This window comes from Myripristis murdjan, chromosome 10, assembly GCF_902150065.1.
Source record: "Myripristis murdjan chromosome 10, fMyrMur1.1, whole genome shotgun sequence".
Classification (NCBI taxonomy): Eukaryota; Metazoa; Chordata; class Actinopteri; order Holocentriformes; family Holocentridae; genus Myripristis; species Myripristis murdjan.
Genome location: NC_043989.1, coordinates 10,607,560 through 10,715,212, shown reverse-complemented (window position 1 = coordinate 10,715,212; position 107,653 = coordinate 10,607,560). Strand labels below are relative to the sequence as shown.

At 39.7% G+C, this 107,653-nt stretch overlaps 6 protein-coding genes and 1 gene segment (V, D, J or C); 3 read left to right on the top strand and 4 right to left on the bottom strand.

Annotated features, from left to right (window-relative positions):
- Positions 1 to 1,032: 1,032 nt before the first annotated feature.
- Positions 1,033 to 36,315, bottom strand: stag3 (STAG3 cohesin complex component). 3 transcript variants are annotated; one of them, XM_030062482.1, is made up of 32 exons: positions 36,223 to 36,315; positions 35,710 to 35,937; positions 32,759 to 32,861; positions 31,548 to 31,784; positions 30,530 to 30,626; positions 29,553 to 29,629; positions 28,634 to 28,838; positions 25,322 to 25,473; positions 23,787 to 23,984; positions 22,210 to 22,308; positions 21,550 to 21,629; positions 20,552 to 20,659; positions 19,813 to 19,912; positions 18,640 to 18,754; positions 17,885 to 17,988; positions 16,819 to 16,911; positions 16,079 to 16,171; positions 15,202 to 15,402; positions 14,194 to 14,261; positions 14,023 to 14,110; positions 12,174 to 12,254; positions 9,419 to 9,511; positions 8,586 to 8,754; positions 7,604 to 7,737; positions 6,899 to 7,000; positions 6,119 to 6,252; positions 5,567 to 5,689; positions 4,679 to 4,869; positions 3,853 to 4,048; positions 2,350 to 2,436; positions 1,801 to 1,891; positions 1,033 to 1,453 (listed from the first exon to the last, which is right to left on the bottom strand). In XM_030062482.1, exons 3-32 carry the CDS (start codon positions 32,849 to 32,851, stop codon positions 1,406 to 1,408), a joined length of 3,657 nt encoding a protein of 1,218 aa, XP_029918342.1. In that variant the 5' UTR covers positions 32,852 to 32,861; positions 35,710 to 35,937; positions 36,223 to 36,315; the 3' UTR covers positions 1,033 to 1,405. The 3 variants fall into 3 exon arrangements, with proteins under 3 accessions (XP_029918342.1, XP_029918343.1, XP_029918341.1); XM_030062483.1 differs by lacking the exons at positions 35,710 to 35,937; positions 36,223 to 36,315 and adding an exon at positions 33,509 to 33,555; XM_030062481.1 differs by lacking the exons at positions 35,710 to 35,937; positions 36,223 to 36,315 and adding an exon at positions 33,114 to 33,502.
- gpc2 (glypican 2) lies at positions 35,299 to 49,929 on the top strand. 2 transcript variants are annotated; one of them, XM_030062484.1, is made up of 12 exons: positions 35,299 to 35,499; positions 35,766 to 35,911; positions 37,812 to 37,970; positions 38,811 to 38,945; positions 40,229 to 40,404; positions 40,581 to 40,661; positions 41,604 to 41,769; positions 43,094 to 43,224; positions 44,631 to 44,777; positions 45,485 to 45,621; positions 46,683 to 46,855; positions 47,420 to 49,929. In XM_030062484.1, the coding sequence occupies exons 1-12, from the start codon at positions 35,399 to 35,401 to the stop codon at positions 47,695 to 47,697; spliced, it is 1,830 nt and encodes a 609-aa protein (XP_029918344.1). In that variant the 5' UTR covers positions 35,299 to 35,398; the 3' UTR covers positions 47,698 to 49,929. The 2 variants fall into 2 exon arrangements, with proteins under 2 accessions (XP_029918344.1, XP_029918345.1); XM_030062485.1 differs by lacking the exons at positions 35,299 to 35,499; positions 35,766 to 35,911 and adding an exon at positions 36,500 to 37,306.
- A 505-nt stretch (positions 49,930 to 50,434) lies between these two features.
- Positions 50,435 to 65,388, bottom strand: LOC115367012 (integrin alpha-6-like). The gene is made up of 25 exons (XM_030062703.1): positions 65,207 to 65,388; positions 64,899 to 65,020; positions 64,701 to 64,780; positions 64,332 to 64,620; positions 63,785 to 63,904; positions 63,333 to 63,546; positions 62,807 to 63,003; positions 61,853 to 61,941; positions 61,597 to 61,724; positions 60,870 to 60,956; positions 60,723 to 60,787; positions 60,374 to 60,519; positions 59,619 to 59,765; positions 59,283 to 59,404; positions 58,035 to 58,191; positions 57,510 to 57,593; positions 57,328 to 57,407; positions 57,123 to 57,197; positions 56,672 to 56,774; positions 56,375 to 56,551; positions 56,185 to 56,286; positions 52,032 to 52,142; positions 51,661 to 51,765; positions 51,201 to 51,326; positions 50,435 to 50,515 (listed from the first exon to the last, which is right to left on the bottom strand). The coding sequence occupies exons 1-25, from the start codon at positions 65,386 to 65,388 to the stop codon at positions 50,435 to 50,437; spliced, it is 3,189 nt and encodes a 1,062-aa protein (XP_029918563.1).
- Positions 65,389 to 73,409: 8,021 nt separating this feature from the next.
- On the top strand, positions 73,410 to 75,088 carry LOC115367011 (Ig kappa chain V region K29-213-like). The segment is given in 4 exon segments: positions 73,410 to 73,455; positions 73,779 to 74,138; positions 74,582 to 74,692; positions 75,084 to 75,088. Coding segments are annotated over 4 exon segments (522 nt in total).
- Positions 75,089 to 81,465: 6,377 nt separating this feature from the next.
- LOC115367010 (uncharacterized) lies at positions 81,466 to 89,819 on the bottom strand. Its single transcript, XM_030062701.1, has 7 exons — positions 89,814 to 89,819; positions 89,571 to 89,739; positions 84,930 to 85,040; positions 82,331 to 82,693; positions 82,010 to 82,156; positions 81,779 to 81,837; positions 81,466 to 81,699 (listed from the first exon to the last, which is right to left on the bottom strand). The coding sequence occupies exons 1-7, from the start codon at positions 89,817 to 89,819 to the stop codon at positions 81,565 to 81,567; spliced, it is 990 nt and encodes a 329-aa protein (XP_029918561.1). The 3' UTR covers positions 81,466 to 81,564.
- Positions 89,820 to 90,931: 1,112 nt separating this feature from the next.
- Positions 90,932 to 93,145, top strand: LOC115367009 (uncharacterized). The gene is made up of 3 exons (XM_030062700.1): positions 90,932 to 91,223; positions 91,345 to 91,704; positions 93,024 to 93,145. The coding sequence occupies exons 1-3, from the start codon at positions 90,992 to 90,994 to the stop codon at positions 93,143 to 93,145; spliced, it is 714 nt and encodes a 237-aa protein (XP_029918560.1). The 5' UTR covers positions 90,932 to 90,991.
- A 7,579-nt stretch (positions 93,146 to 100,724) lies between these two features.
- LOC115366656 (uncharacterized) lies at positions 100,725 to 102,895 on the bottom strand. Of its 2 annotated transcripts, none has more exons than XM_030062212.1 (6): positions 102,846 to 102,895; positions 102,373 to 102,702; positions 101,866 to 102,228; positions 101,536 to 101,682; positions 101,291 to 101,349; positions 100,725 to 101,210 (listed from the first exon to the last, which is right to left on the bottom strand). In XM_030062212.1, exons 1-6 carry the CDS (start codon positions 102,886 to 102,888, stop codon positions 101,076 to 101,078), a joined length of 1,077 nt encoding a protein of 358 aa, XP_029918072.1. In that variant the 5' UTR covers positions 102,889 to 102,895; the 3' UTR covers positions 100,725 to 101,075. The 2 variants fall into 2 exon arrangements, with proteins under 2 accessions (XP_029918072.1, XP_029918073.1); XM_030062213.1 differs by having other exon boundaries at positions 100,725 to 101,165.
- Between the last annotated feature and the right edge of the window lie 4,758 nt (positions 102,896 to 107,653).

Below are 107,653 nucleotides of genomic sequence, written 5' to 3'. Positions count from 1 at the left end.
GCACAGAAAGGGACATTAAGCTCATCTGAGTTAAAAGAAAAGAAAAGAAAAAAAAATCCCTAAAAATAATGCTTTCTGGAAATATGTATATTTATCTGGCTTGGTGAAAATGAGTGACACATTTCTGGATAGATATGCATGGACTCCATTCATTATTAAATAAGAATCACTACCCACTGCTGTGTATATTCAGAATATGTTGGTAACTGGCTCTACCCATCCAATCAGCATATTCTGTTGTGTACTGAAGTCATTATAGTTTTGTATTTTTCATTAGTTTTTATTTCATTTTTAATTTTTGTTTCCAGTTTAGTTTCCAGTGAGTTTGCTTGTTTCAGTTTGGTTTTTGTTTTGTTTTTCATATTACTCAGTATTAGCTTTACTTTTTTTATTATTGTAATATGGAGGTTATTTTTTGTCAGAGACAAGATTTAATATGCTCAGAATAGGTATTACAATACACTTTGTAAAGACAGCTGGCTCAGTCATGTTGATCGCCCAGTCTTCAACATCACCAGACATCTCCTCATGCTTATTTCACCAAATTGACAGACAAAAACTAAAGACATTTTCTGTATATTTTATGTTAGTTTTGTAAGAACACAATATTGTCAGTTTTTTTGTCTAGGTTTTTTTTTTTTTTTTTTTTTTTTTTTTCCAGTTAGCTAAAATGTTTTTTCACACCTAGTTTTAGTTTTAAGTTTAGTTTTAGTTAACTAAAATAACCTTGGTACTGAGCGTCTGTCACATTTGTGAATTAATGCCCCTTCGGCATATCTGGATGCACCTGGTATTATCAGACCTCCATGTTTTCTACATTATTACACTGTGGATTTATTTCCTCACCTTCTGACCACATTAATGACACAGTTGCTATGCTCAAAAGGTCTGTTTTATTACACTTGAAATTATTAATAAGTGTTTGTCAAAAAACAAAAGCCAGCAGTAAACAACAATGCAGGATATTATGAAACACAATGCCATCTGTACCATCAGAGGAACATTATCATGACATAGAAAAAAGGCAGAAGATAAGTCATGTCCAAAACAAAGACACATTATGTGAACACATAAACCTGGCCAGCATTGTTTCCTTTTTTTTTTTTTTTTTTTTTTTAACATTAATAGCCAGCCACATTTCTGGAGGTTATGATGAAAACTGCCATAACAGAATTGCTACAATGAGTGACAAAAAAGTAATAAATTATTGAGATTGAACTGCATCCATTTTATTTCAGGACGGGTTTCCTTGTCGGCATATTTTATGCAAAGAGTAGATCACCCTAATATTTTGTACACTCAAATGTATTTAAACCATTGAAATCCAGTAGAACTACAAAATGTGGTAACCTAAATACTTCAGAGGAGATATTGTCCTGACGTGCTGCTGGCCTCTGAGCTCCAACTAGAAAAGGTCCTCCAGTAAACTGTTTGAGGTGTAATGGGTCGAAGGCTGCAGGGCAAAACAGAGAGGAACAAAGCATGACCAGAGATACACTCCTTAATATTTTTATCACAACATTTTACGTGTTACTATTTATATATTGAAGGCCCATATCAGCTTGAATCAGTAGTAACATGTATACAATATGTGATATTAGGATCTTTTCAATAAATTAGAAAAATAACTAATATTCTGAAAATGAGTTTTTGTTTGTATTTGTGGTTATTGGTCTTATGGTGATTACTGACTGGGGATGACAGTTTGAAAAGAATCATAGGAACAAACATGGGTAGACTGAAACACAACACTGTCCACGCTTTACTGAGATTTACTTCTTGACATTTATATTTTATTACCATTGAGAAGTGAGTATCATGGTCAGAGTCGCTTTCAAAGTCCTCGATCTCAGGCTCTTCTTCCATATTATCCTCCTCAATCAAAGACAGCCTGTGGAGCACAGACAAATCTCACATCAATTTCAGCTGACAGTTCTTTGCAAATAGGTATCACTTAATGACCCCAACGCTCCCGAAATGATTTATCCAACATTGGGAAAGCGAAAGGATAAACAATTCACTGTACATTTTGTTTGATGTAAACATGATTAAATAGCCTAACCTTCTGGAAACAAAAAGATGAATACAAACCTGGTCATAAATAAATAAAATAAAATAAGATAAAGTACTCTGGAAAAGACAACTCACATTCACAGTTTTTGGCTGACATCATCATCTCACTTTTTGAGACCAGATCCTTCAGCGCATATTTCAGCGTTATTGAACAGTGAATCACAAAAAAATAACATGATAAGTAAAATAAATAAAATCAAAGTTTTTCTATTGCTATATTGTGTTTTCAAATTCTTAGCAGAACATGGAGCTGCAGTTGCAGGTCTGAGGTCTTACAGAGTCAGGTGAGAGTCCAGGTCATTCCGAGTGGAGGAGAGGACAGGCTGGCGCCGTTTACTGGGCTTCACCTTACGCATCTGGGGCCTGGAGAGCAGGATATACGTAAAGCTTCCTCTGTCATATTTAGCCAAGGAGGGAGATTAACTGCAGAAAATATCTATAATATAGCTCTGTATTGTCCCTATCTACACTCTGTACATCTACCTTTATGAGAGAAGAGAGAGAGGCTGACTCTCTGGTGTTGCTTACAGTTTTTTTCAATTGCTTACACACATTTTCAAAGCTCTGTGTCTTTTTCTCAAAACTTTACACACAAATCCAACTACTGCTAACACAAAATGCAAAATGCGCCCTATCTACTGCAAACTGAAACACAGTATTCAAAATATTGTAAACACATCTCAAAAGCAAGCATTTGTCTCACATCACAAACACATCTCCCATTGTATCACATACTTGTGTATATCATTTACACACTGTTGCTCTAAATCTAAAGCTCTTTTGTTTCTATGGATTTTCTTGATATATTGCCATATAAGAGTGAAAATATAGTAGCATGCAAAAAGAAATCAACACAAGCAATAATGGAACCAAAAATATTTAATTTTCTGAATAAATCAGTTGCTGCATTGTGCAGCATCAAAGTACACCAACCATCACATATGGAGGAGAGTGTGAGTGCGTGCGTGTGTGTGTGTGTGTGTGTGTGTGTGTGTGTGTGTGTGTATGTGTGTGTGTGTGTGTGTGCGTGTATGTATGTGTGTGTGTGTGTGTGTGTAATGCCGGTTCGGGGTGAAGCGCTCAGCAGAGACAGACGGTACCCCACATCTTGACCAATCACGTGCGGTTTTCGCAGAAAAAAAAAAAAATTCGGCTCCTGGAAAAAAAAAAAACACAGCTCCCAATCAGGAGCCGGTCCGTTCGCAAACGACCCATCACTATTCCAAAGCGTCCTCCACGAACCTGGACTCGTCATCCTCTGCGTCTTCCTCTGACTCCCCTGGCTCTCTGCATCGTTATCCATTGTTCAAGACAGATAGTTTTATAGGCCTATGTCAAGAGTGATTGGTTGGTGTTCAGTAAAGCAATTATTGTTTACACATGTGAGGACAGAGTTTGAGGCGCTGATGAATAAGTGTGGCATTTTGATTGGTTGTGTTTGAAATGGGAAATCAAGTTACTTTCTGATAGATTTTTATGTGTTAGCTAGAGAATTGTGTGTATTGATTTGCAAAAAGTGAATAGCTAAATTGAAAACTGTGTCAAGGCTGGGAATTAGTTTATGGTTTTGCTGATTTGAGGTGAAGTTGTGAGGTTTGAGTGAAAGAGTTTAGAAATAGTGTGATATATAAAGGTTTTGTGTGTAAGCAATTGAAAAAACTGTAATACAGTGACAGACATTTACCAGCATTGGCATGTGGCTGGTGTTAATTCTTAAACCCTGATATGGAGCTGGTAGATATTTTTTTCAGATGTGTCACTGCACAAAACTCAACATACGCTTGTGAGAACTCATCCTCAGACACTGGCTCAGTAAGGTCGCTGCCTTTATCAGGGTCTTTGGCTCTGGTATGCACGGCGGCCACCTGCTTGGCCTGCTGTCGCTGGGCGGTGGAGGTGAGGGCTGGGGTGGGCAGGTTGCTATGGATACTGCTGCTGTCCAACCAGGATCCTCTGCTGACACTGGACGCCAAACCTGGAGGAGGTAGAGGTTTAATTCAGTACATCAGCGTTCCCAATGAATATCAATTGAAAAATTCCTAAATTGTTGAATTTCCATGACCTAAAAGACATGACATGCTTTTTTTTTTTTTTTACACTATGCAAACATTTTTTAACACACTTCAGATTCAGAGGTGTTATTAAAGTTTACTATTCTGCTTTATTCTACAGGGGAAATTAAGATATTTCTTTGACTTCATTGTTGGGAACAAACTTCTGAAAATTATAGGACTTCAAAAAATTCTATGACCCATGGGATCCTTGGACCATCTATGACTCTAGATGAAGGGTCACAAAACACTGAGGAGTTCAATTCCCACTGGGACCCTCTGGGAAAATATATGAACTAGTGGAAGCAAAACAAAGAATTCAACTTGAAGTACCATGCAAGAAAGCATCTACTCTGCTGAAGTGTCCTTGAGCAAGACACTGAATCCCCACCAGCTCCAGTCTCATAGCTGACCCTGGCCTCTGACCTCAAGTCAGAGGAGAATTTCCCTACATGTATCAATGAAGTATCACATTATTATTCCCATTTATCTATATTGTTAATGGGTTTTTTGTACCCTTGAACAATGTGTATGTGTTTGAGTGTGCATCTCACCCTTGGCGGTGGGCCTCCTGCGTTTAGCTACAGGGGTGTCGTGTGAGGACGGGGTGCTGCTCCTCTCGCTTCCTCCTCCTCCCTCTTCAGTGGGTCTGGATGAGGAGCGGCTCTCTAAGGAGCGCCGGTACATTCTGACTGATGGCCAGGAGAGGGCAGCCCTGGGACACTCTGCTTTCAGGAATTCAGACCTGGGAGGGGATGACAGAGAAACAGAGGCATGAGGACAAAGACCAAGGAAAACCTTTGTGTGGCTGCTAAATTTTATTGGGTTTCAATAGGTTTTTACCATATCAAATATTATATATTTTACCATGACTAATATATGAAGAAAATAAATGTATTAAGGACTAGCACATGACCTGAAAATTCTGTTTGAGTCATTTCTTCCTCTGAGAAGCTTATTTTAATGTCCAAAACCTAGATTTTAAGAGTACCAATTCCAAATTTGAGTTGTTAATTGAATATTATGGGTCAAATCCATTGCTTTACTGAATATGTAAATATTTATACAATTAGTTTTGGATAAATTTGCAAAAAAACAAACAAAAAAAAAAAAAACAACTAAACAAAAAACACCAATAGAATGAGTTTTCTCCATCTGGAAATCTAATCTACATGTGAAAAAGACAGAAAATGAAGTATTTTGTAATTAATTCTCTAATGCTACTTGTCGCTCTATTGGATTTCAGTAGCAGGGACACTCTCTTAATAAAATGCATTATACAGATAACAGCTGTTGGCAGTGGGCCTGCTTTCATGTTGTTCCTCAGTGAGGTAAATAGAGGGCAGTAAACAGTGTGTACGAACATGTGAAACAAACTTTCCCGTGTATGAGTAAATGTTTGTGTGGATATAGTTGAGTTTGTGTGTGTCATTGTTCCTCACAGCAGGGTGCGATCCTGATGAATCAGCTTGAAACTGAACTCGCTAAGGATCTCCAAGAAGGCCAGGTTGGGTTGCTGCGGCCCTTCCTCCTTTGGGTCTCGGAAAGCAAAACGTATACCATCCCTACGAGCACAAACACAATAGCACACACACACACACACAATGAATACGACAGAATAATTTAGTTTAGAAAGCTACTTTTAAAACACTGAGCTACAGTACAGTTGTAGTTACAGCTGTCATTAAGTCAGTTTCAGCTTTACAAACAGATGCTTAAACTGTTAACTGGACAGCGTTATTGAATTACTTTTCCTTGAAGTGTGGCATTTCACCATTAGCTCTGTGTTGATAATCATTATCATACAAGAGGAAATGCAGTGTTTTGCAGGATCAATATATGAGACTGTTTCTTTTCAGTCATTTTGCTGCAGTAACCCTCCACCCACCTGGACAGGGCCTAAGAATGAACAATGCCTACCCTCAGCTTACTGAAAATTCACCCAGAAACACTGGTCTGTGTGTGTGTTTGTCAGAGGAAAGTGTGTTACTGACGTGTGTAGGGCCACAAGTGGCTTGCGGACACGATGCAGATCAATGCCAAAGCTCATGGCAAGCTTCTTGGCCAAATCTTTAATCTCTCCAAGTTCTTCCCTGCTTTGGTCTTCTGAAATCATCTCTGAGAACAGCTGAACAAACACACACACACACACACACACACACACACACACACACACACACAACTGCCTGCCTTATTCAGAACACAAGATATTCAAATAGCTCCTGAGAAAAGGACAGACTATTTCACTTATTTGCTGGCAACTCAAGGTAGAAACAATTACAGCAAAGTACTGAAAGGTGATTTGAATATGCTCTTCTGTAATTGCCAATCTTTGACACCGTCAAAACTAATCTGTTAAGCTTCATTCATCAGGTACAAATAGGTAACCATGTAGGTTACATCAAACATTATCTGAGCCAGCTCTGTTCTTTGGTGAATTATTTTGTGCCATCTGAGTACTGCACAGTCTTTGATACTAAGATATTCATGAGAGTTCAAGTAACAGATGAAGTGATAAAAACTGATGTGACACATTGCTTGTGAAAGAATAAATAAAAAATAGTGAAATCTGTGAAAGTGGCTTGATAGCGTAAGATGATACGATTAACAGTTAAACATTTAGACCATTAACATTTAGACTTACAACACAAACTGCAAAATTCTTACTTGATGTTTAAGGTATGCCACTAATTATTTAATATTTTGTTTTGAGAGCACCCTACATTCATTGTGGCTATAGGTTCATTATCAATATATCAGATATCAGTGCACACCTGCTGCAGACACAGACAGACAGTCTTGGCACTCTGCACCGGATTGATGAGCTTGCTCTTGCTTATTGTCTCTTTGATGATGTCCCCAAAGTCTCTGTAGTACTACAGAAAACCAAGAAACAAAGTTATTCAAGTGATTCGTCACTGGTCTCTCTGGATAAGAGCAGTGGCTAAAATGTTTAACCTGTTAAAGTAATATTACATTCTTGTTATTTCTGTGCCTTTCAACCACTGTTCCCTGTGACTCATTCTGTAGCACCCTCACTGGTCCTAAAAAAGATCTTCTCACCATCCTCCATACACTTACACATTCCCTCTTTTATTTGCATTTTCCCTTTGACTAACTTGTTCTCTGTAACCCTGTTTTTTGTTTTTACCTGAGTCTATCTATTTATCTTTTCTCTCATAACAATCTTCTCTTCCTACTTTGCCTTTTTATTACTTGTTCCACTACCACTACCCGGTTTGTCCTCTTCATTTCCATTATTTTGTCAGGCAGCCATTTCATATCATGAGGCTTTAGAATGAAGCCTATGGATTATGCTGTGCACAATGCATATAAAAATACAAAAAATATCCTTTTTTTATTCTCTACATAATATTTCCCATCTTGTCTTCTTTGCCTCCAGTTCCTCCTTCCCTCCCAGTCTAAGATTTGATCTCTATCCTCCTCCTCCAGGTCTGCCTCCACCCCCCTCCCCCCACCTTGCTGTAGTGCTTGAAGACATCTGTGGCGGCGCTGAGGTCTAGCACTCCGTAGATGACGAGCTTACAGTAGCCAGCCAGCTGATTGCGCTTTCGCTGTAGGATGGATATCTTCACCTCCTCCTCATTCTCACCTGGAAGAGACAGAGCGCGAAGAAGGGGTGAACAGAAGCGGAAGATGGGGGAGTAACAGAATAATAGTTGAAGTGGGAAATGTAGACGGGGAGGCAGCAAGAAAGCTTTGAGGTGTTGATAAGGCACAAGCAGAAAACATGCGAGAGACATACAATGTCTCAGTTAACTGATGTTCGGCTTGGGAATTGGCAGTTCTTGGTGAAATACAAAAAAAGAACTGTTATAAAAACACATCTAAACAAGAGGTCAAAAACTGCTGTTCTAAGGCACAAATGGAAGTAGGCGCTCTTTGAGAGAGCTCTGGTGGTTAAACTTAAAATTTTGTTTCTAAAAGACTACATATCCATGGTAAAAAAAAAAATAAATAAATAAAAATAAACCCTTTCCTTCATATCATTCAGTATTTCCAAAATACACAGTATTCAATATTTAGAATTCTATTTTGACAAAGAAATGTGTAGCTGGTACACAAAATGCATATAGTTTGGTATGTGTTACCACTTTGTCAACAAAGGACTTTTGAGGCTTCTGGAAAGTACCATAATTTATCTGAATTGTGCACTCCTTCAGTAATGCTGTTTCTTCCATATACATGTGCTGGCCTAGCTCTATTCAGTTTGACTCAGCACATGGTTCAGTTTCTCTCTGCTGATGATGAAGCCCTCTGACGTCGCTGGAGCCCACGTGAGGGCAGGTGCGGCGCATTTCGGCCCTACTCTGGAGGGGTGGCTCAGCACAACTCAGTGTGCTTAAACTGTTAATGGAAATGCAGATCAGTGTGGCACAATGCCAGCACAGAAGTAGCTGTCACTATCACTTTTCAACAGCCATTTGAAAAAGGGATTACCAGCAAGCTCGTCGTCTTCGGGGCCAGTGAAGATGTAGTCGAGGAGAAAAGCAGCCATCTCAGAGCGAAGGGGGTCAGAAGGCAAGTAAGCAAGAGTTTGGAGGGCAGGCTCGGAGCGAAATGAACCCACACTGTACAACAGCAGCAAGTCACACAACAGCTCAAATGCCTGTGGACAAAAGAACAAACAAGCTTTTTTCTTATTCTTTTTAAATTCACTACTCATTAAATTTTATTTCAAATAAAATTTAGACATGGTTCAACATTGATTATATACATAACATGGATTGAACAATGCATTCTTCTGTTACTCTGCCTAATTACCAGTTTTGGCGTGACTACTGATGTTTCTATGTTGCTTGGCTCTTTTTTTGGATGGGTCTCCAGTCTGTGACTATGTGACAATCCAATTTCCAAACAAATTCACAGCCCTGCAGCTAGGAGCTGGTATTTGGTAAATTTGTCTGAGATGGCTTATTTTATATACCTGTCAAAATGGCAACCTATCTCAAGCTTAAGAGGTTCTCCTTGATCTTCACTGACAAAACTTCCAAGTTTTCTTTATCATACGTGAAGGCTACCCATAGTACAGACAATGAGACCCTCTTGACAATGGAGTTAAACAAGAAAAAGTAGATGGTGAACATAGAGACACTGAAATAAAGTTAAAAAAAAAAAAATACTCAAGCAAAATTATTTTGAAAAAAGTGAAAACAATGAACAAAGAATTTTAATATCTTTAAATAATTAAGATACAGCCTCAGTTATCACAATGATATGGCTGCACTGTTACCTTATTTGGAGGATGCTGCTCATGAAAACAAAGCTGTTACCTGGTCTCTGATCACAGCCTGGCCCAGAGACAGACACGTCCGACACACACTGCAGAACGAACGCACCTCCTTCTTCAGACGCCTTAACTCCACCTGGTGGAAACGACGATGCAGGGAGGAAGAGCAGAGGGGGAAACATACACACCAATATGTGCATTTGTGGCCATTTAAGAAAGAAATGTAAGGATAGTTTTGATCCACCAGACACTAAATCCATCTCCCATTTTCACTGATTTACTAGCCAACTGGGATTTAAGACTAGGTATTAACAGCAAACAATGGTGGTCCCTGTCAAGTATTATTATTACGATGTAATAAAAGCAAAATATACTGTCTCTCCTTTCAAATGAAGGTCAAAACACAGGAGTATAGAACTTGAGTTTCTAAGAATTAGTGTCTTCATCAAAGAGTCTGTGTCCTCCAGTTGAGGGCCCAACTCTTAATTTACCAACATTTGTTTGATTTTAATATCCCACCCTGCATAACTGTTTATGTGCAGTATGTGTGTGTAAATATTTGCTTGTACAGAAGGTATGTGGCATCAGTTTGAGTGCTCTTAGAAAGTATGAGAATGGACAAGTAATCAATATAGTCATGCATCAGGGTGGGATTTGTTTGTTTTTCGCTTTGGAACTGGTTTAGTTAAACACACAAGTGGTTGCTTGAGTAATCATGATGCCCTGGGGTGGGGTGGGGTGGGGGGGGGGGGGGGGGGGGGGGGGGTGCTGCGTATTTGTGTGTGTGTGTGTGATTATGTGAGTCAGAGAGATGCAGGAGGAGTGAGAAAGGGTATGAGAGAAAGAATGAGTGGAAGATTGAAGTTATATAGAGCAAGACACACTGAAGACATAGAATGAGAGAGACAGAGCAAGCACACAGAGAGAAACTCAGTGTGTGTGAACCAGTGAGAGAGAGCATCTTTCAACAGTCGACGTGGGGTTGGATGCTCTCAAACAGATTGCTGTGTTAATTGCCTGCTGTCTGCACAGCTGGTGAGTTGGTAAACAAGATGGGCGTGTGGAGCTCCATAAAAATGCAGGATGGCCACCAACATGATTACCATTAGTTGGCTGCGGTGGGAATGGCTTTTATAAAACTATCATGCAGACCAGGTAGGCTGGCATTCTCCAACAGTAAGTGAATGTTTTACATTCTCAGTGTGTGAATAATGCGGGGCAGCAGTGACATGCTGCAGCAATAAACCAGGAGAAACACAACCAGTACATCCAATTTACAACAGATAAGAGACATTTGGCACAACACAGAACCTCTTAGCTGCTTATTCCTTGTACTAAACAGTAGAAACACATACAATACTGCAGTCTGGAACACAACACTGTTTAGCTGTATCAATGTAAATTGTGGCCTTGAGGAGCTTTTTGCCTTTGTAAAATACTGGCATATCACTTTTTATATCATTTTAATATGAGAGAATACAAATAAACATTTCATTTTAGCTCAATAATCACTACATACTAAGTAAATGTTAATCCTAATTTGTTAGTGGACTAGTTATAAAGTAGCACACAATTTATAATCACTATTGACCATTATTCTTTATTTGTCTGCCCAAACATTTGACTGCCAATCTAGTATTTATTTTGAATTACTGACTAAAACTTAAAATTGTTCAGCTTCTTTCAGAATTACATCTGTGTCTTGGTGTTCTAATTGGTTACTTCAACAACTTCAGTGTGCAAAGTCATTATACATCACTGTATTATAGACTTGTACCGGCTTTCACTCCGTTTCATCGTTTCGCTCTCTCAGTCGATCTAGCAACCATCCATTAACATCCCAATAACCACCTACTGCACCCTAGCCACCTGCTGATGCAGCCTAGCAACCACCTAGAAACAACCTAACAACCATCTTGAAATCCCTAGCAATCACCTTGTATCACAGTAAGTGTATTTTCCAAATGTTATCTTTCTGCTAAACAGTTCTTAAGCAGAAAATATAAAAAGTAATTGCCGAAATACATGCTGGAAATGCTAAAAACTAAACAGCAATCAGTGATAATTAAGATTCCACAGTCAACCTCACCCCCCTAAGCATTTTACAACTGCTTTACCTGTGACTCAGGCAGGTCTGAGGATCAGAGTAACTGATGCTATAGATGCTATAGAATGAATTTAATCCTCTGATTAGCGGGTCAGCTGACGTTATGAGTTACAACTCAGTTACAGCCCTTTTTTCTGATGGAGCTACTGGAAGGCTGAGAACAAGGTCACAGTAGCTGCTTTTCCATCCACATATTCTTCTGCGAATTATGATCTGTATGGTTGTATTATTAAAGAAGAAAGACTGAAATGGAAAAAAGAAAATGTTGATCAAATTTGTAGATAAGAGGTTATGTGACAGTAATGGAAACACATTTACCAAATGCATACTAAAACAGCCAAACAACTTACTTTGTGCTAATGAATCTTTTTTCTTGTGGTACATGTTCTCTGATGGAGCTACTCTCATAAATCCTATTTATTTGCTTCAACCCAACACATGTAAATGCAACAAAATTTGCATTTTATTTTCCACAACAGATTAAAAGTTTACTTAAAAGTAACTTGAAAGGTGGATGGAAAAATAACTACTGAGATGAATCACTGCTACATCATTTTGACTTAAAACAGCTTTACCACCAGCACAGCTGACATACTGCAGCTCCTGATTCCTTAAGAAATACATTAAGAGAGCAGCATTTAGGATTAGAGAAAGAAAAAAACATAGCTTTTTTATAATGTAAGACGAGCACCTCGGTTGGCTTGGAGCTGACCGCATTCACTTTGGCCCAGAGCAGGTGGAAGGCAGCACACTTCAGAGCTGACACCATGAGCTGAAATTACACAAAGGGAAGTTAGTCAGCTTCTGTGTCAGCTATCACAAGGACATAAAGGTTTTGTGTCTATGTAAATACTAAATCTTCCACCAGTATCTGTTTTTTAAGATAAATTCGGACACATACACACCATGGAGCAAAATTTATTTACCTTTGATTGGTGGATTATCTTAACATATGATAAAGTACTGTGACACTTGATTTATCCCTATTGGGAAATTCACTTGCCCCTCTCAAAAGCGAACAAAGGTTGGGAACTGAAAAGATTTAATCCGTGCAGATTGCTTAATAACTACTTCTTACCAAGCTGATTCCTTGACGATTCCCTTCTGATATTCAGTATATTATCTAAGTCCAAAATACTGCTAAATAAAACAAATCTCCTCATATCACATTTTTGATATTGTGTTACTCATGACATCTCTAAATGACTTCAGCATCCGAAACTACACACACATCACATACTGTACACTATGTGAGTGACTGGAACATTTGATGGGAGGCAGTGGGACTTAAGGTCGCAGAGTGTGGATTCAGTTCAGTTCTCAGCAGTACAGGAGCAATTTCCTTGTGGCTTAACTGCAATAGACTAGTTTGCCCTTTTCTAAAACTGAACATGCTCACTCTGCTGCTGCACACTTTGATACATTACAGTCTTGCAATCTCTCACCTACAAAAAACAAGGAAGCTAAAAACTGCACCTTTTTTCCCAATAAAATAAAAAGGGAAGGGTATAACACTGGGAATCAATTAATTAATGGAATCAGATGTTCCCAACACAAGGATTTCTGTGTTATGCTTAAAGGACACTTAACCAAAGAAAATGTTTATGGTCAGGGTGGTTTGAACCACCTTAAATTGTCATCTCCATAAGCACTCCCAGGGTCCAAAATAAACACCATTTACCTGCTACATGGAGGTAATTTTTTGGTTTGGCTGGTAAATTGTGTTCACCAGTCAGGTCGCAAGTAAATTAGGGGTGGGTGATATAGACTTAAAATAATATCACAATATTTCATGTTAATTTGCTGTAACAATATTCAGGATAATATGAAAAAAAGACAACAACTACAATGTTTTCCACAGAATGACACTGTACAGTAGGGAGGAGATAATAGTTGAAAAAATACATTAGCCTAATTTCTTAACATTTCTTATTTCACAATCTTAATTCTAGTTAATCCTCCATCTTTAGTGTTTTACTCTATTTGACCCTGCTCAACTTGCCCCCCAGTCAACGATATGATATGGCACAACTCTACAGTAGTTAAGTTGGACTTTCAGCATAAAGCCAGGTTTACATCACTGTTTTTTGCATGCACTGACTGAGACTAATGTCATCCTCACTGTCCACCATATCTATTGTAACGCCAGGCAATCAAATCAAAGCTGCTTCCTGTTTGTCCATGTCTGTCCATGTTTTTGCTATTAGAAACATCTGTGTTATATGTTGTTAGAGATGTGGTAACATATTTCCAGTGTTAAGCCACCAAGAAGAAAACATGAAGATGAAGAAAAAAGTCATGGAGCTCGTCGTCCTTGCGAGAAGTGTCGTCGGAACAACGCAGGGACTGCTGGCTAAAATATGAAGCTCAAATGCACAGTATGTAAATAATGCATGATGCAGTTTTATGGCTTGTGACAAATATCTTGGGTAAATTTGCTTAGTTTACTTGCCACTGGCAGATGAGCCAAAAAGTTAATTTTGGATCCTGATCACACCACCACCCTGTCACCCTGAGATGAAATTATATTTATCTCAAACCTCCTTGTCAAGGTCTTTGCTCTCCACTCTGCTCTTTAGAAGCTGAAAACAGGGATCAAACAGCTTCCAGCCTGTCAGGTCCATGGCACTGTAAACACACACACACACACACACACTTGTAATCAGTATCGTCTGGGCTATGTGCATGTATAAGCACTCATACACACTTGCCTGCTGAATGCTGCAATTCTCTTCAAAGCAGTGGCTGCACTGTACATGTCATCTTCATCTGCAGTACCCTTATACATAAATGTACACACACAAACACACACACACACACACTCACACACACACACACACACACACACACACACACACACACATATTTTATTTAATGCACTTGTAAACTCGACGGCATTGAAAATGAGGGTAACCTCAATGTCCATTCGAGAATAAATAAAGGTTGAATGAATTTTAAGGGAATAGTTGCAATGGATCCAATCTGAGTTTTTTTTGATATTACAGGGAAACCATTTATTAAACATTAATTAAAAACATCCCATATTAACTAGACATGTCTGCATGTAGATTGATTGTAGATTGTAGATGTAGATCTGCATTGTGATTTGTCTGGATTACTGCTGTACTTTGTTTTTCCCTCAAGCATCACTGGACAGCACCACAGTTTTACTCTTTTTATCTGCTGTAACATTACAATGAATAGTCAATAAAATAGTTGATTTAGAGACACTGCTTTTGAGCTGTAAATTTTTTTTTTTTTTCTGAGTAATGGAGCTCAAGTGAAATTGGAGTTTTGAGGATGATACCAATATCAATACACAAGAATAAAAAACATCTGATAATGATATATTGGCCTAATATTTTTACAAACAGAAATGAATATTTGAAAAAAAAAATCCTCAAATTTGGTAATCAGGTAATTGCAAAAAAGATGTATACTGGAATCCTGATATTATTTGAATAATACATTTATGAAGGTGTCTGCTAACTCATTGATCAAGACAATATTGCAAATGATAGGGTCCACTAGACAAACTATAAAATGATAACATTGTTTTTAAATTATCACAAGTACTTTTGACTCCAGTGTTTTTTTTTTCTAACCATATCATAATCCGATATAAATATATCTGGTACATCTGTGAGGAGCTAATGTCAGCTTCCACTGTATATATGAGCATGTGTGCTAAATTTTGCATTACCAATGCACTCGCCTACCTGCAGCAGATCATTAACAAAGGTGTTGAAGCACTCAGTGAGGCGGTCCAGCAGCTGGCTGAACATCAGGCGTGCACGAGAGGAGAAGGTGTAGCAGTCCGAGCAAAGGGCACTGGCCAGGCGGGCACAAGCCTCCAGAACGCCAGTAACCGTGTGCTTCTGCACGATGCCACATACCTGCGACAGCAGCAGGTCCAGACACTGACAGAGAGAAGGGACAGGTGGGGGAAAGGAAGGAGCACAGGCAATGTCAAAGAGAGGGAAATCACCGACTTGTTGTCGTATATGTGGGAATATGATACAGGTTATCAGATTTGTCTGCATCATTTGGTTAACTTTTATCCAGGGCTGTCAAAATGAACATGTTAATGCATGTGATTAATTTGAGGACCATAACGTGTTATTTAAAAATTAATGCAATGTTGAACTTTTTTTCCCCTTTTGACCTTGTGTGTGACGTTACATGATGCAGAACATGCTTCTACTACACAGCATCATGTTTTGATTGATATTATCTATCCAAACCTAACCACGGTCATTTTAAGTTTGTTTTTTTTCAAAGTGAAAATCACAATTATGATACAAAAATGACCATTCCACTAAAATCCTTAAGTATAACGCAATCACAACATTTAACAATATAGTGAAAAAATAAAAACATGTCTAGCATACCCCCAGTATTGACTCAAATGAGTAGTGCAATGTAATTATTATTAAATTGTTAAATATATAACTTTAGGTCTTTCAATTATGGCAAATATAACTTTTCAGATTTCAATCTTCATGATTTACTAAGAGGGAAAGAACTGCACGATAGAAAAGGAGACTATCACTTCAGGGAAGTTCTTTCAGTCCTCCAGGTGCCCCGCCCTCCTACCTTTTCGAGTCGTCCAGCGCTGCTGTATGCCTCCAGGTCGAAGTAGAGGGGAGCCTTCAGGAGGAGGCTCACCTTCTCTTCATCTGCTGAGTACTGGTTGTCAGTGAGCAGACGATTAGAAAAACAACACATTTGTGTCACTTATGTCATGGTCACTGAAATACAGCACTATGAGTCTACTCAAAACAGACCAGTGGTTAATTTTGTTTCTTGGCCAACAGTTTGAGAAATTAGTAATTAAAGCTCAATTAAATAAAATGACAATTGACACATTCTTCTATTTAGAGTGTTGCTGGCATGATAGTGACTAAAACATGGGAAGAAAAGGCAGAGAAAAATGAATAGAATCCAAAAATGGTCTGCAAAATGGGACTGCAAACAATGCAGGCTACAAGCATTGTGATTGTTCAATTGTATGGTCAATATCTGAAATTTGTATGATGTGGTTAGTCACAACATATATCAAGCAGACCAAAGGAGGAAAAAAAAGATAATGGAGGAGAAAGTTTGACATTGTAACATTACTTTCTGGTGCAGAAATTAAGGTGCAAGTGCAGAAATTTCCAAGAATGCGTCAGTCATTGCATTTTATACATTTGGATGTTTAGCAATAACGGGTCTTAGCAGGTAGACAGTTTAGTAGCTGGAGCCATTTATGTGCAATAATTTTAACTTAGTAAGATGAGGTATCAGATAAGACAATAAAATAAATTATTAAGGGTCATTTTGTGGCTTTGTACCTTGGCCAGTAGCTGCGGCAGTAAGGGGATGAAGTGTGCTGTGAGGCGTCTCTTGTCTTGAGCCTGGCTCTTCTTATCCTTCATGCTGAGGATCTGCTCCCACATGTGTGTTCAATAGTGTAGTTGCATGCCATGCCAGCAGTCCAGCCATGCATATACAAGTATAAAGACAAAAAGCATTCAGGTATGATGTCTGAGTGTGTGTATCCTCTGAGTCCATTCAAAGTCACGAGACCACAGCCAAGTAAATCAATTAAATTTTAAAAATTGGAAGGCAACGAGCCCGGGGCATTCTGGTTGTTGTACAATTTCTACCTTTTGAGCAAAAGGGAAGACCACAGCCCCTTTTCTCTGGTCATGTAGCACCAATTTCAAAAATATTTGAGCCTTTCTACTAGACAGGCCAGTCTGATGAGCCTTGATGTTAAAAGCTACAATATGCAAATGACATGTAGCCTGAGGCTGAGGAAACTGATTCATAAAGCCACCACAGCTGTTGGAGACAACAAATCATTAAAATGACTGCAATGAAAAGAAAAAAAAAAAAACCCACCTTGATCTACTATGTTTCTTCACTGGTTTTGTAAGGTGTACATTAAGCTGTGCTGTTCTTTTAGTGTTCTTGCTGTGGCTGCTGAGTTTTGTCACAATCCTACTCACCACTGGTTGCACCTCAGCAAATGTTACATGCCCAAAAACAACAATGAACATCACTGAAAAGCCAAATTCGGACAAACGTGAACTGTATGCACATACCCACAAAATCAACACCCAGACCCATATCATGTTTGATACATCCCCACCATTTCTTTATATTATTTACTGTTAGAAGGTTGCATATTGTAATTTCAAAGCTTTTGTTTTTAGTAAGTATGTAAAGTAAATATTTTTAGCCCTGTAGGCACCATAACTTGGACCAAAACAGGAATGAATGTGGGTCAAAAACAAAAATTTACATTTCCCCCTAGGCAACACTGCTGCATAAAATTACAGAGGAAATACAAGCATGTATTTGTGTGTGTGTGTGTGTGTGTGTGTGTGTGTGCGCATGTGTGTCTGTCCTCACCTTCTTGCCCTGAGCCCTTCCAACAGGAGGGTTTGCCTCTGCTGCCTGTCTCATGGCACACACCATCAACTCTATGAGAGCACCCTCCTCCTCATACATCAGATCTAGCAACACAGAGAGAGTTTAAAAAAAATCATTCACTGGTGATGTACCTATTATTCCTGTGAATTTCCCAGTCTGGGATCAATAAAGTATACCTATCTATCTATCTATCTATCCTGGGTCCATTTTGTTGTTTGGTGGTGTATTTTCGTGTGCTTGTGTTTACCTGGCCGAACATGCACCACAAAGATTTTTAATAGTGTTTTTTTTTTTTTTTTTTGGAATTATGTCAACCCAGCAAATTTTTTTTTTTTTTTTTTTTTAAATCAAGCTTTTTTTTTTTTAATTTGCTTTTTCCTAGACTCAATATTTTGCATAGACATTTTATCATCATACAGGAAGAAATTTATCATGGAAGAGGCAGGGATTTCACTATCGACAGTAGCATTAATGGTACAGAATCCTGAATCCTGAACTTGGACATAAAAAGTAAGAACTAAGGAAGGCTAAAGTAAGGCTTTGAAGGATCTTACCCGAGTATGGGAAATTAGACCAACAATTTGTTAAATGCTAATAAAATTATGGTTGTGCCTGCTGAAGTTTGTAAACTTAACTGGCCATGTTTGCAGGTAATCAACCATTGTTTAGAGGGGTGCTTTTTATTATAAAAACACCTTTTGAACAATCAAAGTGGTTCCGTGCCCTGGTCTTACCTTGTCGATCACCTTCCTTCTGTAGCAGGAGTGCCGTCATGGTCTCCCAGTCCCTCAGCTCCGAAACTGCCACACCCCACAGACTGTCCACCAGGTACGCTCCATGTTCGTGGAACTGGAAAACAAGCAGGGGGAGCGAATGAGAGGGAAGGAGTCTGCTTCTCATAAGATGTTGATATTTAGTCAGCCAGCCCAGGTGTATAAAGCCACCTAAGATATTTTTTGTTTTAGATTAATTTCAGCTACTGAGATACTGAAAGTTGATGCAACAGCCCATAGTTAAAAATAAAACAACAAGAATAATAATAAAAATATTATTAATAATTATAATAAATTAGCCCTATGACTCAATGTACTGTGTAGTACACAGCTGAAATTGCAAATTTTATCCAGACATTTCACACAATCCTGTGACTTTTGGACTGAAGCAAATGGCTACCAGACTAACCAGTTTATCTGTGAGCTTATTACACATTCAGAAACACTACTCATTCCACACAGCACTGACATCATGGACTTTTCCTTCATTTTCAGCAGAGACACTGAATAGGATAATGATTACTGATTGTGTGCACTCTCTTCCCCTCACAACTAAAAGATAAAAAGCTATGCCAAAACCATGGTGAGGGGATTCAAGAATAAAACATAATTTCTTAACAACGAAGTGGAAAGCACATTAAGTGACAACCTCTACAATAAACACATAATTACCGTAAGTCTACCTTACACAGATTATGGCTAATTATTTAATACCCATGTGAAACGTGAATAGAAAATTTTACTGGCTGTATCATAAATTTCAGCCCTTTTGGTCAAACAGTTGGTGTTTCCTTCAAGTTGCACTGGCAGTTCTGACACAAACTGAATAAAGTGGCAAAGCTGGAAATGTTGCCCACACACTATGTTCAGGATATAACCCATTTGTAATGAGTGGTATGATGTACTTGATGGTGATAATCAGATGGAAACATAATAGTCAGCTAATGTTCCAGTTAGATAATGATTGCCTCATCAGTTTGTCCACAATTAGAAGGGTAAAGAGTTGCAGGTTGAAAGAAAGAATCTAAATTCTTGAAATATTCTCATATTATTCCAATTTAAATTCAAGAGAGAAAAGAAAGAAAGAAACACAGTGACAGAGTGTTAAGGGACAGGAGGAGACAGAGAGACTACCTCACTCTGCATGTAGAATGAGACCAGGAGTTGCAAGAAGTCTGCACTCCCACCACCTGTATCCTTCTTCTGACTGTCACTGTCAATCAGAGTTTTCAGCCTGACACACACAAGCAGTCCAGCATTATTTACTGTCACAGCATACTACTCCTTCTACTTTTACTTCTACTACTATTACTACTACTACTACTAATAATAATAATAATGAAAAACACTGGTAACTAGTTCTATTAATGCACAGCAGAATGAGTCCTACAGTATATCATTACATCTCTCGATTCACTGTCCTAATAAAAGTTACCATAGAAACGTACAAAATACTAGAGGAAGAATTCTCACTTTTCACCAGTAAAAGAAAACAAAAAATAATACTAAAATTATCCTTGATTTATATAGCACTGAAATGAAAATGAAAAAAATACAAGTAGCTGGCTTTCCATTCACTTTTTCTTCACTGAATTATAGTGCATAAAGGCTGAAATGAAAGATAAAATTGTGGCAAAATTGCCTTAATATCACAGAAACATTTTAACACTTTCTTTGAGGAAAAGTGCTTGTTTCTAATAAAATGTGCAAATATGCAATAAGTAGTGGAAATGCATTTTCCAAATAAATAACAAAGCACATGTAAGGAATTGTCTGCTGTCAGAAAAAAAGGTACAGCCTCTGTGACCAAAGATATATATCTTAGCACTATTCAGTCCAACAGGGTATAGAATGAGGGGGGGTGACAACCTACTTGTGGTAGAGAAAAAGGCCAGAGGCAGAAGCCACACCTCGGTGTGAAGCAAACACCAGGGGATAGATGTGACCACATTCATCTTCTCTCAGGCCATCCTCAGTCCTCCTAATAGACACATGGGCACACACAAATGTTACATACTCAATTCTACATTGAGAACATGATACCGTAACCATCAAGGGTCCTAGACTTTCTAAGCTGACCTTTCCTCAGTGCTTTGATTTGATTCATGATACATGGTTCTCAATTCAATGATCTCATCATTTTTTAATATCTGAATTAGTAAAAAAACGCCTGAAGAAAGGTATTACCTTTCTTATTATACAGTGAAATGGAGCTTGAAACTTCAGTAACAAGTGTTGGATCTTGTAATCAAATCACTCTCTCTTCAGTCATGAAGTCCCGACAAACTTAAATTATCTCTGACTTGACTCACTGGTGTTAGGTGTTCAGCATCCTAGGAGATCATGACTCATGCAGTGAGTCATCTGCACTCTGAGCGAGGTGTGCATCACACAGGAGTGAGTAACCAATATAATTTTCATTGTTGAAAAGTTGGACTTACTATCACCAGTAGAAACCATGATATGTTTGGCATTTAGTTACTTTAAGCAAGCTAACTGAGCAAGTGTGCTCTATTTTTCAGCAACAGCCTGCCATTTTGTGGTATGTGTTGACGGAGGGTCAAGTTTCTCACTCACTGCCCCTATTCAGCAATATTGTGTGAAAAAGGAAAGTCCAATCTTAAATTTACAAAATGGATTGAACACCAGTGCACCAAGTGCTGTCTTTTCCTGGTTTTAAGGGATGCACTACAACAAAGGGATGCAGCAATAGTCATCACCAACAGTCATCCTTGCAATATAGTCAAAATATGGAGAGAAGTACTCGCTCAAAGATATTGTGATATTTGACATTTCTGACAACAGCACCCAGCCTACTTGAAATCACTGCATGCTGCAGATAGTGACACAGAGCAACCACCACAGACTCACTGTTGGATCAGCAGCAACAGATGGACCACTTCCACGGCCACGTCTGGGTCTTTGTCCAGCACCATACTGAGCATTCTCTCCTACACACACACACACACACACACACACAGAGAGACAGAGAGGGAGAGGGAGGGAGGGAGAGAGAGAGAGAGAGAGAGAGAGAGAGAGGGAGAAAGAAGGAGCTAAGCCATACCATAAACAAACATTTTATCTGCTGCAACACATGTGGCTTAGGAGAGCTTTCTTGTATTTGAGAAGAGATTATAAATCATCAGTAATTGGCAGCAATTAACACACCCAGACAGAGGAAGAGACAGTAAGAACAAATAAAAAATGGTAAAAACCCATAAACAAATTAAGTGAAATAAAAACTGGCAGGAAAGATAATAAAGAATATAAAATAATGAGACACTGAGAATGAAAAATGACAGAGAGAAGAAAAACAGATACACAGAAAAGGGGTGAAGCATTTGGGAAGACCAAGCAAAAGAGAAACAAAGACACTCACAAGAATACGATAAGCTGAGGAAAAGCTAGAAACAATAGGGAAGAGAGAGTCTGAGGAAAGCAAGAAAGAAAGAAAGGAAAAAAGAAACGTAGGGAGGGAGATGGAGATGCATTAAAGGAGGTATAGGAGTGCAATCCAGAGGGATGCCTCACTTTAAATCTGCTTGTGAAAAGCTCCAGGCGGCCAATGAATTCCTTCTCCTGGTACAGACCCTGCAGGGCACGCACACACTGCAGACGCACTGGACTTTGCTGTAGGGAGTAAGAGAATACAGTAACACACACACACACACACACACACACACACACACACACACACACACAAAAAAAACACAATCTCTCTCTCTCTCTCTGTAACAAGCGTACAGAATAATTCCCAAGTCTGTTGTGTGGTTGTGTGAGCGTGCAAGTGTCTGTGCACACGCTCTACATTATAGAAGGTAGTGCAAGATGATGTGAGAATTTGTGAACTCCACCACTATTAAGTTTATGAAATGGTAGCTGCTTCAGTACGTTTGCATGTGTTTATGAATGTATAAGCAGGGTGGGAAATCAATACCAACCACAAGCCAAATGCTGGGAATTTTTAGGCTGGTTTTCCACCAAAAGTACTACTGAAAAGGACCAGAACTCAAAAACAGAAACATAAGTGACAGAGAAATTCTTATGTTAGGCTCAGTATGTACCTAATACCCCAATATGTTAACAATTATTTTTATTTACATTAACTCTGTAAATATTACTAACTGTAACTGTAAATATTAATAGAACAAAATAACCTTTATAAATAAATCTTTTTTGTAAACAAAATGGCATTTGCTACTGAAGGGCGAGACACAAACATCACCAGTCAAGCACTAACGTTAGCTACCATATGAATTTAAAGCCACCTCTTGCATAATTTATTGCATGACTTGATGCAAATATTTACCCACCCTGTGGCAGGTAGACCTCCAAAATTAACTCGCCAAGGGAATATTGTAGGCGCTTTTGGTGAGTGGCGACCGCTAGTTTACAGCACTGCTCAGAGCTGTGAAAACTTACATTTTCCCATTTCGGCAAGTGGCTTGCTCACACTAACGTTTTGAGACCCCGCTTGAGCGCAACATGCGGCAGGTGAACCAATCGCGTACACGCTATGGGGTGGCAAATGCAGTCAGCATCACTGATTGGCTATCAACGCCGACATAGGTCCTGGTGTCCTGCTCGCACATATTTTTCGTTTTAATATTTCTTTAATTAAATGAACTGTGAAGAAAAATACAGCATTAATGGAAAAGTCATAATATATTGAAGGGATGATGAAAAAAAAATACCACCAATTAAAATTGTGTTAGTAACCTTTTACTACCTTTTAAGGGCCTTAATTTGGGCTCCTTTTCTTTACTAGCTTTTACAAACCCGCGGATACCCTATATAAAGATACTGATTTACACATGAAGCTGTGCCAATTATTTAAGAAAAATTCTCAGACAGTAAGTGTTCTTTATTCATTTACAAACACATCCCATAAATGCACAACATTACTTTAAGCAACATGCCTTTCTCAGTGCTGGCCCTTTTCGATACCACTTTGGATCCATCTTTGGCTTTGAGAACCAAATTTGATCTTTATCTTGTCTTAGACTGAACTTCAGTTCCTCTTATCTTGTCTGTTCTTCTAGTCACTGTACTTCCTGCTGGATGAAAAAATATATCTCCTGTCTTGAGAGAGTGTGTGTGTGTCCTACCTTATCGTGCAGGGTCCACCCCAGGTACTTAAGGCATCCATCACTGAGGAAGTCCTCAGGGTCCTCTCTCAGCCACACACCAATCTCTTCAATACACATTGCTCGAATCTCAGGTAGCTGGTCCCGGTAACGGTGCACAAACACGCCACGGAAAATGCTGTTCATTAAGGAGGACAACTCCTCCCTGTTCTCCCGCAGCTAAGATGCACATTTGGATGGACACACACACACACACACACACACACACACACACACACAGACATACACACACAGACATAATCAAGTGTTAGTAAAAGGTAAGCATCGCAGGGAACTCATCAGAAGTCCAGACACCCAAGCCAGTCATATTTATTTTCAGCCATGGCAACCAAATTTCATCACATCAAAGCTTTGAGAAGTACCACTCCTGACACCAAAAAAACTCCTCATACTCCACTTTTTTTTTTTTTTTTTTTTTTTTTTTGAAAGAATTTCCAGCTGCCTTAGATCCGAGGGGTTTTGGACTTCTGACAACACCCCAATCACTGATGTCAAAGCAGGCAATTTGTCTTTGACACACCTGCTTTGACAGTGATCAGTGATGGATGTGCAGCCAGAAGGGCAACATTCTTCAAAGTTTCAACCAACAGAACAATGCAACTATTTCCTGCCCTATGTGATTTAGTGTTGTAGAATAATGAAATAAATTGGCGGTATGTTAAGCAAAGACGTACCAACTGTGTATCCTCACGACATTAGGTCTGTCCAATGTAAATCTCAAAACAAATATTAGTGATTGAACTGATTAACTGTTCATTATTTTATTCATTATTCAGTGTTTGTGTAGTGTTATGTTGAGAAATCACTGACAGGGTACACATACCTATGCTCAAGTCTGAGACTTTGCTTTTCTCAATTTAAATTAAAGGAAAGAAAGAAAGAGAAAGAAAAACAAAAACAAAGACTTGTTGACAACATGGCCCTTTTTTATCTGTTTTAGCTCTCTCTCACTTTCCACATTTACAAAAGCCTAGGCAGGAAATTCACACCAGAATTTAAATTTTTGCTACTTTCCCAGCCAATTTGGCAAGGGAACAAACATCATTTGAAAATTTTAACCTGTTTTGTATTTGAAAATCAACTTGGGTGTTGAAGAGTGACAAGGTGGATGGAATTTGGAAGCCAACAACCACAGAAGCCTGTGGAGGAAACAAGTAATTGGGATCAACTAGGTGTCTCTTTTTTTAGGTAGGAACACTAGGCAAGATGTTTGGGGAAGAGTTGTTTGTGGCTCTTACTGTTGCTAAGCGACTACTGAAAACTCACTTGAAGGGGCTTTTTTTGGGAGAGCAAAAAAGGCTGAAATATTTTAGAACTACCGATCCTAGCCCTAAAAAGATGTGAGGCATCAGCTTTGTTCATCGCCTTTTTCCCATGAATAAAATAAGCACTCATATATAAAGGTTCCTCATGAAGTGGAATAGATTTTTGGCTTTAATTTCCTAACCTGCATGTTAATCTGAAAGAAACTGTGACTGTATCCATGTTTGCATCACCTCGGTCATGGTAGTCTGTAACTCCTCCATTCTGTCATAGGCCTTGTCCTCAGCACTCTTGCTGCTCTCCATGTCGTAGCGCCGCTGGTTTGTCTTTAGCTGAACAGACACTGTCATGGCCACATCCACCAGCCCAGACATCAGCTTTATAGCTAACAGAGGAAAACACACAGGTGGACCAGTTTCCTTTAAACTGAGAACTAGACAACTATCTTCCTACCCTCATTTTAATTGAAAGACATTAGGCTAGTGCCACTGCCCAGCAGCCGTATTACAGAAACTTTCTGTCTTAAGTCATAACTTAAGATAGAAAGAATCTACAACAATATTCTTTGGTACAAATTGGTATTACACAGGCAAATCCTCACTAATTTTAGGAGTCCTGTCTTGTCTTATGTCATCCTATCTTATCTCAGGTTAGGAAATCGTAAATACTGAATCCAGCATTGGTTATCAACTTTTATGTTTGATGTCTAGCAACCAACGCTGCTTTTTTCATTTTGCCGAGCTAAATTATTTGACTTCCTCCCCTCCTGGAAACTGTATGTAATGGGCAGGCAAACTGCTAATTGCCGTTGCCACTTTGGTTAAACTGCATGACATAGCAGGCTGAGATATTTTTGGTATGCCAGCCACTTCACTTTGAAAATCTCCTCTTGCAAAAACAAAATAAAAAAAAAACCCAACACAAACAAACAAACAAACAAACAAACAAACAAACAAAAACAGGTCATTTCTCAGCAGCATCGCAACTGGAAGAGTCCTATGTAGCATGGTCAGCCTCTTGACATGAAACCACAACACATTTGTGTGGTTTGTTGGCAATGAAAGAGCAGCCATACAAACTAAACAAGTTATTCAACACCTGATGGAAAAGTGAATGGGTTAGGACAGCTTCACGCTTATCCTAAAGTCAGGGCATTTATTTAAGTTTATTTAAAAGGAAGTTAGGATGATTATGTAATACACTTTTCTTATCTTAAGTAAGGACAGGAATGTTGTACTAGGAATCGTTAATCTGTAATGACTATTTCCTAAATCACGCCCTAACCCCAATTACAGTAGCTACCAACCAGTTAAGACAGGATCTGCAAGTTAGGAGGTTTCTGTAATATTGGCACATGTCCACTGAGGGCACAATTTTGATACAAAATGAGTCCTAACAGTTCATGCAATATATTTCATGTGTTATGAAGTCAAATGGGTCAAAATATCCCAATATTTACCTCCGAGTCTGATTTTCTCCACTCACAGAGCTCCGATTCCCTGGAGCAATTAGGTGGAAGAGCGCTGCTTCCTTCATGTGCTCCTTTTAAGCTCATACGCCTAAGTTTTACAGTTAAAAATCGCAATATGGATAAGTGCAATATAAAAATAGCAGCATCTGTAATTTTTGATAAATGTTGAACGTGACAGTATACCTAAAATTATATTGTCCAGATGTTAAAAAAACAAACAAACAAAAAAAATGATGGTTTCGTGCAGATTCCAGCAAAAATAACATCATCCTCATTTTACTATTTTTTTAGCTAAAATGCAAAAATGTAATTATCGCAATATCTGTCATAATAATCACAATATTATTTTTTCAGCATCATGCGATTATTATTTTTAATTATAAGTTATCCCAGGGTGCCTTACAGAGACCCAAAAAGTGCTTCTGATGGACAACTGTTGCCCATGAACGCGGCTGTTCAGTTTTTCATTTATTTTGCCTTTTTTTTTTTTTTTTTTACTATTGCATAAATTAAAAAAAAAAAAAAAAAAAAAAAAAAGGCAATTAAAGCAAAATTGCTGAATGCGCGCAGTGCAATTACCGGCGAATGGCTGCATTGTGCAATCACTAATCAACCATGTTGTCTGTGTCGCTGTCTCTTGTGCTGCTGCAACCACATATAAACAAAAGTTGATTTATGATAAAAGGTATAATTGGCAGTCAGTCTGCACCGCACACCTGTCAAATCTGATGTAAATAAACATCCCTTAACCTGTGTCTGATTAAAGGAAACAAAACTGTATTTTAGTTAAAAGGAAGACATGATGAATATATTTAAAATATACTGATTTATAATGACGTCAGACCATGCCTGTTGTCTTATTTCAACGTGATGACGTGCATACCAGGGGCAATTGCACTTGGGCGTGTTTGGGCTTTAGGTAATGTGAGTGCAGGCCAGCCGAGGACTGGAGAGAGAGGCATTTCTGCCTTAGTACGATACACAGCAAATGGCCCCCTCTAGATACTTCAGCAGAACACGCTTCGCAAATGGCCTTTCTTCTGTCATTCTCCGACACTCTGAAATACTGCCACACCGCCGACATCTTGATTGTTGTCACTGTCACTCACTGATTGTGACATCAAAACACGCCGCTATTTTCGGCCTTGTTTTTCACCTGTTCCACCGAAAACCGAAAGTGTTTTTTTTTTTTTTTTTCTATTTTTGGCCGAAAATTTTCAGTTACCAAAATTTTGGTGCACCCCTAAATTTTATGGTAATTTTTGGGAACCAGGACCCAGCTACTCTAGCTCTCTTAGCCAATGCCAATACACAACAGCATTAACAGTCACTGTTTTATCAATATACAAATCTCACTAGTGTTTGGTCACTATCTGCTACCTACTCACTCCCGTGTCAGTCCAAATTTTCATTTGTGTGTAAAATATTGCTTTTAATGGTTCATAATATTGACAAAACACCCTACAGAAATATGTCTGATTTTTTTTTTTTAGCTCATATTGCAATAACATTACTAATAATGATAATGATAATGATTCTTTATTGATCTTCATAGGGAAGCTCTCCTTTTGCTTGCCAAGGTCAGAGCTCAGGGTCAGCTACAGGACTGCACCACTGGAGCCAGTAGAGAATCAGTGTGTTGCTTAAACAGATGGGCTCCCTGCACTGTGTGCCACCCTGCTTCTTATGAAATATGTAACAGATTTTAATGCATAATTTCTTTTCACTGTTAATTATGAGGGAGATTGAATGGCTAATGCCAGGATTTGTTCTGTTTGACTATGATGATGAATTTCTTTCTGAGGTGCAGCGTGATTTGAAATCATGCACAACAGTAGAATACCTTGGTTAAAGAGGTGGACTACAGCATCTTGTCTTCCAAGAAAATGTATCTGGAACTTTTTGCAATTTTAGAAATTTCATAGATTACTGCGTAGTCAAATGCACTCTGATGTGAAACTTTGTCCTTTCCGCACTGAGGTTATAACTTTACAATACAGATATTGTATACATCAATGTGTGTAGCTTGACATGTTGAGTATGTGTGTGCATATGTTCAAAGTGATGTGCTCACCAAGCAGGGTGCTGGTGTGTCTGAAGGCTCTGACCTGGGAGTCAGACAGGCCAGTGAGCAGGGCCAATAAGGAGGAGAAGAGGTACTCGTCATACAGCAGGCTGCTTTGACAGGAGCGCACCAGAACCCGAGCAAACTCACACAGGCTGGCCTTGAAACGCTTCCACTGGAGCCCTGGAGTGCTCAGAGGGTAGTTTATAGAGTCCTGGGTATAGAAGAAAATAAATAAATAAATATGATGATAGTGTGAGAAATCATCTTCTGCTTGGACATGGATATGCCTGTGGTTAAACCTGCCACTCAGAAGTTTTGCAAAAATAGCAACAAGACTGCAGTTAGGCCCAAGCCAAGACATGACTTCAAAGAGAAACTCCATTCCTGGCCTCGAGTGATAAGGGCAAGGATTGCTTGATCATGGCAAATATCATAATCACAATTATTTTTGTCAGTATTAAGATCAATTATTTAACACCATTACTCATAGACTTCAGAAACATCATGCAATTACTAATTTAAAAAAAAAAAAAAGTAAATTTCCTCTAACTTTAAATATAAACATGCCACAGCCTGGATAAGAATGAGTTTGAGCGTGAAAGAGAGGCCTTTAGAGAGAGGCGAAAAGCACACCACTGCAAAGGAAAGGGATGTGCTGGGTTTACATCACAAAACTGCAAAACTGAATGTAGCACAATGATTGTTTTGTCTCAATTATGCTGTTTTCATAATCGCTAGAGGGCAAAATCATAATTGAAAATAAAATTCAATTCATCACCCAGGCCTAATAAGGGGTAATCACATAATCACCAAAAATTATCCTCTAATGGGAAACATTTTTTGTTCCATTGGGGTAACTGGGATTGAAAAACAATGACATGAGAAAAGACTGTGACATTACAATTTGCTGCTTTTCCTTTCTCACCTCATTGAACTCTTTGGTTAGTGTGCCGATGATCTCAGCGTTCTGCATACTGTCAAACATTTCTCTGCTCACCACTCCTGGACAAGGGATATGTGAGATTATTAAAACAAGGACATTGACCATTAGGGGTGCAACAATTAATCAACACTCAACAAAAACCGATGACAAAATTAGAAGCCGACAAATTTAATTGTTGATAATTAGTCAACTGCATCATCGCACATATCTTTCAATGCTGTGCGCGGAGCTGACACCATTTCCAGAAGTGAGTTCCTGAGGGGTGAGCCAGCTTGCATAATATCTTTGCTGAGAGTTAGGCGTGCCAAACAGTGACTGGGAGGCAACAGGTAAACACAAAATGTAGTAAAATGGCTTCGCAGATCCAACACCGCACCCCAAAATTTCAAAAGTTTTTGAGTATTTCACCCTAAACCTTGGAAAAATAAGGACTAGCTGCAAGATTTGTGGGGTGAACCTTGCATGTCACAGGAACACATTGGTGCTCCTGTGACATGCAAGGTCAAAATTTTGACCCAATTTGACCCATTTTGATAGTCAACAAGTTGACTATTGAAATATTCGTTAGTTGCAGCCCTACTGACCATGACCCCTGATGGGTCAAATTAGTAACCAACACTTGAAACATATATATTACTACGGTTGTCAACACTTGATGGCCTATTTTTTTTTTATGGTCTCCTCTCCTATTCTAGATGCAACACTAACATGCAATACATTTCTTTGTCACAACCTTTTTATTCAACTCTCAGAATGCTGCAGTATTATTCTACAGATAGAGGATTAATAGAGGATTAAGATAGCACCTGCCTGGCACAAGGCACTACATTGTTAGCACACTGGGTGATCAATATTAAAGTGCTGATCAATGCCTCTGCTGAAATTAGAGAGGTAATCGGTTGAACTTTGACCCCTACTCCTTCCTATCCCATCTCCTGGACTCTCTCTTGATCTCTGACCTTTGCATCCGCAGCACTGAACAATGAAGTTGATGAGCACCAGCAGACCGTCCTCACGGCTTTGCTTGTAGCTGTCCAACCAGTCATCCACCACTGTCTGAGGATTGATAGAGAGACAGCAGCCAGTGAGAAAACTACCATCCATAACAGAGGGTTACAGTTTTGTCTAAGCCTGCAACCCGTTTAACCCTCGGGCTTTTATTATCTGTCTATAATATATATGGGTTGGCATGTCCCATGTTTCCCCTTTATGCTCCTAGCTCATTTTCTCTGCCCCCTCCGACATCCAGTCTCATTCACCAACTCCTTTGCATAATCATTTCAGTCAACCGTGGCACCATTACACATAAAGAAATACTCCATTTCAGAAAATCTTTGTCCCATCTGTTATGTTGATAACGACTGGGCAATCTATTTAAAGCCAAATAAATTGGGAAAAAAATTAGAAGCATAGGGTAAACAAGATCCCAGACGAGCAAAAAAAAAAGCATTGAGCGAAATTGTCTGAACTGTAGTTTACCACATTTGCTCCAACTGCTGTCTGTATGGCACTCTCAGAGCAAGTAGAGATGGCCAAAGTGGGCCTTCAAACAGAATGACCATCTGCATTGTGGTGTAACTGTACACTGTAGTGACAGATTCTTTTCTACTGCTCACCACACTTATTGTCCTCTTTTGTTCCTCCATCCCTCTCTCTAGTTTATACCCAGAAGAGGCTAGGGAAAGCAGTCCTTCAGGGCCCAACAATGGCTGGGATGGACGCGTGCTGTCAATCACTGACTCCAGGACCCAATGGATGCAGTCCTTCCTCTCCACGCATCAAAGGAAACTCCGTAGGGTCACATCAGTCAGCTACTGACAGCGCATGATAATCGCTCATTGTCGGCTCTTAGGGCCTTGTTTCTCCTCTCATTACTCATCCCTCTGTCCCTCCCTCCCTTCATGTGTTTATCTCTAAACCCCCTCCCCCTTCCCCTTCCAAAATCCCTCATTCCTCTTCCACTGATGGTTTACTCACCACCATGGCACTCTTTCCAGAGCAAACGGCATCATACATATCCCTTGCACTGATATACTGGTTCCCCTTGTTCCCTCTCCTCACAGGCCTAAGAGAGGCCTGCCTGGATGTCCCCAGGGAGGGCTGCTGCTGTTGCCGCTGCTGCTGCGGGGAGTGGCCTCGGGGAGTGTGGATGGGACTGCTGCTCGGGCTGGATGACAGCCTTGCTGCAGCTTTACGCCTTGGTCTCTTGGGTGGCTTAGGATGAAAGTGAAATAAAAGGGCAACCCAGTAGGGGATTCAGGGTGAATTGATGTAACCATCTGAGTTAGTGGTAGCAAGTGGCAGAGATAAGGTGCTGGCTTGAATCAAACATCTATCATGCTGTTGCTGTTTAGCCCTACATTTCACCACTGTTACGTGAATGCATTTAGACTCCAATTAAAAGCCTTTTTGATCTTTTACATGAACTAAAAGATGATGTGTCTCCATGAAAGCTGAAAGCAGTTCACTACCATTGGATCTCTGAAACTCCCACATAATCAGTTGTATAGATTTGAAAACATGACAATCATTCTTAAAACAAAGTTACTTTTAAAATGTTATCAATCAATCAATCAAACTTTATTTGTAGAGCACTTTTCATACATGGAATGTAGCACAAAGTGCTTTACATGTTAAAAACACCCCCCTCCCCACCCCAACCTCTAGACCCCCACCCCAAGATTCTCTCTTACATACACACACACACACACACACACACACACTCGCACGCGCACACACACACACACACACACACACACACACACACACACACACACACATAATGTTTGTTTGGCGGTAGGAGGTAATAACAGATATGAGGCATTCTTCTCATAGAAACAAAGAGGTATAATTGCAGACTGCAGTTTGTTATGCTTTAAGAGGCATACATATATACAATCTATGTCAGACTGAGCAGGCCAAAATAACTGATTTTATGGAGATTTGAGTGATCGCCATAATAGATAGATACTTTATTCATCCCAAAGGAAATAATACACTAAGGTGAGGTAGATAAACTGATTCTACACCAAAATGACTTTGATAAACCTGATATTTATGTAAAAAGCTTTTTTTAACTAAAAACATTCATGCATAATTATGGACAGGTATGTGATTTTATCTACTCCCTAGAGTAACTTTAATTTAAATGAGACTCACTTATTTTGTGGGATAATTAGATAATTTACCCGTGCTGCTGCGACAGAAACAGCTGGTTTTCTCCGCTTCATGGAGCTCATCTGGGCCTCAAAGTCACTGCCAGAATCGGAGATATCATCCATCTCCTCCAAACTAACAGATTAACAACAACAAATAACATTAGCATCATGCCAGAATATCCTTAAAGAAAAAACATCAACAACTCCTCCCCACCATGGCTAAAATATATTAAAAGATTAGGTTATCAAGTCACGTTTTAAGTTGCTTTGGGTGTGAGGTTTCACAGTTGGTCAAAACTAATTCTTCTAGGTGACATTAATATTGACCAAGTGAGTTATCCTGAATATTAAACTTGTCCAGTGTTAACCTGAAGTTTAACTTTACCTGTCAAAGTCCGTTCCCCTTTCTGATGCCATGTCAGTGAAAAGAACCACCAAGGCTGGGAGGCTAACTTTTTAATGGCCAGCTAACTTGTTTAAGTAATGCAAATATACTGACTGCCTGTTGACTAATTGACGAAACTGGTCTGTTCTTCTCCCAAGTAGGTAGCTAGATTATCACTTGTCAAAGCTTGTAATATCAGAATGGACTTAATGTCCTGAAATATGGTTAGCTAACAGTTAGCCAAATCAGTTTGCCTTATTTTACGCTTCGAGTCATGCTAGGTAAGTTAACCTTAGCTCTACAACACAGCTAACGTTACTAAACCGACTGTCAAAAGCACCAAAACAACTCATATAATTAGCAATTTAACAGTTGACATGACTATGAAATATTACCACTCTTCAATAAGAAAGATGTCGGGTTTCTCTTCACGAAGGAGATAAAAGGGCGCGAAGAAAAAAAAAATATATATTATTACTGGAAGCCTATTGGCCAACACGATGATCACACTAGATGGTGATTGGTGCTTTCTTGAACGCGAACGTTCTGTTTCTATGCTCCGAGGAAAGATAGATTTCTCCTCCAGTATTTTAAATTAGGCTTTATTATTTGATTTTTTTGTGGCGTCATAGTATTATTACACTTGGAGATAATTAAATTGGCTCATAGTTTTGCTGTAAAATTGTGTCCTAAAACTGTGGGTTTATGCCAACTGTTTTCAGAGTTATTTATTTTATGTTAGAGGTGGTGTGTTATGGGTTCTTTGGCCTGGATGTGGTTGTCTGTACCGGGCTGGGTGTTTTGTTTAGGACCCTGCGGTGGTGGGCCTGTGCAGCCCCCCTCTCCCGGCCTGCATACCCCTCCACGCCACCCCATGCTCCTCACCCTGCTCCCCGCCGGTCCTTCCTCATGCTACTCGCTCCATTGTTCTGTGGTTTATAGGCTGTGACCGGTGTTATCAAGCCAGACAAATTAAGAAAAATATAACTTCCTGTCTCAATTTCCAAAATAATTTAGCAGCCTCACAAGTGTAAATCTAAGCAACTATATACCAGCCCTGAATAGGGAATACCAGCCCTGAATGTTTTCATTTTTATTTATTTATTTATTTTTTTTTAGAAATGGATCTAAATTTTCTTGTCTCTCATTTCATCATCTGTGTTATGATATAGGAAGGGGGGAGAACATTGAAGCAGCATATTACTGTAATATTTTGTGTGACAGTATTGTTTCAATACACGGATGCCAAGTATCAATATTGTATTGCCAAGAATTGATTAGTGAACAACATCTACGACAGGTTTTTTTGACAGAGCTGGTCAGTCTGTCTGCTTGACAATCCCATTTTGCTGCAATACAAATGACTGAAGTAAGATGGACAGAATGAAAACTTTCTTATTAGATAAAACAGAAGCTGATGAAGTTTTCCCTCAGGGACATAACTTGCATAACTAACTGAAAAATGTTATAAACTGCAATATATTGCATTATTCAGTGTATTGCAAAATGTTTTAAAGCACAATACTATCATATCATGACTGGTTTATCAGATTAATATTGTATAGAGGGGCCTCTGTTGATTCCCACCCTTAAGTATTATGATACCATCTATAAAAACAGAAGAATTTGGATTAATTTAGGGTGCAGTGTTCACACTGGGCCACTTGTCACTGTGCCAATGAGCATCTTAAACCACTGTTTGTGCTGGCAGCAAAGCACATATTAGTTTCTGTAAAAAGACATCTGTGACTTTTAAAAAAACAGCAGTTTAATGTTGCCAGTAAAAAAAAAAAAAAAAAAAAAAAAAAAAAAAAAGCCTACAACACATCCAGTGTGCTCCTTGTTACTTCTTTATAATCAGAACAGCAGCTGCCAACTTTTTCCATTGTGTTTTTGTAAACCACTGAAACCCCACTTCTTGTGAATGCGATCACAGCTCTTCACATTTAATTCGTCTCAATTTTAGAAAGCACTTCACGCTGCCTATAAAGAGAGCAGCAGCTTTTCACAATGGAATCCATGAGGGAAAAGGTGAAAAGTTGTTAGTGGGTGCCACATAATGTAAGCCTACCTAGTTTACAGTCTAATGACATAAAATGAGTGTGCAATGTGGGAAACTAAAGTTTGTTGTCTCCCCCACAAATCCTCTCTGACACACTGATTAAAATCATTTTTTTCCTCATTTGACAAATTGGGGAGTTGTATTTTGAAGGCGGATTAGTCTGACTTCCGGCAGCGTTGCCGCTCGCTTCGTTCTGGTGGCTTGGCACCGTTTAGGTTGTCAGATGCTCAGAGCAGGAGGACGGGAGTGCCCCATTCATTCATACTGCCTTATATTTACGCACAGCCGCTCTGTTAAAAAGGAAAGACAGTTTAAACTGACACGGTCGGTGAAAACATGTGTTTCATTTAAAAATCCACTCTGGATGCATTTGAATTTGTCGGACCTGGCTGGGGAAAAAAACAAAAACAAAAACAGGCGCAGACTATGATTGATTTAAACGATTCATTGCCTTAGACGATTTGGGATACTGTTATTTTCCTAGTTTGGGCTTTTGCGTGCATTTGTTGGTAATTCATTCATAGCAGGCGGTACCCAGAGTGTGTTTGGAGCACTGCGGTGAAGATGGACACCCGGCTGTGTTTTCCCAGGTATGTGGCGCTGCTGCTCTGCACGGTGTCTGCCCTGTCAGGGACCTGGAGCCCGGTGGCTGCGGGGAGGAGCTGCGCCGACACCCGGCAGGTGTACGCAGAGAAAGGCTACAGCACAAGCACCGCTCCGCTGACTCAAATCTCCGGTAAGATTCTCCTCTGTAGCCTGTGGCTGGGATTGTATAAATTAAATTATCCAGCAATGTTGAGACTGCCAGAAACCGTCTTGCCGTAACGCTGAAAGAAAAAACTAACAATCTCATAAATTATAGAAATAAACTGTAGCCTGCAGATATAACACCAACTGCAGCTCCTTATTGGGATATTATTAGCAGGATATTATTTAGCAGGATAAGGGCAGTGTAAATTCACTAAAGAGTGCCGCAGACACACAAGAAGTAAGTCACTATAAGAATATTATGATTTTAAAAAATGCATAAAGTCACTGTAAACTCACTAGTGAGCACCAGAGACGCACTGTAGGAATATCAAGGTGAAAATTTCTAAAGAGAAACAATGCACAGTGGGTTTATAAAGGGAGCTGTACCCCCATCTGTGTCGGTTAAATAGGATGATAAGGGGATGAGCAAATTGCCAACACCGGTGCAACAAAGAACCTCGCCCCTAATTAGTCTTTGCCTAGTGGCCCTCTGTTGAGTCCTGCCCATAGGCTCTGGTGACTGGTGATAATCTAATCTGCTGACTAAAAAGATAACATGAGGATTAAACATAGCTGGATTTTGGATGTTAACTAATATGAAGTTTTGCTGACAGTTTTGAGAGAGATGGAAGAGAAACGGGCAAAAATAAGAGAGAAATGAGAATTAAAGAATATGAGTGAGAGAGTGCGTGTAGCAGAGAGAGAGAGACAGAGAGAGACAGAGACAGAACAGTGGCTTTTATGGTTTTAAGCAGAATTGTGAAAATATGTATATTTTGGAAACTGATGCGTAAGAACTATGCCAGTGTCTGAAGTTTTGTTTCTAGGATATTTGGCTTTATATGTACAAGTCAGTGAGAGACTGGCAATAATGTGTGTGTGTGTGTTTGTGTGTGCACATATGAGTTAGGCACAGACTTGGAGCTCTCACTGTTATAAGTAGAATTTATGAGTTATGTGTATGTTTGTGAAAGTGCAGACTGTGCAGAGTTGTGGTGTGTAAAGATTTATTTTGTGATAATTTGACTCTGTATGTGAGTCGGTGAGAGAGCTGTGGTATTGATTGATTGTATATATTTGTGTGTGTGTGTGTGTGTGTGTGTGTGTGTGTGTGTGTGTGTGCTGGGTTATCACTGCCCCTGAGTCTTGGCTCACTGTCCCGTGGGCCAGGGGAGCAGATGGCCAGGAGAGCGAGGGATGAGGAGAAGCAGTTTAGAAATGGAAATAGAGGGATGAGAGAGGGCTAATAGCGAGACACAGAGAGAACAAAAGAGGAAGGGAGAAAATCACCGAGGGTGGAGTTTGGATTTACACTTTTGTCAGTGTGCTCACAACAGCAGTATTCATGTGATATGTCAAATTACTGAAACAAAGAATTGTGGTGAGAAACCTTTCCCACATCCATTTTTTCTCCCTGTTCATCGTTTGCATATCATTACCTCTGACATATCAAAGACCCAACCTGAGTTGACAAAGAGAGATAGATTGAATCTGAATAATTCATGCAGGAAAATTAAATTTTTGTATTATTCCCTTATCTTTAATAAGATTTCTCTACAGTAATAGCACAGACTGATGAGGGAGAGGATTGATAGAGCCCACATTCTGACTGAAAATGTCTGTTTTGACCTGATAAAAGACATGACATAGCTATTAAGGATTAAGTCTTTGTTTGGCTATTGTACTGTAAAGAGTCAAGGCGCCGCCATTTGATTATGTGTTACACCAGAAGCTATTGTATTATCATGACAGTGAAGTAATCTTGTCTCCCAGTTCTCCAAAGAACACCGTCTCCTATTGTGCGATTTAAGAGTATTTAATCATAACATTCCTTTCTGGGCTCAGTAGGATGTCGCCTGACCTGCTTTGGTTTTGTGTCGGTGCAGGTGAGCACCTGCGGCTCTGTCCTCAGGACTACACCTGCTGCTCCAGTCAGATGGAGGAGACACTGGCTCTGCAGAGCGAAAGGGACTTTCTTAAGGGAATTGAAGACACCAGCCAGTTCTTGTTGACCACCTTTACCCAGAGACACCGCAAGTTTGACGGTGAGACACTGACTCAGCGGCATGTACAGTTAGGCAGCACTGTTAATGAGAATTATAAGTGGTTTAACATTGGATGTGAAATACAGTCCTCCTTAAAGCCGAGGAAAGTACTTTGAAGAAAACAGGAAGACGCTTAACCCCCTCATTCATCCCCCTCCACTATCCAATGTAAATAAGCGACAGCTGTTTGAAAACACACTCTGGAACAAACTTTGCAGCACTACAGCTTCAAAGTTTGTCTCACTTGGTCAGAGGCCCAAACCACAAAACATACTTTAAAAGCAAAAATCAAAGCAATTGTGCAGCCAGTTTTGCCGAGATTCTAACAAATTATCTTGCTCATTTATGGTCACCAAACATGGGCATTGCTTTTGCTTAATTCAAACAAAAAGACAGTTTAGAAAACCTATAGATTTGAGGGAACCTAACAGAAGTCCTCATATTGGGCTCATTAAATTCTTTGTGTGCGGTTGCAGGTTTATAATGTTGCAGCATAGGTCTGAATTTACACTTTCTCCTCCTACCTGCTGTGTACTGGTATCACCTTTTTTTCCTCCTCCTCTTTATGTAATATACATGATGAATCATTTAAAGATACTAAAGGAGTGGGAGAGTGCATATGAGTCTTAAAGACTCTGAATATCAAAATCAAATAGAGTACATTCTGTTATTCTCATTTACCAATGTGCAGGATCTGATGTAACTCTCCCTGTGAGCTGTTAATCTGGGAGGAGGGGAGGAGAACTGAGCGCCTACATGAAAACCTGGCTTGGATATTAGAAGAAGAGGAGGTGGGCGACAGATCCATATCTAATCTCTGTCCTTCCTGTGTCTCTCCAGAGTTCTTCAGGGAGCTCATCGACCTGTCAGAGAAATCTATGAACCAGATGTTTACAAAGACTTACGGCTGGCTCTTCACCCAGAACGCACACGTCTTCCAGGAACTTTTTGTGGAGCTTCGCAGATATTATTCTGGTTAGTTGAGTGAAAATATCTCTCCCAGCTACTGTTAAAGGAAAAAAAATGATTGGGAACAAGATTTCAAATTATAATGTAATATAGTGAGATAAACAGCCATAGACATAGGTCAAATCGTATGTGCAAATAGCTGACAGATTCATGGGGATTGCCCCATAGGACTATAAAATGAGTACTGACATTTTAGCAAATCACAGAATACTTAAAAGCTAATTTAGTGCATCATTTTTTCCACTTTCACCTGGCTTGTCATGATCCAGTTAACCCCATCCATCTGGCACTACATTAAAATGCAAATAACTGAAAAGAAGCATAGCAAGGTACTTCAGCTTCAGCAGATATAATTCCCATTTATTCTGGCAAACATTCTGTGTTTTGCAGCCCACCACAGGTCTCTATCATTACCATGTCAAATGAATTAATGCAAAAAAAAACCCAACAACATTTGCAATATTTGGTCATGCGTATACTTATACGTGAAGAGTTATAGTTGCAGTAGTTTAGTGTAGTTGTGTCAGTCCACATCCTTCATGTGGTCACTCTCTGGTGGCTATGCTATAACAGCAGCTAAGAGGCAGCAGTGTGTCTTTGAGGAGCACTGGAACGCCATGGAGAATCGGAGAAAGAGAGGAGGAGAATTGGAATCCCACGGATGCCAGACTGCTTCTATTTCTGTTCCGGGATGCTCTGTTTTGGCACGACAACCGCTAGCTGGCGAGCCTCGTCGCAGGCTGTTGCTGCTTAGTCAACCTGTCATTGTCTGCCAAACAGCATGTATAGCTAATTTCAGTCTGTGCAATAGACTGCAGATCGGAGTGTTGCATATTTAGAATAAGGCCATCAGTTTTGTCATGTAGAGAAACCAGCAAGCACCGAAGCAAATTTTAAAAGAAAAGAAGTGTCGGCTGAAATTCTATTGATGTTTGCCAGACCACAAAACACAACGCGAGTTAACCCTCTAGCTCTCCCTTATCCCAAATTAATGAAGTTGTAGTGGAGGCATCTTTCTACAGTCTGAGGAAAAAAGCGAATGAAATTTTGTCCAAACAGCTCGTGTAGCATCAGCCAGTCATTCTGCAGCAAGCCACTGGCGCTCTAGATGCCAGACTCTATCTTCTTTCTTCTCTGTTCATTTACAACTCACCCAGCAGACAGCAAGGTGGTAAAGTGAGTAAGAAGATCAGTTCTTTAGCCAAAAGGCCCGAGTTTAAGTCCTTGTAGTTCAAAGTATTCACCCTCCTGATGTTATCATTAGGTAACAATTTGTCTTTTGTCCACAGGGGGCAGTGTGAGTCTAACAGAGGTTCTCTCAGAGTTCTGGTCTCGACTGGTGGAGCGGGTCTTCTCTCTGGTCAACCCTCAGTACCAGTTTAGTGAAGACTACCTGGAGTGTGTGAGCAAACATGCTGAACAGCTGCAGCCGTTTGGAGATGTGCCCCGCAAACTGCGCGTACAAGTATGTCTCACAGTAAAATGATTTGATACAGAATTGAAATGGATAATAAGATCAGAAAAAAAATGTCTGTGATACTGCAAAACTGAGCCACCAGTTATGCAAATCAGTCATGCATGGTAATTTGTCAGCTGAATTCTTGAGTGAGCTGATTCTTGTTTCTTGCTTTTCCCATTCAGGTGTCCAGGGCGTTCATTGCAGCCAGAGCACTGGCTCAGGGCTTGGCCACTGGTCGGGATATTGTCAACAAAGCATCAAAGGTAAGTGGTGCCCTTTATTGTTGTCTGTATTGCTATTAAAGCTCCACTAGGCAGGAATTGTATGCAAAAGTTAGCTACCAAAATATTCCCTAGGTTGCTAGCTAATACCTAACTAACCTCACTAGTTACACAAGTTTTATGTATGCCAGACTTCTGATTAGTTTTCCACCCTGAGTTTTAAAATTGCCCTATTTGCCCAATTTAGACTCTAGAATTGAATATGTATGCCTACAATTTTCTGCTCAGATAAAGTGGTCAATTGAAGGAACAGTTCAACCAAATGACAAAAATATGTATTTTTTTGTTTAGCACCATCAAAGTATCTGTTAAAGTGTGTTTGAACTACTTTGAGGCAGATAGACACAGTTTGCCAGTGTTCTTTGGCAGGAAGTAGCTCTGTGTAAAACTCTACCCCCTCGAGGGCTGTGGATTATGGCGGTTATGTCATTGTTTTTGGAAAGAACTGTTGCTGTTGAGTTTTTCACATGGACATTTTTGACAGTTTGAGCTCTACAAACACAGTCCCATCCTCCCCCATTGTGTTGGAGTGCCAGGAGAAAGACTTGATCATGTCAGACTGGAAATGGAAATCTCACCCAATCACGTGGAATCTTTCTGGACAGATTGATTGCACTAAGAAAAAGTGGGGAAAATATCTTATTTTTTGTGTTTTGGGTGAACTGTTCCTTTTAAAAGAGCAAAAACACCAAAAATGTCTCCTAACTGTCAGTGAATGAACATACCGTCCAGATGTGATGGATTGGCAAAAACGAATAGGCAGTATCTAGTTTATAGACATCATGTTGCATGATTTCTGCGTAACAAAGTTAAAAATTTTCAAACCTTTGCCCAGTTTAACTTAAATGGTGATAATGACTGTGTTCTCTTCACTTGTTTGTCATTTTCAACACAAGTCCTTCAGTCACTCCTTCTGGTTTTCAGTTGACTCCAGGTTCAGAGTGTGTGCGAGCCCTGATGCGTCAGTGGTACTGCCCTCTGTGTCGAGGCATGCCCTCCCTGCGCCCCTGCCACTCCCTCTGCCTTAACGTGATAAAGGGCTGCCTAGCCAATCAGGCCGACCTGGACACCGAATGGAACAACTTCATCGGTGAGTGAGGAAGACGAGGCACGTTTTGGGCAAGATGAATTGTGCTTATTTTAGTTATATTTCACTGTAGCTGCTCATGTGGTGTTGGGTTAGGATCTATTAATACATATTTTAGTTTTAAGGTGAAGATTAAGGTTCTGTTCCCCTTCGGCCATCTCCTCAGGAATATTCTTTCGGTCAGAATAGCACTTACCTGTATCCTGAAGTAGTCTTTATGACGTTGACCATACCTTAAACTGGATTGCTCTGTTTCCCCCATTTCCTTTCACTTCCCTTTCCCCTAATGAATATTTCATTCATTAAACATTCATGATTCTCTCCTCTTTTACAATTGATCTGTCTTCCCATGTTTCCTTTCCCCTTTCATCAAACCCCGCACTTTACTTCCATTTTCTCTGTTCCTGTGCAACGCTTCCTCTTCTCTTTCATCACTCCCTCTGTGTCGAGTATACCCAAAACCATTGTGCAATGGTTTTGCTTTCGTAGACATTTTTTTCTTAATTTTGAAGACATATTTCTAATGTCCTCGAATCTTCCCTTACGCTCTCTCTGTCCCACCTCTCCCTGTGATGTTGGCTCACCTCCTGAACTCACAATCCCACCCCCAGTGTTTAGTAATCAACGATCTGTCAAAGCTGACTTGTTAGCCCGGCACAGGGAAGTGTAATTGAATTTAATGTTTAGCTGTGAGAGTCTGGAACAGAAAGAGTGGCTTCAATTCTTGTTATCTACAGTGAAAACATCCATTCGTCCATTCGTCTATCCATTTGTTTCTCTGTATTTCCATCGTGAATGCCTCTGATCAGATTGTGACAAAAGTCTTGAATTATTCAAATCATTGTTCTTATCTGACATTTTCAAAATTATTCTGATTGGCCTGAGGTGGGCCCTACAGCATTTGATTAATGTCTGGATGTGGCACGCAGTATCTCGGAGGCTGTTGATTTGATTTTCATGAAATGCAGTGGAATGATGCCACTTATTTCCCTGTTGTGGTATTTCAAAATAACACTGATTGCTCGAAGAGGTGCACCCCAGTGTTTCATTACCTGTACATTCTGCACAGTATGCTATCTACTTTCCTCCTCCCCTACCACTTACAATCAGAAAACATCAGGTAGCATATTTTCTACCTCTTGACCCATTACAACTTTATATCATCTGCGGAGGATGAACTGTTCACTGTTAACTTGTTCTTCTTGTGTTATTTAATATTTTTCTTGAGAAGGGAAGAACCTGGGTGAATAGTAGCACAGCTAAGTGTCCCACCCTATAAACTTTCTCTTTCTCTCTCTCTCTCTCTGTCTGCCTCTCCTTCTGTCAGATGCTTTGTACCAGGTATCAGAGAAGTTGGAGGGGCCATTCAACATGGAGCTTGCAGCTGACTCCATCTCTGTCAAAGTATCGGAGGCCATCATGCACATGCAGGAAAACAGTGTCAGCATCTCCACTAAGGCAAGGGAAACGATGGGGATAGAAGCAGATCAAGGGGCAGTAGATGATGGATTAGAGAGGGAAACGAAATATGTATGTTTTATCAATTTATTGAGGGTTGCTTGTTTGGGAGCTTGACAGGTATATTTCTTCATTCCTATATCTGTTGTATCCTGGGTGTGCTATTATTCCATGAAATGTGTAGGATCTCGTATTATTCATTTATTATGGGATTTATTATGGGATAAGCCAAGAAATCATCATATTATGGCTAATGTTTTATTTTATTTTATTTTTTTTGTTTTAATTTTAATCTGCTTAATGAGGCACTATGCAATGAAAAATGACAGGAATTCTACACCGGGAGAATGACATGTCTTACAGGCTCACAATATGATTAAAACATGGCTGGCAGCCCAGTAGCTAAGCCACCAGAGAGAGAGAGACACACACACACACACATCTCAGCGCAAGAATCAGCCCACCAGAGAGCAGAGCATGGGGTTTGTGATACCAGCGCTTTGAGAGAGAAGCAGCTCTTTCCTTTTATGGCTGTGCTTCATGAGTCCTCTGCCTTTCACTAACACAGTGTAATTATGGAAGTGATGGATGACCTTTTCAACACTATTGTCTTATGAGTTTCCAGTTCACACTCAGTGCCAAGTTCTGTGTGACGGCAACATTTTTCAGACAAATTTGTCTCTTTGCTGGGTTAAAATTTCGAGGCCCCACTGAAAGCCTCTCTCACTCAGCTTTGTCAGATTTGTCAGATTTGTGAAAGCATTTGATATTGAACAGAAGCCGAGTCGTCCTCTTAAAGGCAAAATCCGCCCACTCACGCTGTATAAAAGTCAGTGATGTACCTTGCACTTCTGGGTCAGTTTTTTAGTTAGCTGGTGTATTTTGCTTTGCCCACCAGCCAGTTGTATAGGACGTCAGTATATTTCCAGTGCAGCTTCAATGATGTTTGATAACAGAACACTTTTGAGCGATCTAAAACATCAACTGTAAACATAACATAATGGTGTCATTCCCTCAGAATCACTATTGCAGACTCACTATTTTCCATCAACATTCATAGAGGAGAAATCTATGATAGAGGACGTAATGACAGTTTTGACAGTAGCCTCAATAGACAAAAATGTTACGCAACGTATTTGTGTGAACTCCAGCCAAATGCAACAAGTTCAGGCATGTTCTGTGAGTGTCGTCAAAGGCATTCTGGGAAATTTAGGAAAGCACTAACTTAAGTCGACAAACGCAGGCTGACTGCAAAATTGGTGCAACACAGAGGTAATTGAAAACAAATTTTTCCTGTAAGCAGCCTAGATAACATGGCACTTAATAAATCCTTACCGACAGATATTACAGATACTTCTGTGACATATTTGATTACACTGATGTTGTGTTGTTGTTGTTTACCCTAGGTGTTCCAAGGCTGTGGGAGCCCCAGGCCAGTGCCGGCACGGTCTAAACGCTCACCCAAAGAACCCGGGGGCAACAGGAGGCCGTTCCGCACCTACAGCCCTGAGGAGAAACCAACCACAGCTGCAGGGACCAACCTGGATCGACTGGTGAGGGGAGCAGGGAGTGAGGAATAAAACATCTGTGTGTAGTATCTCCTCCTTTTATCAGTATTCTGAATTTAAAATTGTTCAGACAAGGCTCAATGGTGACGGTAATCAAGAAAGCACCATTTAACCCAATGAAAATTTTCATATGGCACAAGCTACAGTTAATGTTTTGGTTATTATTGTCAAAGTATTGGTGCTTACTGAATAGACTTCAGACATAGCAGCTCAGTAGAAAAGTACAAAGCGACGGAGGGAAGAAGATTGCGTTGTCGTGAATAGATAAGAAGGCAGTGTGGGTGAGAAGGTAATTCTGAACAGAGGTGAAGTACAGTAGGAAGAGGGCACAAAGGCAATGAGTGATTTTAATACTTTCATGTGTTATCCTCTGGGTGCTCACATCGAGTGCAGCAGTACAATAAGCTTCAATTCAAAGCTCAATACGAGCATCCAATAATGAAAAGTGCAACAGTCATAGCCACGGTGCCCTGTGACCATAAAGTGGCCGGGTGAGATAGGATTGCCGAGAAATACAAACGAGCAAAAGATGGAGGTAGAAGGAGATAGGAATTCATATTTATTTATAAACGAGAAAAGGCATTTTGTCCAGGTATCAGCACTGACGCATTGTCGAGTCATGTGTTTTTTTACTTTGCCTGACTTTAACCAGCCGTGTGAGTCATAACTAGTTTCCTTCCGCCTCCATTCAGGTTACTGAGCTAAAGGAACGACTGCGGCCCATGCGGGGCTTCTGGGTGTCCCTCCCACACACCATCTGCAATGATGAGAGGATGGCTGCCGACGTCACTAATGAAGACCGCTGCTGGAACGGGCAGACCCGGGGGAGGTGGGCAAGATAAGAGGGAAGAGAGGGGAGGAGGGGCAGGTGGGGGCTGTGGGGTTGCAGAGGTGGTTGGATGCAACAGATGGAAATGGGTTTATTAGATTTCCTCGCCACCAGTCATCCACATGCTGTGTACGTGGGTCTGCTTGCTTTTATGTGAACAGATACAGTGCACACAGCTGATTAGATGGCATTGTGCAGAAAATAAGTATGCATAATGTCTCATTATATGTTTGTTCTGCTTACTTACAAGATTTGTATGTCAAAAAATGTATTTGCCTTATCAACCTAAACAGCAAAATGGGGCCGAGTAGTGTTCCATCTGCACTCACTGAGACTTGTGATGTCAGGTTCCAACACCTCTCCGTTCACAGGAAATATCAAATCAAAAATTCAGTGCAAAATACAAAACTGTCTCCTTAAAGGCAGCTGGACTTGCCACACCAACAAGACCTTTTTCTTTGATATAACATCATTCCAGACTAGCCTGGTTGGTATGCACGAGCATGCTGTGTGCACTTTACTGGCATCACATCACATGATTTCTGGGTATTGAAGTTCAGATTTTTCAAACCATTATTCCCGACTGCAATTTGGGGGCCACCGGTGTGTGAAGTTGTCTAGCGTAGCTTTTGAAAGACCATGTCGGCCCTTTTTTGACCTCATGTCCAAAGTTGTTTTTGTAGCTGTCCATCACAGCTATTGCATCACAAATCACAAATATGTGTAGACAGTATGCTCTTGTAGCTTAGCAGTCAGGGCTGACTTCTCCACTTTATTCCCAGAGTACGCAGAGTAAAAGAAGACAGTAGAGTAAAACAGTAAAACAATGCAATACATTACTAGACACACACAGTAAGGAATTATTCAAGTAAATGCATCTTTAAAAAGGTGCAGTTTTTAAGAGAGATTTAAAAGAGGACAAAGATGTGGCTCGCCTGATTTCCTCATGCAGGTCATTCGACAGCTCTTTGATAGGCAGATGTGTGCAAGTGTGTGTTTGTGTATTGATGTCTGTACCTGTACATTTTTGGATATGCCTGCATCTGTGCGTCCACACCCAGGTACCTCCCGGATGTGACAGGCGATGGGCTGGTCAGCCAGATCAACAACCCTGAGGTGGAGGTGGACATTGCCAGGCCAGACGTGAGGACCAGGCAGCTGATCATGGAGCTGCGGGTGGCCACCAACAAACTGAGACACGCTCAGACCGGACAGGACCCGGACTTCATGGACAGTGAGGAACCATCCCTGTCTTTATCCCTGACAAATGCTCCTCCTTCAATTTCTTTGATTTTCTCCTTAAAGCGGTATTAAGTAATCTCTGAGCTTTATCCAAGACATGTGGGAATTGCAATAACATCGAATTTCTTCCCACTTAAGATGTAGACTGACACTTTACAAATATCCTACAGAATAGAGGCATCACTAGTATGTACACAAAACATTAGGGCCTGAACTAGAGCTTAAATTTGCCCTGATATTTTTAACACAACTGTGGCCAACCCAACTTGCCAACCACAGCAATATGTTGAACTGAAAAAACGCTGTCTAAACCCACCCTGACTGCCACCAGCCAACCATTAACTAAAATCTGAAGGCACTACATAACAGGCCAAAAGATTCCAGTGATTAAAATCTTAATTTAACAATAGGCTGTAACAGTCAAATCAATGCATAATCTCAAAACAAAACGCCATTTTAAAGTGGTAAATCACTTCAAATAGGGGTCCAGAGCCTGAAACATGTTGAAAATCCTTTCCCCAGACTGAAACCTTCCACTCTTTTCTTCTTCTTTCAGGTGAGGAGGGCAGTGGCTCAGGGGGTGGAGATCGAGGTGAGAGGTACAGTGATGACTGGCCAGGCTACGGGCCGTATTCCCCGCCTCACAACAAGCCTCCTCGTAACCCCGCCTCCAGCCCTGGGAAGCCTCCTCGCGTCCGAGAAAGAAACGGCTCCAAGTGGAACAGGAACAACGGCCATGGACGAGTAAAATCTGCCACCAGTGGGCCTGCATTCGCCTCGCCCCCCTTGTTGTCTTTGTCTGTCATGGTCACTGTCGCCACCATGTGGAGATAGCTGGTTACTGCAGCCTGGAGTTCATCCATGGTGGTGAGGTTGAAGGGAATTATTGGTAGTGGTGGAGTCCTAAGCACATTAAAAAAAAAAAAAAAATCTATTTGGTTACACCAGCATAAATGAGACAAAATAATGTTGAGTCTGAAAAGTAACTTGGGGCCAAATTTGTTGTTTTACAGGTTAGCAATAATCAAAAACCTGTTTATTGCACAAAATATTATTGGTTATACTGAATATTTTTCTGACTGTCCAAGCCGAAAGTGAGGTACTGCAAGCCATCATATTCATTTATTGAAAAAAAAAAAAAAAAAAAAGAATTCTTAATTGCTACCAGTACCACTAAGCACAATTCATGATGCTGTAAAGCACTTGAATGTACTGAGGAACTGTCTAGCAGTTAGGAAATGATGAGAAATGGGGAAACCGTGAAGCTTTTTGAGTCTTGACTGAGTCCGTTGCTGAAAGCTGCGCTGTCCCAGACCACAAGAAATATACTGTGTTGGATGTTGTATGTGTTGGAGAAAAGAGAGAGGAAAAGTCCTGCAGTGGCAAAATTAACTAGGAGCATGTCTGGTTATTGGAGTTTACATTCTCATGGCTTGGTGAGCTGTGGGTTTTCCGATTATTTGTGTGTATCATTTCAGTGAACAACTGATTTGATTTGAATGTGTTCATCCCCCTCTTTCTCATAAAATTGTTAATTAATTGAATTAAGTGATCCCATATGAGCAATAACATTGGATTTTATCAGTCTAAACCCTCATATCTTGAGATGGGAATTAAAAATCAGACTTTGGTAACGAATACAGGTCAACATTTTAACTCTTGAAACTTCACAAGGCGTTAATTTGGAAAGTTTTTAAAGCCAGACTTCAGTTTGGGTTATCTCTTACATCATGGGGTTGATCCATGTAATATATTGATGCCTTTAATTTATTTCTAATATTGTAATATGTCATTATTTTTATTGTATTATTATGATTTTTGATGCAAGATTTGGTCTAAGTGATCTTCTGAAACTTCTAAAAGAAGTGAGTGGCCCTTATTAGTTCAATCAGCATTTTATCTGTAACTTTCTCTGGAAAAAAAGAAAAAAGGTTTCACTTGATTTTTCATGTAAGCCATTATTTAAAAATGTTCTTAAGTCAGTCACATCAAAAACACTTAATTCTGGTGTGATATTGGGCTATAATATTTTATTCTCTGGTATTTTGAGTCGGTCTTAACCAGAGCAGAGGAGGCGCTGTGTGTGTGTGTGTGTGTGTGTGTGTGTGTGTGTGTGTGTGTGTGTGTGTGTGGGATGGTTTTATATTTGTTGTACATTCTGCTTTCAAGTGACAAGGTTCAAAAGTTTTGTTGAGAAGATGGCAGGACATTTTTTAATTGTGCGCTTTTGTACTTATTTTTCCTAAGAACAAGAACTGATAACGAAAACGTGTTTGAGTCCGTGATGGAAACTAAACGATGAGTATGGAAACACGAAACATTGTGAGAAATTGAGACACAATGGCTCTTTATTTCCATATGACTGATGATCATGTGTTTTGACAAAGAAAATCGAAGAATGTTGATGACAAAAAAAAGCTGAAAGTTGGTAGAGACTGGCATCGGCAAAGATGCCTGACGCAAAGACTGTACAAATGTTGTGCAAGGACACTTTCCGATGAATGAGCGATTGTGATATCCCTCGGTGGTGACAGAATTACATTTCTAGTCAATCAGGCTGTTAGCCCTGTACAGTACATAGACTAGTAAGGGTTTCATTCTAAAACAGATCCAAATTTGCAAAAATATGTTACCTATTTTCATTACTCGGTATTTAAAGAACAAAGATGATTGCACCCTCAAAAATGGCACTACTTTGTATATAATAAGTTAAATACAGGTAAAACTTAATTATTATCATTAATCCGTGATTCATGCCAGCGGTCATGTTGTCAGAGTCTGTGTGTGTCAAACTTCAAAGGGTGGATATCTCCTTTTGGAATGAAACTCTTCAAGTCAGTAGAGTCACGATGAATGTATGAGATGTCAAGTACAAAAAACAGTACTGCACACTGCACAACAACAAAAGGAAAAAAAAAAAACAACAACAGTATTTCAAAAGTGACAGTATTATAATCACATGTGCATTCAATGATCAAAATACATAAAAAAAAAAAATGTAGGTGGTGGTTGTGTTACCACAGTATTCCATCCATTGAATATCAGGTAAACTGTTCTTTAATGTGACCTCTCATTCATTCCTACTAATAGCACATTACATTATGGTGAAAATTTAATACATCTTTTTTCATCTTGTTGTAACAGAGTTTTTTTTTTATTATTATTGGTATCAAACAAGTGATCTTTTCCGCTTCATTAAAAAAAAAATAAAGAAATGTCCGTTTCAGCAGATTCTTTTCGACTCTAATCATGGAAGTTTACAAAAGTAGCACAACCAGGATGACAGCTGCATTTGCAATTGTTTCTGTATTTACATTTGAGTTACAATATGACACTGTATAAAAAGACATGAGCAGATTAGAAACCAGGACCTTTCACGGTGCACACCTTAGACCACTGAACCAACAGGATACTTTTATTGATTATTATCAACGCATCTTTGTTTTTAGTGGATAGTAGACAAAGAAATAGAGGCGAGATGGGAGTGAGACAGAGGCAGACTCACAGCCAGACTCAAACCTACAAACCCCACAGACGCACCAGGATGCCCCAGAAATCTCATTTCGGCCCTTCAGGTGAGGAGCGACTTTGTATGTTCATCAGCGTGATGCGAGGATCTCTTGTTATGCATGGGACATGTGATGCATCCACACTGAGAGGGACACAGGCAGAAAATGCAAAACAGTGAGTGTAAGTATCCAGCGGCAGCAAGTAGTTAAATCTACAGATCTGTGTAATGTAGTTGTCACATATTTGTACTTACCTGGAGCATTTTCATTTCAAGAGACAATATGTATCACCACATTTCATATCAAATGTTTTATTTCTTACATCAGTTACACCTAGTTAATTACACCTGCAGTTGCCTCTAACCTCCAAGAAACAGGTTTTGCAATTAAGTAAATTATTGAGGTAACTTTTGAAACCTTAAGGCCAATGTTACACAGTGCAATGTCCATGCAGTAAGTCCAGTGTTGTCACCAAACCCATATGAAATATTCCCAATGATGATGTGAACCCAGCTCAACATCATTATTCAGCACCTTGCAGCACTATGAGCCTATTTTGGCAAGGATGTGACTGTAGTAATCAGAATACTGCGAGTGAACCTGCAAACAGCTGAGCAAAGCCTCTAGAGGGTAATATATTATGACTAAACATACCCCAAACAAACACAGAAATAAAGCGCCTCAAACGTTTTATGGTAAAGAGGATACTTCACCTTTCACCTTTTGATGCTTTGTATGCATAATATGATCATTTCCCATTGGCAAAATTGTCTGCACAAGCGATATCACCAGTTTTCAAGCAGGATTATGTTGGATTTGACTGCTTACCTTCCATAACAAGAAGCCAAGTGCAGTCAATAACAGGAGTCCAGCCAAGACTGTCAGGAGGATTATCCACCAAGCAACTTTGGTGAAGTATTCAGCCTTTCTCTCAGGGAATACTGTCAGCTTCACCTGTGAGCGAAGCAGACACAGTCATGACCTGGAAAAGCTGCGATACATTTACAGATGAGTAAACTCCAAACTCTGCCGTCAGTGATCACAAATATGTTTTCAGATGTATAGTTTTCAATGTATTTTCCTTCAAATCACATATTTATATTATACTGAGAGGTAAGGAAAAGGCAGGTGACAAAGGCAGATGTCATTCATGATGTGACCCAGTGTGAGAGGGAGGGATAATAATATAGTGAATATTTGCCTGGGATGAGGTTGTCTTCATATCCTTTTGGCCTAATGTGTTTTTTTAAATCAAAGTTTTCACGTATATAAAAGCCATATTCTTTACCTTGGTCCCTGGGTTCTCTGGTTTAAGTCCAATATTCTCTGGAGAGTCCATTAGGCTAAGAGTGGCATCCACAACAATGTCCAGGTAGTTCAAAGAGCTGTAATCCTGGTTGTTGAGCAGCAGAAAAGATCCAAGGGTGTGAATGGGAACATTTGGCAGTTTTTGTATAATGTTGATAAGCAATGTTCGTGATAAAAGGCAGCAAAACAAACCACAGGGCTCAATGTGTTACTGTACTACTATTTTTAGCCGTACCAACTCCTTGAGCACCAACAGTTGCCGTATGCATCACTGCCTACAAATCTATAATTTACTCAATAATATGCTGCCTGAAACTCATGGGAAGAAGGCATTTTACAGGAAGTGAGCACCTCTGAGAGGGTACTGTGCCAGAGGCGTGACCGCAGAAGGACCACTGCAGTGCTGTCCAGGCCCAGGAGGGGGCAGCGTATCTCCACACACTTCACTCCATCTGAGCAGGTCTGGAGGAGGGAGTTACAACATTCATACAGGACAACAGTCACAGCCAAACTCAGACAGGTTGCACTGTTGTGTTTTGAAGCAGTCTGTACTGATGAAGTATTAGTGGATGATGTTTACCTTTAGCAAATGGCATTGCCAACCTAAATCATACTGAAATACTAATGAGCAGTTCCACCCTTCTATCATTCCCATCAAATGAACTGCCTCTCTCTTCCCAGCTGTCCCAGTGTCATTAGTTGACACTTTTGTGTGATCCCGCTCCACCCCAACATCCTTTTCCAACCGAAGATACACCAAATTAAGGAACAAAGACGCTCTCAAAATGCAGTTTCGCTGTGACTGTAGTTTCAACTTGCAATATTTCTGGGCGCTGCGCTCTGTCATCCATCAGCACTCAGCTCTCTGAAATTCCTGGATTATTGTCTTTTTTTTTTGACACATCACTAATACTCATGTGAACAGGTTGTAATAATAATAATTCTAATAATAATAATAGATAGATAGATATATTTATTGATCCCAAACTGGGAAATTCTTATATAATAATTAATAATAAGTGATGGTGCTCAAATTCTAACTGAGATTAAATTTGGTTTGACTTCCCTAGCAATAAGCAAACTACATTTAAGTCCATATGACTTTTGATATCAAGCACTGGCTCATTGGTACGTGGTCAGTGTGAACTTAAACTAGGTACAAAAAAGCCACAAAGTGAGCTTTACTGCTAAACAAACAGTGTGAATAGATCCTCAAAGTTGACTACACCTTTTTCTTCCCCACCAAAGTATTGTATTTTTATACTTCTGAATTTCATAATATATTCCAGCAGCTACGCACAATATTTTGATGGAACCGTGCACTTCACGATACAAGCATGGAATTTGGCACACTGTTAGAGCATGCCCTAAGGATCATTTTTGGCTATAGGGCCATCGCAGATTTGTCCCGTGGTAACCGTGACAACCATTTTTCAAAATGGCTGCCACCTGCTGTGATTTTACCTGGTCCAGTCTAGTCTAGTCTGGTCCAGTGAACTTCCCATCCACCTGTCAGAATCAGAATCAACTTTGTTGTCAATGACATATTTTACAGGTGTAAAAAGTGGGTTAAATTATCCATTCATTCATTCATTCATTCTGTGTCCTTCCTCTTCCACCCCCAGTCACCTGGGGAGGGGAGTTCAGGGACTGCAACCATGGCCTGTCCCCAGCAGTGACCAGCGTGGTAGGCTGCCCTCTTTGTATGTTGTGCTGCTTGTGTTGGTGGGGAGTCCACTAATCGTTCTACATTTTTGGGTGAACAGCTGCTTCCGTGATTCCTGGCTACTAGTGCGGTCATTCAGGAATACCACAAATCACTCAAGAGGCTCCATCCAGTCACGAGTCACATCACTGAAGTTCTTCCATGTATCCCATGTCGTCTTCTTACCCCTGCCTCCAAATGATGACGCAGTGTCAAAACCAGTAAAGGCAAGCAGCATGATGAGTGCTGATTACCTATTTCTCAGTGGCAAGGGATGTAACACAAGTTGCCAGGAAGGAGAACAGCTCAGCTTTGTTTTCATCAATTCGTAGATACTCCAGCCAGTTCCCAGGAATGGCACTGGATAGCTGAATGTGTCAACAAATTCCCTTCCCTCTCTTGCTGCATGTTTCAGCCTTCAGCGTTTCTAGTTAATCAGACAATACCCCACAAAATTTCCCATCAAGAGAAAAAAACCTCCCTCTAATTGGCTGGCCTCCAGTCCAAGAAAAATCCAAGTCTCAACAAGAAAATATCATTCCTGAAGAATGACTTCCTTGTTCTCGAGGCTCAACATTGTATCACAGACATGTGATGGAAATTTGGATGAATTCTTTGAGCATGAAAACCAGGCATGTCCACCAGAACTGTCACAAATGGGCAGGCTGAGAACTGGTACCAAGTCGGACTTGGTGGGCTGTTTGATGGACCTGGTTCCTTCACATGAAAATGCATCCATTCCCACTGTCCAGGTCATCATTCCTGTGGTAGCCAAGGCACAGAAGGCAAATCACTCAAGAGGCTCCATCCTGTCATTTACAGTGTCTGGTGTGGTAGCCAAGGCACAGTAGGCACGAGTCACATCACTGAAGTTTTTCCATGTATCCCATGTCATCTTCTTGCCCCTGCCTCCAAATGATGACACATTGTCAAAACCAGTAAAGGCAAGGAACACTGGCAAGGCTTCACATCGATCTGGGCCTAATGCCCTCGCCATCTCATGAGTTGCTAAATGCTAAACTCTTTCCAGCTCCAAAGGCAACCCACAGCTGAGCAATGCTGAGGCGTTGGGCTGCCATCACTGCCAGTACCAGCACATCTGTGTCAACTGTGCATATAGAGAGGTTGTCATACCCTTCCTTCACAGCATCTTCCAGGTGTAGTATGATGCATGTATCAGCATCCACATGTGTGCATGGTGATGTATCTTGGGGCTGAGTACAGACGACTTCAACATGATGAGTGCTGATTACCTGTCTCTCAGTGACAAGTTGCCAGGAAGGAGAACAGCTCAGCTTTGTTCTCATAAATAATGTTATGGATGGGCAAAGAATTCATTCATTCTTGTTGAGACTTGGATTTTTCTTGGACTGGAGGCCAGCCAATTAGAGGAAGGTTTTTTTTTTTTTCTCTTTTTGTGGGGTATTGTCTGATTAACTAGAAACGCTGAAGGCTGAAACATGCAGCAAGAGAGGGAAGGGAATTTGTTGACACATTCAGCCACCCAGTGCCATTCCTGGGAACTGGCTGGAGTATCTACGAATTGATGAAAACAAAGCTGAGCTGTTCTCCTTCCTGGCAACTTGTGTTACATCCCTTGCCACTGAGAAACAGGTAATCAGCACTCATCATGCTGCTTGCCTTTACTGGTTTTGACACTGCGTCATCATTTGGAGGCAGGGGTAAGAAGACGACATGGGATACATGGAAGAACTTCAGTGATGTGACTCGTGCCTACTGTGCCTTGGCTACCACACCAGACACTGTAAATGACAGGATGGAGCCTCTTGAGTGATTTGTGGTATTCCTGAATGACCGCACTAGCAGCCAGGAATCACAGAAGCAGCTTTTCACCCAAAAAGGTAAAACGATTGGTGGACTCCCCCCCAACACAAGCAGCACAACATACAAAGAGGGCAGCCTACCACGCTGGTCACTGCTGGGGACAGGCTGTGGTTGCAGTCCCTGAACTCCCCTCCCCAAGTGACTGGGGGTGGAAGAGGAAGGACACAGAATGAATGAATGAATGAACCTGTAAAATGTGTCATGTGACAACAAAGTTGATTCTGATTCTGACAAGTGGATGGGAAGTTCACTGGACCACACCACCAGAAGCAAGCCTGGCATGTCGCAACCTCCTCTGCTGTGGTTGCAAAAAGGGGTGTTGTGGAAGATGCAAATGTGCCGAGGCAGCACTTCAGTGCACTGCCCTTTGCTACTGTGGTGGACTGTGTCATCATATGTAACTTTGTGTTGTCACACTTTCTTTCCTCTTTGGCTTTATTAAAAATGTCTTTAGGCTAAATGGTATCCTGTCTCTGTACTGCTGTATAGTTCCACTTTGGCCATTGCCATACCACACATGCATTTCATGGCATATCTGTCAACATCTTAGAAAACATGTACAGTATACTCTACCGAAATACATATTCTGATGGTTTTTACTATTATTTAATTAACTGAATGCCGGAAATATGTAGTTAGGTAGTTTCTAGCATGTTGTAAATAGTACCACTGTATTCCTCATCCACCAGGATCAAGATCCTAGGTGGTCTAGAACCTGAGTTACAGGTAAAATCACAGCAGGTGGGAGCCATTTTGAAAAATGGTTGCCACGGTTGCCACGGTTACCACGGGACAAATCTGCGTTGGCCCTATAGCCAAAAATTATCCTTAGGGCATGCTCTAACAGTGTGCAAAATTTCATGCTTGTATCGTGAAGTGCACGATTTTTTGCATAGCCGCCGGACTAAAAAATAACTATCATTATTACAATCGTCATTGTCATTCATTTCTTACCAGGGTTTTGTATTTCCTCTTTTTTGGGAAGAAAGTGAAGCCATCGGTTGAGAAGGCTTCCAGTTCAGCTTCGCGTCTTTTCCTTGCTGTATTTTCCCAACCCTTGAGAGAAAACTTTATTAGGTTATGGCTACAGGTTATGGGTGTCGCCTGGGAGGTTGAACCAAAAAACAAAAAAAAGAGGTGTTACCTTTACATGTTTCATTGGATTAATCTCTTGCACTGGTGAGCAGGGAGCAGACTGTACGCCCTTAGTGGTGATCTGAGCCAAGTACAGCAGCCATTTCCCTGTAGACGTCTCCTTAGGCCACAAGATGTTAAGTGACGCATTGGCAAAAGAGCTCAGTGACCTGCCCAAATTAGTTATCTGTTGAAAAATGACGAAGTCAACAGGTTGACACACTTAACACAACAGCCTGTACGGTGTAAATTGGTTTAATAAAAGCAGCCAGGGGATCACAGTTAGGTACAACAGATGGCAGCTCACCCTAAATTCATGCTGAACCAGGGTTCCAATTTCATCCTGTGACTTTATGGCACTCTCACCCCTCTTATCTTCCCCAAAAGACACCTGGGAGGGCGAGGCCAGCCTGACAAATTATATATGACATTTTCAATTATCATTCCATCACATGTTATGCAATGTTCAAGTTGAAGTTTATTTGTCATGGTTATTAAAAATACAGGAGAGAAAAGTTGGTGCCCTTATAAAATAGTGCCAATGCATATTTAAAGAGTAAATTACACCATAAAACAGATTAATTGCAGAAAAGGATGTAGGCTAATTAAAAAAAAAAAAAATGAAAAGACATTCAAATCTTTTAAGACAGTACAGGACATCAGACTAAGACTGCATGACCCATGTCAGTGATTCTGTCCACCGGAAGTTAAAAGTAGGTTAGAAGTAGGTTTTGTTTATTCCATATCCATGTACCTACCCAAACACCTGCAGCTCTAGGTCAAAAACCACTTTGGCGACCGCCTCAACTGGTTGTATTGTCTGCACGCTTGTCCTGCACCACAAGAAAAAAAACCAACAAACAAACAAAAAAAAAAAAAAACAAACAAGAAATTTATTCAGTTTTATTCAGATAGAATTAACTCAGAGTCAGGTTGCATCTCTTCTCAGTCATACATACTTACGTTTCAAGTTGTAGAGTAACATTAACATCTGTTGTGCTCAGTGAGATATGAGTTGTTGATATCAGGACGTAAAAAGTGACCTGTGGGGGACCAAACAGCCATGATGCAATGCAGAAGGCGACACACATACACACACACACACACACACACACACACACAGGAATTTGAACAGTTTTACTCACTTCAGCATCCCTTTGGAACGGGTTTCCCAGTTCACAGTCTATCAGTGTTCCCTTGTCATTGGCGGTACAACTCACTTGTGTTTTCTATGGATGCAAGTGCAGATATGCATGCACGCACACACACACACACACGCACACACACACACACATGCAAACACACACACACGCCAACACAGCTTCAAACAACATAACTAATCAATGCATGTGAAACATTTTGGTAATGACAGCAAAAACTGCAGGGCAGAAGTGAAAAAGCGAAGGGACTGCAGGAGGAGCAAAGCAGTGGAAAAAATATATGCACTGTTCATAAATTACCAAAATTGTGCGGAAAAAATGTGGGAGATAATAACTATCCAAATAGATCTATATTTTTTTAAAAAACCTTGCTTCCATGGCATACATACATACATTGTATTCAGTCTGTATTTTTACTCACTACTGAGCTCTGGAAGTGCCTGTGCAGACAATATGACCCAAACTGCACCTCTGCTTTCTGGTATGTATCATGGTAAAGTTTATACTCACTGATGCTTCACTGTGGATGACAGAGGAGTAGTGCAGGGTGTCTGGCAGCGTGATGACTAAGTGACTCTGGTGTGCGTCATCCCCTCCTCTGTTATTCACACTGATCTCCAAGGCTATGTCTTCATCAGAAGGGGTGATGACTGTAACTCCGTTCTCTCTAAAGACGCGAGATAATGTCAAATGAGTAACAGTGCGATCACACCTGCAGTTGGTTTTATTTTGTCTGAGCCGCAGTGGAAAAGTTCACCTTGTGGAATTGCTAAATTAGTTTTGTTCAGGTTCACACTGCCCAGTCAGAGAGGGGCTATTTCACAAAACAGGAATAGAAAGTTAACCAGATCACTGTGTAAAAGAAAGTGCCATGTCCTTGGTGAGAGTAATTTCAATGTGTAAAATAAAACTTGAATGTTAGATTTAGGAATGCGATTCAGTCATTGATGCTTATGAATGCTAATATTAAACAAAATTCCAGAAGATATTTTCCAACACTTAAGGTTATACAGCTTGCATAGTAATCCTGTTTTGTGGTGTAACCCACAGGTGAACCAGGGCTTGTATAATGTTTTATTTAAAGGGCTATTTAGGTCGTCAACAAAGAAACATAAAGTACCTGACACATAAACTTTGGTAATTTTAATTATAATAATTTTGTGGAGGTTAAATCCCTGTGGTCAAACTGACCCCAAACATAAAAGATGTTAGTAAATTTGAACATAACAGGAGGGTTAAACTAAGCCTGATGGACTTTTCTGTGTTCTGTGCTGTAATTCACCCCTGGTGTTTATACAGGTAAGAGCACATGAAACAGCTGAATATGAGCAGTAGTCAAACTCATTTTGTTATTTCCAATAAGCCCAGGCTTATCTGGGCACTTCAACTATCTTCAGTCTTTATATCCATATTGACCACACCTCATTAGAGAACAGAGACAAGGGGCCCTTTATACACTGGAACATTTTAATGATATCTTGCAATGCACCCATTAATTTTTATCAGCTCCAAGTGACACTGTTCTGTAGCTGACCTGGCCTTTGACCTCTTACGTCACCATGCAGCAGGACAAGTACCTCTATTTTATAAAAACCTTCAGAAATCAATAAAATATCACATTCAGTGGTTAACAATAAAATGCTTTACAATAAAAGTAATACTAATAATTCTACAAATAGAAACTGTTCTACTACTTCCTTGACTATAACTGAGTGTTGAGCACTGGTTCATATTAATAAGTGACTCTTTTTGTCTTACTTGTGCAGTGAGGTGAAAACATCCCGACCATGTTGTTCTTGTCTGGAACAGAACTTATATTGTAACTGTAAGTTACTCTGGCAAATGTTGTCACTGCCACAGCCCGGGTTTATTAAGACAATCTGTGGAAAAACAATGAAGCAGAAACTTTTTTCACTTCTTCAGAATATATTTTACACTCCCAGGTTTTAGGATTTGGCCTCCCATATCCAATCTCTTGAACGTGTACACATACAAACCTATATTAAAACCTTAATTTCAACACTTAATTGAAATTAACACTTACATAGACACACACACACACACACACACACACACACACACACACATTTGTACCTGTGTGGGAGTGTTGTCCTGTTGGTAGAGGTTGAGGACAGGAGGAACGTCGGGCAGACCACTGCCCTGCTGTGTTGTTTGACTGGAGTTCAGCAGCAGCACAGAGACGGAGATGGGGATACTGTGCAGCCTGTCCTTGATATCATGCTAGAAGAGATCAAGAGCTTTGTTGTTGATGGATTGTTTAGTATGTGTGTAACAGGGATAGTGAAAAAAATGTAGTCCTGATAAACCTGCTTATGCAATTATATTTATGCAATGTCAAAATGTAATACATATACCTGTTTTGTGGGAAAAGTTTGAAAAATACTTGTGATTTTGTGTTCCAAAATGCTGTTTTGGTATTTAATTGTGCTTTTGGATCATGACAGCAATCGTGATCTTTTCTGATCCCTCCTGGATTACAGAAGTTTTGCCAAGACTGGGTAGCTGGGACCTTTTACTACTGGTTGCTTTGTGATGTTGATGATCTATAAAATGAGGTTTATTCCTCTGTGGCACTTGCTGATTTGAATTTGTGACCCTCTGGTTTTCCATAACACCATTCGGAAAGTCTTATAAATCACATAAGCATTTGGTATCGCTCAAGATCGCTTTATCACAAATGATAAACCCTTTTTTGCATTTGGTCATTGGGGGAAAATTGGTTAATAGACTTTTTTGTTGTTTTTTGTTAATAGATTATTTTATTTTTTTTTACATGCTTTCGATGATATTCTTTACACGTTAGTGGAGAAAACAAAGTGAGGCGGTACCAGAAGCCTGAGCCGGGTGTTCGTGCAGACTTCACTCCCCTGCCCTTGCAGCTCCAGCTTTCCTCGAGACGAGCCCTGGAACTCCACTCTGGGAGGAAGCTTCATTTTTCTCCTCTCAGCATCAGCTTCAAAGGTATACTTGAGTGCTGCGGGGGAGACAGTTAAAATTATATTCACCACTGCTACTAAAACAGCCACTATAACTACTATTAGTACTGCTGCTACTTTAGTAAATCTTCATTTGTTTAACACTTAAAAAGCTACCAAGTAGTGCAAAATAAAAAGAATAAAAGAAACATATAGAGGAGGTAAAGGACCTTCATCAGCCAGGGATAATGAGGGTACTTACTCAGTTTGGGGTTGAAGGATGCTGGACGTGCTGTGTATGTAAAGCATGCCCGTGCTGCAAAGGAACTAGCAAAAAGACACTGGTGTCAGTAACCAGGCTTGAACAGCTGGGTTCTGTTACAATCTGGCGTCTTCACCAACATCTTACCATGTCTGTTTATTACACTGCTGCTTTATGTTCACTGCATTTGGTGATAGTTTGAGATTTCTGCTCACACTGACCACTGGCCTTGCCCTGTGACAGAGAAAGCCAGTGTGATTTAGGACATGCCATTCACTTATTTAAGAGTTTTCATGTTAAGACATTAATAAGTGTGGGAAGAATATCAGACAGGTGTCGAGAAATGGATGACAATGTTTTTGGCTCTGATGCAACACAATCAAATTAGTAGCAAAAGCCTGCAATAGTTTCAGGAAGTTAAATTAGTAGAATAACAATTACTGTGATAATGATATGTCTACATTGTTTTACAAGAAGGTGATAATATAAAAAATTATGAAAACGAAATAATGTTTGACAGGTAAAAGAAAAAAATAAAAATAAAAACAAAAGTTAAATGGCATGCAAAACAAAATAAAATAACCCTAAGTTTATGATAGTGTTTTTATTTATTTTCTTATGTGTTTTACGAGATGGTATTGAAGTTGGTCATTTGTGCTGAACACCTTTTCTCAAAATGTCTTCAACATGACTTTAATCATGTACTCAAAAGAAGCAGAGAATTTGAGTCCTGGACATGAAGTGCCATATGTTAAGTAGCTTATGTGATGACACCTTCAGGTCTAAAGGAAGTGCTAGGCTGAGAGGAAAACTGTCTCAGCTCATCCATACCCACCAGGATAGGAAAGTACTGGTGCCATTGTTGTAAAATCACCTGTAAATGAAGACAGAATCTGAGAGCGATCCGACAGCCAGGTCGGGGTACTGATTGTCATCCACATCCAGGTTGCCAGACAGAGAGTATCCAAACAGAGTTATTTTTTGAGATCCTGGTGAGAGTACCTAAAAATGCAGCAATAAAGCACAATCAAATATCACAGAAGCTCTCTACTGTAGAAATCCAAGAAGTGCCCCGGAACACTCAGGGATTCAAACCAGCCACCCTCAGATCATAAACCTGACCAGCTCACCTGTGCTGGCTTTTTGTGGATGCCGTCTGATGAGCCGTAGTAGAGGTATACTCGACCAGAGTCATCATATGGTGCTCCCACAGCAATATCTGTCAGCAAAGTTAAACATCTGAGTTCAGAGGAGAAATAGGGCCACAGCACAAATTAGAGAGATAAATCAGTAGTTACTTATATAACCCATTCTCCCTGAAAGTGGAATTTTTTCACACAGACTATAGAGAAAAGAAACATGTAGTACTAATCAGTTATGTCCTTTCTCTTTTTCTGTGTCATTAACCTTCATGTCATGTTTCAGACACATCATGAGGCAAAGGCAAAAGCTTGAAAACACACACGTTTTCAAGTCAAGAGTGGATATCAAAATCCATCCTTGCTTCAAGTTTCACCAAACCACTAAAGTCTGCAAATTTGAAAACAAGAGGGCTCATTTTGTGCAACCGACACAAAACATTTTAAACCACAATAAAAAGACCAAAAATGTTTCCAGTGTATAGTGCTACCGGCATTCTTCAACAGACAAAACAGTTCCAGTGTGCGGTGCGGTCTGAAAGCATAGTAGAGCAACGGAAATACACAAAATATAGTTTATTATGTGGTGGATACTGAAAATAATTTTAGTGTCTTTACTGTGGTTTTAAGTATTTTTTTGGTCACTTGATCCCGTTTCCTATTGCTTTTGTTGTCTTTCCAAAGAGATCTGTAGTCTGAGGATTTGCTGCCTGGGGTTACGTCCAGGTTGCGTCTATGCAACGACAGCTCTATTGATCAATAACTCGTACAACCTTATGGCAGAAAGACTAAACTATCCCTGTAATAAGCGGACTCTGTTTGAATTCTTAGGTTTCCATTTTTCAAGATGTTTTCATGCTTTAATGCATCTGGAAAGAGCACTAACACCTTGTGGAAAATAAAAAAAAACAATCATTTGTAACTCTCAATGCTAAATCTCACAACCTCCATAACCATCTTGATTGACATCTCCGATGTTTTCCACTGCAAGGCCAAACATGGAGTCTACGTGTCCAAGAAGCTGGACAGGCACAATCTTCTCCCAGTCTTTTCCTTTGTTGTTGATATAGATATAGACCGCTCCTCCGATTGCACCTTCTTTGACAAAGAACTCAGGTGCGCCCACAGCAAGGTCCTCCCACCTGGAAATGCCAAAGGAACGCTAAACAATACAGTAACTTTGGCAACAACCTTGCAGGAAGCATTTGCAAATATTTCTTAACACTGCTTTTGATCTACATGGATATCAGCAATAGGTGTGTCTAGTAAATTTCAATAGTTGGGAATTTTTGTTCCAAAACAAAGTATAGGCCATAAAGTGAGTTTGAAAACCAGAAAGTTGCATTGTTGTTATTATTATGATAATTTTGTACTAATGGAAAAGTAAAAATACAATTTATTCCCTGCTTAAAAATAGAAGTAGGTATTGTTAATTAATTAAACTAAAGCTGCAAACATTTAGACAACCTACCCATCTCCATTGAGATCCACCACTGCTACATCATAGCCAAAGGAGGAGGCCAGACCCGGACCAGAGAGAACCAGCTCCACAGACAAACTCCTCTCTGCCAGAGGGTCTGTCTTCAGAAACGCCACCTGGCCACTGTATCCTCCTCGAGGTGCTCCTGATACAATGGTCAGCTCTCCTTTCCTGGTTAGGGCCATTCCAGAATCAGTGGAGAATCCTGAGTGATGAAAAGTAAACATCTGCTTCATACAACAGAAACACTTCTTACAGGAATATGGTTACATTTTTGGTGTACCACTGGTTGTGGCTGAAGCAGGTCTAAATACAAATATTAAATGAAAAGAACATTCTCACTACTGATTTTTTTTTTTTTTATTATTATTTTTTTTTAGATTAAATTAATTTCAAATATGCCACCTCAAACCTCACTGAGTGTAACTACATTAGGAACTGACCTAGGTAGCTGTTGCTCTGCAGAGGGATGAGTCTTGGGTCAAGTTGGTCAATATCTCCAGTCTCACGAGGCTGCGCGCTGGTCACCTCCAGGTCGTCCAACGGCTCCATTCGCACAATTCCTTTGAGAAGCAGAACAGAAGAAAAAACAAAACAGCAAGATTTGTAGTCTTACATTGAGTCTTAGTAACACCAAAACTTCCCATGGCTGGCTCCACTCAAGCGTATATTGTACAATGGGTTGTTTTAGTAGTCTATAAAACATTTCATCTTTTAGCATGCAAATGTGTGCTTTTAATGAATGCTTAGTCAAAGTATTGCTTTTATTGCAGGCTGTAAAGCAACCTGCAACCATGTTATTGTCAGCACTGTGTTGTTCTTTTTTAGGTTTTAATGATGAAAAAAGAAGAATCAAGACCTAACTTTCTCAGCGTCACTTAAACCTAAACATTTACCACTGAATTTTTTTGGTTTTGATGCTGTTAAAAATTAAGACAGTGATTACAATGAAAGCCCATCTCATTTTGGTTGATAAATCAAATATGGTACCTTTCCACCGATAAGCCCCTGGTGCCCCAAATATGAGAGATGTGTTGTCCTTGGCAAAAGATGCTCCATGACCCTGTTGGCAGTACGCAAACCACTCATGGTCTTTTTGACGTCTCGTTAGATGTTCAGCATCGCAAACTACCCTCCTCCAATTCCTTTTTTCATCTCCAACATGCAGGTCATCTCCAACATGCAGGTCATCTCCTAGGATGTAGCACTGGCCCGTCACCAAGTAAGGAATATAAAGGCTTGGACTTGGGCTCCACTGCTGGTATCGATGAGCACAGGCCTACAAAAGCAGAATGGTTGTCACAAAAAAGTGGAATTGCTCATTTTTAATGTGTTTTAATATGAGAGTGTCTTCCTTACCATAATGTTTTTACCGGGACCCTGGCTTGTCACTCTAACCCCCATCCACTGGTTGTTTATGCCTTTACTATCAAGAAACTCTGAAAGAAATCAGTTGAAAGCTCACAAAGTAGCCTCAAGTGCCAGTACAATACTGTAGCAACACATTAAACACACAGTGGTGAGTCATAAAATTTCAGATATAATACGTAAACAAACCATCATTGTCAAACTCAATAGGCTGACAGCTCTCGGATGCTGCAGTCAGTTCACACTGGTAGACAACGCCTGTTACATTTGCTTGGTTCTGATGTTTTGAACGTGGAGCTCCAACCAGTAATCTGGAGAAAAATACCTCAAGTGTCATTAAGTTAGAAAATGACATGTAAATCTACACATTTTCTATTATTTATTCTTCCCAAAGTTGATTTACTCGTAAAATTCAGCATTAATAGTATTATTTACTAAATTAACAATGACACCGCAGTTCCTTACTATTTATTTACATTTGATTTCATTTCACTCACAGTTTCTTTCTGACGGGGCTCAGCTGCTGGTGCAAGGCGATGGAAAATCCAAAGAGGCTCCCTGGATCCCCATTCCTCCTCAGTACACTCTGTGTGTCCAGGTTGAAAGCTGCAATATGAAAGATACACAAGTGCCCGATGCTCCATAAATATACAAGGACTATCTGCCAATGGTTCGTCATGATTTTGTAGGTTGAAATTTGTATTTTGCTTTGATTCAATAGTTTCTCATGCAGTGCCCTTGCTCTCTGAAAGTACAGAGGGAGAGTAAAATGTCAGTACAATGGGATTGGCCATATAGGAGGTGCTAACTGGCTCACTGTAGACAGACAAACAAGGTGTGGTGGCAGGAAAAAGCTGTGCTGTACAACTTTATGGGCAGATAACTCTAGTTAATATTAACCATTTGGGTTTTGAAGTCATGTCAAATGAGACACACCCTTTGACCATAAGTCTTTTCTCCTGGGATTATACTGACTGTGTTGACAGTTGGTTATGGCTAGTTAATGAGAAGATTAAAAAGTATAAACTACGCAAAAGCAACCAAAAAGTGGAAACAAGTATGTGGTTGAACGTCCTAAAGATTTTATTTATTTATTTATTTTTTGCCTACTCTTGTCTAGGCTACATTTACTGGGCAAATGTGTTCAACAGCACCCTGCTACTCTGTCACACCTGATATGATACATTTTTTTTTTTTTTTTTTTGACTGTTGGCCATTACGCAAGAGTGAAATGCCTTATTTGAAGAGCAGTGGGTGTGAGGGAAACTGTGGTATTGGTTAAAGGAGACTGATATTGTCACAGTCATCAAGTAAGCCAAGTTGCCATGACATTAATCAGTGTAATCTGTTATTAGTCATTGTTTCATGTTAGAAAGTACCTCTATTTTTTAAAAATTTTTCATCACTAATGAATAAAACAAACAAAAAGACAAAATTGAAAATAAGCAATAAAATCAACAGCTCATGGGTGTAATGACCATCATTCACATCAGATTTGAACAAGAAGCATTAAGGAACTGTTGGATATTTTAATTCAGGCATCCATTTCACCAAGTGGTACCAGAGTATTTATCAGAATTCACAATCCTTACTTTCACATTTGACACTGGGCCAACATTTTATGCACACACAAAGCTACTTCCAGGTGCACCCTTAGCAGAGGCCTGAATCTCATGTGCATTTTTAACATTTTGGCCTGAGGGTGGTGCTATAGGAAAAGACATGAGGTCACCAAATTTGAGCGGCTCATCCTTTGTGGCATGAATGTGCTCATCATATTTCATGGCAAAAGATGCTGAGGCCAGTGGATTCTGAGATAACAAACAAAATGAATGTATGGCCATTACATTTTGTGAGTACATTCATGCTCACCAAATGTCATGGCAATCTGCCCAACAGATTATGCCATTTGACATTTTGGCCTGAGGGTGGCACTACAGTAAAGGTGATGGTGACAGTAAAACTGATAAGATTTCTTACCCGGAAAGCATGAGTACTCTCAGCAAATTAGTTGGAAAACTGCTTGTTACATTTAGAGACAGGTTGTGTACAAATAAAGTATTTGGCCTGAGGGTAGCACCAGAGGAAGGTCACCACAATCAAGATGAATACTTTGGGGAGTATGAAGGCAACCCACTAATTTTGTGATAACTTGTGTGCAAAATTGACACTTTGGCCTGAGGGTGGCACTAGACAAAGGTCATGGGGTCACCGCAATTTTCACAGCTTGTCCTTGGAGGAGCGTGAATGTGCTCACCAAAGTTTTGAGATATGTTGCCTTGGAGTACTGAGGGAGTGCTGATATTCAGTACAACAGCACAACCTTGAGTGTAAAATTGCTTTCATACAATTTATGATTAAGATTAGGATTACTTAGGATTAAGTCTTTATCTCTCCCACCTTTATGATTATGATTTACTGAATATTTAACATCTAATATTTTCTGACCACAAGCTGGCATGCCTGAAGGTTCTATTGTAGTATCTGCACATGGTCCAGTGCTTTGTTGCCCATAAAGTTGTCTGTAAAGCAGCGCTTGCTAACCCTAAACTTAACCATAGCCCTAACCATACCCAAAGCCACAAGGTAGCGCTGTTTTACACAGTCAACACCCAGGAAGCGTCTGTATCCAGGCTTCTTTCCTACCCCTCGTCTTCTTCTGACAAGCACGTGTAATTTAACTCCAGTGGAAACGTGTTCATCTTTGTGTTGTCACGGTGCAAAGTTTGTTCCAATATAGATCACAGAACACCTGTAAAGCAGAGTAATACATAGAGTTAAATGTCAGAGTGCTGTTGTACTGAATATCAGCACTCATGGAATGTCTCTTGTCCAATCAAAACACTCAGTTGGATCTAACTGTTGTATAATATTGCACACGTTTTGGAATCAGTTTTACAAAACAGACTATAATCCCCTCAACATTTACAATTCATTTCAGTGAATGAGCATGGACTGATCTGGGCTACCCTCATAGACCAGAGTTCATAATACTCGACAGACTTTTTTTTTTTTTTTTTTTAAAAAGACATTGTCTCCGGAGTGAATTACTATCAGAAAAAATTGCAAAAAAACTGCTGATTATCTGTCGATTTATACACTAATTTACAAGGCATTTTTTGGTTGATTTTTTGGGCAACAGTTACTTTTAAATTTAAAGTTAGGATGAAAAATATTCTTGAATCCACCACGAACATATGCAAGATATACAGGATCAGCCTATGTAGTGTATTTGCGTGCATAGCGCTGTTTGCACTCACCCACACACATAACCAAACAGCCACCCACCCACCCACACACACATACACACATGCACACACACACACACACACACACACAAACACACACACACACACACATATGCAGTGACAATGACACACAGTCACATAAACAGTGATACATGGAAAACTGAGCATGATTGTGGTTAGGTTGTCAAACTAAGGTGTGAATTCACATGGGCTTCTCTTACTTGTCTTGTTCTTGTGTTATTTTCAATTTTAGCTGTTCCTTTTTTAAACTATGATCTGCCACGTTGTCCCTATTTCTTTATGGTATACCTTGTTGTAACCTACTGTTCCTATGTCTTTTATAGTATGCAGTGTTTTTATTTGCACTAGATGCTTTTATGACTGGCAGAAATCTTCCACAGAGATGAATAAATAAATAAATAAATAAATAAATAAATAAATAAATAAATAAATAAATAAACAAACACACCAATCGATCAGCAAGACAAGTGGAATAACACCCTCTACCCTTTAATCCTTTACAGTAAGTGTCTTTTTTTACTGTAAGTACAGTCAAGAGGGACAGGAAGGTTACAGATACTCACACCTGCTCAGTGGCACAAGAATCATGCCCTGTTGTTCACTGGGTGTTTCCACTGCAGTAGCTGTAGGTTTATTGCCTTTCTTTGGTGGAAGTTGTTGAGGGAGGGGAGAGAAGCTCTCGGTCACTAGTCTCACCCACATCATTTTAGTAGTTACACGAGTTTTAAGTGTGATCTCCTGCTCACGAGCCCATCTTAAACCCTCCACTGCTCCACCTCAAGGTTTTCACTCTTGTTTTTGTGTGGAGAGTCACGTTTAAGAGTTATGTACGTTATGTATGTTAACATTACTGAATGTGATGTCATTTTAAAGTTACTAAAGTCAAATTAGAAGTCTTTTTTTCCAGCTGTAATTATTATGACAGGGAAGTGAAAGGATGTTGAAAACATAATATTGAGAAAAAGTTTATGGAAAATTTTGAATGGCTCAGTTTAAGACCATAAGTTAAAGCCACTAATTTTAAGTCTTAATCACCCTTATCTTTCAGCCCAAACCCAATAATAAAAACAAAATGGCATTTAAAACTCTATGTGAATGCTAATGCCAAGATGACTTTAGTTCACTCACAATATTACACTGAATATATGTTTCTATGATAATACTGTGATAATACAATAATAAAGTATTCAAATTTAAATACTGTATAATTAGCTAAGGAGATCACAGGTTTTAAACAATGGAGTTGTTTAAAACCTGATCTCCAAAATGAACCAGAGCAGGGTCAGTGGTTACATATCAGCGGAAACAGCAGAAATTGAAATATCAAATTTTGATTTGTACTGTAAATGCATGCACATCCAGGAAGGCAAAACTAAAACTGTGCAGCCTCAGACTAGCCTGCTGAGGTGTGCTGTACCTCTACTCTTGCTGCACTTCCTGTTGATGCTCCTAGTCGGGTCTGTTGTGGGTAAACAGTCTTGGTGATCTGTCAGAGGCAGAGAGATGGCCAGCCACAGCCGCATCTCTGAGCTGAGCTGCTGTATGTGGCTTTGCTTGTCGTTTCAAAGGCGTCGGTGTTTGAATCACACTGAACGCAGTGCTGTGAAACTAGCAAGACAAAAGAACTTTGATGATTCACATAAACTATTTTTGAGCTTCACTATAGGTGCTTTCCATCCAAAACAAACACAGTCTAATGGCTACAGTCTAATGTACCAAAAAAAAACAAAACAAAACAAAACAAAACAAAACAAAACAAAACAAAACAAACAAACAAAACAAAACAAACAAACAAACAAAAAAAAAACGTTTATGCAACCCAACTTCTGAATGATGGAATGTGCCTGTCAAATAAAAAATACACTGTCTGCTCTGATTCTTGACACTTTCATCACTATTACACAGAGGAGAGAATAAGGTTTAAGACAGTTTTTAGATTTATGCAATAGCAGCAAAACAACTGTGTATTGAAAATAAAAGTTTTAGAGGTGCAATATGTTAAAAAAGACTCATAGCACACTCATCTCATCCCATACTAGAGGTACACAGACTTTAATGACAAAGATAATGTAAATGAGTTTGAAATGAGGGCAGTGTCTGCTTAATGCACTGTATTGAGAGTTTCAGTATAAAAGTGGTCGCTTATACTTTTATTGTATGCAGCATAACTGACATTTTACATTGTGATAGATCAAGATATTGTTTCAGTTACAGGATAACTTAATATATTCTAAATTCAGAGTTAAATTCTGAACAGACTCACCAAGATAGTCTAGGTGTTTTATAGAGCAATATGAATTTGAATGTAACTTTTGGAAGTTGGATCAATGTGTCTGTGTGTTGTTGTTGGTTGAAAAATAGAAGTTGCACTTCTTGTCTTGTCGTTCGTTGTTTGTTCCAACCCTCACCTATGGTCACGAGCTCTGAGAAAGAACAAGGTCACGGACACAAGCGGCAGAAATGGGTTTCTTCTGCAGGGTGGTCAGGCACACCCTTAGGGACAGGGTGAGTAGAAGCTGCTGCTCCTCTGTATTGAAAAGAGACAGCTGAGGTGGTTGGTAATCTAGTCAGGATGCCTCCTGGCCGCCTCCTGGAGAAAATGTTCCAGGCATCTCCACCTAGGAAGAGGCCCTGGGGCAGACCCAGGACATACTGGGGGAACTGTGTCTCCCAGCTGCCCTGGGAACGCCTCGGGATCCTCCAGGACGAGCTGGTCGATGAAGCCAGGAAATAGACCATCTGGGCGGACCTTCTCAGCCTGCTGCCACAGCGACCCAGTCCCAGATAAGCGGCTGAAAACGGGTGGATAGATGGACTTCTTGTCAAATTTGGCAGAACAATTTTGCATTGAATTTAAGATGTGCGGTCCATTGCTGGATTTCCACTAGATTAACTAGACTAGATTAGACCAGATAGCATTTCTAAAGCAGTGTTGGTAGTCTGTCCATGTTATTATTTAATAATTTTCCCCAATCAGAGAAATGCAAAACTGTGCAGTTCAGTGCCTCTTCACCCTGTAGATGAACCACAAACAACTTGACTCAAAACAAAACAAACTGACTCAAAATGAAAAATGAAAAATGAAAGTGGGCTTGCCACCATCACAGACCCTCAGTTGAATCAAGTGTTTGTACTCAATTTGAACTTTACTGATCTTTAATTTCACATCTCCACATAAGTGGAAAGAGTTCAGTTCTGATGTTGTCGAGCATCTATCCTGCTGAAGTCTCCATGACAATGAATCCATGTGTGGTGAGGGCTATGGGAAAAAAAAAAAAAAGACCGACAGTGCCAAAATAAAGCTTGTATTAAAATAAATTCAACAAGGCCTGGGACTGGAGCTGCTGAGGAAAAGAAAGGCAAGGATTAATAATCAAAGTAACTGCCAAAAAACAGTATAAGGGATAAAATTATTTTATTACAGTTACACTAAAAAAGGGCATTATTATTAAAACTGTGCTTGTCTAAAATGACTAAAACCAGTCCAACCCAAAACAAAAGTAAGAGCTGAGGCCACTAGTGGAGAGACAGACTACGCTGGGGAGTGCCCAGGGGTGCTACCACACACCCACCTCACATGTGTCACTGGCAATCCTCACAGTAAATTAATGATGCAAATTATTAGTGTCCTGGTGCTCTTACTGGCAAACACAAGTGCGGGGACCTCACCAAGGGTGCCTAGCCTCCCCACCTGATGGCACTCCACTCTGAAAGGAAAAAAAACGACAAATATGAAAATACACAAGATAGGCAATAATAGAATAAGTAAATAAGAAGCATAACAAAACAACAAATCAGTAACCCAAGTAATCCAAGTAATCCCAGTTGGTGTAACAGATATGTCAAATATAACCAAATTAAAAAAAAAAGGCAAAAACAAATAGAAGCAAAACAAAAACACTGTAAATACAAAACAAAGGCAAAATAGGGGCAAAACAGCTAATTCACAAACAAAACAACTAATACAAAACAGTCAAAACAGCAGCAGGTGAATCTATAAAAGAAAAACTGAAATGAGCAAGGTTCACTGTGCTATACACTCAAAAGGCTTAAAATGGTAACCTTACTCACCACCTTTGGGGTACTAGGATGTGGATACTGGAGGGAGAGCAGGACAGCTAAAATAAACAAGTTCATTCGTTAGAAAACAACAACAAACAAACAAACAAACAAACAAACAAACAACAACAACAACAACAACAAAAACTAGTGGTCGATATAACTGGCCACAAGGTTTAGCCAACATACCTTGAAGGGGTTCACATGAAACAAACTCAGCACACCAAACAGCAACCACAGGATGGTTATACTGGTCTTGATGAGGGAAATGGCTGAGGGGAGGAGTCCAGCTTGGGGCTGCATTCAACAGCACCACAGTGTTCACCTCTGTGGGCGCATTCCCCACCACACATGCACTGTGAGTCTTAGAGTAAAGCAGCTGTCTACTTGCTTCATCACATAGATAGATAGATAGATAGATAGATAGATAGATAGATAGATAGATAGATAGATAGGTATACTTTACTGATCCCAACCAGGGAAATTTTGCAGTTTGTGGTTTTTAACCTGCATTTGACCAGACAAGTTGTCTCAGAACACATTTTTGTAAGACAGCGAGGAATTTAAACTACACTAAGCATAAAATGATTTGATGGCCAAACTAACTGTGATGCTTTTGGAATGATAGCTACTCTTAAGTTAAAAAGCAATAATGAGGGCGCCCTGGTAGCTCACCTGGTCGAATGTGTACCATGTATTATGGCTATGTCCTTACTACACCTTCCCAAGTTTGAATCTGCCTTGGACTCTTTACTGTATGTCATCCCCGCTCTCTCCTGCCTTTCCTGTCTCTCTCTACTGTCACTATCAAATAAAGCAGACATAATCTTAAAAAAAAAGAAAACGAAAACAGTAACTTAATACACATCTTAAAATCCAGTGAAAAATGGGTTTGTTCAATTTGGCAGGAAGTGCATGTTCTATGTTTCAGCCAATCACACGCGACCGCTTTGCAAACCTTGATGATCGTGAGATAAAACCTTTCGTTTGAGTGGGAACCCATCAGATGTGCAAGGTAAAGAAGCTGTACCACAATGGTCGGAGCACTGGTTTCTTTGACTCTTCTTTGTACTCTGTGTAAGTGCAACTCTCATCATTTACGAGACAAGTTTTGCTATAAGCTATTATTTTCTACTGACTGAATATAGAATATGGAGAAAAACATCATGGAAGTTACAGAAATTGTTTACAATGGCAATGCTGTAACCTCTCTGGTAGCAGAAACATTTTCATTGTTCTTTTCCTGATATCTGTGTAGTAACTTATTGTTGGTCTCTCTTCTCCAGCCCTCATTGAATCCATAGATCCCCACCTGATCTCAGTGACTGTGGCTCAACCTGGTGATACTGTTACTTTCCAGTGTCCATTCTTAATGGAAAAATTTGACTTCATTTGCTGGCATAAGCAGTCTGTTGGACGTATGGTACAAACCGTCGCTTCGAAACCTTCGAACACACTGACATTTCATGAAGAGTTTAATAACCCACGTTTCTCCATTGGAAAACGTGATTCTGAGTTTAATCTGATCATCAGAAATGTAAGCAGAGAAGATGAAGCAACATACTTCTGTCAAGGAGGAACAGCATATAAAATACTCAACCTTAATGGAACATATTTGCGTGTGAATGGTACAGTATGATGCTCTAAATGTTTATGTCAGTTATGCCACAGTTAATCATCCCTTTTTCAAAAGCTGCACTAAAACTGATTGTGTGATGATTTTTTAAATGGAATTACACAGATTACAACCAGCAGAAGTCTGTCCTCCTGACACAGTGGCCAGAGACTGAGTCCGTCCAGCTGGGAGAAGCAGTGACTCTCCAGTGTTCGGTTCTCTTCGAGAACAAAGACAGCAGCAGCCGGTGTTCAGGTGAACACAGTGTGTACTGGTTCAGAGCCGGATCAGGAGAATCCCATCCAGGCGTCATTCACAGTCGTGGGAACAGAAGTCATGAATGTCAGGAGAGTCCTTCTCGTCAACGGAGCTGTGTTTACACACTCTCCAAAAGTGTAACCAACTCCTCTGATGCTGGGACTTACTACTGTGCTGTGGCCACATGTGGGGAGATCCTGTTTGGAAGTGGAACGAAAGTGGACACAAGTATGCATTTCTGTTTGTGTTTTATTCATTCATGCATTTGTTGTTTTCTGGGTGAAATTTGGCTGTCAGATTTTAATTACTGCTAATTAAAAACATGCAGTAAATAGCCAAATTTCATTTTGTAGTCATTCCACTACTTGTCATGTCCCCTGATCTTTCACACATTTATTACAGAATTACAGAGCAATATATGAATTTTATTCATACATGTTTACTTCTCTATCATACTGGAATCCTTCTAGAGATTCCACTTTGCATGTTTGTGAATTTCAAATATCATTCCTTTTGGGTATCTGCAGTATCATTACATTACACACATTACACACACACACACACACACACACACACACACACACACATATATCAATGGAATGAAAACAATTAAGTAATTTACTGACTCATTGTTTTTTTTGTTTTTTCTTTTATCTTTTTTTAAATCCCAGATGCTGAATTGCCTCCAGTTGTCATTATGCTCGGGGTCATTTTTGCTTGCTGTGTGATTGTGATCACCGTAATTATGTTCTCCACAAGTCAAGTTTGTGATCAGCCCAAAGGTATGGTAAAATAATTAACATTTTTTTACATTACAGCCAGGATCCATCCTTTAATACACTATGGTTTTGCTTTCCATTTCAATATATATATATATATATATATATATTTTGAGATCCTGTCATAGAGGTCTGAAGTCCAGTTTGAGTCTGTTATCAGCCCATTATGTAGATTCCCAGTAACAATGAAAGCGTCACCATTTGCTGAATAAATCTCATTTTGACTCAGAGAAATGTGTCAAGGTTAGAAAATGAGAGATTAAGACTAGACAGTTGGCAGTTTGAGTCCCTGATCTGCTGGATAAAGTGTGAGTGTGTGTAACTTTGACTACTGCTGACAACGAGTGTGTGATCATCCTCGTTTTGTTCATCCAGATGTGTTAATATGTGCCAGAATGAAAGAATGAAAAAAAAAAAAAACATCACACAGAAATGACAAGAGCAACTATATTCCTAGAATTATGTGCTTTTATTGCTGTGGATGTTCTTTAAAAGTGTTTGAAAATGTCTGTCAAGTTATTTGACCCCATAAATTGCTGTTTGTGTCATGGTTATGTTCTCTCCTGGCTGTATAAACCAGCCATCCATTTCAGCCGTTGTCTAAAGAGCTCAATCTATATTTTTCTCTTCCAAGTGATTCATGATGAAACTGTCTTTTTTCTCTCCAAAATTCCTTAGAAAGCTGTATACAACATCATCATATATAATATAAAATAAGTGAATGCTGTAATGAGCGAGAATGGGCTGTTCTAGAGATCTTTTAAAGCCTTCCTTTCTTTTAATTTAATCACTGATTGTTTTATTTGATGTTTAAATCTTTCATTGTAAATTGATTGTTTTGTTTTTAATCTTGTCTTCCCTTTGTTGCTGTTAAACAATTTGCAACATTAAGAAAATGTTCCTCTTCTTATTATTTACAGAAACAGTGAGTGCTTCCAGTCATCTTGGACATATCAGTTCTACTATGCAAGCTGTATGGTAAATATATTTTAAACAACATTACTTAATGTAGTGACATTTAATGAGACACTGATTGTGACACTGAGCAGCACATTCAGAGGCAGTAAACAAAGAAATGCTATGAGATGAAATCTTCTATTTGTAACTGAGAAATCCTACTTGACAGTTAAATTTAATGATTATTTCCTTGTTACTAACTCCTCGAGGCTTGTCTCTCGCAGGACTGAATCTAGGCTTCTACACTTTCAAGCCCTTTGACTCGGTTGTGTCTCAATTTCAGCCACTTTTGGATGTTTGGTGTTTTTATTTTATACAAAGTTGACAGATTTTTTTTTTTTTTTTTAAACTAGAGGAGCGGACTGTGTGCTGAGCAAAACTTGGGATAGACTCAGGTGCCATTTGTATTGCCAAACTCTTTTCAATTAAATTAAATTACTGTAAGAAATTACTGTATGATTCAGAACAGTATATATAATACAATATAATACAAACAGTATAAAAAATATACTATAAAACCACCAAAACCACCATGTTCCTTGTTCTCTCTGTATGTCTTTTACTTTATTACACACATTATACCAGTTGGGGTTAGAGTTAGGGTTAGGAACCTATGGCTCACCAGCCATTTCTGGCTCTTTGCCAGAAGTCATGTGACTTTCAACAGAAACAAAAAGAACAGGAATTAAAATAGCAAAATTAAAAATTATGACAAAAGGTCTCTCTCTCTCTCTCTCTCTCTCTCTCTCTCTCTCTCTCCCTCTCTCTCTCTCACACACACACACACAGACAGACAGCAGCAGTGGTCGAGCAAGCTAGACAGTTAATGAACAGAGAGAGCGGAAGTCCTCAAAATAAATGTTTTGCAAAGGTTTACTTACCACAACCACAAGAGATTTTTCATCATGCCGTTGTAACTGTGCACAAAAAAATGTGGTGGTGGTTTGCAAGATTAGCCACGGACCGATACACACACACACACACACACACACACACACACACACACACACACACACACACACACACACACACACACACATGATCTCGTTCATGTGTCCAAATTACTCCACTGCATGTGTAAAATGCAAACATGCCTATCCTACTGACAACCTTTCCATAATCTTGAAAAAAAGACTTGACTGGTCCTGTCTTGGGCTCAAATAGTAGAGGTAACCCATCATCTGCCATAGAAAGCAAAGTGTGTGTGTGCTGGATGGTACAAGTGGGATTGATGTTGCCACCCAATTCTCAAATATCTTTTTCATTAATAATACACAATTTTGATTTACAGGATGGTGAGGAGGAGGTGCTGAACTATGCTTCGCTGGATTTCTCCAGAGGGAAGAAAGACAGAAAGTTGCCAGAGTGTTTATTCCACTGTTTGAAGAGACTGACAGTGAAATGCTTTCACTATGTGCAGACAGTCTAACCTTATCTGAAAACCAACCATTTGATATGTTGATTGTCACATAGCTTCAGGCAGCTTTGATTTTTGCTTGGGTAAATGCAAATGTTATGTAATGGTGAAAATAGCAAGCTCAGCTCAGCTCTAGATGTAAGCATGTAATCTTTCCTTACAATGACAAACTGTCATGATGCTGTCATTAACTGTAATGGATTAGTGGACTTGGATTAGTTTATGGCTCTGTAATCAAACTGGGTTGAACAGTATTACCTTACTTTTATGTTGCGTATTTGGTCGATTGTATCTTGATTGTATCTTGAAAATGCATAGTTGCTCAAAATTATATTCATATGATATGATATTGTGCTGTTTAAAAAATATTTGAATTTAAGTGACCTGATGTGTTTTTCCTCATATGCACAACAAATGCCGGTATAGTGTTTAGATATAGTTTTAATTTTCCCATGATTTAAATTACTTTCTAGCATTAATTTGAACTTCATCAGCAGAGTTGTGGTCCAAGGTCAAGAATGGAAGTGACCACTTTGTGTCAGCAGCATTTTGATGTCACCAGGCTGACAGCAGCTCCCACAACACCAAAGAAACAAGTCCGGGTTTGTCCATTTAGACTAGAAACCACCACAAATAGCAGAATGAAGGAATTTCAGATGACTCACCATGTCAACAGAAAGGTGATAGTTTGTACACAGTAGGGATATATCACATTTCATCACCGTTGCCCCCGGTATGCACATCATCACGTTGAAATACACAGGCATGGCCCGAATCAACTTGTAATATACCCACAAATCACATCTAAAATCAAATCAATGTCTCACAAGTCTTTTCCCAACATACATTTCACCTGTGAACTGAGGTAGCTGATGACTAGAATATTCAAAGCCGTGGGCTTGCTGTAATTCAGATTTGCTGTGCAGCATTTGTCTTAAGTTAACTAAATTGCAAATTGCAGCTCACTGAAGTCACTGGCACAACACAATAATTGAGATATGAATGATGATCAATAATGTATGATAATCAGTCTGGCCCTCCATTGGATTATGTTGGGTGGTATTGTGCTTAAACTGCATTAACCCCCAGATTTTCAAAGACAGGTGCAAACAGAGGCCTGCCCACAGAAATGGCTGGGCCCCTGAAAAGGTACGGCTAGAGGCTGGAGGGTGGGTGGCTGGCTGGCTGGTGGTCAACGGGGGGGTTGGGTTCGGGGTTAGGGCTGGGTCTCTGGCCTGCAAGTCAAAGAGGGCTGGGGGTGGAAAGCTGGCTGAAAGGCAGGTGGTCAGTGGGGGCTAGGGTGTCTGTCCTGGAGGTCATGGAGAACTAGTACTATGGTCTTGGGTGTACCAGGGGCACGACACCCAGCTGAAGTACCAGTGGACCATGTTTTTTCAAGTGATTTTTAGCCAGTGCTTTTAGTGTCAAAGTGGAGAAATTCAGTGAAGCGTGGGTAAATGGTAGAAGTAACTATGATTCTCTCATGGTTTTCACCTAAGGCTGAACACTGGAGAAGGGGAGATATGCAGGCAGTGCCTCCGTATTTTCCCTTGTCCTGGTAGGTGGAAAGGGGGGCCCCCTGTGTGTACAGATGTGTGCAGTGCTTGGCCAGGTTAGGTCACTGAATGAATCATGACAAAGGCATCACAAGGAGTGCCAGTATAATGCCATCATGATGAACGAGAGTGGCACCTCAGTGGCAGGCAGGGCCCTAAAATATGACAACCATCACACAGTGGCACATTTCTGACTCAGAAGCAGATTGCAAACTGCAAGACTGCAAACTCAAGTGAGAACAGCAGACACTTTGCTTAACTTCTGTAGTCTGAGAACCACAAACACCAGCCATCTGCCTGTTAACTTGACTATTGTTGAGTTCTGTTTTGTCACCAGGTATAATGTATTAATACTACTATTGCAAATGATACAAATACTAATATATCAAAGTACATATTGTGATGTTTAATGATGCTATTTGTTCCTGTAAAATATTTGTAAATCAAAGCTATCAACTACTCAAAAATATATGATATGTGTGTGTATCCCATACTGAGCTATGCAGCTGGTGTATGAGGATTTGTAGAAACCTCGAAGGCTGAGAATATTCAGAATGATGCTTTTTAGGAGTACATAAACTTGCCCCAAAGCCGGCTATCCTGGGGGACATAGGCTGGGACCCTGTAGGTGTTGGGTTTAAAGGCAAAACGATAAACACGTCAGGTGATAGAACGGCTGAGAGAGTTTTCTGCTGGGCCAGAGTGCAAAACTACCCTCAGAGTAAAACTAGTTTTTCAGTCTTAATCAATTTCAAAAATCAATGGCTGTCTGAGAAAAGCTCTGAACGTAAATGTAGATAAAGACAGACTTTGGTTTATAAGACCCTTACGTCACATCCTTTCCAGGCAAGTGAACACTAAAGAGTCTGCCCGATCTGCGATGTCAGCGATATTGAAAATGAGTTGCATTTTGTGTTTTTCTGTCCCTCATATTGATGACCTGAGAGCCGTACTGTATGATGCAAAACAAACAGAGGTGAAGATGGAATTGTTATTCAAAAATGAAGTATTTAAACCTGCACATTTTGTAAAGTTAAAAAAAGAAGACAAGATAGACTTTTTGTTTAACTGTCATTGTGTTGTGTTGCAAATGTGAAAATGTTTAGTGTGGCACTCCAGTGATTACTGTATATTATGATACTGGCTGAATAATATTGTTTTTATACAGCATTGATATGCTCTTGCTTATGTAGTTTGATGTACTTTATTATTTAATCTGGATACTGACATATATGATGTGGTGTAACAGTCGCATTTGCTTTAGTTTGTTAGATTCTTGCAAGCCCTTGTGGGTAGAAGCCTAGATTCAGCCTTCAGATTAGACAGTTCTGCGAGAGACAAGCCTCGAGGAGTTAAATGTCAAGTAGGATTTCTCAGTTACAAATAGAAGATTTCATCTCATAGCATTTCTTTGTTTCCTGACATGCATGTTGATTATTTGGCCATTTAGACAAAAGCCATTATTTCCATCAAGTATTCCATCAAGAATTACTATTATTAATTTTAAAAACAACCAAATTTTATATTTGTTTCACACAAGCTGACAAGACACTGCATCACCATAATCAATGAGGCACAAGAAAATGAGCAAGTCTGTTTTACTTACTGATTGCTTGGCATAATTTCAGAAAACATACCAGTACATTATGAATACAGCTAAGAGGTTTCGAAGAACTGAAGGATGATTGAGTAAAGGTTAAATGCTAAAGACAATAGGCAGGCAAAACTTTTGATAAAAAGGAAAACAGACTATTTCAAGAACAAAGCTGACAAAAAATACTCAATTACAAGATCCAAAATATTTCATACTTTTCTATCTGATTAACCATCAGATTTAGGTGGTGACAACAGAAACTGACTGAGGCCTCATAAAGTCTGGATAGAAGTAATGTAAAATAAAGATTTTGATTAGAGCACAGGCAGAAGCGTCACTGGAAAAAACTGGATGCATGCATAAAGGTTATGTTACAAGTTATATTTGCTTCATGAATGGATGAATGTGTCGCCTTGCATTAAGTAACATTGCTGTGAAAGTTTCTCTTTTTGTACTCAAAACCCCACAACCCACCATATATATCTATATCTATAACTACATATATATTATTATTTAGCTGCTGTTCAACTCTGATTAACTTCAACTTACTGAGCAGGTCGGTGTTCAGGTTCTTGCAGAAGTTGTGTGGATTTAACTATAAAATGCTAAAACATTTATCTAAACATTAGATAACCTGCATCTACCTGGCACCCATCTCATTTTTATTTTAGCTCAAGTCAAATCTGTGATGGCATTCAAACTTTGTGTTAGTCAACATGTGTAATTTTTAGTCATACTGTATAACAACCACGCAATGGTTTGCCAAGTTAACAAAATAAGACAAGATGAGTTTGTGTTCCCCACAAACTCCTTATAACTTCAGATGAATGGTGCAAAATCAATTTCAAAAGTTCACTCATAAATTAAATTCTCTCATAAATATCTTTTTTTTTTTTTTAAATATCCTTTTATAAACATATTAAAGCAATGAAACCACAAATTTATGATGATAATGATGATTATTATTATTATTGTTACTATCATTTTTTTTTTTTTTATTATTACATGAAGGAAGATTTATTTAGCAGTTTTATTCACATTTTTATGAAGTGCTGTAACTGCAGGATCCTGCTGGTTTTCTGGAGCTGTCGTGACGGTTTAACAATTTCAAGGCTGTTGAATTTAAAATAAACTGGGTGCAAAATAATGTACAGTAATGTAATCACAGAAAATGTAAATGCATTAAAAATAAAAACATAAAGCATACAAATATGTGTTCACGTAACACAAAATGAAAAGGCTATGGGGAAACTTTTTGTGTCACCTCAAGGAAAATATGAGAGCACTGAAACACAGGTGCAAGTTACAGTGCATCATAGAAACAATGAATCAGTCCAGAGCATTTGGGCTGCTAATCCCATCCAAAAGCCCTGACATCGGCGTAGATGGTCTCCCCCTCTGCTGTTTTTGCATCCCTTGTTTGACTATTTCCAGCTTCTCTCTTGGTAAACGTTACTGAAGAATAAACCAATGTGTCCTCATCTCTCTGAGGAGGTAAATGGCAAAAGTTAGGAAGTGGCACATATTTGTTTTTATGAAGTGCATCTTATCTTTAATTCTCCTACCTGCTGGCTTTGCTGATCACTGCTGGTTGTTGCGGAAATTGTTTGCAGGGGAATGGAGCCTGGTTTATTACATGAAATCGCAGCAGGCAAGAAGTAAGTACATTTCTTTTCATAGTTCTAGTAACTGGTATGTTGACTGAAGAAATGCACAACACTTCTGAATATGAAAATGAGTTATTGTCTACAAAATAATCTTTTATACAGTAAGGTATGAGAAAGTTGTGTAAATACCGTTACACCAATTGTGTGTTTGTCTCTTGATGGTGTAGATGAGGAAGGTGATAACAATCAGACATATGACCAATGCAGCAGACAGCAGTGACAGAAGTATATGCCGAGTCTTTTCTTCATCCTCAAATGACATAGGCCTACTGGTGGCTGATATATCATGAAAAGGAACAGGTTAAAAAAAGCTAATAACAAGATAAAGATAATAAGATAACGAAACATTACAGACATAAGGTTGCTTATGGTTAATTGATTTTATTTGACTCCTAGAAGAATGATTAAAAAATGCTGATTTCCATGTTAATATAAAAATGGTTTGGTTACCTTCGATGTCCAGTTTAGTTGCATTTCCAAACAGGATCTCCCCACATGTGGCCACAGCACAGTAGTAAGTCCCAGCATCAGAGGAGCAGATGCTGTTCTTGGAGAAGTTGTAGACACAGCTCTGTGGAGGAGAGCCAGCCTCAGGACTCTTCTCACATCCATAGCTCCTGTTTCCATGAGTGTAAATGATCCTGGGATGAGACTCATCTGATCCGGCTCTGAACCAGAACACATTGTGTTCTGCTGGACAGGCTTTGTTCTCCGAGTCAGAGAGGAGTGAACACTGGAGAGCCACAGAGTCTCCTGGATAGACTGGCTCAGATGGAAAGATTTGAGTGACAACAGTGATGGCTGGTTCTGGGTCTGAGAAATATAAGAAGAAAAAATATGCATTTTTCTATAAGAAACATAGCTCTGTATTCATAAGCAATAGACAAACATGACATGAGAGGACATGCTTTCATTTAAACATTTGGTATTTCAAACATAAATTTTGTAACTATTTATATGAAAATATGAAAAATATGAAAAATGGGTTAGGGATAGAGGGGCTGGTTTAGGGTTTAAAACGTTATCATCACAATCGGAAAACAAAAATCTCTTTGCTTGTATCTTTTTGCTTGTATTGCTCTATTTACCTTTGATTCTCAGAAATGTTCCATTCAAAAATGTCATTCTTAATTGAACTACTTTTATACAGTAGTAAACTGCAGTGTCACTTAGTTTTGTTTTTCTAATATGAAGAACAAATTTTCCAGGCTCTTGTTTTGCAGTAATGCGAGGAGTTTCAGTAACACCTTCATAATCAACAGAAAGTGTTCCTCCTAGGACTTTTGGAAAGTTTCCAGCAGCAAGTCGGATCCAAAATAAATGTCCTAAGGGCCCAGACTTCTGTCGCATACATGTTAGAGTCACATCTTCCCCAACACCAGCAGTCACTGTCATGAAAATCTGATCATCTGTGCATCCTGTTAAAAAGCAAACAAGCAGTAATTAACAACACATGCAAATTGACATATAAGTCACATATAAGTGAAATTACAATAATTAAATGAAAACATTAAAACAAGAGTGAAGACGATTTCTCCACACAATACTTACGCACAATTGTGAGCACAGACACTAGAAAAAATACTTCCAGCATTATCAGGTTAATAAACCAGACAGAGTGATGATACACCTTGATATGCAGATACTGTATATGGGAGGGAACAAATTTCAAGCTGAATCTGATTGGCCTATCATCACGTTGGCCTTCTACTGTAATACCACAGTGGAAATAATTTCAACCAGATCTTTCCGACCTGTATACATGAAACCACACCGACAGCAAGTTTTGATATTGTGAGTTAGTGGCATGTCAATTCATGACTGATGTCTACATTTGACACTGACAGTGAACATAGCTGATCTTCTGTTCACAACATTTCTTCTGTGAGGAAAGAACAAAAATCAACAACAACAAATACATATCTTGTTGTAGGATGTAAAGGACAAAAGCAATGTTTTCATCCTGTGGGCTCAATTCCACTCAGCCTTAATAAGAATAAATTCCTGAGACTGTTCAGTATGTTTCTAAATATTACTAATATATTTGGATACCGTTTTTGCTGATTTGTCACTGCTACAGTTTTAGAGTGTATCTGAAATTACTTTTACTTTAGTTTAAGGAGAACTTGCTCCAGTGTTGTCAACTTTTTTTTCTGACAATTTACTGGTTATCTATCATTTTTCCCCAATCCCTATCATGTTGCAGTATGTTTCTGGACAGTTACAATATTTGTAATGAGCTGAAAGTCTAGTTTCCTCTGGGAAGGTATCAATTACATGACCCATTTAAGATAATAAATGGCCATTCTGCTTATTAATAAAGACTAAATGGGACAGAGTTAAGTCTTATGGTGTCTCAGTATGTAAGTACGGCACCAGCACTGCCAGGTTAAGCGTCTAAATCTCAGAGGTCCTCTCAACCAAAAACATAGGCATTCAAAATATTTCAGGCCTCTCTGGATTAAAGCATTAACCAAATGACTTATGTGGCTTATCCCTCTGTAAACATGTTAGTTTTTCTGTAGTAGCAGGTATATTACTGAATTTTTATTTATTATCTTGTATCTGCCCTCTGTTGACCACTGAAGATATTTTTTCTGGCTGTGTTAGTGTATCCTGAGTTTAACAAATGAGTAGATACCACTACAAATATTCATCTCTCTCTTTGTGCTGCTGCCATCTTTTGGCGGAAAGCAGATGAGTCAGCAAACAGGATAAAAGCACCAGGTTGATTCAAAATGAACCCTGCTCACGAGTTTAGCTTTCATTTTAGAGGAAGCCTTCCTAGCAGAGCTGGATTGTTTGGCAACTGTCAATTAATATTTGTAACAATATTTTTTTCTATCTGTCTGCCTATGTAGGTATGTATACATACGTAAACATGTACAACTATAGGTTTTTTAAATGTAAAGTGTAATTGACAGTGTTGCATGTCCACAATGTACAGTATATAACAAAAAATATGAGGGGAAAATAGTAGTTTCAGCACCAGGGACAGTTCCCCACACTAGTCGAGATTTGCTCAATTTTCCATTTTCCCATTTGCCACCTGCCAATCCTTCCACTCCAAGTTTGCGCTCGTCTTTGAGCTCCAGCTGCCCACCAATCCCACTGACCATTCCCACATAGCTTTTCCTCTCAACCTCCTCTCTGGTAAGACCTAGATGATCCCAGCGTGGGAACACAATTCTTCTATTTGTGCGTCTTATAATTCATGAACTCTGAAAGGTTTTGACCACTCTGTCCAGAATACAGAGGCGTTCTACTGGCTGCTAGTGTCTGAATGCACAACTGAGGTCCGGATGCTGTTGGTGGAAAGCTGTTTGAACTCTGCAGCGCTCCTCGGAGAACTCCAGCATGATTTGAGTGAGGCAATTGATAGTGAATTGGTGTCTCACGCTATCTCTGACCTGGACACTCTTACCTTTGTAAAATAGTCTTTACCATATTTGAGAGTGAAATATGGAAAAGTGTAATGTGCAGTCATGTCATGTCCTATGTCATTCTACCCTGGCTGTGCACTTTCACCTCTCAGTGGATTCTGCCCATTGTGCCGTCCAACCAAGTGATGCTGGAGCCAGTTGAATGTAGCCCAGGAGTGAGGTGATTGAACTGAGCTGATGCAGTTTGGGCAACTCCAGCCCCCCAATGGTCTTCATCATGTTTGACTTGTGTAATGTGTGCAAACGGGAAGAGGATGAATGGAAGACCATCTTAAACAGTGCAGTCAGTTTGAGTATCTAGTCATACCTCTCTGCTCTTACAAATGCTCCAGCAGTATAACAATATCAGGTAAACATTGTTCTCTGTGACATGCTCAACCCCTTTGCACTCATCTCGATAACATCCTAGCAGGTTCATTGTGGAGGTGAATGCTTCTGATAAGGGGATGGGAGCCATTCTCAGTCATCATCGGATGATCAAAAGTTACATCTGTGCGCCCTCTTCTGCTGTCTTCTCACTCCTGAACAAAACTACAACATCAGCAACAGAGAGCTGCTGGCTGTAAAATTGGCGCTGGTGGAGTGGAGGCAGTGGCTGGAGAGCACAAACAACCATCCGCCATCTAGACTGCTCCAACTTCCAAGCAGCCAAATGCCTGAACTCCCGACAAGCCAGATGGACCCTCTTTTTCAGCTTTTTTCATCCCACTCTGTCCCACCGACCCAATTTCATGAAAGACAAGTGTGAAATGCTTTCCTGCAATCATCTCCAGGAGATCTCCTACCCACCACTAGAGACCATCCTCCCTGACTCCTGCATGACAGACTGCATGACTCCTGCTGTCACTTGGGACTTGAAATGGTTTTATTGGACACTATCAGCCTGACCCAAGTATCGCTCCAGCTGAAACCATTTTTATTCCCAACTGCCAAATTCCAACTCCTGTAGCGGACACACTCTACTAAATTTACCTGCCACCCTGGTGTTGCTCGAACCTTGTCCTTCTGGTGGCCCCAGTTTGACCAAGGAGATGCAATTGTTTTGTCTGTTCCGGGCCCATACTGCGCCCAGAACAAGACCACTACCTGTTGCTAAGGTAGAGTGCATTTGGGGGTACCGCACACTTGTTCAGTACTAGTTTGTCTTAGCTGCTACTACCAATCACATATCCCTTGTTTAGCCAGCCACAATTTCTTCCTTGTTTGGTTACCTGTCTTGCCTTGTTGACTATTCTAGTAAACCTGCCTTCCATTGTATCTTCTCCCCCTGGTCTGCTTTGTGCATTTGGGTCACTTAACAGAGTCTTACAGGTGGAGAGCCAAGCCAGTGTTACAACTGACAATGAAATAGCCATGCATAAATGTGTTCAGGCAAAACATTTGACAATAAGAGAGAGAAAACTCAGTTTCTTAGTTTCGGTTTGAGGCTTTAAATTGTCTTCTTGAAAGTGCCAAGAAGAACTCTGATCTAATCTAATCATAAAAATACAGTTGCAGTCCATCTTATTTTTAGGTGCTCCAGGCCATAAGCCCTCAGGTGGCAGAATCAATATTCATTATTATTAATAATATTCATTATAATTCAATCCATTTGGATTCATTGGTAATTTGTGTGGGTTTTTTTTGTTCACAGCATTGTTTGTATTTGTCAGACAAACACACGCATGCACACACACACACACACACACACACACACACACACACACACACACACACACACACACACACACACACACACACACACACACACACACACACACAGACTATACAGACACAGTGACACAACTACTGACAAACAATGATACATGGAAAAAAGAGCACCATTGTGGTTAGGCTCACATTAAGGTGTGAACTCACAGGGGGGTATTCTTCCTGTCTTGTATTAGCTCAGCTTCACTTTCAGGAAATGCAAGACTTGCACTTGAACATATAAAAGTACATATAAAACACTTTTCATTAAGGCAAGTGAGATATTTACTCATTGACAGTCATGCATTTTTAGTCCCAAGGAATTTCCACTGCAGTAGTTGTATGTTTGTTAAGCCTTTCTTTGGAAAGTTTTGAGGGAGGGGAGAGTGCTAGTCATTCCCTGAGCCCCCCAGTTAAATGAGTTTGTAGCTCAGGTTTTTGTTAACAAGGCCATATATCTCACTGCTTCCACTGCTCCACTTCAGGCCTTTGACCCTTTTATCCTTTTTTTTTTTGTTTGTTTTTTGGTCTGTGAACTCTCATTCAGAAGTTATTAGCTAATTTTATGGGCTGTCCATGTAGTTTAACCTGTAGTTTACCAAATATAATGCCACTTTAATGTTAAAGTTTTTTTTGTACTTCAAAAGAGCTGAATATACTCCTTAAAAGTTAAACACATTTTTGTCAGGTTAAGCACATTTTGACATGTTACTTATATCTAAGTGCTGTTCGTTTTGACTGAGATAGAAACTGAGGGGTCTCATAATTTGTGTGAATCATCATGTCATAGAGATTTGGTCTGATCTGATCTCTCAGAACCAATACAGGCATTGTTGTTACATCATCAAAAATATAATTTTCAGATACTGATTTGTACCGATCCACATCCAGGAGAGTAAAACTAAAACTGTACAGTCTAAATTTAGCTTGTTGAGGTGTGATGTACCTTCACTCTGGCTGCACTTCCTGTTGATGCCCCTAGTCAGGTCTGTTCTGAGTAAACGGCCTTGTTGATCTGTCAGAGGCAGAGAGATGGCCAGCCACAGCCGCATCTCTGAGCTGAGCTGCTGAATGTGGCTTTGCTTGTCATTTGAAAGGCGTTGCTGTTTGAATCACACTGAACGCAGTGCTGTGAAACTAGCAAGACAGAAGACTGTGATGATTCACATAAACTATTTTGGAGCTGTTACACCAAAAATATCTATTTTATAGCTTTGCTAAAAGCCGTAAATAATAAAATATATTGACATAATTACATTAAATATATGCTACTTTGTTTTGTTAACAATAGTACATGCACATTGTAATACCACAATAAAAAGCAAAAGATCATATGTAGCCTATGTGTACTGTGAACATGATCACAGCGACAAATTTCAATTTGTGGCAACACGTTCACACGCACGCACACATACACACACACACACACACACACACACACACACACACACACGCACACACACACACACACACACACGCACACACACACAATCATCTGTAGTATTGCTATAATATTTCTATTATAACTCTGTAGCATGGCTGCTATTGAAAACATGCGTGTTGTATGTTGCTGTGAGAAAAAGTTTCTGGGGTATACATCAAAGGAACTAAAGTTAGGCATGATCAAGTCTAAGTTGTTTAATAATTTAATTTTTTACACTTCCACAAAAAATGACAGTATAAGTTATAATTTAATAAGACATAAATTGCCACAGAAATTATGAATAAAATAATAACAATAATATCAATAATAATAAAACGAGGAGTGGTCACATCTCTGCACTGAACCGTCAGCTCTGATTCAACTGAGGAACTTTTGTGTCGGGTGCAGCCCTAGAAAAATCTTTCCCTTTGTGACCAGAGAGAGTTGGGAAGGATAACTGGCATAGGTCAGAGGGCCCAAGAGCCTCTGACCGCTAGGGGCCACTGACCAATAGGGGGCTATTTTCATTTATTTATTTACTATACTTTTTAACACCTCTGGGTTAGTCTGAATACAGGTACTATAAAGGTGATGCAACATGATGCAACATCTCAGGCAATCTCTCTGCTCTCTGTTAAGTCTTGACATCAAATCGTTGTGAGTTTTCATAATGAGAGCACACACTGACTGCCTGTCATGCTTTCAGGCAAGAGAAAGTATTAATACTATGGCCCTATCTTCATGTGGTAATAAGTCGATCTAATATTTTACTGTCGAAGATCTCATATGCAGTCTGACTGAGAAACTGACTGAGTGGAATTAGGAGTGGAAATTACAAAGCATCAAAGCACACAGACATTACAGCAACATACAGTAAGCATTAAACTTATATGGTCAGAATAACAACAGTGCATTCACAAAGCTACTTAGTCTTAACTTAAAATCAATATTTAACAATGCATCTTATATTCAGTTAATATGAAAAATGGGTTTGCTTAATTTAACAGGATGTTACATGTTCTGCTGTCTCCCCTGACACCTCCTCCACATTTTGTCTTAATTGCTGCCACTCCCCGCCGTGGCTCTCTCCCTCTCTCTCCCCTGTGTGTTTGTCTGTCTGCTCATTGGCTGTTACCGCTAGTCTGAACCTGTTTTCCTCTTCTCTGCAGTAACGTCCTCTCTGCACTCTGGCCCCTGACTCTCCTCTCTGTCTTGTCTTGTCTTCCCTGGACCATAGCACTGACTTCACTCAGCTCTTCATCTGACGTGATGTCCTCTGCAAAAGGATGTTTACTGATGCTCAGCTGAGGAGATGAGAGAATGAGCGCTACAAGTGTGAAGACTGTGTAGCACCACACCCATTCTGAGGTTTGCTCACCGGCATGCCTTATTAAGGAGATATCTTACCTGAGTATGTTAGAGGTCAACAGGTCTGTGTTCATGAACGGCACAAATCTGCTTGGCCTTGTCTCAGATGGCCACGGTGGCATTGATAAGACAGTACGTCTTATCAGTGCAGCTCAAAAGGGCCTAAATGTCACCTCCAGCTCCTGGGAAAATTCCTTGACAAAAGGAGAAGAATGTGACAGCAAAATCCAAACTGTGGCCATGACAGAATCAGCTATCCACTGCTGTGAACACATCAAATGGGCTGGTTTTCACTGGCTTTGCTGTCAGCTTTGTGGTATTATTTCATTAAAGAGCATGAAAGAAATATCTTGTGTATGTCCTTCCTATTAAGATGGGGATTTGTTCTCATATGTGGGCATATGTAAGGTTTAATGTTATATTAACTGGCAATTATGTGACAACCCATCTCAGGCAATGTTGTGGAGTAATGCATAAGTAATGTAATGAGTAGTGTAACAAATTACTTTCCACAGGGAGTAACTACGTAAAGTAATGCATTAGTTTTTAAAAAGTAATGTGTAATACATTACTTTTTGAGTAACGACCCCAACTCTGTTTTTAATAAATACCATATTCCTTCAATCCTGTCTCTGACCAGTCTCTATTTGCTCCTTGGTGCAGTTTTTAGTTGGCAACACAGGAAGTGCTTTGTCTATCTTTCAACCAATCACTGTATGTTTTCCATCTCGTAAAACTTGATCGACTTAAGAGACCCTTCATTTGAGTGGTGAAACCATCAGTCGTGCAAGACAAAGGTGATGTACCAGGATGATACAAACACTGTTTACTTTGATTCTTCTTTGTACGCTGTGTAAGTGCAATGTTTATCTATTACATGATAAGTACTAGTAGCAGAAATTTTGTGCTAAGTTGAGTTATGTCTTGAAACTAGCAAAAACTTATTGGACCTTACGGGAATTATTTACAATTGTCATGCTCTAACCTTTGTCATAGCAAAGTGTTTTGTGATAGATGGCATCTTTCATGTGGTATATGCTTAGTATATGTGTAGTAACTATTATTGTTTGAATCTCTTCTTCAGCTCTAAGTGGGACCATAGAGACTCCTAGCCTGATCTCTTTGACTGTGGCTCAACTTGGTGATAATGTTACTCTGCCATGTCTGCACTCAAAAGAGAAATTGGACATGTTTTGGTGGTTTAAGCAATCTCTCGGACGCATGGTACAACCTGTGGCTGTAATGAGTTTGGACAAAGTAACACTTCATGGAGAGTTTAACAACCCACGTTTCATGGTTGGTGCTTCTCATTATCTGAGCATCAGAAACGTAAGAAAAGAAGATGAAGCCACATACTTCTGTCAAGGAGGAACCACATATCAACTTGATGTTCTTAATGGAACATTTTTACATGTGAACGGTAGAGTATGACACATTGAATTTTTGTGGTTTATGCCATGGCCAATATGTATAATTTCTGAAGGTGTGATAAAATTATTTCACTTCAGTTATTTTGTTTGATTTTTAACGGAATTACACAGATTACAACCAGCAGAAGTCTGTCCTCCTGACACAGTGGCCAGAGACTGAGTCCGTCCAGCTGGGAGAAGCAGTGACTCTCCAGTGTTCGGTTCTCTTCGAGAACAAAGACAGCAGCAGCCGGTGTTCAGGTGAACACAGTGTGTACTGGTTCAGAGCCGGATCAGGAGAATCCCATCCAGGCGTCATTCACAGTCGAGGGAACAGAAGTCATGAATGTCAGGAGAGTCCTTCTCGTCAACGGAGCTGTGTTTACACACTCTCCAAAAGTGTAACCAGCTCCTCTGATGCTGGGACTTACTACTGTGCTGTGGCCACATGTGGGGAGATCCTGTTTGGAAGTGGAACTAAAGTGGACGCAAGTATGTTTTTCTATTTGTATTTTATTCATTCATGCATTTATAGTAATACTTAGTCATAGACAGTTGTGGTGACATTTAATGTAAAGGTGCACTTTAGCTTTGAAAAAAAAGTTAGTACGTTTAAATTTAATCCAGTAATTATTCCATTCCAAGTTTTATGTGTTATTATAGTGTTAATAAAAACATTCAAGACATTTTTACAAAATTTAAATCACATTTTGTAATTCCACTTCCCCAATCTTCCCTTGCCTTTCTACACATTTGTTCTGCTGCGATATTCTAAATATTCAAATATTCTTCAACTCATGTTTACTTCTTTGACATACACTACCGGTCAAAAGTTTTAGAACACCCCACTTTTTCCAGTTTTTTATTGAAAATTATTCAGTTTAATGTCTCATTGCACTCTGAAATGAAAGCATATTACAAATAAGCAATTGGAGTTAAAAAAGAGATCATGGAATCAATATATAGACCAAAATGTATTCTAAACTTTTGACTCATCAAAGTAACCACCTTTGGCTGATAAAACAGCTGAACACACTCATGGCATTTTTTCCACATTAGAAATCAAATATTCTTCAGAAAGTTCTTCCCAAATCTGTTGCAAAAGTTCCCATAAATATGTGGCACTTGTAGGTTGCTTTGCTTTCACTCTTCTGTCCAGTTCATCCCAAACCAGCTCGATGGTGCTGGCCACTCCATGTTTTCAAGTTTACCATCTTGTTCTTTTTTCCTGAGGTAGTTCTGGCATAGCTTGGACTGATGTTTTGGGTCATTATCTTGCTGTAGGATGAACCCCTGACCAACTAGGCACATACCAGAGGGTATTGCATGGCGCTGCAGAATTCTGTGGTAGCCGTTTTGGTTCAGGGAGCCTCTCACTCTGTACAAATCACCGACACTGGAACCAGCAAAACAGCCCCAGACCATCACACTTCCTCCTCCATGTTTGACAGTTGATGTCACACACTGTGGAACCATTCTTTCGCCTACTTGATGGCATACAAAGATCCTGCGTGATGAACCCAAGATTTCAAATTTTGATTCATCAGTCCATAATACCTTCCTCCAGTCTTCAGTAGTCCAGTGGCAGTGTTTCATGCCCCAGGCAGGCCTCTTTGTCTTATTCTGACATCTTAGCAGTGGCTTTCTTGCTACAACTCGTCCTGTCAAACCTGCAGCTCAAAGTCTTCTCTTCACAGTTGAAACTGAGACTTGCTTACTACGACCACTATTAAGCTGTGCTTGAAGTTGTTGTCCCGTTAGCTGCCTATCATGCAAGCTGTTAACTCTCAGAAACTTGTCCTCTGATTCAGTTGTGGCTTTGGGTCTGCCAGACCTCTTCCTGTCAGAGTTTCCCCCAGTTTCTGAGTGGCTTTTGATGGTGAAGGAAACTATACTCACTAACACCTTGACTTTATTTGCAATTTCTCTGTAGGGAAGACCTACATTTTTAAGTGTTATGATAGTCTGTCTCTCTTCCATTGTTAATTGCCTTTTTCTTGCCATTTTTGTAGCAACACACAACTTTCTGCAATACAATACTGTTCAACTGATGCTCACAAGGGTATGGTACCACAGTGTGTTCCAACACTGCTTTTATGTAGACAGAGGGGGTTGTAAGCAATCAAGAAAAGTTGGAACACCTGTAGGAATTAGTAGCACCAGCTTTCAAGGCTTGATCTCCATTGCTGCAGAACAGCTTTAAATTGTTAACACATTTTGTGTTCCCTGAAAAAGACCTTTCTGTATAATTCTGAAATGTACATCATTTTTCAGTTTTGGGTAACCTTACCTTTTTTTTTTTTTTTTTTTAACCTTTGGCAGTTCACCACTTACCTTTGTACCATTTCAAGCTATTCATTGGACTTGAACAACTTGAATTGCAATAAATAACTGGAAAAATGGCCTGTTCTAAAACTTTTGACAGGTAGTGTATATGTTGGCAAATGTTATTTTAGAGATTTTCTCATGCTGAAACATCACGCCTATTCATAATATGTCTATTTTTAATTTGGAACTATCCGGTATTCAAGTATTAAGTAGTATTGAAGTAGTAGGTATTTCAATCTCTATATGATCTTAGTTGTGTATTTGTTTTATTGCTTGACATATTTATTTATTTATTAAATATTAGACAGGAATTTATGTAAGAAAATAATAATAAGGACTTAAGTGTCTCCTTGGATTTTTTGGTATTCCAGGATCAGAATTGCTTCCAGTTGTCATTGTGCTTGGGATCCTGTTGGCTTGCTGCGTGACCGTGATCACCATCTTTATTTTCCACAGAAATCAAAAGCGAGTTTGTGAACATTGCAAAGGTACAGTTGGTCATCATGTATTTACATTATTTGATACATTACAGTCAGTATTCACCCATCAAGTTGAAGTTTTTACTAGCAAATTGAAAAAGAGAGAGGAAGAGATCCAACATCTGGATTCTTCAAATCACATTTTGTTCATACTTGCCTTGAAAATGTCCTGTCTTTAGTATTTTATTCTTTCACAGACTCCCCAGTGTAAAGAAAACCTCAGCACTTACCTCCATTTTGGGCTCTAGTTTCCCGGCGCAGCGCGGGGTGGCGCAGTGAGGCGAACCCTGCGCAGAGCTAGTTTCGACCGGCGAAGCAGCAGAGGCGGACAGTTTCCAAGTTTCGCAGGCGGAGGTTCGCCGAGATGGGAGTGGCGGCGCAGCGGGGGGAGGTGCCGACATATTTGGCTTGGCGCAGTGACAGTTTCGTGCCAAAAGGCTTCGCCGAGGTGCGCCAAAAGCTCGCCATCTGAAACCACGTCTACTTTCAGCGCAAGGCGGAGCGGAGCCGGCGCAGTGGAAGTTTGGCTGGCTGGCGCACATTACCAAAACCTCACAATCAGCACAAACGGTGCCAATCTCCTTTGATCTGACATCAGCTGTGACAGGACAGTTGATATGGAGATATATGTATGTGCTGATTGTGATCGTAGCATTGAATAGTGTTTTTTCGGTATTTATTGCATTGTTCATGTGTCTGACATTCCGGAAGCCTGCCTGTGAGGTTTTGGTGACGTGTGCGCACTGATCGCCGGTCTCCGCTCCGCGCCTGTCTCCTGAGCTCCGCTCCGCCCGCGGCAATAGACCTCCATGTCAGCTGTGTAAACTTTCATTACGCCTTCACGCAGCGCATTTTAAAGGCAAGGACAGGGGCTCATTTGATTGGTTACATGTGAATCGGCTGTGTCAAACCCACTCCATGCCTTCTCTCCTCCCCTCCGCCGGTAGGATGGACGGCGGAGTACTTGCGCTACCGAGAACGGCGTGCCAAACTTGGAAAATCCGCCTGGCCACACCCAGTTGGCGAAGCGCATCTGCACTACGCCCCCGCCTCGCCTGGTCTGCGAAACTAGAGCCCAATGTGTCAAAGTCAGAAAATGTGTATTTGTGATTAGACGGTCAGGTGTTGCTGAAAATGAACACATAATTGAATTCTCATTTTGCAAATCCAATTTACTTTAACAAGTTCCTAACCACTGCTAAACACTTGAGCACAAATGCAATAGGTCTGCTGGCATACTATTGATTGTAAAGTCCAGATTCAAAGCAGACAGAGCATTCTTCCCAGGGCCCCTAAACTTGCCTGGAACAATTTGCCTGATGAAGTTAGAATAATTTTCTCTGAAACTGTTTTTAAAAACTGAACTTTTTAAACTTTACTTTCTGTTAATTTAATCACTTTTACTTTGTGTCTGTCATACTGCTTAAATCAAAAATTGGAAAAATGGTTAATACAGCCAAGAAAGTGATGGGAAAGAGAGAACATGAAACGCTCTAGACTATTTTTGAGAAAAAAGTCATCATTCTGGCCCATAGAATTCTTATTGATCCGTCACATATTTTATTTTCTGAATATAAGCTGTTACACTCTGGCAGAAGGTTCAGAGCCAGCAGATATCGGAGCAATCGCTACAAGCTCTCCTTCCTCCCCACTTCTATAGCCTTACTAAACAGCCAGCTCTCCCTCCAGGCTGTAGTAAGTCAAAGCCAACAGGTGGAGGCCTCTCTGTGGAATGATAGCGATAGCCTTCATGCTTTTTATTATGCTTTTATTGATGTTATCTATTTTTTTGACTTCATCAGTTCTTTTATTCTGTTTTTATCTTTTTTTGATCATTTTCTTTCTTTTATCATCTCATTGATTCCTTTTAGATTAATATATGCAGATTAAGTCACTGAGTCACTTTTTATTCTACCTTAAGAGCAAAAATTTTATGCAGCAGACTATTAGGGTGAATGCATTATGCTGCTCATTTTTACTTCTACTTTTTATCCTTGAATGTATAATTTAAAATGGTGCAATAAGGATTGTGTAATTTTATGCCTAAGTGGGATCCTTTCTGTGAAGTGTTGCAATGCAATATTTGTTGTTTACCTGTTTTTAACGTCAGATGTAGTTGTCTTTCTGTCTTTTAATGTGGTCATGTGATCTTTATGCCCATGACAAATTTCCCCTTGGGGACAATAAAGTTTATCTCATCTCATACTGTTACTAATGGTACTAAATAAAAAATGGCATTGTTGTTCTTATTCACAGGATCAGTGACAGCATCAAATAATCTTGGACATGACAAATCAACTGCTCCCCGGTCAAATGAACTGGTACATATGTTACAGACAACATGGTACCTAGTTTAGTGTCAGTTGACAAGACACAGTAATTCTCAGCAGCATATTCTTCCAGGGACCTGAAGCCTTTTATTCTGAGGAAAGATGCAGTTTAATCCAGTAATGTCTGAGGATGTCCTAAAATGTTTTTTCTCCCTGTGGAGAAATTGGCTTGGCGCTTGCCACATTATTGTTGATGGTGTGATGTTGTCATCACACCATCAACACCGACAATCAATACACATACACACATTCATAGAGCCTCACACAGGTTAGGTGCAAAAAATGAAAAGAAAGAGAGAATCATATTTAGGATTGGACAAACTCCTGCCTAGACCAACTTGCTATCTTGACCAACTTGCCAGACAATTTCCTTAATAATATAGATGATTTATTTACAGGGTGAAGCTGACACGTTGAACTATGCAGCCTTGGATTTCTCCGCAAGGAAAGTGACAAGAGGGAATAAAATCAGAATGTCGCCAGAAGAATCTGTTTACTCTGCTGTTAGGACAAAGAGCCAATGACGTGTTTTCTCTGTGCAGAGTGTTTTACCTAATCTGAAAACAAAACATTTGATATACACTACATGGACAAAACTATTAGGTCACACCTCTTAATAATTAAATTCAGGTGTTTCTTTCAGTCCCATTGCCACAGGTGTATAAAATCAAGCAGCTAGCCATGCAGTCTACCTTTACAAAAATTTGTGAAAGAGCAGGTTGTTCTAAAGAGCTCACTGAATTCCAGCGTGGTGCTGTAATTTAATGTAATAGAGTGCCACCATTGCAACAAGTCAGCTGGTGAAATTTCTTCCCTGCTAGATATTCCACCATCATCTCTAAGTGGTATGATTGCACAGTGGAAGCGTTTAGGAACCACAGCAACTTAGCCACCAAGCCAAGACCATGTTAAGTTACAGAGCTGGCTCGCCATAGCGCATAAAAGTGGCTGACGCTCTGCTGACTCAATAACTGCAGAGCTCCAAACCTCCTCTGGCATTAACATCAGCACAAAAAATGTGAGCCAAGCGCTTCATGGCTTCATGAGTTTCCATGGCCGAGGAGCCGCATGCAAACCTTACATCACCAAGCACAATGCCAAGTATAGGCATGGTTGAGTGAGTTTGGCGTGGAAGAACTTGACTGGCCCACACAGAGCTCTGACCTCAACCCCATCCAGCACCTTTGAGATGAACTAAAACAGCCACAGTTGCCCCTTTTCCACCAAAAAGAACCTGGTGCTAGTTCAGTGCTGGTGCTAGAGCCAGTGCTTAACTGGTTCCCACAAAGAACCGGTTTGCTTTTCCATTGGCCAAGAGCCAAGCAGAGCCAAGTCAGACCCACGTCATTACGTCAGTGTAAAACGTGATCACGTTGGTGTGGGTGTGCAAGACGCCCACTCGGAATCACAATAACCAACATGGATGACAAATGGACGACCCATCGTAGCGATGCAAATACTGCTTGCGTCTTTACAAGCCTACACTGCGATCCAGAGGTGAAAAATGCAATTATTGCTGGCTCCCTGTCGTATTCGTGGTCGGAACGAATGACGACTACGTTTAGCTATACGTTTATAGCGTTCGCTGTTCCCGTTTAGGTCTGTAACCCCGCCCACCAATGACGTGGTGGGTCACGTCATCGTTTCTTTCTCTGGCCCCTGTTTAGCCCCTGGTCGAAGTTGGTGCTTGCCTAGAACCGATTTGGAACCAGTTTGGCCGGTGCTTGGGCAATGGAAAAACAAAGAGCTGGTGCTAAGTCAGGCACTGGCTCCGAACCAGCCCTGCAACCTCTTTGGTGGAAAAGGGGTATGTGAGCCAGGCCCTCTTGTCCAATTTCAGTGTCTGACCTCACAAATGCTCTTCTAAATGAACGTGCAAAAATCTGCACAGACACACTCCAAAATCTTGCAGAAAGCCTTTTCAAGTGGAAGCTGTTTAGTTGCAAAGGGGGACCAACTCTATATTAATGCCTATGGATTTAGAATGGGATGTCAGAAAAGCCCCTGTAGGTGTAATGTGTTGGTGGCCCAATACTTTTGTCCATATTGTGTAGCTTCAGCTAGCTTTGACTTTTCTTTGAGTAAACAGAATTAAGTTGTAATTGTAAACAAGGAAGCTCAGCTCTATTAGATGTAAACATGCAATTGTGTCTTATTTGAAATAATAAACTGTGTGATAATGTTGAAGATGTTGAATAATGTTTGAGAGTCAGTGAGAGTTCAATAGCCTGATGGCGTAGAGCAGTGGTTGCCAACCTGATCCAATTAAGGGTTTCATGCTGATTGGATGAAACAGATCTACCTGAATAGGCCATGCATGATGGTGCATGGGCTTTAATTGGGTCAGCTGTGCAAGAGTAGAACTGAAACAAAAACCTGCAGGACAGGGGGGGCTTGAGGACTGGGTTGGGAACCACTGGCATACGGGAAGAAGCTCTCATGGAACCTGGCTGTTTTGCAGCATATGCTGTGAAGACAGCAACGAAAACAGTCCATGGTGGGGGGTGTGTGTAGTTAAGTTGCAAATTGTGAGTAAAGTTATTTATAAAGCACATTTAAAAACACCGGAGTTCACCAATGTGTTGTACAATAAAATAAAAAAATAATAAATTAACTTAAAGTAAGTCAATGGCTCAACACAATACTGCCTGTCCCTACATGGGATGATGTGGGCTGGTGTGGTTCTTAAAGGGATAATTCACATTTTTTTCACTCTGGGAAAAAATTTAGACCTCACAATCACCTGGCACCATTTACATTAAGTAACATATTTTCATTTATAAAAGCATGCTAGATTTATAAAGTTCCCTGGCCTGGTTAAGTCACTCAAATCATCATAACACTCCCTTGAGTGAGAGGCACTTTAGTGGCAGACAAGGCCCTGAAATGAGACACCAGTTACACAGAATTAGATTACACTCAAGTGAGAACAGACACTATACTTAACTTCCTGCAATCTGAAAACCACAAACATCAGTCATGTGTCTATAATTGACACCAGTTATCATTACATTATACCACACTGTCAGCAGGGATAAGGTAGTAATACTACTATTATAAATAAAACAGTAATGCACCTAAATACAAATAGGAATGTTTAATGATTTTTTTTGTCCCTGTAAAATATTTGCATGTTTTAATCAGCATATGAGAGGATAGTCACTCTACCAGAGACCCATATTTTTTCCATTCTTAGGTGTTGAATGCTGGACTAGTCAGCCAATGTTTTCAGAGGGCTCACACAACTTTGTTTTCAACAGCAAGACTTGGACAAAGCAAGTAAACAAGTAAGTAAGTAATGTTTTATTTAAATAACACTTTTAAAACACACAGTTACAAAGTGCTTCACACATGCAATAAGATAAAAGCCAATGCATAGAAAAACCTACCTACCTACGTTATGTGGTTACCAACCAACCAGCCTGCCAAACACTCACCCATGCATGTGTAAATGCAAAGAACGAATGAATGGTTGATTACTAAAGATAGCAGATCACAAAATAAATTATTTAAAAGGAAAACAGACAACTGGAATAATAACACTGATAAATACATGCATTTAAAACATCCCCAAAAAAGATTTTCATTTTTCCTTTTAGGTCAACACCATCAGTTTCTCTGAAAAAGTGCTAAAAGGTGCTAACCACAGAAACTGAAGCACACCTCATAATGTCTGGATATACAAAAAAATGACAAGGCAGTTGCATGCGTAAAGGTTATGTGCAAGTATTTGCTTTCAGAGATGGGGGTTGAATCCGCATTCACTAACTCTGGCATGTGGTGAGAGTTTTTCCTTTAGCACTTAACAACCCACAAGTGCCTTACTGATATTTTATTTTTTAAGTATTTAGCTGCAGCTCTTGAATCAGTCACCCTTATGAGATAGTCTAAGCATTATCTCACATGCATCCTGTCGCCCATCTCAGTTTCAGTTAAGGGCAAAGGTGTTGCGTGACATCCAAACTGTAATAATGTTAAAATACAGCCCATAAATGAGACTTTGCAAACCAATGGTTTGCAAAGTAAACAAAAATAAGCAGAGAATATACAGACACCAAGCGTGATCGGACTATTGGACAGTTTAACACCAACGGAAGCCTTTTGTATCCCCAAAATAAATGCTGTTATTAGCAGAAGTATTTGTATTAGTATTATTATTATGATATGAAAAAAGCACAACTATTTGCTTTGCGCTTTTTTTGATACATTTTATTATTATTATTTTTTAAGTGCTATACTGTACAGCTACAGTTACGGCTGCAGGACGTCTAGGAAAATCAAGCCCTGCCATTTCACTGTTGTTCTTAATTTTAATAATTTTAGTTGAAATATATCCTTTCCAAATGTCTAATTTCTCTTTAAATCAGGTGTGCATGTTTTCAAATATGCAGCTGTTTCTCTGAGTTTTTTAGAGCTGCAGTGACCACTGAACTTTTTCAAGATCATTGGACTTAAAAATATTCTGGGTACAAAATAAGGCCATAAATATAATCACAAAACATGTACATGTAACAAAAATACATAAAACATACAAATTAGTGTGTACATATCACAAGCAAACTGAACAAGCTACGTGAAATGTTTAGATATGAACCCCCCAAAAATATGATGTAACATGAACTGTTGCAGTGAGCAGTGAAATAAACAAAAAAAGTTCAGCTGACATGTCACATCCCCCATCGGATCGTAAAAATATTAATTTAATCAATCCAGTGTATTTGGGTTGCTAATCCCATCCGAAAGCCCTGACATCAGCGTAGATGGTCTCCCCCTCTGCTGTTTTTACATCCCTCATTTGACTATTTCCAGCTTCTCTCTTGGTAAAAGATGGCGCAGAATAAACCAATGAGTCCTCGTCTCTCTGAGGAAATAATTTGCAAAAAGTTAGGAAGTGGCACATATTTGTTTTTATGAAGTGCATCTTATCTTTAATTCTCCTACCTGCTGGCTTTCCTGATCACCACTGGCTGTTGCAGAATTTGTTTGCAGGGGAATGGAACCTGCTTTATAATATGAAATCGCAGTAGGCAACAAGTAAGGACTCAATAAAAAAATGGTCACTTTCTTTCCATTGTTATAGTAACTAGTGTGTTGACTGAAGAAATGCACAACACTTGTGAATATTAGTGAAGTTAATTCTAATAAAATCATGTTTCATAGAAGGTATAAGAAAGTTGTGTAAATACCGTTACACCAGTTGTGTGTTTGTCTCTTGATGGTGTAGATGAGGAAGGCGATCACAATCAGACATATGACCAATGCAGCGGACAGCACTAAAAGAAGTATATGCCGAGTTTTTTCTTCATCCTCAGATGACACAGGCCTACTGGTGGCTGAGACATTATAAAGAGGAACAAGTGGGGAAAGTTAAAAAGTGTAATTCAACTTAAACTTAGATAACAAGATAGTGTACCATTAAAAATATATGGTTGCATATAGTTTATGGATTGCACTTGAGTCCTATAAGAATGATAAAAATGCAGATTTCCATGTTAATATAAAAATGGTGTGGTTACCTTCGATGTCCAGTTTAGTTGCATTTCCAAACAGGATCTCCCCACATGTGGCCACAGCACAGTAGTAAGTCCCAGCATCAGAGAAGCTGACGCTGTTCTTGGAGAGGTTGTAGATACAGCTCTGTGGAGGAGAGCCAGCCTCAGGACTCTTCTCACATCCATCACCCCTGTTTCCATGAGTGTAAATGATCCTGGGATGAGACTCATCTGATCCGGCTCTGAACCAGAACACACTGTGTTCTGCTGGACAGGCTTTGCTCTCCGAGTCAGAGAGGAGTGAACACTGGAGAGTCACAGGGTCTCCTAGATAGACTGGCTCAGACGGAAAGACTTGAGTGACAACAGTGATGTTTGGTTCTGAGTCTGAGAAATGTAACACATAACAAACATAACACATTTATGCAATAAAGAACAATAGACTGTTTAAAAATATTGTTGGAAATTTTGATATCAGCATAATTATTTTATATTTTTTCATGAGCCTGAAACTGATATTGCTCTATTTACCTTTGATTCTCAGAAATGTTCCATTCAAAAATGTCATTCTTAATTGTTCTACTTTTATACAGTAGTAAATTGCAGTATCACTTAGTTGTGTTTTTGTAATATGTAGAACAAATTTTCCGGGCTCTTGTTTTGCTGTAATGCGAGCCACTCCATCATGGCTTATATATGGAAAGCTAAATGTTCTTCCTAAGACTTCAGGAAAATTTCCAGCAACAAGTCGTATCCAAAATAAGTATTTTGTGTCTGAAGAGTCGTGTCGCATACACGTTAGAGTCACATTTTCCCCAACATGAGCAGTCACTGTCGTGAAATTCTGATCATCTGTGCATCCTGTTAAAAAGCCAATGCAGAGCAATAATTAACAGAAGTACCTAGATCTAGATCCGCATATGTCACCATATAATTTACTGTTATAAAATGACAATACTTGAAATAAATCAGGGGTGAAGCTGACCTCTCCACACAATACTTACGTCCAATCCTGAGCACAAACAGCATGCAAAAGACCATCAGCATTTTTTGGCTGATTCACTTGAAACAGATGTTAATTGAAACTACAGAGGAAGGTGATCTGCCCTGATATAATTACTGTATATCAGATGGGAGGGGACACATGTCAAGCTCAATCTGATTGGCCTGTTGTCATGTTAACCTTCCACTGTAATACCACAGTGGAAATAATTTCAGCTGAATCTTTCCAACCTGCACACATGAAACAACATGAAACAATAACAGCAGGGGGGTTTATTTGGGGTCTAGTGCCACAAGAACTGGAACTAAATCATCAAACACAAATAAAAGATTTATTTTAAGGATGTCAAGAAATACAGACATGTTTTCATCCCATGGTCACAACACTATTGTGGATCGGTCAGAAACAAGTGAAAGCCACACACTCTGGTTTCTTTACTTCTTTACTTTACTTTACTTTTAGATTTATTTCTGGTGTTTTAAGTAAAGCCTTCTTCCGGTTGGAGGCACGACCTGAAACATTATAAATAAACTGATCTGTGAATGCTTGGCAGGTTTGGCTTGGCACCTCCTTGCCACGGTGTGCATACTCATCCTTGCCTCATCACAGCACCATTCTACCCTTCATTGAAATGAATTCCCTCAAAACAACTACAGTATTTAACACATTTCCATTACTAAGCTATTATATCAATCAGTCACGAAACACATGAAACATGGAGAACAATGGAGCACATTTTCTGTGTTGTGACAACGTACTGGTTAATCATTTTCACTAGTTGTGATAATATTTCTGAGATTTAGGGCAGCTGTTGTAGGGCAGCTGTAATTTAATTTGGACTATATGTCAGGTCCTATGGCAGCTCATGGTTTGATGAATCATATCAACATTGTCAGGGTTATTCCAGATATGTCCATTCAGAGTACATCAGGCTGCTCTGGACTAAAGCTTAAACCAAATGGCTTATGTTGCTTATTCCACTGTTTACGTGTTATTACTGTTATTTACTTATTCTTTTGTGTAGAGGTAGTGGTATTATTACATTTGTATCGGCTACCTTCTATCTGTGCTGTGTTGATCACACAGGTTTTTATTATTATTATTTTTTCTATTGCCGGTCTGTGCTGATGTATTATGAGTTTTACCACTGAACAGCCAGCACTACAGTTGGTTGTCTCTATTTTAAGGTGCTGCCATCTTTTGGTGGAAAGAGGATAAAACAACAGTTTCATTCAAAATGATCTCTGTTTTTTTCCACTTATTTAGCTTTCCCTTTTGAAGAGGCCTTGATACCAGTGACGTGTAAATAAATAATTTACAAAAAAATGTGAGTAAAACATCCACCATCCACCTGTTCAAACAGAGGGAATGAATAGGGCACATGAAGAGCTGAATATTCTTACAGTACTCCTTGTTTTGACAGTATGTGGCAAATTTCAGCAGGCATGCATTTGTAAAAATGTTTTGACTTTTTATTTTTTGACTGACATACAGCATGACATAAAGTATGAGGGCTGTGACGGTGGCCTTGGCCTTGCACGAAAACGTGGATAACTTACAAACGGATTCATACAGTATAACAAAACTTCGCGGAAAACTTTGTGGAAAACTTTCACACTGATGATTGGCCAAAAGGCATTGTGATGGTAGGTGTGGCTACAGAAGAGTTTTTTTTTTTTCTTTCTTGTACCAAAGGGGTGTGTCGCAGGCAGTGGACGTGGCTTCTCAGTAAAAGGCGTGTAATGTTTTGTATTCAGCTCTGACACAGCTTAGTTTCCATGCCAAACAGAAACAGGTTGCCATGCAAACATCCACTTGCATCCACAAACATGTTGTTTTGTATTTTTTGTGTTGTAATGGGGTTTTTTGTGTGAAGGTAAACAACCTCCCACCTCTGCACGCACACGCACATGCACGGACGCACGCACGCACGTACGCGCACGCACGCGCACACACACACACACACACACACACACACACACACACACATTTTCACACAGCCACTGGTTAGGTTGTCAAAGCAAGGTGTGAACTAACAGGGACCCTTTTCCAGACTTGTCTTATCTCTTATTCTTAATGTCATGAAATGTGAGTGTTGGACTTGAATTTGGAACATGAACATTTCATTTTACCATGAAATTGGGATAGCACAGGGGTCCTCTTTTTGTTTTTGTGTCTGTTTTTTTCCCCACAAAAGCTTACAGGTGCACAAGGAACAGGAAGGTTACAGATACTCATACCTGCTCAGTGGCACAAGTGTCATGCCCTGTTGTTCACTGGGTGTTTCCACTGCAGTAGCTGTAGGTTTATTGCCTTTCTTTGGTGGAAGTTGTTGAGGGAGGGGAGAACAGCTCTCGGTCACCAGTCTCACCCACATCATTTTAGTCGTTGCACAAGTCTGAAGTGTGATCTCTTCATCCTGCCACTGCTATACCTCAAGACTGTCTGGGAACTCACATTCATCCATTTTCTCATAACTGTAACTATCGCTGGGCTGTTTCTATATGGGGCACATTACCAAAGATAATGCTATATTTAAAATTATCGCTGTAAATGTCTAATCTGGTATTTTATTTCATAATGTAGAAAAGAAGCATCAGGTAAGACCAGCAGTTTTGACCTTTTGTAGGCTAAGCTCCCTGCTGCTGACACAAGAAGAATCAGTGTTTTTAAGTGTTCATGTCAAAAGGACTTCTGATCTCACACACACACACACACACACACACACACACACACTATACTATATGGTAGAACGATCAAATCAAAAAAAGATCAAATCAAACTCACTCTGTGTAGCTTTAAATTAGCCTGCTGAGGTCTGTTGAATGACACTTCCTGTTGACGCCCCTCGTCAGGTCTGTTCTGAGTAAACAGCTTTGGCGGTCTGTCAGAGGCGACCACAGCTTGTTGTTTCACACAAACTATTTTTGAGCTGCTGCACCCAAAATATTTTGTGGTTTAGAATGTTGTTAACAATGATATGTGATATAAAAAGTCTTCAAAGGAGCCACATTAACTTTGTTTCTATCCAGAAACTAACATAAGCTCTTGACAATACACTACTGCATCAAATAATGGCAATAATAATGCCATAAATAATACAAAGTGAATTATGAATAATAAGTAATTCCAACTCATGCATTATTAATATATATTGACACATGTAATTATATATGACTTACACAGGGGAGAAACAACAGATGTGACATTTCTGGGCAGTGGAAAGGAAATGTCAGACAGTTCAGAGTTCAAGCAAAAGCCACTTTTCAAACTGAACCTTACAGATTCAACTTTACGTCTTTACATCAGTGTTTCCTTTACTGTGGATACTGGGGTATGAGCCAGTTTTTTTTTTTTTTTTTTTTTTTTTACATTTTGAAACATGACATAATAAAAAAATTGTCTTATGGCTCCATCCATAGTAAGGGTAGGCTGTATGTAAGGAAGTTGAGCCCTTGATCTTCGATGTTAAATGAGGTATTAACTACAATTCACCCACATTTTACATTGCAACAAACCATTTTGTAATTGATGCGGTCCATTTTGGTTCGCACGTTGAGCAGATGTCTTTTTGCACACGTCTTTTTGAAGTGGTGAGGCCCGCCACTCAAAGCATGATGAGCTTCTACAATCAGAGGGCATGATGACTACCTGTTGTACTTTAGAGAGCCTTTCTTCATGTTGTTAACTATTTATTCTCTGCACTCCAAACCTCCTGATGAAAGGAGCACCAGAGAGGGACACATTTCTGTTTAGACTCTAATTAAGCACTCGTTCAAAACAGAAACACAGGCAGATTCTCTACAACAGCCGTTCTTTTTTAATTAAAATCAAGGCAGAACAGATGTTGTAACTGATATTGACACTACTCACTTTGTTACACTGAAGCTTTGATTCATTTTGGAAGTTGTAACAAAACTTGTCATAACTTGTTACAGCAAAGTCTTGTCAAGAATCCTTACTCTCTTATTGAGTAATGGGTTTGAAAAACATGCATGTACAAATATGTGTAAAACTGATAGACTGCACTGAGTTTTTTTGTTTTTTTTTTTTACCTGGATTTAAAATGGGTAGGTTACACTTATAGTATCTGGAGTAAACTGACCTGCATTTCTTGGGTTAAGAGAGGGTCCAGTTCAACATCGCAATATTCCTAAATTCAGAGGGACAAAAAAAAAAAAAAAAAATTGGACTGAATCACCAAGACACTGTGTGTGTTCTGCACTGCAGTGTGAAGTTGTATGCATTTCTAATAATCAGCCGAGCAGAATCTATGCACTGCTGTGGCTTATTGTCTCTCTTTTCTCTTTACCTTTAAAAAGAGAGAAGTGAAAAACTCATTCAGGGCTTCTGTACCCTGTAGATGGGCCACAAAAAACAAACAAACAAACAAACAAACAAACAAAAATTCTGTCCTTAAGTCTCCTACAAGGAAACACTGCATCTGTGCAATATAAGCTCCAGGGGCAGAGCAGCTGTCTCTTTGCTGCGATCTTCATCACTTATTGCAGTTTGCAGTTTCTAAGTTAAAAATACACTCTTACTGACAGCATTGGTCTGAAGGATTAGTAATGCATCATTGTCCAGCTGCATTGGGGAGCTCTTCATAGGAGCAGCTACAGGTTCAGTGCTTTGCTCACATAAAGGATGATCATTATTCTTCTCCTCTCATGCTCAGTTCTTACCGGCGGCTCCAAGGCTTCAAACCAGTCATGCTTCTTACCCCTCAAGCTGCCGTCACCCAGGGTTACTTTCCACGTTATTTCATGCCAGTCTGACTGAGGAACATTACTTGAAGTTGGCATTACG

Excerpts from the sequence above, each read along its gene's own strand:
- LOC115366656 (XM_030062212.1), bottom strand. The coding sequence starts at position 102,888 with ATGCTGATGGTCTTTTGCATGCTGTTTGTGCTCAGGATTGGAC. Across the intron at positions 102,229-102,372 it reads AACATTTCTGAGAATCAAAG|ACTCAGAACCAAACATCACT; the intron begins GTAAATAGAGCA and ends TACATTTCTCAG. Across the intron at positions 101,211-101,290 it reads GTGATCAGGAAAGCCAGCAG|AGAGACGAGGACTCATTGGT; the intron begins GTAGGAGAATTA and ends TTATTTCCTCAG.
- gpc2 (XM_030062484.1), top strand. The coding sequence starts at position 35,399 with ATGCTCAGAGCAGGAGGACGGGAGTGCCCCATTCATTCATACTGCCTT. Across the intron at positions 35,912-37,811 it reads TCCGCTGACTCAAATCTCCG|GTGAGCACCTGCGGCTCTGT; the intron begins GTAAGATTCTCC and ends GTGTCGGTGCAG. Across the intron at positions 40,662-41,603 it reads TTGTCAACAAAGCATCAAAG|TTGACTCCAGGTTCAGAGTG; the intron begins GTAAGTGGTGCC and ends TCTGGTTTTCAG.
- stag3 (XM_030062481.1), bottom strand. The coding sequence starts at position 33,145 with ATGGCATCAGAAAGGGGAACGGACTTTGACAG. Across the intron at positions 25,474-28,633 it reads ACACACCAGCACCCTGCTTG|CTATAAAGCTGATGTCTGGG; the intron begins GTGAGCACATCA and ends TTCCTCTGTTAG. Across the intron at positions 18,755-19,812 it reads CATTCTACATGCAGAGTGAG|TTCCACGAACATGGAGCGTA; the intron begins GTAGTCTCTCTG and ends CTTGTTTTCCAG.
- LOC115367009 (XM_030062700.1), top strand. The coding sequence starts at position 90,992 with ATGTTTTGGTGGTTTAAGCAATCTCTCGGACGCATGGTACAACCTGTG. Across the intron at positions 91,224-91,344 it reads AACATTTTTACATGTGAACG|ATTACAACCAGCAGAAGTCT; the intron begins GTAGAGTATGAC and ends GGAATTACACAG. Across the intron at positions 91,705-93,023 it reads TGGAACTAAAGTGGACGCAA|TTGTGGCTTTGGGTCTGCCA; the intron begins GTATGTTTTTCT and ends CCTCTGATTCAG.
- LOC115367012 (XM_030062703.1), bottom strand. The coding sequence starts at position 65,388 with ATGACGAACCATTGGCAGATAGTCCTTGTATATTTATGGAGCATCGGG. Across the intron at positions 61,942-62,806 it reads CAATCAAGATGGTTATGGAG|ATATTGCTGTGGGAGCACCA; the intron begins GTTGTGAGATTT and ends CTTTGCTGACAG. Across the intron at positions 56,287-56,374 it reads ATCCAATGAAACATGTAAAG|GGTTGGGAAAATACAGCAAG; the intron begins GTAACACCTCTT and ends TTTTCTCTCAAG.
- LOC115367010 (XM_030062701.1), bottom strand. Across the intron at positions 85,041-89,570 it reads AAAACAGGTTCAGACTAGCG|GTCTTACCAGAGAGGAGGTT; the intron begins GTAACAGCCAAT and ends GGGATCATCTAG. Across the intron at positions 82,157-82,330 it reads AACTAAACTGGACATCGAAG|CCACCAGTAGGCCTATGTCA; the intron begins GTAACCAAACCA and ends ATGATATATCAG.